Source organism: Arachis stenosperma, chromosome 6 (assembly GCF_014773155.1).
Source record: "Arachis stenosperma cultivar V10309 chromosome 6, arast.V10309.gnm1.PFL2, whole genome shotgun sequence".
Lineage (NCBI taxonomy): Eukaryota > Viridiplantae > Streptophyta > Magnoliopsida > Fabales > Fabaceae > Arachis > Arachis stenosperma.
This window is the reverse complement of record NC_080382.1, coordinates 44,810,625-44,954,803: the sequence shown is the minus strand read 5'-3', so window position 1 is coordinate 44,954,803 and position 144,179 is coordinate 44,810,625. Positions and strand designations below refer to the sequence as shown.

The 144,179-nt window shown below is 38.2% G+C and overlaps 3 protein-coding genes, 1 non-coding gene and 1 pseudogene across 4 annotated transcripts; 4 read left to right on the top strand and 1 right to left on the bottom strand.

Annotated features, from left to right (window-relative positions):
- Positions 1–73,033: 73,033 nt before the first annotated feature.
- On the top strand, positions 73,034–73,140 carry LOC130937410 (small nucleolar RNA R71). Its single transcript, XR_009068632.1, has one exon. It is a non-coding gene; the product is annotated as a small nucleolar RNA R71 (small nucleolar RNA).
- Positions 73,141–91,344: 18,204 nt separating this feature from the next.
- Positions 91,345–96,689, top strand: LOC130934266 (ABC transporter B family member 1). The gene is made up of 10 exons (XM_057863853.1): positions 91,345–92,071; positions 92,143–92,197; positions 92,260–92,435; positions 92,509–92,709; positions 92,789–93,048; positions 93,145–93,461; positions 93,538–93,761; positions 93,851–94,224; positions 94,300–95,014; positions 95,235–96,689. Exons 1-10 carry the CDS (start codon positions 91,607–91,609, stop codon positions 96,516–96,518), a joined length of 4,071 nt encoding a protein of 1,356 aa, XP_057719836.1. The 5' UTR covers positions 91,345–91,606; the 3' UTR covers positions 96,519–96,689.
- A 6,336-nt stretch (positions 96,690–103,025) lies between these two features.
- LOC130933999 (uncharacterized) lies at positions 103,026–104,309 on the top strand. The gene has a single exon (XM_057863589.1). It carries the CDS (start codon positions 103,026–103,028, stop codon positions 104,307–104,309), a length of 1,284 nt encoding a protein of 427 aa, XP_057719572.1.
- A 9,994-nt stretch (positions 104,310–114,303) lies between these two features.
- Positions 114,304–119,617, top strand: LOC130933998 (glucomannan 4-beta-mannosyltransferase 1-like; annotated as a pseudogene).
- LOC130935607 (histidine--tRNA ligase, chloroplastic/mitochondrial) lies at positions 119,523–126,101 on the bottom strand. The gene is made up of 11 exons (XM_057865425.1): positions 125,723–126,101; positions 125,495–125,590; positions 125,198–125,286; positions 124,965–125,094; positions 124,579–124,671; positions 124,282–124,356; positions 123,241–123,358; positions 122,835–122,977; positions 121,819–121,947; positions 120,076–120,239; positions 119,523–119,974 (listed from the first exon to the last, which is right to left on the bottom strand). Exons 1-11 carry the CDS (start codon positions 126,059–126,061, stop codon positions 119,836–119,838), a joined length of 1,515 nt encoding a protein of 504 aa, XP_057721408.1. The 5' UTR covers positions 126,062–126,101; the 3' UTR covers positions 119,523–119,835.
- Between the last annotated feature and the right edge of the window lie 18,078 nt (positions 126,102–144,179).

The window sequence follows — 144,179 nt, the reverse complement described above, 5'->3', positions numbered from 1 at the left end:
TCTAATCGAGCTCCCCTTTACAAAGATGGAAATGATGCCTTATATAGGCTTTACAAAATAAAATGAAATTGAAATGAAAAACAAATTAAATGAAAATCCTAGTTCTAGCTTGTTCTTGTGCCTTTGAGTCATGTTGAGTGGGCTTTTGCTTGCTTTGGTTTTGAGGGAGAATGGGTCTTGGATGGCCTTGATTCAATTTGGTGAGGAATTGAATTTATATGAAATTGAACTTTTGGCCCATGATTATTTGCTCCCAGGAGGCTGCCCTGCCCTTGTGGAGGGCAGGGCAGGATTTGGTGTGTGCGGCCTTGGTGCGGGCGTGGTGCGCTGCATGATGCTTGTGCGTGCGAGCTTGGTGTGTGAAGATGCTGCCCTGCCCTTGTGGAGGGCAGGGCAATGTTGCCTTGCATGTGTGTCTTGCGCACTCACTTCCTTGGACCGTATCATGATGCGCTCCTCACTCCCCTTAGGTGCTTAGTTCGAAACTTGGTGAAAGCACTTGAGGAGCAATTTTTTCTTGATTTTCCATGAAGAGCACGACATTGCCCTGCTCTCCAAGAGGGCAGGGCAGAAAATTGAGCGCCACTTTGTTTTGGAGTGAGGCTCCAGCTTCGAGCCTTGATGGAAGCATTTTTGTTTATTTTCGCTTGTTTTTTGCCCTTAAAGATGTCTCTCGTTTCTGCCTCAATTGTACGCCAAATATGGATTACTATATATCGTTGGAAAGCTCTGAATGTCAGCTTTCCAACGCAACTAGAAGCACATCAATCGGACGTCTGTAGCTCAAGTTATAGCCCTTTGAAGGAGGCATGGTCATGCTGTGAGCGCCCAGATTTTACCTTAGCAAAAATTTGCTTCCAACCTCACTTTGCATCACGATATTGCCCTGCTCTTGGCAAGGGCAGGGCAGTGTGCGTGCTGGTTGCTTTCTTCTTTGATTTTGTCATGGGCCACGCTTTTAAAAGCGTGGCCTAAAGCTCCAAAGTGTACCCCAACTTCAAAGTGTGTCCCAAAGCTCTTTTTTTCTCCTTTTTTTGTGCTTCTTTGCTTCTTTTTCTTCTTATTTCCTACAAGATTTATAAAATTAAAAGATCAAGGAAATCTATCATTTAAGTACAAAAGCATTCAATATTTAAGCACAAATCATCAATTTATTGTATGAAAAACATAGAAAAATAGGTATATGATGACTTGTCATCATTGAACAATTGCCCAATTCCTTGATTTAATTGCTCATGGGAAGAGATGAAGTATGGTCACTGATTATACCATATGTATTTCCAAATCAAAGTGTTGGGAGGATTACATGTCACTATATCCGCCCAGACCCCAATTTGGTCCAACATGAGAAAGCATTTCTAGCATGATCTCCTCATCCCTTTTTCAAGGCTCAAAGGAGATCCAATTATGGAGAGTTTCTTTTCCAAGACAACTAACCAATTGAATTAAGATCGAAAGCTTTCTAGTAAATCAAAATAGAAGAAATAAGAAGAGGAATAAAAACTATAATTGATCCATCAAATTACAACAGAGCTCCCTAACCCAATGAAAGGGGTTTAGTTGTATATAGTGACGTTAGGATTTTTGCTAGTAAAGAATTTTATAAAAATAGTCGCGTTGTAGATATAGTTTCTAAACCAACAAAAATCCTTTCGTGCAAACGTTTTGGTTGTCACAAGTAACAAACCCCTAAATAAATTGATAACCGAAGTATTTAAACCTCGGGTCGTCTTCTCAAGGAATTGCAGGGAGGTATGTTCTTATTATTGGCTATGAAAAAGGTAAAATTGGGGTTTTGAGAATGAGGAATAAATATGGCAAATAATTTAAATGAATATTAAAATAAATAAATACTGTAAAGCAAACCCTTTGGCAGAGTAGGAGAAATCGGAAGTCCAGACTGAGTTATTCTTATCAATAATAATGAAAGTTGAATCTTAATTCCACTTAGTCAACCTTTGCTAAAGCAAAGGAAAGTCAAGGGATTAATTAGTTGACCTTCGAATCTTATTTATTTCCTAAGAAAAGGTTGGGATTATTGAAGTTCAGTTCAATTAGCAAAGATAACAGTTATCAATTATGTTGAGCTAAAATAACTCCTAAGTTACTGATTTCTCAACCAAGACCAAAAGGAAAAGAAATTAAATCTGTTAGAATAAAAATTGTCTTCAGATTGGGAATAATCAATGGCATAAATAAAGAAAGCAATATTAAACTGAAATACCTCAAATAGCATTAAATAAGAAAATTATAACATGAATGTAGCATAAGCCAAATAGGCAACATAACTAATACAAGCAAGCATTAATGGTATCTGAAAATAAGAACATTGAACCTGGGATCGAGAGTTACTCCTAAAACTAAGAGAAGTCCTAAATCCTAAATCCTAAAGAGAGAGAGGAGAGAACCTCTCTCAAAACTAGATCTAAATCATGGAAAGTGACTAAAAAAATGCGAGCTCACTAAACGGATGCATTCCCACACCTCATAACCTCTGGTCTATGCCTTCTGGACTTGGATTTGGGCCAAAAAGGGCTTCAGAATCCGCTATGAGCGTTTTCTGCAATTTCTGGTGCGTGACCTCTGTCATGCGTCCGCGTGGGTCACGCGATTGCGTCGATTGGGATTTTCTTTGTCGCGCGGTCGCGTCAGTCATGCGGCCGCGTCATAGGTGTTCTTCTTTAGGCGCGCAATCGCGTCAGTCATGCGGCCGCGTCGCTGATTCTTCGCTCTTGGCACGCGGTCGCGTCATCCATACGGTCGCGTGGATGCCAGTTTCTCCAAAAACTCTGTTTTACGCTTTCCTTCCATTTTTGTATGTTCCCTTTTCCATCCTTTAAGTCATTCCTGCCTTAGAAGATCTGAAACTACTCAACACACTAATCATGGCATCGAATGGAAATAAAGGTAATTAAAATAATTAATTCTAAAGCATAGAAAACATGTTTTTCACATACATCACATAATAAGGAAGGGAAAGTAAAACCATGCAATTAATAGGAATAAGTGGGTGAAGGATTGAATAAATCACTCAGATTAAGCACAAAATATATCATAAAATATGGGTTTATCAACCTCCCCACACTTAAGTAATAGCATGTCCTCATGCTATGTCCAAGGTAAAAAGTAAGGTTTGAAGTGGTTGAATGCCATGCAATGCAATTCTAATCTAAATGTAATTAACTAAATGCATGATGCAATTCTAATTTTATTCACTCATATATAAAGCTCATATGTAATTAAATCAATTCACATTCTAAAGGAATCATATATATATAGCCAACCTTAGATAATGATAAAGCACTTTTACAGTTGAGATGGGAGAGAAAAACATTTTATAAACTTGCAAGACAATTAGTAATTTAAGCAGAGATATATGTTAATGAGTTAGTGAACCCTTACTGGATTTTGTGTTTACTCTCTAGTCACTCAGTGTTTATTGGGTTAATCACTCTATTCTTCTTTTTATCCTTACTTTCTATAACTTTGTTTTTCATCTAACCAATCAACAATTATAAAATATAGACATACAAAAAATCATGAGATCTTTAATTAAGGTTGTAATGAGGCCAAGGTAAAGGTAAGGGTATATGTATAAGACTAAGTGAGCTAATAAGTGAATCCTTAATTAGTCTAAGATCTCACCTAACATACATAATTTCTAAAGTAAATCTTCTTTACCTATTTTCTCACATTTTTTTCACTTTTTATGTCACATGCTCATATTTTGTTCTTATACCATGTGCATTTGCTTTAATTTGCACTTTTTTTTAATGCGCATGGTAATTAATTATTTTAATTTTACATGAGCATGCTTCCCAAAATGTCTTTATTCTTTTCAACTTTTCTACCTTTGTTTCTATCATCCATGTTCCCAAAAAGTTTCCCCACACTTAAACAATTACACTATTTCTATCTTAAGCTAACCAAGGATTCAACTTGGGATTTTTTAATTTGTTTTTCTGCTTAAGATTAGTAATGTGGTTATAAAACAAAAGGGATTAAAAGGCTCAAGGGGGTTAACAAGGGTGATGTAAAAGGTAGGCTTTATTTGGGATAAGTGAGTTAAAATCAAACAATGCCTCAATCACTCTCTTGGTATGTACCTATATTCTATAATCGGACATGTAGATTAAAACAAAGCAAAGAACACCAGAATAAAAAAGAAGGGTGGAACACACAGGAATAAGATATTATGGTTTAAATGTAACCATACAATTAAGCTCAAAACTCACAGGTTGTATGTTCTCAAACTCATAAATCATATATCACTCATGTATGTCATGGAAGTTTAGTTAAAAATTCCCATTATTCTCAATGTAAAATATATTAGATGGCTAAAGTTTTAGTGTTCTTCCTTGATGAAATGTTGTTAACTTAACTACATGATGTAATACTTTATATACAAAGTGTGTGGATTGTTTTGATCTTGTTTAAATTTCCTAGTCTACTCCTTTTATTTTGATCAAATTAAACTATTATATGCCAAAAGGGTAAACTATACTAATTAATCAACCTACTTTATAGCTAATAAGTTAGAACTGCAAACTAAACTAAATGGCTAAAATATGAACTACAGTGCAAAATGCAGAAATAGAGTAAAAATACATGAAAGTAGCAATGTATAAGTACTCAGAAAATAAAAATAAAATTGAAGAGAAAAATACAGAAAAATAGCCAAAATAAAAAAAAAAGGTTTTGTAGTGGTTCACCAAAATAGTATGCCAGAGATGGTGACCTCCCCACACTTAAAATAAAGCATCGTCCTCGATGCACAGTCAAACTGGGTGTGAAGGGGTGTCATCACTGGTAAGGTGGATAACTGGAGTTTCTATGGTGGTGGTCTGAGGATCTGTCTGCTACAGAGGAGGGGCTGACTGGATTAGGATCTCAGGATCTGCAGCCTCAATCTGATGTGGAACCTCTGCCTGGGGAGCAGCCTGCTCTGTGCCTGCCTGCGGATGGGTCTCCTCCTGGGAATGAGTCTCCCCCTTTTCTCATCTGCCTCCTCCTCTGATGGCTCTGATGGTGTATTGCTGGACTTCTCCTGGGATCTTCAGAGTCCTCTCCAGATATAGGTTCCTGGATGTTGCAAACACCGGATACTTCAGCTCACAGTACCGGTTTGCAAATTTCACTGGATCATTGGCAGGGAGCAGCTGGTCAGCTTTCTCCTGTTGGATAAAGTTCTTCTCCCTCCAAGAGGAGTCATGCATCAGATCGATGATGGACATGGAGGATTCTCCTCTTTTACGCTTGCCAGTAGTAGCCTTGCCTTTTCCTTTCCTCTGGGAGGCAGACATCCTGAAAAATGGAAATCCAGGATATATAAAAATAGGAAAGCAAATAGGCATATAGTCAAAGAAAACACAAAGTGGCAAGGGAGAAATAAAATAAGGAAAATGAGTTTATTAAATGTGCATTAAGGATTGTATAGGAGTGAAAAGTTCAAAAGGAAAAATTCACAATCCAAAATGTAATTGAATTCATGTTAAATAGAAAAATTATCATTATGCCATGGTTAGAAGGTTAAAAGAAAGTGAAAAGCTAGAGAAATGTTTCAAAAGGTTAGTTTGGTTAGTGTTGAAAAAGAGTTCAGGAAATTAGAATTAGTAAGTCAGTAGGATAAAAATTGGGTTAAGGTAAGTGACATAATGAAAATTCCAAGTAACAAGTATTCACAGCTAGGAACTATAAGTAACTCATAACCAAACGAGGAAAACAGGTTGATGCTGATTCAAGTAGATATAAAGGAATTAAAAATTGAAATAAAACATCACAGATGCAGTTTATGAACCAGGAAATCAAAAAAGGATAATGAAGCTTGCCTTGGCATTCATGAAATGGTTTGGGTAAAGCAGAGGAAAACAGAGTTCAAAATGCCAAACCAAAACATGAATGAGAACGTTTTACAAAAATTTGGGCAGCATTTTGGCTAAAATTAGATATTCCCGGAAAATAAACAACAATCAAATAGTTCATATGAATTAAAATTAAAGCTTGCAATTACATATAAGGAATATAATCATGAAAATGCAGTGTAAAGAGCAACATAAAATAAGAATTTGCAGCATATGAACTAACATCAGAGCAGCAGCAGGATTGCAAAAACATAAAGCAATAAACACAAATGGTGCAAGTAAACAGACCTAAATCCACTAACCACAGCCTAAGCTACCTAACAACCTAAAAATCCACTACAACATGCATATCTATCTATCCTAATGATGAACAGAAATAGAAAAAAAAATTTAAAATAACTGTGAAGGATAGAAAGGCGGCGTTCGTCGGAACCTGGTAGGCGTAAGAAGTAGAATGGGGCAAAAAAGCGGCTGGGTGATGGTTGCGGCGGCGTCCGGTGCGATGGAGGGGGGTGGTTCGGCGGTTCAGGCAGTGGCAGGGTAGGGGGAATAAGGGAGGAAGGGAGGTGGTGCTGGTGGGACGCGGCGAGTGGTGGCGGCGGTGGGTGGTGGTGATTGCGGAGGGGGCAGGGGCGGTGGAGGAAGAAGAAGAGGGAAGAAGAGGAAGAATGGGGGAGGGGGTGGTGCGGCGGCGGGGTCTGAGTGGTTGACGGTGACGGTGGTGGCTGGTGGTGGTGGTTGGTTGGTGGAGAGGAAGAGAGGGGGGAAAGGGTTTCGGGAGGGGGCGCGACTGATAGGGTTCGCGTGACAGGGGGTTATAATTCAAATCCACGCGATCGCGTGCAGCACGCGGTCGCGTGGCTGGGGTGAAATGGGGTTGACGCGATCGCGGGTTGACGCGATCGCTTGGATTTCGCGATCGCGTGGAACGGATAGAAGAGGGGGTGACGCGATCGCATGAGGCATGCGATCGCGTCGCTTGAAATTGTGCTAAACGCACGATTCCAGTGTCATGTCAGCGCAACTCTCTGTCTCCTTTTGGGGGTGGTGTGCAATCCGCGTGACGCAATCGCGTCGCTCACGCTGTCGCGTGGGATTAGTGTATGTGCATGTGACGCGATCGCGTCAGGAACGCGATCGCGTGGGTCTTTTGTGCGAAACGCACAATGGCCGCATGATTCCAGCCCAACTTTCTGGGCGTTGGATCTTTACGCCGATTTCCAAGTCACGCGACCGCGTGGATGACGCGGACGCTTGGAAGGTGTTCTGTCGCAACTGATGCGATCGCATGATCGATGCGGTCGCGTCGCACGCAACTTTTTTTTATGCAGAATAAGATGCAAATGCAGATGCCATGAATGTTATGCAAAATTCCAGGTTCAATCAAAACTCAAGAACAAACAAAATAGACAAAAGTGAAAACTGAAAAAGGGACGATCATACCATGATGGGTTGTCTTCCACCTAGCAATTTTAGTTAAAGTCCTTAAGTTGGACATTGGATGAGCTTCCTATTATGGTGGCTTATCTTTGAATTCGTCCAGAAATCTCCACCAGTGTTTGGAATGCCAGCATCCTCCGGGGTCCCAAACAAAGTACGTAAGGCCCTTGTGTGAGTTCAACAGGCTTGTAGGCTCTCGGAGTATTGAATGTCAGAATAGACTCCAAGATCCCAAACTTTTCTTCTACACCCGTCTTTGTCTTGATCTATATTGGTCCAGTCGGGTGATAAGTAATCCAAATTCTCACTGCAGTGACCAAACGGCTTCCGAGATCCTTTAAATTGAGCTTGACACCAATTCTTGCACTTCAAGTTGGAGTGCGAACCCTTATTGAATCTTGCATACCAGCGCTGAGTGCGAGTCATATCCCTTTTCCTCTTAAAACCGCAGAGAGCTCTAAGCTGGCCATCTGTTTCAAGTAAACCATATTCAAGTGGAAAAGTAAAGATAAAAGGAAAAGGTGTTACCCACTTGTAGTTTGTAATTGGTGGTAATGGACGTGGGATAGGTGTTTCCAATGGTTTTGTAAGTTTTACTCCCTTATAATCTTCTGTGAATTCTTCCACTTCAACCATATCTTGATCAGAGTCTTCAATTTCTCCCTCATCATCGCTCAAGTCATATATTGGAGGTTGAGAAAAATCTAACTTAGCATCATCTTCATATTCATTCGGGGAAGATTCTTCTATCTCAAAGAATTCACTTGCGGATGCAAGTTCGTCACTAAGAGAACAGGACTCGCGATCATCATCATCAAGGAAGCCTGCGTCCTGGGTTATTCCGTTCAGTTCTTCATAAGATATTTGCAATGGAGGCGGTGCAAAATCCTCCTCAGCATCAATTGTAACATCCTTGACGGAATTCTCCATAACTCTGGATTCAGGTGGCGGTTCGGCGTCTCCTAAATCTTCAACCAACTCTTCTTTTTCTGCAATGACAGCTTCCTCTACTTGTTCTAGTACGAAGTTATGCTCTATGCTGTTCACTGGAGCTTCTAGCGTCTTCTTTGTACTGCGTTCTTCATTGGATTCTCCACATAAAGCCATGGGAGTCTGTTGAGGGGCTGAACGTCTGGAAGATAATTGATTTATTGCTTGCTCCAGTTGATGAAGGGTTGCAGTAAGTTGCTTTATTGATTCTTCAAGGCGAACCTGTGATTCTGGCTTTGATGGATATGGGTATGGTGTATGGGGGAGTGGTGGTTCTTGGGAGTAATTGGATTGGTGTTGGGGTGGATAAGGATCGTATGGTGGCGAATGGTGAAAAGAAGCTTGTGAGTGTGGTGGTTCGAGGTTATGTTGAGAGGATGGTCTATAGGCACGGGGTGGGACTTGTTGGTAGTTACAAGGTTGTCCACCATATCTTTCAGCTGGGTATGCATTGTAGAATGGTCGTTGTCCATGATATCTTGGAGGGTGTTGTTGCCTAAAGGGTTGATTAGATCCTCTTGGCTCCATCCATCCTTGATTGGTCTGACCTTGATGCATATTTTTGCTGTGATTTCTATTTCCTTCAACAAAGTTAGAACCAAACTCAAAGCGAGAGGGGTGAGAATTCATAATAGTTATCAGAAATAAAGAGGAAGAAGGAGAAACAAATAAACAAGTAAAAGAAAAAAAATTTGAAAAATATTTACAATAACCAATAATAAGGCACTCGTTTGTAATTCCCCGGCAACGGTGCCATTTTGACGTTAGGATTTTTGCTAGTAAAGAATTTTATAAAAATAGTCGCGTTGTAGATATAGTTTCTAAACCAACAAAAATCCTTTCGTGCAAACGTTTTGGTTGTCACAAGTAACAAACCCTAAATAAATGGATAACCGAAGTATTTAAACCTCGGGTCGTCTTCTCAAGGAATTGCAGGGAGGTATGTTCTTATTATTGGCTATGAAAAAGGTAAAATTGGGGTTTTGAGAATGAGGAATAAATATGGCAAATAATTTAAATGACAATTAAAATAAATAAATACTGTAAAGCAAACCCTTTGGCAGAGTAGGAGAAATTGGAAGTCCAGACTGAGTTATTCTTATCAATAATAATGAAAGTTGAATCTTAATTCCACTTAGTCAACCTTTGCTAAAGCAAAGGAAAGTCAATGGATTAATTAGTTGATCTTCGAATCCTATTTATTTCCTAAGAAAAGGTTGGGATTATTGAAGTTCAGTTTAATTAGCAAAGATAACAGTTATCAATTATGTTGAGCTAAAATAACTCCTGAGTTACTGATTTCTCAACCAAGACCAAAAGAAAAAGATATTAAATCTGTTGGAATAAAAATTGTCTTCAGATTGGGAATAATCAATGGCATAAATAAAGAAAGCAATATTAAACTGAAATACCTCAAATAGCATTAAATAAGAAAATCATAACATGAATGTAGCATAAGCCAAATAGGCAACATAACTAATACAAGCAAGCATTATTGGTATCTGAAAATAAGAGATAATTATAAAGTAAAAGAACATTGAACCTGGGATCGAGAGTTACTCCTAAAACTAAGAGAAGTCTTAAATCCTAAATCCTAAAGAGAGAGAGGAGAGAACCTCTCTCAAAACTAGATCTAAATCATGGAAACGACTAAAAAAATGCGAGCTCACTGAATGGATGCATTCCTACACCTCATAACCTCTGGTCTATGTCTTCTGGACTTGGATTTAGGCCAAAAAGGGCTTCAGAATCCGCTCTGAGCATTTTCTGTAATTTCTGGTGCGTGGCCTCTGTCACGCGTCCGCGTGGGTCACGCGGTCGCGTCGATTGGAGTTTTCTTTGTCGCGCGGTCGCGTCAGTCATGCGGCCGCGTCATAGGTGTTCTTCTTTAGGCGCGCGATTGATGAGCGGATATTTTATACGCTTTTTGGGGGTAATTTCATGTAGATTTTAGTATGTTTTAATTAGTTTTTAGTAAAATATTATTAGTTTTTAGGCAAAAATCATATTTCTGGACTTTACTATGAGTTTGTGTATTTTTCTGTGATTTCAGGTATTTTCTGGCTGAAATTGAGGGAGCTGAGCAAAAATCTGAGTTAGGCTGAAAAAGGACTGCTGATGATGTTGGATCCTGAAACAGGTTACAACCTGGCGTTGAACGCCCAAAACAGCCCCAGGCACGTGAGAAGCTTAAGCCTCAGCCCCAGCACACACCAAGTGGGCCCCAGAAGTGGATTTCTGCACTATCTATCATAGTTTACTCATTTTCTGTAAACCTAGGTTACTAGTTTACTATTTAAACTACTTTTAGAGATTTACTTTGCACCTCATGACATTTTAGATCTGGAATTTGTACCTTTTGGCAGTATGAGTCTCAAAACCCCATTGTTGGGGCTGAGGAGCTCTGCAGCGTCTCGATGAATTAATACAATTACCTTTGTTTTCCATTCAAACACGCCTGTTCCTATCTAAGATGTTCATTCGCGCTTAAACATGAAGAAGGTGATGAGCCATGACACTCATCACCTTCCTCAGATCCATGAACGTGTGCCTGACAACCACCTCCGTTCTACATCAGATTGAATGAGCTTCTCTTAGATTCCTTAATCAGAATCTTCGTGGTATAAGCTAGAATTGATGGCGGCCACTCTTGAGGATCCGGAAGGTCTAAACGTTGTCTGTGGTATTCTGAGTAGGATTCAAGGATTGAATGGCTGTGACAAGCTTCAAGCTCGCGATTGCTGGGCGTGATGACAAACGCAAAAGGATCAATGGATCCTATTCCAACATGATCGAGAACCAACAGCTGATTAGCCGTGCTGTGACAGAGCATCTGGACCATTTTCACTGAGAGGATGGGAGGTAGCCACTGACAATGGTGACACCCTACATACAGCTTGCCATGGAAGGAGCCTTGCGTGTGGAAAAGGATTTCAAGGAAGAGTTGAAGTTCAGAGGACAAAGCATCTCCAAAACCCCAACATATTCTTCATTAATAAAGTAACAATTAGTTATTCCAAACACTTTTACTTCTTACAATTAAATCCAAATAACCTTATTGATATCCTGACTAAGATTAATAAAATAAACATAGATTGCTTCAAACCAATAATCTCCGTGGGATCGACCCTTACTCACGTAAGGTATTACTTGGACGACCCAGTGCACTTGCTGGTTAGTTGTACGGATTGCAAATTCGTGCACCAAGTTTTTGGCGCCGTTGCCGGGAATTATTCGAGTTTGAACAACTAAAGGTTTATTTTATTTCTTAGATTAGGAATAATTTATTTTTGTTACTACAGAGTCATTAAATTCTGATAGGATAATTTCTTTTCAAAAAATTTTTCAAAAATATTATTTTTCTTTATCAATTTTTTTATTTCTTTTCGTGAGTTTAGTGTCTTGTTCAAAGTTTGGTGTTAATTGCATATTTTATATTTTTCTTTAAATTTTTGAATTTGTGTTCTTTGTTCTTCATTGATCTTCAAGTTGTTCTTGTTTATTTTTCTTGTTTGATCCTGAGTTTTTCTTGTTTTGTGTCTTTTCTTGTTTTTCTTGTGCTTTTTCAAAACATTAACTTTCAAAAATTATACTTTTATCCATAAAAATAATACATCTTTAAAATACGTTACATTTTTAGCTCAGTTGGTTATAGCGTTGGCTTATGTTCTTGGCAATTGGGCATCTTTTTTTTAAAATCTTTTTTAAAAATAATTTTTCTTAATTTAATCTTGTGCCAAACTTTAAGTTTAGTGTTTTCTTGTTGATCTTTCTTTAATTTTTGAAAATTTATCTTGGTTTTCTAAAAATTTTAAGTTGGTGTTCTTTCTTTTGTTCTTGTGAATCTTCAAGGTGTTCTTGAGTCTTTCTTGTGTTTTGATCTTAAAATATTTAAGTTTGGTGTTCCTTGGTGTTTTCCCTCCAAAATTTTCGAAAATAAGGAGCATTAGATCTAAAAATTTTAAGTCTTATGTCTTTTGTGTGTTTTTTTCTCTTTCATCATAAAATTCAAAATTAAAAAAAAATAAATATCTTTTCTAACTAATTTTAAACTATATTTTCGAAATTTTTATATAAAAATTCAGATTTCCATTTCAAAATTTTTCAATTCTTATTTTTTTATTATATATTTTATTATCTTTTTCAAAAAATTTTATCCTAACCACTTTCTCCTTTTCCTCAAATTTTTCGAAAATCTTCAAAAAAAATATTTTCATTTTTTTATTTTATTTCGTTTTTACTTGTTCTATTTTTACTTTATTTTATAAAATAAATTTTTATAAAATAAATAATATCAACATCCATACCATCTCCTTTATTCCATCATGGAACTAAGTGGAAATGAACAGTCCAGGAGGACTCTGGGGTCATATGCTAACCCCACTACTGCTTCATATGGGAGTAGTATCTGTATACCCTCCATTGGAGTTAGTAGCTTTGAGTTGAATCCTCAGCTCATTATCATGGTGCAGCAAAGCTGCCAGTATTCCGGTCTTCCACAGGAAGAACCTACAGAGTTTCAGGCACAATTTTTGCAAATTGCTGACACAGTACATGATAAGGAAGTAGATCAGGATGTCTACAGATTATTACTGTTTCCATTTGCTGTAAAAGATCAAGCTAAGAGGTGGTTAAATAACCAACCTAAGAACAGCATAAAGACATGGAAACAACTGTCAAAAAAAATTCCTGAATCACTATTTCCCTCCAAAACGGATGACACAGCTAAGGCTAAGCATCCAAGGCTTCAAACAAGGAGATAATGAATCCCTTTATGATGCCTGGGAGAGATACAGAGAGATGCTAAGAAAATGCCCCTCTGAGATGTTTTCAGAATGGGTGCATGATGAGCGGATAATTTGTACGCTTTTTGGCATTATTTTTAGTATGTTTTTAGTATCTTTTAGTTAGTTTTTAGTATATTTTTATTAGTTTTTAATCAAAATTCACTTTTCTGGACTTTACTATGAGTTTGTGTGTTTTTCTGTGATTTCAGGTATTTTCTGACTGAAATTGAGGGTCCTGAGCAAAAATCTGATCCAGAGACTAAAAAGGACTGCAGATGCTGTTGGATTCTGACCTTCCTGCACTCGAAGTGGATTTTCTGGAGCTACAGAAGCCCAATTGGCGCGCTCTCAACGGCATTGGAAAGTAGACATCCTGGGCTTTCCAGCAATATATAATAGTCCATACTTTGCCCAAGATTTGATGGCCCAAACCGGCGCTCAAAGTCACCTACTGAAATTCCAGCGTTAAACGCCGGAACTGGCATAAAATTTGGAGTTAAACGCCCAAACTGGCATGAAAGCTGGCGTTTAACTCCAGAAAAGGTCTCTACACGAAATTCCTTCATTGCTCAGCCCAAGCACACACCAAGTGGGCCCGGAAGTGGATTTTTCTGTCATTTACTCATTTCTGTAAACCTTAGGACACTAGTTTACTACTTATAGGATCTTTTGACATTGTATCCGCACCTTATGACCTCATAGCACTTTTTACACGTTTCTTGTATACTTCCACAGCATGAGTCTCTAAACCCCATGGTTGGGGGTGAGGAGCTCTGCTGTGTCTTGATGGATTAATGCAATTACTACTGTTTCTTATTCAATCATGCTTGCTTCCATTCTAAGATAACACTTGTTCTTAATCCGGATGAATGTGATGATCTGTGACAATCATCATCATTCTCAACTATGAACGTGTGCCTGACAACCACCTCTGTTCTATCTTAGATTGAGTAGTTATCTCTTGGGTTCTTTAATCGGAATCTTCGTGGTATAAGCTAGAACTGATGGCGGCATTCAAGAGAATCCGGAAGGTCTAAACCTTGTCTGTGGTATTCTGAGTAGGATTCAATGACTGGATGACTGTGACGTGCTTCAAACTCCTGAGGGCGGGGCGTTAGTGACAGACGCAAAAGAATCACTGGATTCTATTCCGGCCTGATTGAGAACCGACAGATGATTAGCCTATGCTGTGACAGAGCATCAGGGACGTATTTTCACTGAGAGGATGGGAGGTAGCCACTGACAATGGTGAAACCCTACATACAGCTTGCCATGGAAGGAGCCTTGCGTGTTTGATGAAGAAGACAGTAGGAAAGCAGAGATTCGGAAGATGGAGCATCTCCAAGCCCCAACCTATTTTCCATTACTGCAAAACAAGTACCTTTTTCATGTTCTTTTGCTTTTTACAATCAATCCTGATAATTTCTGATATCCTGACTAAGATTTACAAGATAACCATAGCTTGCTTCAAGCCGACAATCTCCGTGGGATCGACCCTTGCTCACGCAAGGTATTACTTGGACGACCCAGTGCACTTGCTGGTTAGTTGTGCGGGATTGCAAAAGTGTTATTGCAATTTCGTGCACCAAGTTTTTGGCGCCGTTGCCGGGGATTGTTCGAGTTTGGACAACTGACGGCTTATCTTGTTGCTTAGATTAGGACTGTTTTATTTTTGTTGGTTTAGAGTCTTTTAGTTGAGTCTAGTTTCATATTCTAAGTTTGGTGTCAATTGCATGCTTTTATTTTTCTTTTAAAATTTTCGTTTTTGCATGTTCTTAGTCCCTTTTTGATTCATAAAAATTCTAAGTTTGGTGTCCTCTTTGTGTTTTTCTCTCAAAATTTTCGAAAATTTAGTGTTTGATTTTCTAAAAATTTTAAGTTTGGTGTCTTTTTGTGTTTTTCTCTTTCCTCTTTTTAAGAATCAAATCTTTTTCATAAAAATTTTTCAATCATATCTTTTTAATTGCTGTTTTCAAAATCTTTTTTTTACTAATTGATTCAGTTCTCAAATTTGCTTTGATCTCATTTTCCCTTTGATTTTCGAATTTTTTTATTTTATTTTCCTTTTGTTTTATTTTATTTTATTTTATTTTTTTCGGTTATTTCAAAAAAAAATAAAAATAAACAAAATTTATCTCTTTGCAATTATTCTCATTTCCCTTTTGTCCATTATGGACTTAAGTGGAATTAATCAGTCCAAGAGGACTCTGGGGTCTTATGCTAACCCCATTACAGCTGCATATGGGAGTAGCATCTGTATACCTCCCATCAAAGCAAGCAGCTTTGAGCTAAATCCTCAACTCATTATCATAGTGCAGCAAAATTGCCAGTATTCCGGTCTTCCACAGGAAGAACCTACTGAGTTTCTGGCACAGTTCTTACAAATTGCTGACACAGTACATGATAAAGAGGTAGATCAGGATGTCTACAGACTATTACTGTTTCCATTTGCTGTAAAAGATCAAGCTAAAAGGTGGTTAAATAACCAACCTACAGCAAGCATAAAGACATGGAAACAGTTAACAGACAAATTCCTGAATCATTTTTACCCTCCAAAGAGGATGACACAGCTAAGGCTGGACATCCAAGGCTTTAAACAAGAGGATAATGAATCCCTTTACAATGCCTGGGAGAGGTATAGAGGTATGCTAAGGAAATGTCCCTCTGAAATGTTTTCAGAGTGGGTCCAGTTAGATATTTTCTACTATGGGCTTACAGAAAAAGCTCAGATGTCTTTAGACCACTCAGCTGGTGGATCTATACACATGAGGAAGACAATTGAAGAAGCTCAAGAGCTTATAGACACTGTTGCTAGAAACCAATATTTGTACTCTAGCAATGAGTTCTCTCTAGAAGAGGAAGTCATGACAGTAGTCACTGATCCTAATCCTCAAGAACAGATGAATGAGCTTAATCAACAATTGCTCCTGATGACAGAACAGTTAGCAGAATTTAAAGAGATGCTCCATGAAACTAAAGTTGCTAATAAGAGCATAGAACTACAGTTGAATCAAGCAAAACAGCAAATATCTAAACAAATAACAGAGGAGTGTCAAGCAGTTCAATTGAGGAGTGGGAAGACCCTGAATAACACTGCTCAAAAGGGTAAAAAGCCAAACAAGGAACAAGTGACAGAGGACAACCAAACTACTGTTCAAAATCCCTCTGAGGACAGTAAGAGCCCAGAGAGGAATATTGGCGTTCAAACGCCAGAAAGGGAAGGAAAGCTGGCGTTAAACGCCCATTCCTTGCCCAGTTCTGGCGTTCAAACGCCAGAAAAGGGGAAAAAGTTGGCGTTAAACGCCCATTTTCCACCCATTCCTGGCGTCCAAACGCCAAGGGAAAATCAGACACCTGAGAGTGCTGACAGTAATCCCTCTAACAAGGCTTCTTCAACCACTTCTGTAAGGAATAAACCTGCAGCATCTAAGGTTGAAGAATATCAAGCCAAGATGCCTTATCCTCAGAAACTCCGCAAAGCGAAACAGGATAAGCAATTTGCCCGCTTTGCAGACTATTTAAGGACTCTTGAAATAAAGATCCCGTTTGCAGAGGCACTTGAGCAAATACCTTCTTATGCTAAGTTCATGAAGGAAATCTTAAGTCATAAGAAGGATTGGAGGGAAACTGAAAAAGTGTTTCTCACTGAAGAATGCAGTGCAGTCATTCTGAAAAGCTTACCAGAAAAGCTTCAAGATCCTGGAAGCTTTATGATACCATGCACATTAGAAGGTGTTTGCACCAAGACAGCTCTATGTGATCTTGGAGCAAGCATCAATCTAATACCTGCATCCACTATCAGAAAGCTTGGGTTGGCTGGAGAAGTCAAACCAACCAGGATATGCCTCCAACTTGCTGATGGCTCCATTAAACACCCATCAGGCATAATAGAGGACATGATTGTCAAGGTTGGGCCATTTGCCTTTCCAACTGACTTTGTGGTGCTGGAAATGGAGGAGCACAAAAGTGCAACTCTCATTCTAGGAAGACCTTTCCTAGCAACTGGACGAACTCTCATTGATGTACACAAAGGGGAAGTGACCCTGAGAGTCAATGAGGATGAGTTCAAGTTGAATGCTGTGAAAGCTATGCAGCATCCAGACACACCAGAGGACTGCATGGACGCTGACATTATTGACTCTCTGGTAGAAGAGATCAATACGGCTGAAAGCCTAGAATCCGAGCTTGAGGACATCTTCAAAGATGCTCAAACTGATCAGGAAGAGCCAGAGGAGGCAAAGGAATTTTCGAAAATTCCTCAGGAGGAAGATAAGCCTCCTAAGCCTGAACTCAAACCACTACCATCATCCCTGAAATATGCATTTCTGGGAGAGGGTGACACTTTTCCTGTGATTATAAGCTCAGCTTTAAATCCACAGGAAGAGGAAGCACTGATTAAAGTGCTAAGGACACACAAGACAGCTCTTGGGTGGTCCATAAGTGATCTCAAGGGTATTAGCCCAGCTAGATGCATGCACAAAATCCTGTTGGAGGATAATGCCAAACCAGTGGTTCAACCACAGAGGAGGCTAAATCCTGCCATGAAGGAGGTGGTGCAGAAAGAGGTCACTAAATTACTAGAGGCTGGGATTATTTATCCCATTTCTGATAGCCCCTGGGTGAGCCCTGTCCAAGTTGTTCCCAAAAAGGGAGGCATGACAGTGGTTCATAATGAAAAGAATGAACTGGTTCCTACAAGGATAGTCACAGGATGGCGCATGTGTATTGATTACAGAAGACTCAATACAGCCACCAGAAAGGATCATTTTCCTTTACCATTCATAGACCAAATGCTAGAAAGACTAGCTGGCCATGATTATTACTGCTTTTTGGATGGCTATTCAGGCTACAACCAAATTGCAGTAGATCCCCAGGACCAAGAAAAGACAGCATTCACTTGCCCTTCTGGCGTGTTTGCCTACAGAAGGATGCCTTTTGGTCTGTGCAATGCACCTGCAACCTTTCAAAGGTGCATGCTCTCTATCTTCTCAGATATGGTAGAGAAATTCCTAAAAGTCTTCATGGATGACTTTTCAGTATATGGAGACTCATTTAGCTCCTGTCTTAACCACCTATCACTTGTCCTGAAAAGATGCCAAGAGACTAACCTGGTTTTAAACTGGGAGAAATGTCACTTTATGGTGACTGAAGGAATTGTCCTTGGGCACAAAATTTCAAGCAGGGGAATAGAGGTGGATAAGGCAAAGGTAGAGGTAATTGAAAAATTACCACCACCTGCCAATGTTAAAGCAATCAGAAGCTTTCTGGGGCATGCAGGATTCTACAGAAGGTTTATTAAGGATTTTTCGAAAATTGCTAAACCTCTGAGTAACCTGTTAGCTGCTGACACGCCATTTGTGTTTGACACACAGTGTCTGCAGGCATTTGAGACCCTGAAAGCTAAGCTGGTCACAGCACCAGTCATCTCTGCACCAGATTGGGCATTACCATTTGAATTAATGTGTGATGCCAGTGATCATGCCATTGGTGCAGTGTTGGGACAAAGGCATAATAAACTTCTGCATGTCATTTATTATGCTAGCCGTGTTCTAAATGATGCACAGAAGAATTACACAACCACAGAAAAAGAATTACTTGCAGTGGTCTATGCCATTGACAAGTTTAGATCCTACTTAGTGGGATCAAAGGTGATTGTGTACACTGACCATGCTGCTCTTAAATACTTACTCACAAAGCAGGATTCAAAACCCAGGCTTATAAGATGGGTGTTGCTTCTGCAAGAGTTTGATATAGAAATAAGAGACAGAAAAGGGACAGAGAACCAAGTGGCTGATCATCTGTCCCGGATAGAACCAGTAGCTGGGACGTCCCTCCCTTCTACTGAGATCTCTGAGACTTTCCCAGATGAGCAACTCTTTGCCATCCAGGAAGCTCCATGGTTTGCAGATATGGCAAATTATAAAGCTGTGAGGTTCATACCCAAGGAGTACAGCAATGTGCAGAGAAAGAAACTAATTTCAGATGCCAAGTACTACCTTTGGGATGAACCATATCTCTTTAAGAGATATGCTGACGGAGTGATCCGCAGATGTGTACCCAGAGGAGAAGCACAAAGGATCCTATGGCACTGCCATGGATCACATTATGGAGGACATTTTGGAAGTGAGCGAACAGCCACTAAAGTTCTCCAGTGCGGCTTCTACTGGCCTACTCTCTATAAAGATTCCCGAGAGTTTGTGCGTAACTGTGACAGTTGCCAAAGAGCTGGTAACCTGCCTCACGGATATGCCATGCCTCAACAAGGGATATTAGAGATAGAATTGTTTGATGTATGGGGAATTGACTTCATGGGGCCATTCCCACCATCATACTCAAACACTTACATTCTGGTGGCAGTGGACTATGTATCTAAGTGGGTAGAAGCAATTGCTACACCCACTAATGATACCAAGACTGTACTGAAATTCCTCCAGAAGAACATTTTCAGCAGATTTGGTGTTCCCAGAGTACTAATCAGTGATGGGGGCTCTCATTTCTGCAACAAACAGCTATACTCTGCTATGGTTAGATATGGAATTAGCCATAAAGTGGCAACTGCATATCATCCACAGACTAATGGGCAAGCTGAAGTCTCTAACAGAGAGCTAAAAAGAATCCTGGAACGGACTGTAATGGCCCGAAGAAAGGATTGGGGAAAGAGCTTGGATGATGCTCTGTGGGCATACAGAACAGCATTCAAGACTCCTATAGGAACCTCTCCATACCAATTGGTGTATGGGAAGGCCTGTCATTTGCCTGTGGAACTGGAACATAAAGCCTACTGGGCTACCAGATTCCTAAACATGGATGCACAGTTAGCTGGTGAGAAAAGACTGCTCCAGCTAAATGAGCTAGAGGAGTTCAGACTCAATGCCTTTGAAAATGCAAAAATTTATAAGGAAAAGGCAAAGAAGTAGCATGACAAGAGATTGTCAACCAGAGTCTTTGAGCCAGGACAAAAAGTTCTGCTCTTCAACTCCAGGCTCAAATTGTTTCCAGGAAAACTCAAGTCCCGGTGGAGGGGTCCGTATGTGATTACAGGAGTGTCACCATATGGATATGTTGAGCTTCAGGATATTGATTCTGACAAGAAGTTCATTGTTAATGGACAGAGAATCAAGCACTATCTTGAAGGAAATTTGAGCAGGAATGCTCAAAACTGAGACTTGAGTGATTCTCAGTGAAAGTCCAGCTAAAGACAGTAAAGAAGCGCTTGCTGGGAGGCAACCCAGTCATTAGAAAGTTGTATGAATTGTTCTTACAGAGGCAAGTATCAAAAATGAAGGAATTCACAGAGTTACAGAAGGATTCAGCTCAAAAGCAGAGAAAATGAGCTTACTGGCGAAAAAACGCCAGTAAGGGGCATTTTGGGCGTTAAACGCCAGAATGGGCACCATTCTGGGCGTTTAACGCCAGTAATGGTACCATTTTGGGCGTTAAACGCCAGAATGGGCACCATTCTGGGCGTTTAACGCCAGGTGTGCAGCATCCTGGGCGTTTTGGAAAAACGCCCAGTGATAAAGGATTTCTGGCGTTTAACGCCAGCCAGGGCACCTGGCTGGGCGTTAAACGCCCAAAAGGGGTAGCAAATGGGCGTTAAACGCCAGAATGGGTGCCATTCTGGGCGTTTAACGCCAGAAAGGTGGGGGGACCACATTTTTGTTTTCAACTCAATTTTTTTCAAACTTTCCTCTTTTTAACCATACTCTTCTACATAAATGCACTTCAACCTTTCATCATTCACTTTCAAATCTTCACAAATCAAAACCATCCTTCAAATCTATTTCAAATTAATCCCAAATCTTCTTCAAAAACTCACCCTTTTCTCAATTTCTTTCCATATCTTTTCAAATCTCTCTCTCTTTTTTTCGAAAACTCCCCTCCCAACCTTTTAAATACACGTTTGGCTCCCTAATTCCACCACACCATTCGAATTTCCTCTTCCTCCCCCTCTCTTCTCTCTTTTATTTTGCTTGAGGACAAGCAAACCTCTAAGTTTGGTGTGCTTTTCCGTGATCACTAAGCCAAGATTCATCAATATCATGGCTCCTAAGGGAAAACAAACCAATTTAAGAGGCAAGAAAGAGAATAATCCAAAGAATCTTTGGAATGAAGAGAAGTTCTTAACCAAAGAACATGAAGACCATTATCACAAAATAATGGGTCTAAGGTCAGTGATCCCGGAAGTTAAATTTGATCTGAAAGAAGATGAATATCCGGGGATCCAAGAGCAAATTCGAAACAGAGGATGGGAAGTTCTAACCAATCCTGAGACAAAGGTTGGAAGGAACATGGTTCAGGAATTCTACTCAAATCTGTGGCTAACAGATAAGCAGAGAATGACTGGAACTGCTTACCATACCCATAGAACCATGGTCAGAGGGAAAGTTATATACTTTCATCTGGACAAAATAAGAGAAATATTCAAGTTGCCTCAACTGCAAGATGATCCTGATTCCTTTAATAGGAGGATGGTGAGAGTAGATAAGGGGTTGGATCAAGTTCTAGAGGACATATGCCTCCCTGGAACTAAGTGGATAACCAATTCTAAGGGTGTCCTAAACCAACTCAAGAGGGGAGACCTCAAACCAATTGCAAGAGGTTGGCTAGACTTTATTGGGCGTTCCATATTGCCCACTAGCAACCGTTCTGAGGTCACCATCAAGAGAGCAGTGATGATTCATTGCATTATGCTTGGAAAAGAGGTGGAGGTCCATCATGTGATTGCTTGTGAGATCTACACAATTGCAAATAAGAATTCCACTGAAGCCAAATTGGCCTATCCAAGCTTGATTTCCTTGCTCTGTAAAGAGGCTGGGGTGAAGATGGGAGTAGATGAGTTCATACCCATTGAACACCCAATCACCAAGAAGTCAATGGAAGGACAAGTGCAAGACAACTCCATTAAGAGGAGGGCGTAGGAATTCCTCCCTGAATTCCCAAGAATTGACTACTGGTCCAGCCTAGAAGCATCTATCACCAAGTTGCAAGAGACTATGGGGCAACTGAAGGAAGAACAGCAGAATCAGAACTGCATGCTCTGCAAATTGCTGAAGGAACAAGAGAAGCAGGGGCGTGAAATTCAAGAGATGAAACGCCAAAAGTTCTCCTCTCAAGCTGAGGGAGCATCCACTTCTCAAAATCAAGGTTGTTGAGTCCTAACTCTGTGAAAACCTCTATCATTAGGAGCCTATTTTTTTCGTTTTTCTTGTTTTGTTTTCTATTTTTATTTTTAGTCTCATCTTATATCTATATTTGAGTCTTGTTCTTAGTTCATAATAAAAAAAAAATTTATGCCTTAAAGCTATGAATATACTATGAATCCATCACCTCTCTTAAAAGAAAAATGCTTTAATCACAAAAGAACAAGAAGTACAGGATTTCGAAATTTATCTCTGAAACTAGTTGAATTAGCTTGATGTGGTGACAATACTTTTTGTTTTCTGAATGAATGCTTGAACAGTGCATATGTCTTTTGAATTTGTTGCTTTGAGAATGTTAAAATTGTTGGCTCTTGAAAGAATGAGGAGAAAGAGAACTGTTATTGAGGATCTGAAAAATCATCAAATTGATTCTTGAAGCAAGAAAAAGCAGTGAAAAAAAAAATTTCGAAAAAAAAGAAAAAGAAAAAAAAAGAGAAGAAAAGAAAAAGAAAAGGGATAAAGTTGTGATCCAAGGCAAAAGAGTGTGCTTAAGAACCCTGGACACCTCTAATTGGGGACTTTAGCAAAGCTGAGTCACAATCTAAAAAGGTTCACCCAATTATGTGTCTGTGGCATGTATGTATCCGGTGGTAATACTGGAAGACAGAATGCTTTGGGCCACAGCCAAGACTCATACACTGGCTATGTTCAAAAATCAATATACTTAACTAGGAGAATCAATAACACTATCTGAGTTCTGAGTTCTTATAGATGCTAATCATTCTGAACTTCAAAGGATAGAGTGAGATGCCAAAACTGTTCGGAGGCAAAAAGCTACTAGTCCCGCTCATCTAATTGGAGCTATGTTTCTTTGATATTTTGGAGTCTATAGTATATTCTCTTCTTTTTATCCTATTTTGATTTTCAGTTGCTTGGGGACAAGCAACAATTTAAGTTTGGTGTTGTGATGAGCGGATAATTTGTACGCTTTTTGGCATTATTTTTAGTATGTTTTTAGTATCTTTTAGTTAGTTTTTAGTATATTTTTATTAGTTTTTAATCAAAATTCACTTTTCTGGACTTTACTATGAGTTTGTGTGTTTTTCTGTGATTTCAGGTATTTTCTGACTGAAATTGAGGGTCCTGAGCAAAAATCTGATCCAGAGACTAAAAAGGACTGCAGATGCTGTTGGATTCTGACCTCCCTGCACTCGAAGTGGATTTTCTGGAGCTACAGAAGCCCAATTGGCGCGCTCTCAACGGCATTGGAAAGTAGACATCCTGGGCTTTCCAGCAATATAATAGTCCATACTTGCCCAAGATTTGATGGCCCAAACCGGCGCTCAAAGTCACCTACTGAAATTCCAGCGTTAACGCCGGAACTGGCATAAAATTTGGAGTTAAACGCCCAAACTGGCATGAAAGCTGGCGTTTAACTCCAGAAAAGGTCTCTACACGAAATTCCTTCATTGCTCAGCCCAAGCACACACCAAGTGGGCCCGGAAGTGGATTTTTCTGTCATTTACTCATTTCTGTAAACCTTAGGACACTAGTTTACTACTTATAGGATCTTTTGACATTGTATCCGCACCTTATGACCTCATAGCACTTTTTACACGTTTCTTGTATACTTCCACAGCATGAGTCTCTAAACCCCATGGTTGGGGGTGAGGAGCTCTGCTGTGTCTTGATGGATTAATGCAATTACTACTGTTTCTTATTCAATCATGCTTGCTTCCATTCTAAGATAACACTTGTTCTTAATCCGGATGAATGTGATGATCCGTGACAATCATCATCATTCTCAACTATGAACGTGTGCCTGACAACCACCTCTGTTCTATCTTAGATTGAGTAGTTATCTCTTGGGTTCTTTAATCGGAATCTTCGTGGTATAAGCTAGAACTGATGGCGGCATTCAAGAGAATCCGGAAGGTCTAAACCTTGTCTGTGGTATTCTGAGTAGGATTCAATGACTGGATGACTGTGACGTGCTTCAAACTCCTGAGGGCGGGGCGTTAGTGACAGACGCAAAAGAATCACTGGATTCTATTCCGGCCTGATTGAGAACCGACAGATGATTAGCCTATGCTGTGACAAAGCATCAGGGACGTATTTTCACTGAGAGGATGGGAGGTAGCCACTGACAATGGTGAAACCCTACATACAGCTTGCCATGGAAGGAGCCTTGCGTGTTTGATGAAGAAGACAGTAGGAAAGCAGAGATTCGGAAGATGGAGCATCTCCAAGCCCCAACCTATTTTCCATTACTGCAAAACAAGTACCTTTTTCATGTTCTTTTGCTTTTTACAATCAATCCTGATAATTTCTGATATCCTGACTAAGATTTACAAGATAACCATAGCTTGCTTCAAGCCGACAATCTCCGTGGGATCGACCCTTGCTCACGCAAGGTATTATTTGGACGACCCAGTGCACTTGCTGGTTAGTTGTGCGGGATTGCAAAAGTGTTATTGCAATTTCGTGCACCAGTGCAATTAGACATCTTCTACTATGGGCTTACAAAAAAAGCTCAGATTTCTCTAGATCACTCAGCTGGTGGATCTATACATATGAGAAAAACAATTGAAGAAGCCCAAGAACTCATTGATACAGTTGCCAGAAATCAGCATCTGTACCTAAGCAGTGAATCTTCCATGAAAGAAGAAGCTAAAACAGTAACTGCTAAACTCAATCATGTAGATCAGGCTAATGAATTCAATCAGTAATTAGACTTTCTAACCCAGCAGCTAGCCAAATTCAAGGAAATACTACAAGAAACAAGAATGGCTAACAGGAATATGAAAGTACAGTTAAAGCAAACAGAAAAGCAACTGTCAAAACAAATAGCAGAAGAATGCCAAGCAGTGCAATTAAGAAGTGGGAAAACATTAAATACCTCACTTCAAAGTAGCAGGAAGCCAAGAAATGAACAAATGGCTACTCAAAATCCCTCTGAGGACAATCAGAGCCCAGAGAGGAATAATGCTGGCGCTGAACGCCCAGATCATGCTCATTCCTGGCGTTCAACGCCAGAAACAAGCATGAATCCGGAGTTGAACGCCCAAAGGGAGCTCAGTTCTGGCGTTCAGACGCCAGTAACAAATAAGGAGTTGGCGTCTAACACCACTCCAGCTTCCAGCCCTGGCATTCAAATGCCAGTGGGGGATCAGTCACATACAAGTGCTGATAACAACCCTTCTAAAAAGGCTTCCCAACCCACTTCTGTAAGTAATAAATCTGCAGCAACTAAGGTTGAGGAATATAAAGCAAAAATGCCTTATCTTCAAAAACTCTGCCAAGCAGAACAGGATAAGCAATTTGCCCGCTTTGCAGACTATCTCAGGACTCTTGAAATAAAGATTCCGTTTGCAGAAGCACTTGAGCAAATACCCTCTTATGCTAAGTTCATGAAAGAGATCTTAAGTCATAAGAAGGATTGGAGAGAAACTGAAAAAGTTTACCTCACTGAAGAATGCAGTGCAGTCATTCTGAAAAGCTTACCTGAAAAACTTAAAGACCCAGGGAGCTTTATGATACCATGCACATTAGAGGGTAATTGTACCAAGCAAGCTCTATGTGATCTTGGGGCAAGTATCAACCTAATACCTGCATCTATTATCACAAAGCTTGGTTTGACTGAAGAAGTCAAACCAACCCGGATATGTCTTCAACTTGCTGATGGCTCCATTAACCATCAGGCGTGATTGAAGACATGATTGTCAAGGTTGGGCCATTTGCTTTTCCCACTGACTTTGTGGTGCTGGAAATGGAGGAGCACAAGAGTGCAACTCTCATTCTAGGAAGACCTTTCCTAGCAACTGGCCGAACCCTCATTGACGTCCAAAAAGGGGAAGTAACCCTGAGAGTCAATGAGGAGGAGTTCAAGTTGAATGTTGTCAAAGCCATGCAACATCCAGACACCCCAAATGACTGCATGAGTGTTGATATTATTGACTCTCTGGTAAGAGAGATCAATATGACTGAGAGTCTCGAATCAGAGCTAAAGGACATCTTTAAAGATGTTCAGCCTGATCTGGAGGAATCAGAGAGAATAATAGAACCTCTAAAAATCCCTCAGGAAGAGGAGAAACCTCCTAAACCCGAGCTCAAACCATTACCACCATCCTTGAAATATGCATTTCTGGGGGAAGGTGATACCTTTCCTGTAATCATAAGCTCTACCTTAGAGTCACAGGAAGAGGAAGCACTAATTCAAGTGCTAAGGACACACAAGACAGCTCTTGGGTGGTCCATCAGTGATCTTAAGGGAATTAGCCCAGCTAGATGCATGCACAAGATCCTATTGGAGTGTGACGCCAAGCCAGTGGTCCAACCACAAAGGCGGCTGAATCCAGCCATGAAGGAAGTGGTGCAGAAGGAGGTCACTAAATTACTAGAGGCTGGGATTATTTATCCTATTTCTGACAGCCCCTGGGTAAGCCCTGTCCAAGTCGTCCCTAAGAAGGGAGGCATGACAGTGGTTCATAATGAAAAAAATGAACTGGTTCCTACAAGAACAGTTACAGGATGGCGTATGTGCATTGATTATAGAAGGCTCAATACAGCCACCAGAAAAGATCATTTTCCTTTACCATTCATAGACCAGATGCTAGAAAGACTAGCAGGTCATGAATACTACTGCTTCCTGGATGGATATTCAGGTTATAATCAAATTGCAGTAGATCCCCAGGATCAGGAGAAAACAGCATTCACATGCCCATCTGGAGTATTTGCATACAGAAGGATGCCATTTGGCCTGTGCAATGCACCTGCAACCTTTCAGAGGTGCATGCTCTCAATTTTCTCTGATATGGTGGAAAAATTTCTGGAAGTCTTCATGGATAACTTTTCAGTATTTGGAGACTCATTCAGCTCCTGTCTTGACCATCTAGCACTTGTTCTAAAGAGATGCCAACAGACTAACCTGGTTTTAAATTGGGAAAAATATCACTTTATGGTGACTGAAGGAATTGTCCTTGGGCACAAAATTTTGAACAAGGGAATAGAGGTGGATCAAGCTAAGGAAGAGGTAATTGAAAAATTACCACCACCTGCCAATGTTAAGGCAATTAGAAGCTTTCTGGGGCATGCAGGATTCTATAGGAGGTTTATAAAGGATTTTTCAAAAATCGCCAAACCTCTGAGCAACCTGTTAGCTACTGACACGCCATTTGTCTTTGATAAGGAGTGTCTGCAGGCATTTGAGACTCTGAAAGCTAAATTGGTCATAGCACCAATCATCTCTGCACCAAACTGGACATTGCCATTTGAACTAATGTGTGATGCCAGTGACCATACCATTGGTGCAGTGTTGGGACAAAGGCATGACAAGCTTCTGCACATCATTTACTATGCCAGCCGTGTTCTAAATGACGCACAGAAGAACTATACAACCACAGAAAAAGAGCTACTTGCAGTGGTTTACGCCATTGACAAATTTAGATCCTATTTAGTAGGATCAAAAGTGATAGTGTACACTGATCATGCTGCTCTCAAATATCTACTCACAAAGCAGGATTCAAAACCCAGACTTATAAGATGGGTGTTGCTTCTGCAAAAGTTTGATATAGAAATAAGAGACAAAAAAGGGACAGAGAATCAGGTAGCAGATCACCTGTCCCGAATAGAACCAGTAGAAGGGGCGTCCCTCCCTCTTACTGAGATCTCTGAAACCTTTCCGGATAAGCAACTCTTTGCCATCCAGGAAGTGTCATGGTTTGCTGATATTGCAAACTACAAGGCAATGAGGTTCATACCCAAAGAGTACAGTAGGCAGCAATCAAAGAAATTGATCACAGATGCAAAGTACTATCTTTGGGATGAACCATATCTCTTCAAGAGATGTGCAGACGGAGTAATCCGTAGATGTGTACCTAAAGAAGAAGCGCAGAAGATCCTATGGCACTGCCATGGATCACAGTATGGAGGACATTTTGGAAGTGAGCGAACAGCCACAAGAGTCCTCCAATGTGGCTTCTACTGGCCTACTCTCTATAAAGATTCCCGAGTGTTTGTACTTAATTGTGACAGTTGCCAAAGATCTGGCAATCTGCCTCACAGTTATGCCATGCCTCAACAAGAAATCTTGGAGATTGAGTTGTTTGATGTATGGGGTATTGACTTCATGGGACCTTTTCCACCATCATACTCAAACACTTATATTCTAGTGGCAGTGGATTATGTATCCAAATGGGTGAAAGCTATTGCAACACCCACTAATGACACTAAAACAGTGTTAAAATTCCTCCAGAAACACATCTTCAGCAGATTTGGTACCCCTAGAGTATTAATCAGTGATGGGGGCACTCATTTCTGCAATAAACAGCTTTATTCTACTTTGGTTCGTTATGGAGTTAGCCACAGGGTGGCCACTCCATATCATCCAAAGACTAATGGGCAAGCTGAAGTCTCAAATAGAGAAATCAAAAGAATCCTGGAACGGACTGTAATTAACCGTAGAAGGGATTGGGCAAGAAGCTTGGATGATGCTCTGTGGGCATACAGAACAGCATTCAAGACCCCTATAGGGACCTCTCCATACCAGCTTGTGTATGGAAAGGCATGTCACTTGCCAGTGGAACTGGAACACAAGGCCTACTGGGCAACCAGATTCCAGAACCTTGATGCCAAGTTAGCTGGAGAAAAACGATTGCTCCAGTTGAATGAGCTTGAGGAATTTAGACTCAATGCTTTCGAGAATGCAAAAATTTACAAAGAGAAAGCAAAGAGATGGCATGATAAGAAATTTTCATCCAGAGTCTTTGAGCCGGGGCAGAAAGTTCTGCTATTTAATTCTAGGCTCAAATTATTCCCCGGAAAATTAAAATCCCGGTGGAGAGGTCCATATGTGATTACAAGTGTATCACCATATGGATACGTAGAACTTCAGGATAATGACTCTAACAAAAAGTTCATTGTTAATGGACAGAGAGTTAAACATTATCTTGAAAGCAATTATGAGCAAGAATGCTCAAAACTGAGACTTGATTAAAGCTCAGTAATAGTCCAGCTAACGACATTAAAGAAGCGCTTGCTGGGAGGCAACCCAGCCATTCACAAAATTTAATTTTATTCGTTTTGGTTAATTAATTGATTTTTACAGGTATATGTCAAAGTATCTTCAAAAGGTAAAATAGCAATTGATTGAATTCACAGAGTTACAGGGGAATTTGGAAGCTCACTGGCGTGAAAAAGCCAGTAAGAAATGTTTTGGGAGGTGAACGCCCAAAAGAAGCATCCACTGGGCGTTCAACGCCAGTAAGGATAGCCATCCCGGCGTTGAACGCCAGAAAGGAGCATCTTCTGGGCGTTGAACGCTAGAAAGAAGCTCCTTCTGGGCGTTTAACACCAGAATTACAGCATCCTGGGCGTTTGACAAAGGACTTCCTGGCGTTCAACGCCAGATAGAAGCAACAGCTGGGCGTTGAACGCCCAGGAGAAGCAGCAATTGGGCGTTAAACGCCCAAAACATGCAGCATTTGGGCGTTTAACGCCAAAATGGTGGGGAGGAGGTAAAATTCGTTTTTCTTCACAAATTTTCTAATTTTTATGTTTCAATTCATGATTTCTTGCATAAACATGTTTCAAAATATCATCCTTCAATTCCAAAAATTTTAATCCTAATTTCTAAAAACCCTAATTTCTAAAATCCCTTTTTCAAAAATATCAAATGTATCTTAATTCATAAACACAAATCTTTTTCCAATCCAAATCTTTTTCAAATCTTTTTCAACTCATCATATCTTTTGGATTTCAAAATTGCCTCTCCCTCTATTCCTCTCCTATCCTTTATTTTGCTTGAGGACAAGCAAACCTCTAAGTTTGGTGTGATTTGCCATGATCACTGAGCTAAAACTCATCAAGATCATGGCACCTAAGGGAACAGGAAGAGCAAGGGTGTAACTTAAAGGTACTGAAGCATCAGAACTTATCTCTTGAAGGACCAAGCACCCCACAGACTAGAGGAACATCCACTTCCCAAAATACAGGTTGTTAAGTTCTAATTTTAAGTTTTAACTCTGTGATAGTATTATTATAGAAATTTACCTTAGAAGTTATATAGGAGTAGTAGTAATTAGCATGTCTATTTTGGTTTTATTTCCAATTAAGTTATAATTTATTTTTCTCATCATCATCAAACATGAATAAAATAGTAAATTTTTAGAATAAAGAGGCAATTGAATTTTTTTCGAGTTCTTAATAAGGAAAATTCTAATTATTTATATGTGGTGGCAATACTTTTTGTCTTCTGAATGAATGCTTGAACAGTGCATATTTTGGATATTGAATTTTATGAATGTTAAAATTGTTGGCTCCTGAAAGAATGATGAACAAGAGAAATGTTATTGATGATCTGAAAAATCATGAAATTGATTCTTGAAGCAAGAAAAAGCAGTGAAAAAAAAACAAAAAGCAAAAAAAAAAGCCAATAGCCCTTAAAACCAAAAGGCAAAGGTAAAAAGGATCTAAGGCTTTGAGCATTAATGGATAGGAGGGCCCAAGGAAATAAAATCCAGGCCTAAGCAGCTAAATCAAGTTGTCCCTAACCATGTGCTTGTGTCATGAAGGTCCAAGTGAAAAGCTTGAGACTGAGTGGTTAAAGTCGTGATCCAAAGCAAAAAGTGTGCGCTTAAGAGCTCTGGACACCTCTAACTGGGGACTCTAGCAAAGCTGAGTCACAATCTGAAAAGGGTTCACCCAGTCATGTGTCTGTGGCATTTGTGTATCCGGTGGTAATACTGGAAAACAAAGTGCTTAGGGCCACGACCAAGACTCATAAAAGTAGTTGTGTTCAAGAATCAACATACTTAACTAGGAAAATCAATAATACTATCTGAATTCTGAGTTCCTATGGATGCCTGATGACAAGTCATCATATACCCATTTTTCAAGCTAATTTCACTTGTTTTGTTAGCATTTATGCACTTTCTTGCATCCTAAGTAAGTGATTTGGAGTGAAAATGCATAACTTCTATAAATCAAGCAACCACTATGAAATTAATGATAAATCATGAGGTTTAAGCTAATTTTAATTGCATTTTAATTGATTTATAAGCCTCTTGAATTTAGTGATACTTTGAGTGGTTGTTTTGGTTTATTTTAGGTGAAGAAAAGAAAAGAAAATGAAAAGCGTGGCCTAAGAAGCGTGGCCTAAGAAGCGTGACACAAGAAAAGGAAAGCGTGGCCAAAGAGAAGAGAAGCGTGCCGCAACTCACAGTGGAAGCAACCTTGCCCTCCACAAGGGCAGACTGCCCTCTAGGAGGGCAGCATCAAGTGACCAAACAAAGAAAAGGCAACCTTGCCCTGCCCACTCCAAGGGCAGAGCACAAAATGGTGCCTTGGAGCAAGGAGAAGCAAACTCTGCCCTGCCCTTGTGGAGAGCAGGATCGGGCTCCATGAGGAAGAAAATCAAGGAGAAAATATCAACTATGCATGCTACAAGGTTCGAACAAAGAACCATGAGGAAGCCAAGCCTTGAGACCCACTACCGTGCCAGGAAGCCAAAAAAATAAAATAGCGTGTTTGCACTCTCCCAGGATCGAACCCAAGACGTGAAGGAAGGACCCTGCCCTGCCCTTGGCGCAGGCAGGGCAGCAATTGAACTAGGCGCACCAACTTTGCTTCCTGGCGCACCAAGAACGCTTCCTGGCGCACCAAGAACGCTCCCTGGCGCACCAAAACCATTCCTGCCCTGCCCTTGGCGCGGGCAGGGCAGCGTCCCACGCACCAACGTGCATCGCGCGCATGCGCGCGTTCCTCATCTGGCAGCACCAAGCGCACGCATGCCTCACGTTCTGGCGCACCAACCTTCCCGCCCTGCCCTTGGCGCGGGCAGGGCAGCCTCTGGCGCACCAACCTCGTGCCAAACGCGCACCACGCAGCACCAAGACGCATCATGGCCGCACCAACTCCAAGCACCAAGCATCAATTTTCTGCCCTGCCCTCCACAAGGGCAGGGCAGCCTCCTGGGAGTGGATTTCATGGGCCGGAAATTCAAATTAAATTCCCATTTTAATTCATTTCTTCACCAATTCAAAAGCCCATCCAAACCCCATTATCCAAGAATAGAAAGTGTATAAATAGTAGTTAGTTTGATGTAATTAGGACCTTGATGCTCACTTTTGAATTTTTACTTTTACCTTGGCTTTTGAATTTTCACTTTCACATTCCTTTGGAGCTTTGACTCTCTTGGAATTGTTCTTGAGAGAATTGGCCGAGACTTCAGAGGATCAAGGGAGAATTGATTGATCTCCTTCCTCAATTCCCTTGGGCAATTCTACTCTTCTGTTTTCTGAGTTGTGGATGTGTGAAATTGGGGAAATTCTGTCCCAATTCCCATTCTAGCTCTGTTTAAAGTTGTTTTCTGCATAATTCACTTTGAATTCTGTTCTTCTATTGCTTCTTCTTTCATTTTCTGTCAATTGCTTAGTAACTTCAGATCTGGGAAGGAAATTGGGTTTTAGGCTCTGCTACCTAAGCCCTTGGGATCCTGAGATCACTTTTGGTTCTTCTGTGAACCTTTACTGCACTTTAATTTCCTTGCTGTTTAAATTTCTGTTTGCTTCCAATTCAATTTCTGCTACCTTCATTACTGCAATTTACTTTTTCTTCGTTTAGATCCTGCAATCCCATTCCTCAATTCCCTTTTACATTCAAGCAATTTACATTACTTGCCATTTAAGTTACTGCAATTTACCTTTCTTGCACTTTAAGTTTCAGTTATTTAGTTTCTTGTTCTTTAAGATTCTGCAATTTTTTTTCTTGCTCTCCAATTTACTGCCCATTTCCCTTTCCCCCTTTACATTTACTGTCATTTACTTTCTGTTAAACACAAATCACTCAACCAACACTTGATTTGCTTGACTAAACCACCACTAAGCTAAAATTGCTCAATCCTTCAATCCCTGTGGGATCGACCTCACTCTTGTGAGTTATTATTACTTGATGCGACCCGGTACACTTGCCGGTGAGTTTTGTGTTGGATCGTTTTCCACACATCAATGCCAATCATTCTGAATTTCAAAGGATAAAGTAAGATGCCAAAACTGTTTGGAAGCAAAAAGCTACTAGCCCCGCTCATCTAATTAGAATCTGAGCTTCACTTAAAACTCTGAGATATTATTGCTTCTTGATTTCTTTTTATTCTCTTTTATTCATCTAGTTGCTTGGGGACAAGCAACAGTTTAAGTTTGGTGTTGTGATGAGCGGATATTTTATACGCTTTTTGGGGGTAATTTCATGTAGATTTTAGTATGTTTTAATTAGTTTTTAGTAAAATATTATTAGTTTTTAGGCAAAAATCATATTTCTAGACTTTACAATGAGTTTGTGTATTTTTCTGTGATTTCAGATATTTTCTGGCTGAAATTGAGGAAGCTGAGCAAAAATCTGAGTTAGAAAGTAGACATTCAGAGCTTTCCAGCAATATATAATAGTTCATACTTTGCACGAAGATAGATGACGTAAACTGGCGTTCAACGCCAGTATCATGCTGCTGTCTGGCGTCCAGCGCCAGAAACAGGTTACAAGCTGGAGTTCAACGCCAGAAACAGGTTACAACCTGGCGTTGAACGCCAAAAACAGCCCCAGGCACGTGAGAAGCTTAAGCCTCAGCCCCAGCACACACCAAGTGGGCCCCAGAAGTGGATTTCTGCACTATCTATCATAGTTTACTCATTTTCTGTAAACCTAGGTTACTAGTTTACTATTTAAACTACTTTTAGAGATTTACTTTGCACCTCATGACATTTTAGATCTGGAATTTGTACCTTTTGGCAGTATGAGTCTCTAAACCCCATTGTTGGGGGTGAGGAGCTCTGCAGCGTCTCGATGAATTAATACAATTACCTTTGTTTTCCATTCAAACACGCCTGTTCCTATCTAAGATGTTCATTCGCGCTTAAACATGAAGAAGGTGATGAGCCATGACACTCATCACCTTCCTCAGATCCATGAACATGTGCCTGACAACCACCTCCGTTCTACATCAGATTGAATGAGCTTTTCTTAGATTCCTTAATCAGAATCTTCATGGTATAAGCTAGAATTGATGGCGGCCACTCTTGAGGATCCGGAAGGTCTAAACCTTGTCTGTGGTATTCCGAGTAGGATTCACGGATTGAATGGCTGTGACGAGCTTCAAACTCGCAATTGCTGGGCATGATGACAAACGCAAAAGGATCAATGGATCCTATTCCAACATGATCGAGAACCAACAGTTGATTAGCCGTGCTGTGACAGAGCATCTGGACCATTTTCACTGAGAGGATGGGAGGTAGCCACTGACAATGGTGATACCCTACATACAGCTTGCCATGGAAGGAGCCTTGCGTGTGGAAAAGGATTTCAATGAAGAGTTGAAGTTCAGAGGACAAAGCATCTCCAAAACCCCAACATATTCTTCATTAATAAAGTAACAATTACTTATTCCAAACACTTTTACTTCTTACAATTAAATCCAAATAACCTTATTGACATCCTGACTAAGATTAACAAAATAAACATAGATTGCTTCAAACCAATAATCTCCGTGGGATCGACCCTTACTCACGTAAGGTATTACTTGGAAGACCCAGCGCACTTGCTGGTTAGTTGTACGGATTGCAAATTCGTGCACCAGCGATCGTGTCAGTCATGCGGCCGCGTCGCTGCTTCTTCGCTCTTGGCACGCGGTCGCGTCATCCATGCGGTCGCGTGGATGCCAGTTTCTCCAAAAACTTCGTTTTACGCTTTCCTTCCATTTTTGTATGTTCCCTTTTCCATCCTTTAAGTCATTCCTACCTTAGAAGATCTAAAACTACTCAACACACTAATCATGGTATCGAATGGAAATAAAGGTAATTAAAATAATTAATTCTAAAGCATAGAAAACATGTTTTTCACATACATCACATAATAAGGAAGAGAAAGTAAAACCATGCAATTAATAGGAATAAGTGGGTGAAGGATTGAATAAATCACTCAGATTAAGCACAAAATATATCATAAAATATTTGTTTATCATAGAGCTCTAGAAATCCAAAATGGCAGAAAAGAAGAATCCATGCTAAAAGTACAGAAAAGCAAATATACAGAGAGTAGTTATCAAAAGTGCCAAGCTTCTCTATAGTTCAAAACTACTCCTATATATACTACTCCTCTTGATCTTCTAGTGAGTTCTTCAAGTCTTGGATGTGGGCTCTGGATCTTGAGTTGAAGCAGTTCTAATCTTTAGTGGGCCTAGCTTGCAGAGAAGTATGAATTAGGCATGGGCGTTAGTGAGATTAACGTTAAGTGACATTGTGGGTTCGAGAACGTTAGTGGCAATCACTTTTTCCACTAACGTCCCACCCTCAAATACCTCACGTTGACTCCAACGTTAGTGGCACTAACGTGACCACTAACGTTGCCTTCTAAATCTTTGCTAACGTTATTGGGACTCACTTTTCCCAATAACGTTGGCTTATACCCCTTTCGCAAGCGTTATTGGGACTCACCTTTCCCAATAATGTTGCTATGTGCCTTTTATCCCTACGTTAGAGTTCACGTTAGTGTAACTAACGTGGCTCTTACCGTGGATATGCTTCACCTTCGAGAGCGTTAGTGACACTTACCTTTGTCACTAACGCTCCAAATGCCTCTATTCTCCACGTTAGAGTTCACGTTAACTAAGTTAACGTGGCTCTTAACGTGGTAGTCATGCCATCTTCCAACGTTAGTGACAAAGGTGAGTGTCACTAACGTTGGCTCATCAATCCTCAACTCCACGTTAACTCTCACGTTAGTGGTCTTAACGTGACCACTAACGTGGGCAATGCTAGTTGATCCAACGTTAGTGACAAAGGTGAGTGTCACTAACGTTGGCGTTGTTCTTCTCTTCTACGTTAGAGTTCACGTTAACTTAGTTAACGTGACTCTTAACGTAGCTCATTGCCAAGTCTTGGAACGTTAGTGGTGTTCACGTTTACCACTAACGTTGGAGTAGAACGTTAGTGGTGTTCACGTTTCCCACTAACGTTGGAGTTCTCTTTTGTCTCCACGTTAACTACCACGTTAACTAAGTTAACGTGGCAATTAACGTGAGCTATTGATGGCTTCACTGGCGTTATTGGTGATCACTTTTCTCATTAATGTTGCAAGCTATTTGCCATTCCACGTTAGTGTTCACGTTAACTAGATTAACGTGAGTACTAATGTGGTTCTTCCTTGCTTCCTTTGTCCTGAAATCAAGCAAATAAAGTGCATCAAAGCTCTAGCCAAAGTCATGAGATTATGCATCATCAATTTATCATGCAATTCTAGCAAAATCCTCATGAAATCATATGAAATTCACAATAGTTGCTTGACTCAAGGCGTAAATGTATTTTCATCCAAAACTTGCCTTATTCACTAAAAAAATACATGAAACTACCCTAAAACAGTAAAGAAAGGGTCAGTGAAACTGGTCTAGATGCCCTGGCATCACAACACCAAACTTAAAGCTTGCTTGTCCCTAAGCAAGTACTGAAGCATAGGAAGAATGAAATGAAAGAACAAGAAGATAATATAGAAGTAAAATTCCTGGTTTATGGGGTTTCATGCATAGCAACTTAGGTTCTTTCCTTTTTAGGTTTCAAGCCTTTATCAATTCCTTAGTCACTTTCTTGATTGCATCCTTTGAGATCCTTTCTTGTTGATCCTTCCTTCTTTTTCAAAGTTTATTACCTTCTTCTTTTGGCTAAGTGCTCTGTAAGAGGGCGACTCTTTATGATAAGCTTTCAGCCAACACTCCCGAACCAGTTGGTTCAAGGTGTTAGGTGTTAAGACACCCCTAAAGACTTACTCCCTCAAGTCTCTTTCCCTCATACATACACACCACAGGCACATGGTTTGTTATTTTTCTTTCTTGAGACCTTGGTGTCCAGCACCTCTTTGGGTTACTAAGTGCTCTGTAGCAAAGGTTACTCTTGATATTGGACTTTCAGCTGATAATCCCGAATTAGTTAATCCAAGTTACCAACTGATAAGGCACCCCTAAAAGCTTATTCATCCAAGTATATCCCTTGCATATAAACACCACAGACACATGCCTAAATTTTGAAACCCTTGGTGCCTAGCATTGTTTCTTATTGTGTTTCTTTCTTTTTCACTTTTCTTATTGCGATCTTAGTGTTGAGTTTGTCTCATAAGATGTGTTTCAAGCATAGGACTTGGGATGGATAGTTGCTTTCTTTCCTTGTGGTGGACGAAATTGTGATCACTTGTTATTTGTTTATAAAGGATGTATACTCTTATGGCACTGTTTATTTTTTTCACAACTCCGTTCAACTAACCAGCAAGTGTACTGGGTCGTCCAAGTAATAAACCTTACGTGAGTAAGGGTCGAATCCACAGAGATTGTTGGTATGAAGCAAGCTATGGTCACCTTGCAAATCTCAGTTAGGCGGATTAAATATTGATTTATGGGTTTCGAAAATATAAAAAGAAATAAATAATAAAAAGGATAGAAATACTTATGTAGATTCATTGGTAGGAATTTCAGATAAGCGGAATGGAGATGCTGTAGAGCTCTCGGACGCCTGCTCTCCTATTCCTCCTACTCAATCCTTCTTACTCCTTTCCATGGCAAGCTTTGTATAGGGGTTCATCATCAACTGTGGCTACTTTCATCCTCACGGGAAAATATCCTATGCGGCTGTCACTCGCACAGCTAACCAGTCTGGAGGCATCACCCATGGTTGATGGCTACATCCCATCCTCGCAGTGAAAGCTAATGCTCACGCACTCTGTCACAGTACGGCCAATCACCGGTTGGTTCCCTCCCCTACTGGAATAGAATCCATTGATTCTTTTGCGTTGTCACTACGCCCAGCAGGTTACAGGTTTGAAGCACGTCACAGTCATTCATTACCGGAATCCTACTCGGACACCACAGACAAGGTTGGACTTTCCGGATCCTCATAAATGCCGCCATCTCTCTAGCTTATACCACGAAGATTCTATTGGGGAATCTAAGAGATACACATTCAAGCTTGTGTTGCATGTAGAACGGAAGTGGTTGTCAATCACGCGCGTTCATCAGTGAGAATGATGATGAGGGTTATTTACTCATCACATTCATCATGTTCTTGGGTACGAATGAATATCTTGGAATAAGAATAAAAGAGGAATTGAATGAAAGAAAGTAGAACTTCATTAATCTTTGAGGTACAGCAGAGCTCCACACCCTTAATCTATGGTGTGCAGAAACTCCACCGTTGAAAATACATAAGCAAAGGGTTCAGGCATGGCCGAATGGCCAGCCCCCTAAAACGTGATCAATGATCTCCTAAGATGAAGAATAAAACAAAACTGAGACCAAAGATGTCTAATACAATAGATAAGTGTCCTATATATACTAGACTAGCTACTAGGGTTTACATGAGTAAGTAATTGATGCATAAATCCACTTCCGGGGCCCACTTGGTGTGTGCTTGGGCTGAGCTTGATCAATCCACGAGCTAAGGCAATTCTTGGCGTTGAACTTTGAGTTATGACGTGTTTTGGGCGTTCAACTCCGGATCATGACGTTTTTCTGGCGTTTTACTCCAGACAGCAGCATGAACTTGGCGTTTAACGCCAAGTTACGTCGTCATTCTTCGAATAAAGCATGGACTATTATATAATGCTGGAAAGCCCTGGATGTCTACTTTCCAACGCCGTTGAGAGCGCGCCAATTGGAGTTCTGTAGCTCCAGAAAATCCATTTCGAGTGCAGGGAGGTCAGAATCCAACAGCATCAGCAGTCCTTTTGTCAGCCTTTTTCAGAGTTTTGCTCAAATCCCTCAATTTCAGTCAAAATTTACCTGAAATCACAGAAAAACACACAAACTCATAGTAAAGTCCAGAAATGTGAATTTAACATAAAAACTAAGGAAAACATCCCTAAAAGTAGCTTGAACTTACTAAAAACTATATAAAAACAATGCCAAAAAGCGTATAAATTATCCGCTCATCACAACACCAAACTTAAATTGTTGCTTGTCCCCAAGCAACTGAAAATCAAATAGGATAAAAAGAAGAGAATATACTATAAATTCAGAAATATCAATGAATATTAATTATAATTAAATGAGCGGGACTTGTAGCTTTTTGCTTCTGAACAGGTTTGGCATCTCACTTTTTCCTTTGAAGTTCAGAATGATTGGCTTCTCTAGGAACTTAGAATTTCGGATAGTGTTATTGACTTTCCTAGTTTAAGCATGTTGATTCTTGAACACAGCTACTTATGAGTCTTGGCTGTGGCCCTAAGCACTTTGTCTTCCAGTATTACCACCGGATACACAAATGCCACAGACACATAACTGGGTGAACCTTTTCAGATTGTGACTTAGCTTTGCTAGAGTCCCCAGTTAGTGGTGTCCAGAGCTCTTAAGCACACTCTTTAGCTTTGGATCACGACTTTAACCACTCAGTCTCAAGCTTTTTACTTGGACCTTCATGACACAAGCACATGGTTAGGGACAGCTTGATTTAGCCGCTTAGGCCTGGATTTTAATTCCTTGGGCCCTCCTATCCATTGATGCTCAAAGCCTTGGATCCTTTTTACCCTTGCCTTTTGGTTTTAAGGGCTATTGGCTTTTTCTACTGCTCCTTCTTTTTCTATATACTCTTTTTAGCTCCATTTTTTTTTCGAATGCTTCTTCTTTTTCACTGCTTTTTCTTGCTTCAAGAATCAATTTCATGATGTTTTTCAGATCATCAATAACATTTCTCTTTGTTCTTCATTCTTTCAAGAGCCAACAATTTTAACACTCATCAACAACAAGATCCAAAGACATATGCACTGTTCATTCATTCATTCAGAAAACAAAAAGCATTGTCACCACATCAATATAATTAAACTAAATTCAATAATAATTTCAAAAATTATGTACTTCTTGTTCTTTTGAATTAAAACATTTTTCTTTTAAGAGAGGTGAAGGACTAATGGATTTTATTTCATAGCTTTAAGGCATGGTTTACACACTAATGATCATGAAAGAAAGACACAAAACATAGATAAACATAATAATTAAAAACCGAAAACAGAAAGAAATAAAGAACAAGGAATGAATCCACCTTTTAGTGGCGTCTTCTTCTTGAAGGACCCATGATGTTCTTCAACTCTTCTATGTCCCTTCCTTGCCTTTGTTGCTCCTCCCTCATTGCTCTTTGATCTTCTCTTATTTCTTGGAGAATGATGGAGTGCTCATGATGTTCCACCCTTAATTGCTCCACATTATGGCTCAAATCTTCTAAGGAGGTGTTAAGTTGCTCCCAATAGTTGTTGGGAGGAAAGTGCATTCCTTTAGGCATTTGTTGATGATACACTTCCTCATGTTCTTCTTGGAGGCCGTGAGGAGCTTCCCTTGTTTGCTCCATCTTTTTCTTGGTGATGGGCTTGTCTTCTTCAATGGAGACATCTCCTTCTATGATAACTCCAGCTGAGTAACATAGATGGCATATAAGGTGAGGGAAGGCTAGCCGTGCCATGTATGAAGGCTTGTCAGCTATTTTGTAGAGTTCATTGGAAATGACTTCATGAACTTCCACCTCCTCTCCAATCATGATGCTATGAACCATGATGGCCCGATCCACAGTAACTTCAGATCGGTTGCTTGTAGGGATGATGGATCTTTGAATGAACTCCAACCATCCTCTAGCTACAGGCTTGAGGTCCAGTCTTCTTAGTTGGACTGGCTTGCCTTTGGAGTCTACTCTCCATTGGGCGCCTTCCACACATATGTCCCTAAGGACTTGGTCCAACCTTTGGTTAAAGTTGACCCTTCTTGTGTAGGGGCGTTCATCACCTTGCATCATGGGTAAGTGAAACGCCAACCTCACATTTTCCGGACTAAAATCCAAGTATTTCCCCCTAACCATTGTGAGATAATTCTTTGGGCTTGGGTTCATACTTTGGTCATGGTTCCTAGTGATCCATGCATTAGCATAGAACTCTTGAACCATCAATAATCCGACTTGTTGCATGGGGTTGGCTAGGACTTCCCAACCTCTTCTTTGGATTTCATGTCGGATTTCCGGATACTCATTCTTCTTGAGCTTGAAAGGGACCTCAGGGATCACTTTCTTCTTTGCCACAACATCATAGAAGTGGTCTTGATGGCTCTTGGAGATGAATCTCTCCTTCTCCCATGACTCGGAGGAAGAAGCTTTTGCTTTCCCTTTTCCTTTTCTTGAGGAAACTCCGGTCTTAGGTGCCATTGATGGTGAATGAAAATCAAAAAGCTTAGGCTTTTTACCACACCAAACTTAAAATTTGCTCGTCCTCGAGCAAGAAAAGAAAAGAAGAGTAGGAGAAGAAGAAGAAAATATGGTAGAGAGGGAGAAGAGAGGGTTCGGCTATGTGGGAGAATGTGGGTTTGTGTTGTGTGAAAATGTAAAAGAAAAGAAGGGTATTTATAGGGAGGGGGGAGGGTATAGGTTCGGCCAATTTGGGTGGGAATGGGTGGGAAATTAAATTTGAATTTTATGGAGGTAGGTGGGGTGTATGGGGAAGAGGAGGTTGATGTGAATGGTGAATGGGGTAATTGGGAGGAGGAATTGAGGTGATTGATGAAGAAGATGTTGGGAATTGTGACATGGGGAATCACATCACAAAAACTAGGATTGGGAAGTAAGGTGGGAATATGTTAGGTGGGGATCCTGTGGGGTCCACAGATCCTGAAGTGGGGATCCTGTGGGGTCCACAGATCCTGAGGTAAAAACAAATACCATTCCTTCACCCTATAGGCATGTAACATGCCTTCATGCATCATTCTGGCGTTCAAACGCCCATTGGTGCATGTTCTGGGCGTTAAACGCCCATGTGATGCTTGTTTCTGGCGTTGAACGCCAGTTTCAAGCTTGTTTCTGGCGTTCAGCGCCAGATTGTCCTCTGTGTGCGCATCCTGGCGTTAAACGCCAGGATGTAGCTTGTTTTGGGCGTTCAGCGCCAGAAAGATGCTCTGTTCTGGCATTGAACGCCAGCCAGATGCTCCTTCTGGGCGTTGAACGCCAGCCCGTGCGTCCTCCAGGGTGAAAAATTTTTTCTTCTTTTTGACTCTGTTTTTAATTTTTTTGATTTTTTCGTGACTCCTCATGATCATGTACCTAATTAAACACAAAAATAAACAATAAACAAAATAAAATAAAATTAGATAAATAAAATTGGGTTGCCTCCCAACAAGCGCTTCTTTAATGTCAATAGCTTGACAGTGGCTCTCATGGAGCCACATGGTGATCAGGTCAATTTAGTGTGTAGTCCCAACACCAAACTTAGAGTTTGGATATGGGGTTTGAACACCAAACTTAGAGTTTGGTTGTGGCCTCACAACACCAAACTTAGAGTTTGACTGTGTGGGCTCTTCTTGACTCTGAACTGAGAGAAGCTCTTCATGCTTACTCTCTTTTGTCACAGAGGGATGGCCATGTGCCTTAAACACAAGGTAGTCCCCATTCAATTGAAGGACTAACTCACCTCTGTTGACATCTATCACAGCTCCTGCTGTGGCTAGGAAAGGTCTTCCTAGGATGATGCATTCATCATCTTCCTTCCTAGTGTCTAGGATTATGAAATCAGTGGGGATGTAAAGGCCTTCAACCCTTACTAGCACGTCCTCCACTATTCCATAAGCTTGTCTTATGGACTTATCTGCCAATTGTAATGAGAACAAGGCAGGTTGTACCTCAATGATCCCCAGCTTCTCCATTACAGAGAGTGGCATAAGATTTATCCCTGACCCCAGATCACATAGAGCTTTTTCAAAGCTCATGGTGCCAATGGTACAAGGTATTGAGAACTTGCCAGGATCTTGTTTCTTTTGAGGTAGAGTCTTCTGAATCCAAGTATCTAGTTCACTAATGAGCAAGGGAGGTTCACTTTCCCCGGTCTCATTACCAAACAGCTTGGCATTCAGCTTCATGATAGCTCCTAAGTATTGAGCAACTTGCTCTCCAGTCACATCTTCATTCTCTTCAGAGGATGAATATTCTTCAGAGCTCATGAATGGCAGAAGGAGATTTAAAGGAATCTCTATGGTCTCTAGATGAGCCTCAGATTCCTCAGGATCCTTAATAGGAAACTCCTTCTTGCTTGAGGAACGTCCCAGGAGGTCTTCTTCCCTAGGATTTTCGTCCTCCTCCTCCCTTGTGCATTCGGCCACTTTGATTAAATCAATGACCTTGCACTCTCCTTTTGGATTTTCTTCTGTATTACTTGGGAGAGTACTGGGAGGAGTGTCAATGACTTTCTTACTCAGCTGGCCCACTTGTGCCTCCAGATTTCTAATGGAGGATCTTGTTTCATTCATGAAACTGAAAGTGGCCTTTGACAGATCAGAGACTATATTGACTAAATTAGAATTGTTTTGTTCAGAATTCTCTGTCTGTTGCTGAGAAGATGATGGATATGGCTTACTATTATTCAGCCTGTTGCGTCCACCATTGTTAAAACCTTGTTGAGGTTTTTGTTGATCCTTCCATGAGAAATTTGGGTGATTTCTCCATGATGAGTTATAGGTGTTTCCATAAGGTTCACCTAAGTAATTAACCTCTGCCATGGCAGGGTTTTCAGGATCATAAGCTTCTTCAGAAGCTGCCTCTCTAGTACTGTTGGATGCATGTTGCAATCCATTCAGATTTTGAGAGATCATGTTGACCTGTTGAGTCAACACTTTGTTCTGAGCCAATATGGCATTCAGAGCATCAATTTCAAGAACTCCTTTCTTCTGAGGTATCCCATTGTTCACGGAATTCCTCTCAGAGGTGTACATAAACTGGTTGTTTGCAACCATGTCAATGAGTTCTTGAGCCTCTTCAGGCGTTTTCTTCAGGTGAATAGATCCACCTGCAGAATGGTCCAATGACATTTTCGAAAATTCAGAGAGACCATAATAGAATATATCTAATATGGTCCATTCTGAAAACATGTCAGATGGACATCTCTTGGTCAGCTGCTTGTATCTTTCCCAAGCTTCATAGAGGGATTCACCATCTTTTTGTTTGAAGGTTTGAACATCCACTCTCAGCTTGCTCAGCTTTTGAGGAGGAAAGAACTTATCTAAGAATGCAGTGACAAGCTTATCCCATGAGTCCAGGCTATCCTTGGGTTGTGAATCCAACCATACTCTAGCTCTGTCTCTTACAGCAAAAGGGAAAAGCAAGAGTCTGTAGACTTCAGGATTAACTCCATTTGTCTTTACAGTGTCACAGATCTGCAAGAACTCAGTTAAAAACTGGTAAGGATCTTCAGATGGAAGTCCATAAAACTTGCAGTTTTGTTGCATTAAAGCAACTAGTTGAGGCTTAAGCTCAAAGTTATTGGCTCCAATGGCAGGAATGGAGATGCTTCTTCCATCAAACTTGGACGTTGGCTTTGTGAAGTCTCCAAGCATTCTTCTTGCATTATTATTATTTTCTTCTGCCATCTCTTTCTCTTGTTCGAAAATTTCTAGAAGGTCTCTTCTGGATTGTTGTAATTTAGCTTCTTTTAATTTTCTCTTCAGAGTCCTTTCAGGTTCTGGATCAATTTCAACAAGAGTGCCTTTATCCTTGTTCCTGCTCATATGAAAGAGAAGAAAACAAGAAAAGAAGAGGAATCCTCTATGTCACAGTATAGAGATTCCTTTATGTTAGTAGAAAAAGAAAGAGGTAGAAGAATGAAGAAGGAGGTTCGGTTTTTAGATGAAGAGAGGTGAAGAGAAGTGTTAGTAATTAAATAATTAAATAGAAGAAGAAAAGAGAAGAGAGAATTCGAAATTAATTTTGAAAAAGAGGTTAGTAATTTTCGAAAATTAGAAATAAAATGTAATTAAAATTAAAACATGAAACAATTAATTAATTAAAAAGAATTTTTGAAAAAGAGAGAGATATTTTCAAAAATTAGAGAGGGAAAAGTAGTTAGGTGGTTTTGAAAAAGATAAGAAACAAACAAAAAGTTAGTTAGTTGATTGAAAAAGATTTGAAGTCAATTTTTGAAAAAGATAAGAAGATAAGCAGTTAGATAAGATATTTTGAAATCAAATTTTGAAAAAGATAAAGTTTTTGAAAAAGATAAGATAAAAAAGATAAAGAGATTTTTAAGAAAAAGATATTTTGAAAAAGATTTAATTTTTAAAATTACTTAACTAACAAGAAACTACAAGATAAGATTTTAGAACTTAAAGATTGAACCTTTCTTAACAAGAAAGTAACAAACTTCAAATTTTTGAACCAATCACATTACTTGTTAGTTAATTTTCGAAAATATCAAATAAAGATAAGAAAAAGATTTTGAAAATAATTTGAAAAAGATTTTTGAAATTTTCGAAAATTATAAAGAAAATTGAAAAAGATATGATTTTTGAAAAAGATTTTGAAAAGATAAGATTTTTAAAATTGAAATTTTGACTTGACTTGTAAGAAATAACTAATTTTGAAAATTTTTGACCAAGTCAATCCCAAAATTTCGAAATTTTGGAGGGAAATAAGGAAAAGATATTTTTGATTTTTAAATTTTTAAAGAAAAACACAAAAATGACCCAAAACATGAAAATTTTGGATCAAGACACAAGATGCATGCAAGAACACTATGAATGTCAAGATGAACACCAAGAACACTTTGAAGATCATGATGAACATCAAGAACATAAATTTGAAAAATTTTTGATGCAAAGAAAATATGCAAGACACCAAACTTAGAAATTTTTAATGCATGGAAAGTATGAATGCAAAAATGCACATGAAAAACAACAAACAACACAAAACAAAAAATCATCAAGATCAAACAAGAAGACTTGTCAAGAACAACTTGAAGATCATGAAGAACACTATGAATGCATGGGATTTTCGAAAAATGCAAGAAAAATTTTTAAAAGCATGCAATTGACATCAAACTTAAAAAATTGACTCAAGACTCAAACAAGAAACACAAAATATTTTTGATTTTTATGATTTTCTAATTTTTTTGTATTTTTATTAATTATTTTCGAAAATAAAAGCTGGAAAAACGAAAAAAATAAAAGAAAAATTTTGAAAAAGATTTTTGAAAAGAAAATTACCTAATCTGAGCAACAAGATGAACCGTCAGTTGTCCATACTCGAACAATCCCCGGCAACGGCGCCAAAAACTTGGTGGACGAAATTGTGATCACTTGTTATTTGTTTATAAAGGATGTATACTCTTATGGCACTGTTTATTTTCTTCACAACTCCGTTCAACTAACCAGCAAGTGTACTGGATCGTCCAAGTAATAAACCTTACGTGAGTAAGGGTCGAATCCACAGAGATTGTTGGTATGAAGCAAGCTATGGTCACCTTGCAAATCTCAGTTAGGCGGATTAAATATTGATTTATGGGTTTCGAAAATATAAAAAGAAATAAATAATAAAAAGGATAGAAATACTTATGTAGATTCATTGGTAGGAATTTCAGATAAGCGAAATGGAGATGCTGTAGAGCTCTCGGACGCCTGCTCTCCTATTCCTCCTACTCAATCCTTCTTACTCCTTTCCATGGCAAGCTTTGTATAGGGGTTCATCATCAACTGTGGCTACTTTCATCCTCACGGGGAAATATCCTATGCGGCTGTCACTCGCACAGCTAACCAGTCTGGAGGCATCACCCATGGTTGATGGCTACATCCCATCCTCGCAGTGAAAGCTAATGCTCACGCACTCTGTCACAGTACGGCCAATCACCGGTTGGTTCCCTCCCCTACTGGAATAGAATCCATTAATTCTTTTGCGTTGTCACTACGCCCAGCAGGTTACAGGTTTGAAGCACGTCACAGTCATTCATTACCGGAATCCTACTCGGACACCACAGACAAGGTTGGACTTTCCGGATCCTCATAAATGCCGCCATCTCTCTAGCTTATACCACGAAGATTCTGTTGGGGAATCTAAGAGATACACATTCAAGCTTGTGTTGCATGTAGAACAGAAGTGGTTGTCAATCACGCGCGTTCATCAGTGAGAATGATGATGAGGGTTATTTACTCATCACATTCATCATGTTCTTGGGTACGAATGAATATCTTGGAATAAGAATAAAAGAGGAATTGAATAAAAGAAAGTAGAACTTCATTAATCTTTGAGGTACAGCAGAGCTCCACACCCTTAATCTATGGTGTGCAGAAACTCCACCGTTGAAAATACATAAGCAAAGGGTTCAGGCATGGCCGAATGGCCAGCCCCCTAAAACGTGATCAATGATCTCCTAAGATGAAGAATAAAACAAAACTGAGACCAAAGATGTCTAATACAATAGATAAGTGTCCTATATATACTAGACTAGCTACTAGGGTTTACATGAGTAAGTAATTGATGCATAAATCCACTTCCGGGGCCCACTTGGTGTGTGCTTGGGCTGAGCTTGATCAATCCACGAGCTAAGACAATTCTTGGCGTTGAACTTTGAGTTATGACGTGTTTTGGGCGTTCAACTCCGGATCATGACGTTTTTCTGGCGTTTTACTCCAGACAGCAGCATGAACTTGGCGTTTAACGCCAAGTTACGTCGTCATTCTTCGAATAAAGCATGGACTATTATATATTGCTGGAAAGCTCTGGATGTCTACTTTCCAACGCCGTTGAGAGCGCGCCAATTGGAGTTCTGTAGCTCCAGAAAATCCATTTCGAGTGCAGGGAGGTCAGAATCCAACAGCATCAGCAGTCCTTTTGTCAGCCTTTTTCAGAGTTTTGCTCAAATCCCTCAATTTCAGTCAGAATTTACCTGAAATCACAGAAAAACACACAAACTCATAGTAAAGTCCAGAAATGTGAATTTAACATAAAAACTAAGGAAAACATCCCTAAAAGTAGCTTGAACTTACTAAAAACTATATAAAAACAATGCCAAAAAGCGTATAAATTATCCGCTCATCACCTTGTTTGGTGAACTAACTTAGCTTACTAATCATCCTACCACAAACATTCAGAATTCACTTCACAAAATAACTCCACTCTTGTTCTTTTCATAACATTTTCTTTTTGATTAACTTAAAGGACAAGCATACAAGTAAGAAAGATGAAAGTGATCACCAGGGACATTAAGCTCAATAACCATTAATCTAAACAATGAAACTTAAATGCAAAATTGAAAATCCTAAGCTACCATGGAAACATGTTCTATTTCATACATGATTTTCCTTATTTAAAGCTTGAAAAGGTAGAGACAAAAAGGAACTCCACCACCTTTTACTCATGAGGTTGATCATGTCCTTTTGCTTCCTTGTCTTTCTCTTGACTACTTGACTCCCCCGCTCCTTTGCTCTTCCCAATTAATTTCTTCCAAAAGCCAGCGTCTTCCATTTTCTTTTTCAGTGTTTTCTTTTGTTGTTTCACCTTCACCTCCTCTTGCTCTGTTAAGTCCTTGCGATCTGCCTCATAATTTGGGATGGTAGGGTGCAAGTTATGCATATGCCCAGTCATATAGTTTAACTTATCCTGAGTGTTTATGCTAAATTCTTCTCGATGCAGCTGCCTTCTTTCGTTGAGCACACTGAATTCATTGAAGGCTTTCATTTGAACTTTCTGACGTTGGTTGAGTTCTTGGAGGAGTTTTTCTTGCCTTTCTTGCCTTTCAAACACTTGACTGATGGCTTGAGTGAGCTGAGAGTAATGCTCTTGTTGTTGCTCTATTAGCTATTTCTGCCATTCCCTTTGTTGATTCATCTAATTTGATAGCATTTCCTCCTGACGATCCATTCTCTGAGATTGAAAATGCAACTGTTGTTCTTGTCTTTTCATGTATATTCTTGATAAATCGTCAATGGCTCCTCGAATGTGACCCAAATTTATGTTGGTTGGATCATAGTACCCTTCTTGATGATATTCTGTTGATTGGGGTTCTTCTTGGAAAGGTTCTTCTTCCGGTTCTTCTCCTGATGTCGTCTTCCTTAGATGGGGTCTTTTATGCTGTTGAGCTGGTGTCACATGAGTTATGCGTTGAAGTGTAAGTGACCTCCCGAGACTTACCCAAATTGGATTACTGTCTCTGAAGACTACCTTGGCTTTCATGCATAATCTAAAGATGGTGCAGGGGTACCAAAGTCTAGCACCTGAATTACTCTTCTCTGCTGACTCTTGAATTCCCTCAGCTATGATTTTGTGCACATTGATGCCTCCACCCTTTATTAAGCAATGTACCATAGTAGCTCTAGCGATGTTGACCTCAGAATTATTTGCAGCTGGGAGGATAGATCGTCTCACAAGCTCAAACCATCCCTTGGCTTCCGGGATGAGGTCTCCTCTCCTGATGAATCGGGGCCTCTTATCTGAATACCTTTCCCAGTCAGATCTCACAATACATATGTCACCTACAATTTCTTCCAGTTCATCATTGTCGGGGCCATTGTTTATTCTTTCTTGATAACCGAGCTCAACAAAACGTGGTGATTTCAGTTGGAGAGCCCTTGTTATGGCATTGGGGCTGAAATTCACCTCTGTTCCTCTTACGTAGCTCTTGAAGGTAGGGGCCCTGGTCTTGTCTTCCTAACCACATTTGCATAGAATTCCTTGATGAAGGTTGCATTAATCCTTGTTTCCGGATTGGTGAGCTTTTGCCAACCCCTTTGCTCAATCTTCTCTCGAATTTGTGGACATTCATCTTCGTTGAACTGGAATGTTAACTCAGGCAGTAACTTTTTGTTCTTTATTCGTTCAAACTCGATCTCATGGAAGGCTGTTTTGAGTCTCACTCCATCGAAGGGGATGATCTCCAATGGTTCTTTCCTCTTTTGCCTCTTGGAGCTTGATGATGCCAAAAGTGAAAATTGGTTTGTGAAGGTGGTGAAGGATATGAGTTTAAAGATAGAGTTCGGTTGGTTTGAGGCAGAATGTGTCTTAAAGGAATGTATTTTGGGAGAAGGAAGAGAAGTGAGTTGGATGAATATTTGAGAAGGGCTAGAGTGGTGAGGGTTCCTTATATAGGCCGGTGGTGATAGTTGAATGGTGTAGATCAATGGCACGGCTTTGATAGTGGACGGTTGGGGTTTGGTACAAGGTGATCACAAGGATCATCATATCTATGAACTGATTGCTTCGGTTTCCAAGATGACCCTTTCTCATCCTTTCATGACAACATTTTCCAAGGGAGTCTCCTTGAAGACAAGTGTATAACCCCCTTAACTGAAGTGGCCGAACCTCCTTCCATTGGTTGTTTGACGTTAAGATTTTTGCTAGTAAAGAATTTATGAAAATATTCGCGTTGTAGATATAGCTTCTAAACTAACAGAAATCCCTTCGTACAAAAGTTTTGGTTGTCACAAGTAACAAACCCCTTTAAAATTGATAATCGAGTATTTAAACCTCGGGTCGTCTTCTCAAGGAATTGCAGGGAGGTATGTTCTTATTATTGGCTATGAAAAAGGTAAAATTGGGGTTTCTAGAATTTGGGCAATGGGCACAAGTATATTTTCAAAGCAATAAAAATAAATAAATAACTGTAAAATAAACTCTTGGCAAGGTATAAGAACTGGAAGTCCTATCCTTATCAATTGTGATGAGAATTGGATTTTAATCCCACTTAGTTAACCTTTACTAAACAAAGGAAGGTCAAGTGGACTAATTAATTTGATACCTAAATTCCTAGTCTTTCCTTTGGAAAGGCTAAAGTTATTGAAACTCAAATTAATTAGCAACTCTCAATTTCAACCACTGCTTTAATTGACAGCTCAAGCGTCACCAATTACTCAACCAAAGCCAAAAGGGTAACAGGAAAATCCAAATTATTTATATAAATAAAAGACAGCAATCATCAATCTGAAATATCTCAAATAACATTAATTAAGAAAATCAATCTAAACATGGAACATTGAAAAATAAATAAATACAATGAACCTGGGATTGAGAGTTACTCCTAAAACTAAGAGAAGTCCTGAATCCTAAATCCTAAAGAGAGAGAGAGGAGAGAACCCCTCTCAAAACTAGATCTAAATCATGGAAAGTGACAGAAAATTGCGAGACTCTCCCAATGGATGCATTCTTCCACTTCATAACCTCTGGTCTATGACTTCTGGGGTTGGATTTGGGCCAAAAAGGCTTCAGAATCCGCTATGAGCGTTTTCTGCAATTTCTGGTGCGTGGCCTCTGTCACGCGTCCGCGTGGGTCACGCGGTCGCGTCATTTGGAGTTCTCCTTGTCACGCGGTCGCGTCCGTGTCGTATGCGATTTGCTCAAGTCGCGCGGTTGCGTCAGTCATACGGCCGCGTCGTTGCCTCTTGCTTCTGGCACGCGATCGCGTCGTCCATGCAATCGCGTGGATGCCAATTCCTTCAGAAACTCCATTTTGCGCTTTTCTTCCATTTTTGCATGTTTCCTTTTCCATTCTTTAAGCCATTCCTGCCTTAGAAGATCTGAAACTACTCAACACACTAATCATGGCATCGAATGGAATTAAAGGTGATTAAAATAGTTAATTTAAAAGCATAGGAAACATGTTTTTCACATACATCACATAATAAGGAAGGAGAAGTAAAACTATACAATTAATATGAATAAGTGGGTGAAGGATTGAATAAATCACTTAGATTAAGCATAAAATATATCATAAAATATGGGTTTATCAACCTCCCCACACTTAAGTAATAGCATGTCCTCATGCTATGTCCAAGGTAAAAAGTAAGGTTTTGAAGTGGTTGAATGCCATGCAATGCAATTCTAATCTAAATGTAACTAACTAAATGCATGATGCAATTCTAATTTTATTCATCTCATATATAAAGCTTACATGTAGTTAAATCAATTCACATTCTCAAGGATTCATATATATATAGCCAACTTTAGATAGTGATAAAGCACTTTTACAATTGAGATGAAAAAAAAAATTTATAAACTCGCAAGACAATTAGTAATTTAAACAGAGATATATGTTAATGAGTTAGTGAACCCTCACTGGATTTTGTGTTTACTCTCTAATCACTCAGTGTTTATTGGGTTAATCACTCTATTCTTGTTTTTATCCTTACTTTCTATAACTTTGTTTTTCATCTAACCAATCAACAATCATAAAATATAGACATACCAAAAATCATGAGGTCTTTTATTAAGGTTGTAATGGGGCCAAGGTAAAGGTAAGGGTATATGTATAAGGCTAAGTGAGCTAATGAGTGAATCCTTAATTAGTCTAAGATCTCACCTAACATACATACTCAGTAAAACAAAACTTCTTTACCTATTTTCCCATATTTTCCCACTTGTTGTTACATGCCCATATTTTGTTCTTATACCATGTGCATTTGCTTTAATTTTGCAAAAAATTTTTTAATGCACATGGTAATTAATTATTTTAATTCCACATGAGCATGTTTCCCAAAAATTCTTAATTTCTTTTCAATTTTTCTACCCTTGTTTATGTCATCCATGTTCCCATAAAGTTTCCCCACACTTAATTAATTACACAACTTTCTATCTTAAGCTAACCAAGGATTCAACTTGGGATTTTAAATTTGTTTTTCTGCTTAAGGCTAGTAATGTGGTTATAGAACAAGAGGGGATTAAAAGGTTCAAAGGGCTAACAAGGATGGCATAAAAGGTAGGCTTTATTTGGGATAGTGAGTTAAAATCAAACAAGGCCTCAATCACTCTCTTGGTATGTATCTATATTCTATAACTTGACATATAGATTAAAACAAATCAAAGAACACCAGAATAGAAAAGAAGAGCGGAACACACAGGAATAAAATATTATGGTTTAAATGTAACCATACAATTAAGCTCAAAACTCACAGGCTGTATGTTTTCCAACTCATAAATCATATATCACTCATGTATGTCATGGAGGTTTAGTTAAAATTTCTCATTATTCTCATAAAAAAATTGTTTTAGGTGGCTTTTAAGGTTTTAGTGTTTCTCCTTGATGAAATGCTGTTAACTAACTAACATGTAATGCTATATATACAAGGTGTGGATTGTTTATAACTTTGTTAAAGTCTCTAGCTTACTTTCTTTTTATATTATTCAATTTAAACTAGGTTATCTTTATGCTAAAAAGGGTAAGCTATACTAATTTATCCACTAATAAGTCAGAATTGCAAACTAAACTAAATAACTGAAATATGAACTAAAGATGGAAAATGCAGAGATAGAGTAGAAATACATAAAAGTAGCAATGTATAAGTACTCAAAAAATAACAATAAAAAGAAAAATATAGAAAAATATCCAGGATAAAAGAAAAAGAGATGTAGTGGTTCACCAAAATAAAACGCCAGAGATAGCGACCTCCCCACACTTAAAGTGAAGCATCGTCCCTGATGCTCAGTCAAGCCAGGTGTGAAGGGGTGTCATCACTGATAGGGATGGTAGCTGGAGGCTCTGTGGTGGTGGTGGGTTGAGGGTCTGGCTGCTGTAGAGGAGGTGCGGACTAGATCGGGATCTCAAGATCTGCGGCCTCAATCTGATGTGGAACCTCTGCCTGGGGAGTAGCCTGCTCTGTGCCTGCCTGCGGATGGGTCTCCTCCTGGTGCTCATCTGCCTCCTCCTCTGATGGCTCTGATGGTGAGTCAGGCTCGGAGGGGATGTCACTGCCCTATCGGATCATCAGCTTCAAATGCTCATAGCGGCGCCGGTTACGGCGCTCCATCTGATCAAGCTGTCGAAATAAGCGGTGCACGAGGTGGTAGACGGGCTCTGAAGCAGGTGGGGGTGCAGTGGTGGCAGCAGGGGCAGCTGTGGATGAAGAGGGTCGAGCAGACGGTGGGGCTGTCTCATCAGTAGCAGTGAAAGGTGGTGGTCTGTAGCCCAAAGCCAGGAAGTTTCTACTGTGAAAAATGATCTTCCTGCAGTCCGCAGCCGGTGGTCTCTCATCGGCATCCTCCCAAGGCACGTCAGCTCGACGGCCTAGCTGTGTAACCAGATAAGGAAAGGGAAGAGTGCCTCGGACGTGGACCCTGGCCATATAATGCCGGATAAAGCGTGGCAAGTACAGGTCCTTACCCTCCATCACACACCATAGGAGGGTGATCATAGCAGCTGGAATCTCTGTCTCATGAGTACTCGGCATCACATAATTACTCAGGATCTGATGCCATAACCGAGCCTCATCATTTAGGTACGCCCTCTTGATTCCCTTGGGCAAGGTGGTGTCCTGACCCATCTCCTAAGGAACAGTCGGGTCCAGGGCTATCCTTGCCTTGACAGCATCCCAATCAAACCTCAAGAAACGCATGTCCTCCTCAGCCTCTTTGAAACCATCAGGCTGATCGGACTTAGGTGGGAGCTGTAGGATGTCCTCTATGGCCTCTTCAGTGACCAGAATCTACTTGCCCCTTAGGTGTACTGCATCTAGGGAAGTCAAGAAGTAGTTGCAGTAGAATTCTCTTACCCAAGATGCATTAACCTCAGCCAAATTTCTCTCTAGAAAGAACCAGCCTCTTTGTTTGATTTGCTCAGTGGTGTATAGCTGGAGTTCTCCTGGGATCTTCAGAGTCCTCTCCAGGTACAGGTTCCTAGAGGTTGCAAACACCGGGTACTTCAGCTCACAATACCGGTTTGCAAATTTTATTGGATCATTTGCAGGGAGCAGCTGGTCAGCTTTTTCCTGCTGTGTAAAGTTCTTCTCCCAGCATGAAGAATCATGCATTAAGTCAATGATGGACTGGGAGGAATCTCCTCTTTTGCGCTTGTCAGTAGCCTTGCCTTTTCCTTTTCTCTGTGAGGTAGACATCCTAAAAAACAGAAAACCAGGAAATATAAAAATAGGAAAACAAATTGGCAATTAAACAAAGAAAACTCAAAGCGGCAAAGGAGAGTAGAATGAGGTAAATGAGTTAGGTAAATGTGCATTAAGGATTGTATAGCAGTTTAAAAGTCTGAAAGGAATAATTTACAATCCAAAATGTATTAGAATTCAAGTTAAATAGAAAAATTGTCATTATGCCATGGTTAAAAAGTTAGAGGAAAGTGAAAAGTCAGAAAAGAGATTATAAAAAGTTAGTATGGTTAGAATTTGAAAAAGAAGTTAGGAAATTAAAATTAGTGAGTCAGTAAAATGTGGGTAAAGTGGCATAAAGAAAATATTCCATGTAACAAGGATTCACAGGTAGGAATAGAAGTAACTCAGAACCAAACAAGGAAAACAATTGGATGCTGATTCAAAGAGATATAAAGAAGAATTGGAATCAGAGCATCACGGATGCAGTTTATAAACCAGGAAATCAAAGAGGATAATAAAGCATGCCCTGGCATTCATGAAATGGTTCGGGTAAAGCAGAGTAAAACAGAGTTCAAAATGCCAAACCAAAACATGAATGAAAATATTTTATAGAAATTTGGGCAGCATTCCGGCTAAATATGGATTATCCCAGAAAATAAACAGCAATCAAAGCAGTTCATATTAATTAAAAAGTCAAGCTGCAGGTACATATATATAATATAAACATGAAAAGTCAATGTAAAGAGCAACAATATACAAGAAATACAGCATATGAACAAGATTACAGTAACAGCAGATTTGCAAATATGATCAAACAGACGCAAGAATGGTGCAAATAAACAGACCTAGATCCACTAACCACATCCTAGGCTACCTAACAACCTAAAATCCACTACAACATGCATATCTAACTAGCCTAAACATGAACATAAACGGAAAAATTAAGAAAAACTACGAATGGAGAAAAGGGTTTGCGTGTTGCGGAACCTGGTAGGCGAAGAAGGAGAGTGGGGCAGAGAGGTGGCTAGGGGTAGGTGAAGGGGTGGTGTTGCTGGTTGAAGGGCGGTTGCGGTGGGGCGATGGCGGCGGCGTGCGGTGGCGCAGAGGTGAGCAGTGGCGGAGGAGGATGGGAAAAGAAGAAAGAAGAAGAAAGAAGGGAGGAGGAGAGAGGGGGGTAGACGGCGGCGGTGTCTGGGTGGTCAGCGGCTTCTGGGTGGTGGTTAGGTGGTGTCAATGGTGGCTGGGTGGCGGTGGAGGATAGAGGAAGGAGAGAGGGGCAAGAGGGTGGAGGGGTGGGCGCGCGATTGATAGGGTTCGCGTGGCTGGGGGGTTATATTTTGAAACTCACGCGGCCGCATGGGGCACGCGGTCGGTGGTAGGGGTGAAAAATGGGAGGGCGCGATCACATGGGAGGGGTATGAGAGGGGTGGACGCGATCGCGTGGGTCGCGCGATCGCGTCGCTGGAATTTGTGCTAGACGCACGATTCCAGCGTCGTTTCAGCGCAACTCTCTGTCTCCTTCTAGGGTGTTGTGCAGTCTATACGACGCGGTCGTGTCGCTCACGCGGTCGCGTGGAGTTGGTTATGTACATGTGACGCGATCGCGTCAGGGACGCGATCGCGTGGGTCTTTTGCGCGAAAAGCACAAGGGCAGCACGATTCCAGCCCAACTTTCTGGACGTTGGGGTTATACACCGATCTCCAGGGCACGCGATCGCGTGAGTGACGCGGACGCGTGGGGGTGTTTTATCGCAATTGACGCGGTCGCATGATTGATGTGGTCGCGTCGCACGCCTTTTTTTTTCAGATATGTAATTATGCAGTATGCAGAATGCAAAATGATATGAATGTTATGAGTAATTCCAGGTTCAATGAAAAATAAAATAAAACTTGAAAACAACTAAAACTAAATAAAAAATGAAAAATGAACGATCATACCATGGTGGGTTGTCTCCCACCTAGCACTTTTGATTAAAGTCCTTATGTTGGACGTTGGTCGAGCTTCCTATTATGGCGGCTTGTGTTTAAATTCATCCAGAAATCTCCATCAATGCTTGGAATGCCAATAGCCTCCGGGGTCCCAAACTAGGCATGTGAAGCTTCTGAGCAGCTTCAAACAGATTTTCAGGCTCCCGGGGTGATGAATATCAGAATATTTTCCAGGATCCCAAACTTTGGTTCCAAATCCACTTTCGTTTTGATCTATACTTTTCCATCTGGGCGGTTTGGAAATTAGATTCTCACCACGGTGACCAAACGTTCTCCGTGATCCACTCAATTGAGCATGATACCAATCCTTGCACTTCGAGTTGAAGCGTGGAACCTTATTGAACCTTGTGCACCGGCTCTGAGTATGAGCCATTACCCTTTTACTCTTAAAGCCACAGAGAGCTCTAACCTGACCATCTGTTTCAAGCAAACCATATTCAAGTGGAATATTGAAGATAAAAGACAAGGATTTTACCCACTTGTAGTTTGTGGTGGGCGGTAACGGCCTTGGGATAGGTGTTTCCAGTGGTTCTGTAAGTTCTACTCCCTTATAATCTTCTGTGAATTCTTCCACTTCAACCATCTCTTGATCAGAATCTTCAATTTCTCCCTCATCATCGCTCAAGTCATATTTTGGAGGTTGAGAAAGATCTACCTTAGCATCATCTTCATATTCACTCGGGGAAGATTCTTCTGTCTCAAAGAAATCAGTTGTGGATGCAAGTTCACCGCTAAAAGAATAGGACTCGTGATCATCATCATCAAGGAAACCTGTGTCCTGGGTTATTCCGTTCAGTTCTTCATAAGATATTTGCAGTGGAGGTGGTGCAAAATCCTCCTCAGCATCAATTGTAACATCCTTGACGGAGTTCTCCATAACAACCGACTCTTCTTCTTTTGCAATGATAGCTTTTTCTACTTGTTCTAGTACGAAGTTATGCTCTATGCTGTTCACTGGAGCTTCCAGCGTCTCCTTTGTACTGCGTTCTTCATTGGATTCTCTACATAAAGCCATGGCGGTCTGTTGAGGGGTTGAGCATCTGGAAGATAATTGTTTCAACTTCTCCACTATTGCTTGCTCCAGTTGATGAAGGAGTGCAGTACATTGTTTCATTGATTCTTCGAGGCTAACCTGTGATTCTGACTTTGATGGATATGGGTAATATGTATGGCGGAGTGGTGGTTCTTGGGAGTAATTGGATTGGTATTGGGGCGGATAAGGATCGTATGGTGGCGAATGGCGAAAAGAAGCTTGTGAGTGTGGTGGTTCGAGGTCATGTTGAGAGGATGGTCTATAGGCACGGGGTGGGGCCTGTTGGTAGTTACAAGGTTGTCCACCATATCTTTCAGCTGGGTATGCATTGTAGAATGATCGTTGTCCATGATATCTTGGAGGGTGTTGTTGCCTAAAGGGTTGATTAGATCCTCTTGACTGCATCCATCCTTGATTGGTCTGACCTTGATGCATATTCCTGCTGTGGTTTCTATTTCCTTCAACAAAGTTAGAACTAAACTCAAAGCGAGAGGGGTGAGAATTCATAATAGCTATCAGAAATAAGGGGGAAAAAGAGAAAACAAATAAACAAGTAAAAGAAAAATATTTTTTTTTGAAAAATATTTACAATAACCAATAATAAGGCACACGTTTGCAATTCCCCGGCAACGGCACCATTTTTGACGTTAAGATTTTTGCTAGTAAAGAATTTATGAAAATATTCGCGTTGTAGACATAGCTTCTAAACTAACAGAAATCCCTTCGTACAAAAGTTTTGGTTGTCACAAGTAACAAACCCCTTTAAAATTGATAACCGAGTATTTAAACCTCGGGTCGTCTTCTCAAGGAATTGCAGGGAGGTATGTTCTTATTATTGGCTATGAAAAAGGTAAAATTGGGGTTTCTAGAATTTGGGCAATGGGCACAAGTATATTTTCAAAGCAATAAAAATAAATAAATAACTGTAAAATAAACTCTTGGCAAGGTATAAGAACTGGAAGTCCTATCCTTATCAATTGTGATGAGAATTGGATTTTAATCCCACTTAGTTAACATTTACTAAACAAAGGAAGGTCAAGTGGATTAATTAATTTGATACCTAAAGTCCTAGTCTTTCCTTTGGAAAGGCTAGAGTTATTGGAACTCAAATTAATTAGCATCTCCCAATGTCAACCACTGCTTTAATTGACAGCTCAAGCGTCACCAATTACTCAACCAAAGCCAAAAGGGTAACAAGAAAATCCAAATTATTTATATAAATAAAAGACAGCAATCATCAATCTGAAATATCTCAAATAACATTAATTAAGAAAATCAATCTAAATATGGAACATTGAAAAATAAATAAATACAAAGAACCTGGGATTGTGAGTTACTCCTAAAACTAAGAGAAATCATGAATCCTAAATCCTAAAGAGAGAGAGAGAGAGGAGAGAACCTCTCTCAAAACTAGATCTAAATCATGGAAAGTGACAGAAAATTGCGAGACTCTCCCAATGGATGCATTCCTCTACTTCATAACCTCTGTTCTATGACTTCTGGGCTTGGATTTGGGCCAAAAAGGCTTCAGAATCTGCTATGAGCATTTTCTGCAATTTCTGGTGCGTGGCCTCTGTCACGCGTCCGCGTGGTTCACGCGGTCGCGTCATTCGGAGTTCTCCTTGTCAGCGGTCGCGTCGGTCACGCGTCCGCGTCGTATGCGATTTGCTCAATTCGCGCGGTTGCGTCAGTCATGCGGCCACGTCATTGCCTCTTCGCTTCTGGCACACGATCGCGTCGTCCAAGCGATCGCGTGGATGCCAGTTCCTTCAGAAACTCCATTTTGCGCTTTCCTTCCATTTTTGCATGTTTCCTTTTCCATTCTTTAAGTCATTCCTGCCTTAGAAGATCTGAAACTACTCAACACACTAATCACGGCGTCGAATGGAATTAAAGGTGATTAAAATAATTAATTTAAAAGCATAGGAAACATGTTTTTCACATACATCACATAATAAGGAAGGAGAAGTAAAACCATACAATTAATATGAATAAGTGGGTGAAGGATTGAATAAATCACTCAGATTAAGCATAAAATATATCGTAAAATATGGGTTTATCATTGTTCCATCAATCTACTCCAATCCCCTCTTTTCATTTCCTATATAAGGCATGTTCGGTTGCTCGGATACCGGACGGTTCGGGAGGAATAGGGAACGCTTTGGTCACGATCGTGCTTGGGTCTGGTCTGCCGGGCTGCCGAGCTCTCGTTGTGGAAGGAGGGGGTGTCACCTGCAAAGAAACTCCGACGCTCTAGTCAGTTAGTGCGCAGGTGAGAAAGTGGGTAAATAGGGTATGTAAAGTACCTCCAGGGAAGGGTAAGTCCTTCCCTATTTATACCGTGTCAGAGGTGGGCCCTAAGTGGACAGGCCCATTTTCCTCGAAGCTTCCTCAACTATGTTGAGAGAATGGCGACGACGCGTGTCCAGGCACTGTGGCGAGCGCTGAGGACTCGACCGCTCGGGTCGGGTTCTCGATGGGTCGGGCCAACCCGTTCATGGTTTGGGCCGGACCGTGACAGTGCCCCCGCGCGCCGGTAATCAACCGCGCGGGCTGTTGGTGGCGAGTTGCTTCTGTCTTCGTAGTCGCTAGGTCAGTCGTCCGTGTGGGGTACGCACTACTCACATGCGTGCCCGTTCGTAATTCGGGGCATTCATTCGTCGCCTCGTTTCTCGTGCGGGGCATTGAATGCTCATAAAGAGTGGAAAAACCCATGTGTAAAGACTATTTTGCCCCCTGGCCTTTCGCGCTTCCCTACGGCAGTTTTAAATAGTTTCACATACTCTTCTTCAATTATTGTTTCTCCTACCCATTTTCGCCTCTCTTTTTCTGGCATTCCCCATCGTCCAAGGGCTCTACTCAGCATTCTCGCGTGTTTCGCTTCTTGCCAAATTTCCTCACTAATCCAGGTAATTTCCTTCTTCCTTCTGCCTTGATGGTTTTCTGCATGCTTGTTATAGGTGTCTGTTGCTTTTTTTATTTCCGTGGGTAGCAGCTTTTTGTTTTGAATATGGTATGCCAAGGGGGTTACCATACTGGACTTGGTTTTAACTAGTTTCCCTTCTAGCTATGCTTAGTTTGAGTCGTTGGACAGGTGGTATGTGGGTTTTTCCGGGCTCCCGGCCTCATGGACTAATCGAGTGGTGCCCCCACTGTAGGTATGCCTCGTGTTGTCAGCCGGGCTTTCACTTTCGCTCCGGGTTACGACCCGTATGCCTGGGTTGTTTCCGACCTCAGAGACTCCCCCAACCAGATGGGTGAGGAGGAACTCACGGAATTCCGTCAGGCGGAGTACCTATGTGGGGGTACCGACGAGGAGGCTAATTACGACGTGTATGTTCCTGCTCCTCACGAGCGGTTGTATGAGATAAACTTCAACGCCCCCCGGGTTGCCGACTGGATCTAGTTTTACAAGGCCATGTTCACCCAAGTAGGGGTCCGCATCTCTTTTTCTCCCTTCCAGATGAGCCTTCTTAAGCCGGATCTCAGTAGCGCCATCGCAATTGCATCCGAACAGTTGGGCTTCAATCCGCTGCTTCAAGATGGTGTGCGAGGACTTGGAGCTCCCGATCTCTGTCGACATCTTCCTATACTTCTTTAGTCTTACAAACCCTTCGAAGGAAGGGAAACATAAAAAGGGGTTCATGTCCTTCCGGTCTGCCCAAGGTCGGAGGATTTTTGGCTTGTTTGAGGACTTTTATCATGGGTTCAAGGACAAGTATTTCAAAGTTCGGCCGGTTAAGGGTCGTCACCCCTTTTGGTTGTCATTGGAAAGGGAGCGCCTCATCCCGACGTACTGGAGTTTCGGGGCGGGGTTCAATCCCTTCATCAAGGTTACCTACAAAGGGATGTCGGCTGTGGACCGCAAGGTAGCCGACATACTGTCGGCCATTTTTTGGGAGGAATAACGTGAATCCCCACCTTCTAATGGGTAGCCGCGAGGCCGCCTGAGATTATATCCGTGAGTTGTCTTTGTCGTGTCGTCGTTTCCGTGATTGTTTATTCTTGCCATTGTACTAATTGCTAACTTGTTTATTCCTTGTTTGTAGTGGGACTTTCTGCCGAAGTGATCGGCATGGAGAACTTGTTTCAAACTTTCCTTCAGGAGGATGACGCCGAAGAGGCCAGGGGACAATCGGCGACGGTCCTTGAAGTCGAGGCGACCCAGACGACACTCACACCTCCCGACGTTCCCGTGATCACGAGTGTTACCACTCCGACGTCCGCGCCCCCAATTCCACCGGAAGTGGTCGTTCCAGGACACTCGTCTTCTTCACGTAGGGAGGAGGAGGAGGAGCTGTCTGTTATTCCCACCCCCAAGAGACAGAGGTCGTAGTCTAGTCCCGAGGGGGCCCTTACGGTTATGGAAAGGAACTTTGATGCTGGAGCATTCATAGATGCTCAGCTGCTCCCTGGCACGGAGGAGCATTTCCATGGTACCGACCTCTCTGGGCAGGCACGATGGATGTACCGTACCTTCCTTCGCGGCGCGGCCATAGCCCGGAAGGCTGAGTTCGAGCTATCGGGTATGGCCTCGCTTCGTCGGAAGCTTGAGTCCTCGGTCGCCGCTAACAACAAGTATAAAACTCAAGTTGAAACACTCCAAGGGCAGCTAGTCGAGGCGGGGAATAAGCTGGAGGCCGCCGAGAAAAAGACTGCATCGGCCTAGGAGAAGTTGAAGGCTGCCGATGCGTCTGTGTCTCGTCTGACGGAGCAAGAGATGACCCTGAAGAGTCAGTTGAGTGCCACGCAAAGTTGGATGGCCACTTTGGAAAAAGAAAGGAACGACGCGGTTGCGGCTGCTAAGACTGCTCAGGACGAGGCCGACGTGTTCAAGAAAAGGCATAAGGAGGTCAAGGAGTAGGGCAAGAATGCGATTTTCATGACTGAGGAGGCCCTCAAAGCTCAAGTGAAGATTATTGCTCCTGATTTCGATGTGTCGGCAATTGGCGTCTTCAAAACCATCAAGGATGGGAAGGTTGTCGACATGCCGAAGAAATGATATTTGTAATTTTGAACTTTTTTGTTGAACCGTTGTTTGGATTGAAACTTTTTACGCCCGTTAGTGGGTTTGCCGATTTGTTTGCGCACATGTTTGATTTGCTTTTTATTTCGATGTGCGTTGGTTTGCTCGCGTTTGTCGTTAAGTCGGCACTTATTTGTGGTCGCGTTTTTTTTTCGTTATGGCCGTTTATTATGTCTTTGGCCTAGGGGGCTCCCGGGGTGATCAGCCCCGAGACCGTGTATCCTTGTTTGTACGGTGGTCGCTTAAGAGAAAGTAAACATGAAATAACAAAAGTATAGACAAGCATAACGAAAGTATAGACAAGCATAGCAATCAAAGCAAATCTTATCACTGTAACAAAGGTATTGAGGTGTTGTTGCAAAGTAAGTGACTTAGGAGTAAAACCTTCTTAAGTTATCTGCGTTCCATGTCCTCGGGATCTCTTTGCCATTGAGTTTTTCCAGCTTGTATGCGCCCTTGCCGATCACCTCTTTGACTCCGTAGGGTCCTTCCCAGTTTGCCGCCAGTTTGCCCTCTCCCGGAGTCGGCAGGCCGACGTCGTTGCGCCTTAGGACGAGGTCGTTTGCCTCAAACTCTCTTTTGAGTGCTTTGGCGTTGTAGCGCAGGGCCATTCTTTGCTTTAGCGCTGTTTCAGCTATGTGGGCCATCTCCCTGGCTTCATCTATCAGATCCTTCTCTACAGCTTCCTCTACTCTCTTCAGAAGTAGTCGTGGGCTCGGCTCCCCGATTTCCACGGGTATTACCGCATCTAGCCCATACGTTAGTCGAAAGGGGATTTTCTTAGTGGAAGATTGCTCGGTTGTACGGTAGGACCAGAGGACCGAGGCGAGCTCGTCGGCCCAAGCACCCTTCTTATTGTCCAGCCGCTTCTTGAGTCCCAGCAGGATGATCTTGTTTGCGGACTTGACCTGCCCGTTTGTTTGGGGATGTTCTACCGAGGAGAACCTCTGTTTTATGCCCAGGCCGGTGAGGAATTCTGCGAATTTCTTGTCGGTGAACTGTGTTCCGTTGTCCGAGATGACGGTTTCCGGGATACCGAACCTTGTTATCACCTGTCTCCACATGAATTTCCTGCAATTGGACGAGGTTATGCTGGCCAGCGGCTCGGCCTCTATCCATTTGGTGTAGTAGTCAATAGCGACTATAAGGTACTTGACTTGTCCGGGGCCAACTGGGAAGGGTCCTAAGAGGTCAACTCCCCATTGTGAGAATGGCTGGGAGGAAGTTAGCAAGCTAAGCTCGGAGGCCGGTGCTCTGTGGAAGTTGGCATTTTCTTGGCATTTGACACACTTCCTAACGAATTCTTTGGAGTCAGCCATCATTGACGGCCAATAGTATCTGGCTCGGATTAATTTTCTTGCTAGGGCTTTGCCTCCTATATGATGACCGCAGCACCCTTCATGGACTTTCCTGAGGACGTAATCCGTCTGGTCGGGGTGCAAGCATTTCAGCAGGGGGTGGTTGAATCCTTTCCTGAACAATTGTCCCTAGATGACCGCGTACCTGGATGCTTCCCTTCTCAGTTTCTTAGCATCCTTTTCGTTGTCGGAAAGTCTGCCGTTTTCTAAGAAGTCAGTGATGGGGTCCAACCACGAGGGGCTTAGCTTCAAGAGGTGCAGGGTGACTACCGGTTCTTTTATCATTCCCTAGATTAGAGATCGGTTGCCTTCTCCCGGTTTTGTGCTAGCCAATTTCGATAGAAGGTCTGCTCGTGTATTCCTTTCTCTCAGAACGTGGTGGATCGTGACTTCCTCAAACTTTCGGCTCAAAACCTTGACTTTTTCCAAGTACTTTTATAATAGCGAGTCCCTGGCTTGGTAGCTCCCGTTTATTTGGGAGGTGACAACCTGTGAATCGCTGCATATCTCCAACCTTGTTGCTCCGACCTCCGCTGCTAGGGTTAAGTCTCCTATAAGGGCTTCATATTCCGCCTGATTGTTCGAAACGGGGAATTCGAACTTGATCGACTATTCGTACACGACCCCGACCGGGCTCTCTAGGATGATCCCGGCGCCCCCGGACGTTTGGTTGGAGGCCCCGTCCACATGGAGCCTCCACCGTGTGCCCATTTCTTCGGTTAGTTCTCCCGTCACTTCTACCAGGAAATCCGCCATCGCTTGCGCCTTGATTGCTTGTCGAGGCTCGTACCGTATGTCGTATTGGGAGAGTTCGATGGACCATGTCATCATCCTTCCGGCCAAATCCGGTTTCTAGAGTACTTGCCGGATTCCTTGGTCCGTCCTTACGACAATCTGGTGACCTTGGAAGTACTGTTTTAGTCTCCTCGAGGTGGTCAAGAGTGCTAGAGCTAGCTTTTCCAGTTTGCTGTACCTTAGTTCTGCCCCTTGTAGGGCTCTGCTCACGAAATAGACTGGCTGTTGAGCCCGTCCTTCCTCTCGTACTAGAACCGCGGCCAGGGCTTCCCCTGTTATGGCGAGGTATAGGTATAGCGGCTCTCCGTCCTTTGGCTTTCCGAGCACAGGGGGTGCCGCCAGGATCTCCTTGAAGTGTCTAAAGGCTTCCTTGCATGCGGGCGTCCACTCGAACGCTATCCCTTTCTTCATGAGGTTAAAAAGGGGTAGGGCCTTTGTTGCCGATGCTTCGAGAAATCGGGATAACGAGGTCAGCCGTCCTGCCAACCTTTGGACGTCTTTGATGCAACCTGGGCTCTTCATCTGGAGTATCGCTTGGCATTTCTCCGGGTTAGCTTCTTCCCCTCTTTGGGTTATCATGAATCCTAGGAACTTTCCAGCTTCCATAGCGAAGGCACATTTGAGGGGATTGAGTCTCATGCCATATTGTCGGAGAGAGGTGAATACATTTGCCAGGTCATTCAGGAGGTCATCAGGTCGCGTTGTCATCGCGAGGATGTCGTCCACATAGACCTCTACAGTCTTGCCTATGAGGTCGTGGAATATCTTGTTCATCAGCCTCTGGTATGTTGTTCCTGCGTTTTTCAGCCCGAAGGGCATCACCTTATAACAGAAGGTTCCTTCTGGCGTTATAAACGCCGTCTTGTCCTCGTCAAGACGGTGCATCGGTATCTGGTTGTAGCCGGAGTAGGCGTCCATGAAGCTCAAATAGCGGTAGCCTGCCGCAGCGTCGACAAGTGCATCTATGTTGGGGAGGGGAAAACAATCTTTTGGGCATGCCTTGTTAAGGTCGGAGTAGTCTACGCACATTCTCCACTTGCCGCTGTGCTTTTTTACTACAACTACATTCGAAAGCCATGTCGAGTAGTCTAGTTCTCGTATGAAACCTGCTTCTTGGAGGCTGGCCGTCTGCCTGGCCACCTCCTCTGCCCTCTCCCGCGACATCTTTCGCCTCTGTTGGGCTACCGGGCGCGCATCCGACTTCACGGCCAGGTGATGCGACATAATTTCGGGGTCTATGCCCGGCATGTCGGCCGGTGTCCAGGCAAACAGATCCCCATTGACCCTGATCATTTCTACCAAGGGCTCCTTCAATTCATGTGGGAGGTTCCTGTTGACGAACGTGAACTTTTCCTCCGTGTCGCCGACCCTGAACCTTTCCAGGTCCCCTTCTGGTTCCGGTCTGGGCTTGTCGTCTACCCTGGCGTCTAGGTCAGCTAGGAACACCCCCGACGCTTCCTTAGCTTTCTTCCTTAAAGACAGGCTGGCATTGTCGCAAGCGACCGCCGCTTCCAGATCTCCCATTATGGATCCTACGGACCCATCGTCGGTAACAAACTTCATGACTAGAAGCTTTGTGTTGATTATCGCTTCAACATCATTGATCGTCTTTCTCCCTAAGATGATGTTGTAGGCTGTGAAATCTCGAAGAACCATGAATTCGGCCATTGCCGATCTCCGGCCCCGTGCCTGTCCCACAGAGATCGGCAGAGATATTACTCCGTCTGGCTTGATGAAGTGGTCACCTAACCCGATGACCCCGTGTTGTTGCGATGATAGGTCGGCGTCCCTTAATCCTAGAGCGTCGAACACATTGCGAAACATGATGTTCGAGTCTGCCCCCGTGTCAACAAGGATCCGTTTGACGAGGCCTGTTCCCACCCTGGCCGTGATGACCATAGGTGGGTTTTCGGGTGCCTCGTCAAACCATTGGTCTTCGGGGCCAAAGGAGACGCATGGGGGTCTCTTAGAACTTCGCATTGGGGCGGAGGAGACCGCCAGGATTCTGGCGTCTTTCTTGTGAGCTGACCTAGACCTCGGCGCGGAGTTTTTGGCGGTTACTACGTTTAACACCGTGAGGCCGTGGTCTTTGTCTTCTGGCTCTTGTCGCCGCTTTGCCACTCGGGTCTTGGCCTCTTCGCTGTCTTGGTCGCGTTGCCGTCTCTTCGGCTCCCGTATGAGATGGGAGAATTCAGAGAGTTTGCCATCTCTTATTGCTTGCTCTAATGCATCCCTCATGTCGAAGCAGTCTTGTATTTGGTGTCCGTAGCCCTTGTGGTAGTCGCAGTAGAGGCTCTTGTTCACCCCCCGTTCGATCCTTGAGTGGTCGGGGCTTCGACAAGATCCCTCTCTCGGCTATTTGCTGGTAAACTTCCACAATGGGAAGAGTGAGTGGAGTGTAGTTGGTGAACTTCCAGATCCGGGGAAATGATCTGTGTGCCTTGGTCGGCCCTCCCTCCTTGGCTTGTTCTTTGTGTCTCTCCCCGTTACCCTGTTGCCTAGGTTGATTGTAGCCGGAGTGCCGTTTATTGGCGGCCACGACCTGGCTGACTTCCTCGTCATTTATGTATTCCTTAGCCACCGTTTGGATCTCGTGCATCATCCAGACCGGTTTCGTGGTAAGGTGTTTTCGAAAGTCCTCGTTCAGGGGGCCGTTCGTTAGGCAAAGGCTGGCCACCGAGTCGGTTAGGCCGTCAATTTCCAAGCATTCGTCGTTAAAGCAATCTAGGTATTTTCTGGTCGGCTCCCCGGGTCTTTGGGTAATCCCCAGCAGGTTGATCGGGTGTTTCGCATTTGCTATCCGCATTGTGAACTGAGCCAAGAAGGCACGGCTGATGTCCGAAAATCCGTAGATGGACCCCTGAGGGAGGCCGTTAAACCATCGGATTGCGGGTCCGGCTAGGGTGACCGGGAAGGCCCGGCACCTCACCTCGTCCCCTACTCCCTCCAGATTCATTCTAGCCTCAAAAGCTGTGAGGTGTTCCAGAGGGTCTTGAGTTCCATCGTACCTCATGTCCGTCGGTTTGTCGAAGTGCTTTGGCAACCGGACTTCGAGGATGGATCGATGGAATGGGGTGGCGCCCATTATCACGGGTCGTCGTGTCCTCTCAGACCTCTCTTCCTTGTCTTCGCGACCTCGCCCCGTGTAGCACGTTTCCTTGCCTCGGGAGTAGATGATTGTGTCGTTTTGTCTTCTCGGGATGGGTGACTCTTCGCGAGTGCTCTCCGCTTCCGTTCGGGATGCGGAGGCGCGTCGTAGACGACTTCGGTAGGAGTCTCTCTCTTGGTTTTCATAAAATGGGGAGTAGCTTGGATCAGCGGTTCGTCGGTCGTGTTCCTGGTCGGCCAGCTGCCGTTCCAGGTTCTGGACCCTGTGGCGTAGCTCCTGCATTATTATGGCGCTGTCGCCGCCAGTTCCCCCGAAGGGTCGCGTCCTTGTGTGTGGTTCAGTGCGTTGTTGGGGGGACCTTCGCCGTCCTCTTAGCGAGGCGACGGAGGCTGCCCCTTCTGCTCTGGCTCCCCGGCCTTGGTCTCCGGGGCCAGGCACGACGTCCATTTAGGCGGTCCCCACAGACGGCGCCAATGTTCGGTTGCTCGGATACCGGACGGTTCGGGTGGAATAGGGAACGCTTTGGTCACGATCGTGCTTAGATCTGGTCTGCCGGGCTGCCGAGCTCTCGTTGTGGAAGGAGGGGGTGTCACCTGCAAAGACACTCCGACGCTCTAGTCAGTTAGTGCGCAGGTGAGAAAGTGGGTAAATAGGGTATGTAACATACCTCCAGGGAAGGGTAAGTCCTTCCCTATTTATACCGTGTCAGAGGTGGGCCCTAAGTGGACAGGCCCACTTTCCTCGAAGTTTCCTCAACTGTGTTGAGAGAATGGCGAGGACGCGTGTCCAGGCACTGTGGCGAGCGTTGAGGACTCGACCGCTCAGGTCGGGTTCTCGATGGGTCGGGCCAACCCGTTCGTGGTTTGGGCCGGACCGTGACAAGATAAAAGGAATACAAAAAGTTAATTGAAATTTTGGTGGGAAGATTTAAAATATGAACTAGCTATATATATATATATATATATATATATATATATATATATATATATATATATATTACTATCGCTATGATCTTCATGAAGACAAAACAATTGACTTCTTAATGCTCATATATGCACATTGGTGACACCAAACTTAGTTTGTAATCATGTGGTGTTTAAGGGTTTAATCAAGACTCTTAGCCCAAAATGACATAAGTTGTGTTCATGCCATCTTGATGTGCCTTGAACACCAAACTTGTTGTTCACTATATGTTGCATATAAGAGTTCTGTTAAATGTTTCTCAAAGTTGTTTTGAAATTCATGATCTTACTTTATTAACTAACACTAAAGAATTTAAAAGAGGGGATAAGAATCATGGGTTGCCTCCCATGAAGTGCTTCTTTAACGTCATTAGCTTGACGGTTGATCCTTGTCAAGGTGGCTGATAATGCTTGAAGTCTTCTCCTCTTGCAGTGAACCTATGTCCATTGGCTTTGTTGATAAGCTCCATATGCTCTAAGGATAGGATTTTGTTGATGGTGTACTGATGAGCGGATAATTTATACGCTTTTTGGCATTGTTTTTAGGTAGTTTTTAATATAATCTAGTTACTTTTAGGGATATTTTCATTAGTTTTTAAGCTAAATTCACATTTCTGGACTTTGTGTTTTTCTGTGATTTCAAGTATTTTCTGGCTGAAATTGAGGGACCTGAGCAAAACTCTGATAGGAGGCTGACAAAGGACTGCTGATGCTGTTGGAATCTCCCTGCACTCGAAATGGATTTTCTGGAGCTACAGAACTCCAAATGGCGCGCTCTCAACGGCGTTAGAAAGTAGACATCCAGAGCTTTCCAGCAATATATAATAGTTCATACTTTATTCGTAATTAGACGACGTAAACTGGCGCTCAACGCCAGTTCCATGTTACTGTCTGGAGTCAAACGCCAGAAACATGTCACGAACCGGAGTTGAACGCCCAAAACACGTTACAACTTGGCGTTCAACTCCAAGAGAAGCCTCAGCTCGTGGAAAGATCAAGCTCAGCCCAAACATACACAAAGTGGGCCCTCGAAGTGAATTTATGCATCAATTACTTACTCCTGTAAACCCTAGTAGCTAGTCTAGTATAAATAGGATAGTTTTCTATTGTATTAGACATCTGGGGACGATTAGTTCTCAGATCATGGGGGCTGGCCATTCGGCCATGCTTGGACCTTTCACTTATGTGTTTTCAATGGTGGAGTTTCTACACACCATAGATTAAGGGTGTGGAGCTCTGCTGTACCTCAAGTTTTAATGCAATTACTATTATTTTCTATCCAATTCGATTTATTCCTATTCTAAGATATTCGTTGCACTTCAACTTGATGAATGTGATGATCCATGACACTCATCATCTTTCTCACCTATGAACGCGCGTGACTGACAACCACTTTCGTTCTACCTTAGACCAGGCGCATATCTCTTGGATTCCTTAATCAGAATCTTTGTGGTATAAGCTAGAATTGATGGCGGCATTCATGGGAATCCGAAAAGTCTAACCTTATCTGTGGTATTCCGAGTAGGATTCCGGGATTGAATGACTGTGACGAGCTTCAAACTCCTAAAGGCTGGGCGTTAATGACAGACGCAAAAGAATCACTGGATTCTACTCCAACCTGATTGAGAACCGACAAATGATTAGTCGTGCTGTGACAGAGCATTTGGACCTTTTTCACTGAGAGGATGGGATGTAGCCATTGACAACGGTGATGCCCTACATACAACTTGCCATGGAAAGAAGTAAGAAGGATTGGATGAAAGCAGTAGGAAAGCAGAGATTCAACAAGAACACATCATCTCCCAACGCTTATCTGAAATTCCCACCATTGGATTACATGAGTAACTTTATCTTTATTTCCTGTCTATTTTATTTATCTTCTAAATATCTAATCCAATTACATTTGAATTCGCCTGACTGGGATTTACAAGATGACCATAGCTTGCTTCATACCAACAATCTCTGTGGGATCGACCCTTACTCACGTAAGGTATTACTTGGACGACCCAGTACACTTGCTGGTTAGTTGTGCGGAGTTGTGACAAAGTGAGATTCACATTTGAGAGCACCAAATCTTTGGAGCCATTGTTGATGATCACAATTTCGTCCACCATATACACTGGACGCAGCTGAGATGGAATAGTAGGGAGGTGAGGTGGTATAGATGGAAAGTATGTAGAGACCACTTCATCACCTGGCGAGAAATCTTCTGTAGGAATTTTCTTATTTTTCCATCCACTTGGGACTTTTTTTCTTGTGTCCGTGGATACCAGCTTGTTCTTTGTGATTTCCCTTTTGAGAAGAGTTTTGTTGTCTTTTTCATGTGATTTTTGTGGGTTTGGTTCCTTTTGGATTACACTTGGCTGTTGCTCCTTCTGATTACATTGGTTGTTGACCATAGGAGTCCTTATGTGTGGTGCTTGTGCTTCCTTGTTTGGCTCCTTCATCAGCTCATTGTCATCATGGTCTACATCTTGTGAGAGGTTGAAAACATTGAAAGTGAGCTGCTCGTCATGTATTCTCAGCACTAACTCTCCTCGCTCTACATCTATGAGTGCTATAGCTGTGGCTAGGAATAGCCTTCCCAGAATGATGGGGTAGATAGGGTTCTCATCCATTTCCAGGACAACAAAGTCTGTGGGAAAATAGTAGCTCCCAACCTTCACCAGGACATTTTCAACTACTCCTATTGCCAGTTTTTTAGTTTTGTCAGCCAATCTGATAATTACATTAGTAGGAATTAGTTCATTGATTTGGAGCTTCTTCATGAGGGAGAGGGGCATTAAGTTGATGCTTGCTCCCAAGTCACAAAGCCCTTTGTCAATCTTTGTTTTGCCTATAGCACAAGGAATGTGGAAACTTCCTGGATCCTTCTTCTTTGTGGGTGGCCCTGGTTGAATGAGAGCACTGCAATTTCTGTTCATCTTTATTGTCTGTCCACCCTTCAATGGACTTTTTCTGGCTAGTAGCTCCTTTATATACTTGATGTAGAAAGGCATTTGCTGGAGGGCCTTAATGAATGGTATATTTACATCAAGAGATGCAAACATATCGAGGAACCTTGAATACATTCTACTCCATTCATACTCCTCTCATCACTTGTGGTTATCATCTTACATTCCTCCCACCTTACTTTCTTTGTTTCTCCCCTTGGATTCTTCTCTGTGTCACTGGGAATTTGTTGAGATAGATACCCTACTTGGGACTCCAATCTCTTGATGTTTTCTCCTTGGTTTTCGATATTGGCTCGCACTTCTTCCTTAAACACCTTATTGTCTTGGACTTCTCTGCATAAGTTTTCAAGTAGAGCCTCAATCTTTGAGAGTCTATCATCTGTTAGAGATGGTGGGTTGAGATTAGGTGGTTGAGAAGGTTGGTTAGGTGGGTGTTGATAGGATCTTTGTGAGGTGTGTTGGTAAGTTGCATTATTGTTGGAGTTGAGGTTTTGGCGTCTCTGATCTTGACCTTAGTCTTGTTGATTTCCCCACCCAAAGTTGGGGTAATTTCTCCATCCAGAGTTGTAAGTTTTGGAGTATGGATCATGGATTTGTCTAGGTGAGTTTCCAACATAGTTGGCTTGCTCCCAGTCACCTTCTTCCCCTGTATTCACTCCTCCTTGAGCTGGTGATGAAGTGATGGCTGCTGCAACTTGGTTTTCCTTCACCTTCTTAGTAAGATCTGCTAGCTGCTTGGTGATCATCTTATTTTGAGCTAGCAATGCATCCATGTGGTTCAGCTCCATTACTCCTCTAGTGTTACTTCTTTCGGAGGCATAGAAGTAGTCATTTTCAGCAACTATTTCAATGACATCTATGGCTTCTTCAATGGTTTTTTTCTTGTTTAGAGAGCCTCCTGATGAATGATCTACAGCCTTCTTTGACTCATAGGAAAAACCTTCATAGAAAATGTGAAGTTGAACCCATTCATTGAACATATCTGGTGGGCATCTTCTTGTTAAGTCCTTGAACCTCTCCCATGCTTCATAGAGAGTCTCACCATCTTGTTGCCTGAAAGTCTGCACTTCAGCTCTCAGCCTATTGATTCTTTGATGAGGATAGAATCGGGCCAAAAATTTATTCACCACATCTTCCCAATTTGTTAAGCTCTCCTTTGGGAAGGATTCAAGCCATTTGGATGCCTTGTCCCTGAGTGAAAAAGGGAACAATAACAGCCTATAGACATCCAGGTGGACTCCATTAGACTTTACAGTGTCACAAATTCTCAGGAAGGTGGTTAGGTGTTGATTGAGGTCTTCTTGAGCACTTCCTCCAAATGAACAATTGTTCTGAACAAGGATAATGAGCTGGGGTTTTAGTTCAAAGTTGTTGGCATGTATGGTGGGCTTCTGAATGCTACTTCCACAGTTTCCTGGATTAGGATTAATGTAGGAGCCTAGGACTCTCCTTTCTTGTCCAGCACGGTTTGCAGGGCCTTCTCTAGCATGGTTGTGAGCTTCTTCTTCATGACTGTTTTCCAAATTCTCTTCCATGTTGGGTTCAAAGTACTCTTCTTCTTCCTCAGCACCAACAATTCCTTTCCCTCTTGCTTCCCTTCTTAGTCTCCAGAGGGTCCTTTCAGGTTCTGAATCGAAGGAAGTTGAAGCTCCCTCTCTTCTCCCTGTCATACAACTAACAAAACACATAACAAGAGATAAAATAAAGAGACTATTCTTGTTAGAGTAATTGTTAGTGTGAGTGATGCAAATTATCAAACAGTTAGTAGGTTAGTGAGAAGAATTGTAATTAACAAAAAAAAAGAAAGAAAAACAAAGAGGGTGAAGGGGATGAGGAAGAAACTAAACAAACTGAAGGAAATTGATTGAATCAAATAAACAAACAAAGAAAAAGAAAAATGCTCAATCTAGTGAACTTCCAACTTAATCATTGTTGATTCAAAATCAATCCCCGGCAACGGCGCCATAAACTTGATGCATGAAAACTTGTCTCTCAACAAATTTCCCTTTGGTAAGTATACCGAATTGTCATCAAGTAAAAACTCACAATAGAGTGAGGTCGAATCCCACAAGGATTGATTGGTCAAGCAACTTTAGTTGGAAGAGTATGCTAGTTGAGCTAAACAGAATTTAGTTTGGGAACTTGCAGAAATTTAAATGACGGGAAAGTAAATAGCAGAAATTAAAGTGCAGAATCTTAAATGGGAATTTGGGGTAATGGGCATGAAAATAAATGACAGAAAATAAAGAGAATGGGTAAGATCAGAAATGGGGAATTCATTGGGCTCAGGAGATGTTGTATTCTCCGGATCAAAGTCATTTTCATATCTTCCTCAATCAAAGCATCTATTGATCTCCTTGGCAATCTTAAGTGATTGAGTTCCAATTCCTTGGCAACCCAATCTCTCTAAGCTTGAACAATTACCCAATTTCTTGATTTAATTGCTCATGGGAAGAGATGAAGTATGGTCACTGATTATACCACATGTATTTCCAAATCAAAGTGTTGGGAGGATTACATGTCACTATATCTGCCCAAACCCCAATTTGGTCCAACATGAGAAAGTATTTCTAGCATGATCTCCTCATCCCTTTTCCAAGGCTCAGAGGAGATCCAATTATGGAGATTTTCTTTTCCAAGACAAATAACCAATTGAATTAAGATCGAAAGCTTTCTAGTAAATCAAAAGAGAAGAAAGAAGAAGAGGAATGAAAACTATAATTGATCCATCAAATTACAACAAAGCTCCCTAACCCAATGAAAGGGGTTTAGTTGTTCATAGCTCTAGAAATAAAAAATGGCAGAAAAGAAGAATCCATGCTAAAAGTACAGAAAAGCAAATATACAGAGAGTAGTTCTCAAAAGTGCCAAGCTTCTCTATAGTTCAAAACTACTCCTATATATACTACTCCTCTTGATCTTCTAGTGAGTTCTTCAGGTCTGGATGTGGGCTCTGGATCTTGAGTTGAAGCAGTTCTAATCTTTAGTGGGCCCAGCTTGCAGAGAAGTATGAATTAGGTATGGGCGTTAGTGAGATTAACGTTAAGTGACATTGTGGGTTCGAGAACGTTAGTGGCAATCACTTTTTCCACTAACGTCCCACCTTCAAATACCTTACGTTAACTCCAACGTTAGTGGCACTAACGTGACCACTAACGTTGCCTTCTAAATCTTTGCTAACGTTATTGGGACTCACTTTTTCCAATAACGTTGGCTTATACCCCTTTCGCAAGCGTTATTGGGACTCACCTTTTTCAATAATGTTGCTATGTGCCTTTTGTCCCTACGTTAGAGTTCACGTTAGTGTAACTAACGTGGCTCTTAACGTGGGTATGCTTCACCTTCGAGAGCGTAAGTGACACTTACCTTTGTCACTAACGCTCCAAGTGCCTCTATTCTCCACGTTAGAGCTCACGTTAACTAAGTTAACGTGGCTCTTAATGTAGTAGTCATGCCATCTTCCAACGTTAGTGACAAAGGTGAGTGTCACTAACGTTGGCTCATCAATCCTCAACTCCACGTTAACTCTCACGTTAGTGGTCTTAACGTGACCACTAACGTGGGCAATGCTAGTTGATCCAACGTTAGTGACAAAGGTGAGTGTCACTAACGTTGGCGTTGTTCTTCTCTTCTACGTTAGAGTTCACGTTAACTTAGTTAACGTGACTCTTAACGTAGCTCATTGCCAAGTCTTGGAACGTTAGTGGTGTTCACGTTTACCACTAACGTTGGAGTAGAACGTTAGTGGTGTTCACGTTTCCCACTAACATTGGAGTTCTCTTTTGTCTCCACGTTAACTACCACGTTAAATAAGTTAACGTGGCAATTAACGTGAGCTATTGATGGCTTCAAAGGCGTTATTGGTGATCACTTTTCTCATTAACGTTGCAAGCTATTTGCCATTCTACGTTAGTGTTCACGTTAACTAGATTAACGTGAGTACTAACGTGGTTCTTCCTTACTACCTTTGTCCTGAAATCAAGCAAATAAAGTGCATCAAAACTCTAGCCAAAGTCATGAGATTATGCATCATCAATTTATCATGCAATTCTAGCAAAATCCTCATGAAATCATATGAAATTCACAATAGTTGCTTGACTCAAGGTGTAAGTGTATTTTCATCCAAAACTTGCCTTATTCACTAAGAAAATGCATGAAACTACCTAAAACAGTAAAGAAAAGGTCAGTAAAACTGGCCTAGATGCCCTGATATCAATAACCTGGATGTAAGTCGGTTCCTGAGAGTCGATGCCGTGTTATTGTCCTTAACGCCAAGCCACAGGTTTCGAAGGTCCGAGCTCTTCGTCCAGGGATATATCATGTCGTGGAGAATGTGAATAAAGAGGGGTATACCTGCAAAAGGCACTCCAATACTTAAGTTAGTATTGTGTATTCGATGTGTCTTCCGAAGATAAAATATCACACCTTTATAGGTGAGGTAGAAGAAGTCGGTTATGCTTTCATCGGTTATCTGTATTAAAAAACAGTTATTATAGATAAGCAAGTTACAGTATCTGATCGAACGTTTTTATTCTGGGTTATAATCCGTTGAGCCGAATTATAACGCGCCGCCAAATAATGGCGCATAATGCCTAGTTATGACTTTTGATTTATAACAACCATATCAATTGCTAACAGATAAAACTTAGTCAATGTAAAACGTCTTATACTTATATTTAATATTGCACAAAATTATAATATATATATATATATTTACATTAAACAAAATTAAAAATTATACTTTATTCTCTCTTTTTTTAATAATTGGGAGGATGTATTCTCAATTAAGACTACAAATAATTGCATCTAAGCATATTATTATGCCCTTTCAAACATTATTATCTCTTAATTGGTAAGTAGTGTAGGCTTCCACACTGCTCAAGAAATGGGAAAGCTCTGTTTTAAAGTTGGCTTTCTCAACACTCCTCTTATTATTTATTAATACTATCCATCAATCTGATTAAATTATTATAATTATATTATATTTATATATATTAACCTCTACAGACATGGCTCCTACTTTTTCATAGTCCTCGGACAATATATATAAGGGATATTTGTTTTTCCTTTTAATTAGTTATTTTTATTTGGTTAAAACAAAAATAGCTAGTAGGTGGTATGGTATCCAAACACAAAGATACCAACACACTAGAATATAATTCCATGTCTAATTGTCTGTTGTATACGTTCCATATATATAAAATTCAATTTTCGGTAGTTCTGCTGTTTCAAAAACTTTCAGTAAGTATGAAGAAATTATTAAAAAAAAATTGTGGGTTTTAATATTTTTAAAAGTTATAATTTTTAAAACTAATTAAATTATTAATTATTAACTTAAGTTCTTAAAGTGTTGTGTACAACTTTTCAGTCATTGTAAGCATATTATTTCTATTAAAAAATACAGAAAATTAATTTTTAATTAATCAATATTAACTAATTTTAGACTTTAGTATTTATAATTTACGTTGTAGAACTAAAAGTTTATGATTAAAAGTCTAAAATTTAAGATAAATAAAATAATTTTAAAATGATTTATTAATATTGACTGAAAAAAATTAATTTTCTAGCATTAAAATAATTTGTTAAAATAATGTGCGAGTATTCACCACATTCACACATATTAAGAAGAGTTCTATATTTTACTCTTGGAAGTTAAACTCTGGTACAGTTTGATGAGAAATTAAATCTACAAAACTTTTTCATCTATGCCAAGTCTCAACCGCAGCGTTACTCTATTTCTATTATTTCTATTTGCTTTTGTACACTAGAGAAGGCCGAAAAAATGGCGTAATAAAATTATAAAAAAAAGGTGGGTCCAAGCACCATGCATGAGCACTACTGTGACAAATTCAGTTGTTATTAGGAAAGCAATGGAAACCAAATCAAAACCATCTTGTGGTAGAAGTTGCACTTGCATATGCAACCCATGAAATCAGCACACTACTTAATAATTAAGATCACATGGCCTCTTTTCATGTTTTTTTAATATACAAACAAAATTATGCACAGCTAACACAAGAAAGACAATGGAGTGACATAATTGTTGTTTCAAAATCATCACTTTTTGTTAGATAAGTATTTGAGTGGATACTTGAGTGTTATTTGTTGTATTTGATATTAGGGTAATTGAACTTTTTAATCTTTTAACCCAAGATCACAAACAATGGTGAGGCTATTATTATGATGCATAATTTTCCCCTCTCATCAATGAGAGACGCACTATTTGTTTTTCTCTTTTTGAACTTTTTTAACTCAATGTCTTTCTCTTGGCTTATTCTAACTTATGAATTAAAAAATAAAAAATATAATTGTCAGTTATTATATATTGTGAAACTTAATTTTTTAATTGCTCTTTCTTTATGAAAGTTTGATCACCGACCCCTTTTTCTTTACAGCCTATTTAACAAGCCAAATGAAAAGGTTGTTTGACCTTTTAACCTTTCTTTATTTGATTATTTATTTCTACTTATTTAAATGGCAGGGACGATTATATTCACCTCTAATCAACCTACTATTGGTTTGCGTGTGTATATATATATATATATATATACACACACAGTTTATTATAAATCTCAAGACAATTAAAAAATAAAAGCCTTTAGATAATTTATAAGTGTAAAATATTTTTATTTTATATGTTAATTTTTAAAATCAAATTAATCTTATTTAATTTCAATTCTAATATATTTATCAGAATATATATGATATTTAGAGTAAAATCAAATTGATAACTAAGCTTAATTAAGAACCAACTTGGGTTGGTCGAGTGGTTAGCTCACTCGTCAGTTTAAGCAAGTGTCGGGAGTTCGAACCCCGTCTTGTGCATGCAGCAACTCATTAGCCAGCAGAAAACCCTTAAATAGAGCTCAGATCCGCGACGGATTAGTCATTAATCTGTCGGATTAGAAAATACCGATTGGGTAAACAAAAAAAAAACTAAGCTTAATTAGGATCAACCAAATCAAACAAGAACTAAGGATATAATTTTCTTTTTGAATCCAAACTGTTAGGAACTTAGAATGATATATATAAAACAAGTTCTTCCAACAAATTAAATTAAATTACAAGCAAAAGAGTCATTGAGTTGCTTGAATGATATGCACGGTAAATGTATATTATATATATCTTTTTAATTAATCATTGGATGAATAGCTAGTATTAGTATTACATCTTTTCATTCAATACTTTCAGTGATCTTTTGCCAAAATTTCAACAAATATTCTCTAAAACAGTATGTATCCATGTAGCATCTCTGATGTATCTGACTCTCTCCATACATGACATAAATATAAAATATAAATGTAGGACTGGTTAATTTTCCTGAAAAGAATAAAACAAATTACCAAGTAAAATAAATAAAAAAAAAACCAAAGTATGGTATAAATATAGTCCAGAATTTGTTGTGTGTTGTGTTGTGACAGATCCATTTATATATGCATGCAGTAGTGCATGAAGTTGGCAACAACTGGTTAAATGCTCAAACAAGTGTGTGTCAGACGTTACTTTTTTCCATTTCCATTTTAAAGTTTTTCCACATTTGACTTTCATGCATTATGTACGATTTATTTCTTCCCCCGTTAATTAAGGCCAGCGGTGGTTAGCTTCCTTCACTTCACCAATCACTCCTTCCCTCTATAATAACCTAAGACGCCAATCACCAACTACCTTTTTTTAAGCTTATTAACACTTCAAATACAACTTTCATATAGCGTTAATAGAATTCAAAAACATTAATATTAGTTGTTTGAATATTTATAATAATAAATATTACTAATTTAACATGTATAATTTATAATTATTTAATTACTCTATAAATCTTAATTTAAAAAAATATATACATATGTTAATATACAAGTTCTATCATTTTATACATTCAGTTTATCTAAGGATGTATTTGGTGAACGCGTTTAAAGAGAAAAAGTGTGTTTAGACGTTTTGAAAGCTTCAATTTTTGGTTTGGTAAACTTTTTGGTTCATAAACGCAGAAGCAAAACCACGTGCGTTTTCAAGAAGCAACAATTTTAAACTTCTGCGTTTCACCAACGGGTTTTTAGCCATCAATACTCAATCTTTATTTATCTTTTACCAACTTTATCCTTTATACATGCTATTATATTATTTATATTATTTTTATTTATATGAACTATCATTTTCTATTATTTACTATTTTTTATTAATTATTTATTTAATATTATACACTTTTATAATTATAATTTTTTGTATTATTTTTATTTTTTTTATAATATAATTTATTGATCTTATTAAAAAAGTAAATTAAACAAAAAATTAATTGTAAATAATAATAATAAAAGATTATAGCATACTAAAAAAAATACTAAAAGTACTAAAAATATATTATATAAAAAAATCATAAATTTTTTTTTTGATTTATTTGAATTACTACTAAGGTAAATATTTAATTTTTTTTTATTATTCTTAGTACTCTCTAAAATTTATATTTTGTTAATTTTAATTAAAAGTATATTTTATCAATTTTTATATATTATTTTTATTTTAGTGTATAAATATTAATTTTATTATAGAATTAATTAATAAGATCTATTTAAATATCTAAATTAAAATGATAAAATAATATACAAAAATTATTTAAATTGATGTCTATTTTAGTAATTTTGTATCTAAAAGTGATTTTGAGTAGTGTAATTTAAACAATATTTATTTTACTATAATCCATTTTGATATAAATATTGCCAAATATAAATTACTTAACACAAACTTACTTTTTATCAAAATCAAGTTTGTAAAATCAATTTTATTCAAACTCCAGTTTATAAATTGTAATCTAAACACACACTAAGTAAGCTGTCAAACAGATTAATCTAACCCGTTTAGGCTTGACCCATCTAAATTTGCACATATTTCCTCATTTACAGTTTTTTTTTTTTTTGAAAAAAGATTTGGACAAAATAAAAGTCACTTTAAGTTATAAACCTTAAACGAACAAAATTTTTTTAGTTGATAAGTTTGAGTTTTTGAGTTGGATGAGAAAAAATACCGATTAAAAATACTAATATTTTTAGAAATACAAAATAAAATTAAATAAATGGCTCATTTAACTCGTTTTTTTTTATTAATCAAACTCATCCTCTTTAATTCATATGTGTCGTTTTATTATCTTAAATTTAAAAAAAAAATCATAACAGTGTATCAAAATTTTTTAGACTAAAAAATTGCGTTTAATTCTTGTTATAAAAAAACGAAGTAAAGTATTGTTTTTGTCCCTAACGTTTGGGATAAGTCTTAAAGTTGTCCTTAACGTTTCAATCGTTCTATTTAAGTCCTTAACGTTTCAAATTTGATTCAATATTGTTCTGCCGTTAGGGATCCGTTAACAGAATTGACGGCAGAATAAAATTGAGACGATTTTGAAACGTTAGGAACTTAAATAGGATGAAAACTTTGGGACAAAAACAATACATAAAAATAAATTTTAATTTAATTTTATCTTTCAATAATATCAATTTTTTACTGTACATAGTATTCAATTATTTTTTAATTACATCTAAATAAATTACACTTAATCACATTACTTTCATTCTAAATAAATTTATTTTTTTATAATTTTAAAGAATTTTGATATATTAGAGACAAAAGGTATAATTTATATTTTATTATATATATTATTTTTTTCTTTTCCACAAGTTTATATACTAGTCATTCTACAAACATTTCATTATAACTAAAAATCTTTAAGAGTAAAATTATAAAAAAAATTAATTTATTTAGAATGAAAATAATATGATTAAGTGTAATTTACCTAGATGTGATTAAAAAATAATTGAATATACATAGTAAAAATTTGATATTATTGAAGGATAAAATTAAAATTTATTTCTATGTATTGTTTTTGTCCTCAAAGTTTTTGTCCTATTTAAGTCTCCAACGTTTTAAAATCGTCTTAATTTTGTTCCGCCATCAATTCTGCTAATGGATCCCTAACGGTAGAACAACATTGAGTTAATTTTAAAACATTAGGGACTTAAATAGAATAATTGAAACGTTAGGGATCATTTTAAGACTTATCATAAATGTTGGAGACAAAAACGATACTTTACTCTAAAAACCATATAGTAAATATAGAAAGAAAAGAAGCCAGTTCACCCAACCCAAAATAAGAGTTCTTATGTGGAAAGGGGTGACTTGTTCATTCAACTTAACTACTAATCAAATTATTAAGAAGAAATAGATCAACAATAATTTTCATTACATAGCACGGCTGCACTGAATCATGCATTTAGATGATGTAGTCATAAAACATATATATATATATATATATATATATATATATATATATATATATATATATATATTGGTTAGCTTTTTGTGAGCTTATTATAAAATTTTCTGGAAGGTACACAACTACACATAAACTTACCCTGTAAGCCAATTAAGTATTTTGTCGTTCGTATAATTATAAGAGCGTGCCTTTAAATTAGTCCTCTCATCTGTGAGGAATAATTGAAATGTGTTATTAGACAAAAACTTTTTTAATTAAATAATTTAATTATAAAATTAGTCTTTAATTTTTTATTTTATGAAATATATCATTTTTACATTAAATTTTGTTAAAAAGTAAAAGAAAAATCAATTATTTTTGTTATTTAATATAAATATAATAATTTTTAATCATTTTTAAAATTTTTAGATCAATTTTTCTATATAAACAAACAATTTAATGCGGAGATTGATTTATCTAAAGAAATAAAGATTTAAAAATTAGTTTGATAATTAAAATTTATTAAGAATTAAAATATTTGATTAAAAATTTCTTAGGATTAATTTAGGATATTATTGTTATTATTATTGTCGTGGCGGCTTGTTTCGTATCACAGATGCCAGTAATATGACAATAATACCACTCTTAAAACACAAGACCATTTCGCGAAAAACATACATAAAGAGATTATCACATGGTTTGTTAGAGATGACTTAGAGTATAGTCATAGATGTCATTTTTCTTAACCCTAATATTGAGTTTTAGGTGGTATAGAAAAATTTGTTATATAAATTATAAAATGGCATACTTTCTTCAAATAGCATACTTTTTTCGTATTTATTTAGAGGTTATGAATTCGAGTCTTATTTCTAATTTTAGAAAAAAAAATATAGGTAGACAATGAAAATATTAAACAATGTGAACAATAGATATATTAAATGTTTATTTCAGTAGATGTGCAGATGATTATTCTAATATTAAAATTTAAGTGGGTAATTTAGAGATGTAATATATTTTAATTTGATTAGTGATTATTCATGTTATTCAAAAAAATTATTAATTACTTAACATAACCCCAAAAAAAATGATTAGTATTTAATGAAAATAAGTACCATTTTACTTGGTGATAACAGAATTAATAATTAATAAATAAACTGCAATTGCCGTGTTTTACGAATCAAGGTCTGTGCTTTTTTTTTTCCCAGAGGGACATGCCATTGCCAGAACATAACATTGTCTCATGCTGATGACTGTACGGCAACCGTAAAAACGGGAAAAGCAAACACATTCAACCTATACCCATATGCTTTCTTATCTTTAGATTATTTTTAAAGGAATTCATATTACTATTATATTTTAATCACCTTATATATATGATTGATATTTAGTTATTTTTATTTCATATTGGTAGATACACATTCTTTTATAATTCTGTTACTATTATTGAATGAGATTTATGGAATATATCAAATATATAGGATTTTAGACTTTCCATTAACAAAGAAAATATTATAGATGAGCTATATATCTTGTATTGATGAGTAAAATTATGATATCTGATATGTTTATATATATAAGGCAGTGACACTCTTATATAAATAAAAATGTTAGGGTGCCAATATTTTTTATTGATATTAATTAATATTTTTTATAAATATTTTATTTTTATATTATTAGAATTTAAAATTTAAGATTTAGTATAAGAGTATCTTTAGTTTTTAAGTATTAATAAAAATAATAAATTTTGTTAGTTATGTAATGTTGTGTTTTAAATATTTTTATTTTAAATATTAATTCTATGAAGAAAGTAATAAATTTTGATATAATAATAATAATAGTGCTACAATTAAAAAACAAAAAAGCACCAAAAGCTAGAAGGAATTGAAGAGTGTCAGAAGTTGACACACATTATTGTATTGTTTTGTTTTGTTTTGAAGCTAAAAAAGGTGCTGACTTTACTGTTGTTGTTTATTTAATTAAACCAACCAAGAGCGGGAAGTAAGACACTGCAGTGTTACAATGTCTGATGAAGTACACTTCAATTTAAAATGTTTCAATTTAAACCAATTATCATCATTGCTCTTAATAATATTTTATTTTGGTAATTCAAACCCTGATCCCTAATTAGAGAAGCTTGCCCCCTAAACAAGAATTTTACTTTCTGTCTTTATCACTAAAAAAAGAATCAAAATTATGAGGAATCCCCAGATTCTGACCATTTTTTTTTTATCGTACTTTGGTGTCTTCAGCTTCGGTACATGAGATTCCTAAAATGTTCTACAAGGTTTTAATGTTACTGAAACATATAGATATATGGATTCACCAAAGAAAAAAGGAAAATACTTATATATATGGGTGTTGGTCTAGCTAGCTAGGGACATAGGTAGAAATGATAATGAATAGAATAAGGTAGGGTTTAGATTCAATCCTAATTCTATTCGCAAGTTGAATTTTTTATATATATTCAATTATATTCTATCTGCAGGTTGAGAATATTCTAACTCTAACTCTACTTATTCTTAACCTGTGGATACCCGACTCGATTTACGAGTTATCCAAAATATGCAACATTATTATATAACTTGATGATAATTTAAAATAGAATTTATTTTTATGTATAAAAACATATTTAAATTATCAATTAATAATCTTCTTTTAATTGCTAAGAATCTTTTACATTTAGTGAGAAGTCTTTGGTTCAACATCCACTTGAAATTTTATATAAGTATATAACATATACATCTATAGAATACGAATTGGTTAGGTAGGATTGAAACTCAACCCGCACCCTACCTGACTCGCACGATACATTATCTGCTACGGATTGGATTAACAACTCTACCCAACCGAATTAGGTCCAATTGAGTACTCTTGAAGATAGGGTACATATTGCCACTCCTAGGCATATGCTGATTTTAATCAAATAAATTTATTAGTCTAAATTGCTTCTTAAGAACATAAGATTGAAAAAAAAGAGTAATAACTAATCACATAATTTTTTGGTGACTAATAACTAATTACATATAGTAATGTTTGTTAACTTCTTTTCGTCATATTTTACCGTTTATATACAATTAAAGCAAAATTGAGAATATGATGAAAATATTTTTTTTTGAAAAAGAAGGGTTTTTTTATAGAAAATGGCTAATTTTTTATATGAAAACATATTTTTATACAAGTATATACATATATAGGGTGTGGATTGGTCGAGTAGGGTTGAAACTCAATTCACACCCTAAGCGACCTACATGAGAATCCTACCCGCACTCTACTCTACCCATTGCGAATCGAATTGGCAATTCTATGAGTCAAATTGGATACCTGCAAATAGGATGCATGATGCCATCCTTAGATATATGCTGATTTTAATCAAATAAATTTATTAGTTCAAATTGCTTCTTAAGACCATAAAATTGAAAAAAAAAGTAATAACTAATCACATTTTTTTCGTTACTAATAACTAATCACAATACAGTAATATTTGTTAACTTTTTTTCCGTCATCTTTTACTGTTTATATAAAATTAAAGCAAAATTGATAATATAGTAAAAATATTTTTTTTGAAAAGAAAGAGGGCTCTGGTATAAAAAAGTGACTAATTTTTTTATATAAAAAAATATTAATTTTTTGTTGAAAATGAAATCATTTGGTGTAATTATAGGTAGGTGAATTTTACAGGTAGAGAATCAACACATAGGGTGCGTTTTGGACACGTGTCATCATTCTGACAATATACAAGATGTACGTTGAACACGTGCCAACATTTTAGTCAACACATAAAATGTATGTTGTACATGTTTTCTATACATCTATAATACTGTAATATACTTCAAATATCAATATTCAACCAAAACACTACTTTCATCTCCATATTAAAAATAATTCCTAATAAGTACTTTTATTTTTTTTTTTTCATTTTTTAAGAGTACTAGTATGAATAAAAGTAAGAGTACGAGTGATTCAGAAAAAGGAGATAATAAAGACAAAATCCTGGTTTGGGATTAGTACATTAAAACATCTTTTATTTTTTTCTATTTTTAAAATTTTAAGAGTAATATAATATCTTTATTGTCAGAATGTCAGGCTTCAGGTTGCGTTATTCTAATAGGGCAGATATTACGATGACTTTTATATATATATAATAATAAAATAATAATTAAATGTGTTCTTTATGTGTGATTATTTGATTGTCTATTTGATTGCTTGTGTCTGTGACTTGTTGGTTTGAATTATAGTAAAGTGTAGTGGCTTGTAATTAATTATATGTTGGGCCGGATGCCGTGATTGATTTATGTTTGAGGTTTAGTAAAGTATGAAAAATCAATCTGGTTCAGGATAGACTTAATAAACCTATGCTTGGAACATATTGATCATTCATACAATTTAAGTAACTTTTACGATTTTTTTTTATTGAAACATGAATTTGGATTTTAGATAAGTAATGGTTGATTTTTCGAAAAGGTTTATAAGACAAGCAATGATCACTGTAATTGAAAACAACCTTCTTTTATATATTCTCTTAAATTCTAAACTTTTTTTGTGAGATCGTGTAATTAGGTTCTTACTCTCTACAGACTTTTCTTTTCAAAAAATGGACGAGAAAGCTTATGACGTGATTTCTGCGCTTTATAGTTGTATTGTCATAGATGTCTTTTTCTTTGAATTGTTATTGAGATTTATATTTTTGTAAAGAGGGATAGGAGTCATGATTGTAACGATGATTAATGTTTGTAAGTTACTTATTTAAAAGATTCTTGTATGTGAGTGTGTGTGTGTGAAGTTTTGTGATTGATATTTATATATGCATACATGTAAAACAAAAGAAAAAGTATTACTGGTTTTTAAAGAAAAATAGCGATATAGTTTCGAGTTAAAAGCTTCTATTTTATTATTATATATGTATGGAAGTCATCATAATATCCACTCTATCAGAATAACGTAACCGAAAGCGTGACATTTTGATAGTAAAAATGTTATAAGTAATATTTTAAATTAGACACTTTAATTTTAACAAATTTTAATTATTAATTAGTTTTTAAATTTTAATTTCAATTAATAGATAAATTAGTCTTAACTTTTAACATCAAATAGTTCTTCTACATAGAAAACTAATATGAAAATTTTAAAATTTTATATATCTTTATTAAATACAGATAATGATTGATTTAGTTAAAATTAATATTTTTACCTATAATAACATTATAGGAATATAAATATTTTAAAATTACGTTAATTTTGTCTTAACATTGATTATGACACAAAAGATTTATAAAATCAAACAATTTTTATAAAAAGTTTGTAGGGGACAAAAGTCTACGTCGGTTAAGAAGAACAGAATTTTTGTAGATAAAAAACTCAAATAATAAAATTTTTAGTTATTATTTTTTAATGTAAAAGAGTTTAATTTTTTACTAGTAATTAATTTTAACATTCGTTATCTAAAATTTGAAAAAATTTAATATGCATACTTTTACATTTGATTAGGTGTTAAATCTGGTGACACATTTTGATTTGTCAAATTATTAATATAGAATATTTTGATTGTTAAATTTGTAATTAATAATTGATAATGATATATAAGAGAAATAGGGTGGACGAGGAAACGAGAGAGATAGAGAAAAGGAGAGGGAGGATGGGAGAATTCTTTGACTTTGTAGGAAAAGATTTGATTTCAATTGTAATGAGAGAGTGACATATGACACATTTTAGTTGTAAAATTAGTAATATATAACAGAATAATAGATTAGTCATTGACAATAATATATATGAAAGATAGAGTGAAGGAAAGAACTCTTTAATTTTGGAAGAAAAGATTTGATTTTAATTGCAATCAGAGAATGCCATTGTAGCACATTTTGGTTGTAAAATTAGTAAGTAATTAATAATTGATAATGATATATAAGAGAGATAAAGCAGGTGAAGGAAGGAGAAAAAGGAGGAGAAAACTCTTTAATTTTGGAGAAAAAGATTTGATTTTAATTGCAATGAGAGAATAACATGTGGTATATTTTAGTTGTAAAATTAGTATAAGGTATAATAAAATAATAGATTAGTCATTGATAATGATATATAAGAGAGATAGAGTGGGTGAAGGAATGAGGTGTTGAGGTAGATGCGGGGTGACTGCTGAAAAATGTATTCTGACAACCTCAGGTACATCTAGAATAAACCATGGTACCAACTCTGGTAATCGGTAGACGGGTTAAAGTCGGCGATTAGTTATAGATGCCTCTTTCACAATCGACTGTTGCGGCGGTTTTCCTATTGATGTATCCATTCGTCATGTATCCCGCTTTAGTCATGGCACTGTATCCTGAAAAATGTAGCAATGCTGATCAACTGGGATGAATTGTATAAGCATAGGGGAGACTATGTAAACCCGCACTGATGAACCACTCAGTCCGCCGAATGCCATTCGACACACTCGAATGAAAGCAATGGTCCTACCATGTCACACACATCAAGATGTACATGTAGTTCAGCAGGTATGATGATGCCGATGTACGGCCGCCAGACAAACGGTAAAATATTGCATGGGCCATTAGAATATTAATATCATAATTATTCTTATAAATTAATACTCATATTGACCTCATCCATGTTGTCTATGTCGTGTCTAATAGACGCTGCGCTCCTCGACATCCACACTCTGGTTTGTGGATGATGACTCCACCTGGAATACACAACATTATAACAAAGTTTAAATTACATATTGTTAGTTAAACATAAATAAAATACAAGTCAAGTTTCAATAAATTATGTATTGTTACATGCGTGCAACCGATATATTAGCCGGTAAGTTTCGATCTGCTCAAAATTTTAGAGTAGTGGTAGATACTTCGCATGGACAAATGTTGACGACTTATCTGCGAAGAGGGTGGTTTCCAGCAGACAGAATATGTGATACCTAATGTATCGTTGAACAAACTCCAAAGTGTCTAAAGGTTGTGTATCTCTGATATGACGAACCCATGCCAGCTTTTTGTAACTTTTAGATGAACTACTCACAACAGGTTTGCTGCTGAAAATCGCCAAACTTTGGTTGACCAAGAAGTCCTGACTGTTATCGGTCCAACCGGTCAAAACCTCTCCATCAATCATTAGGCCAAATATGTGTAACATATCCTCGAGTGTCACTATAACCTCACCGACTGATTATACAAAAGAATGAGTTTTCGACCTCCACCTTTTCATAAGAACAAATAGCAACGCGGAATGCCCTTTAATCTCTCCAACTCTCGAGTTATGGTTGAATTCCGTTGTTCGTAAGGCTTGGTCAACTGTCGAATGCCATATCTCTGGCGAATAAAGTTTACGGGATAAAAAATTCCTGTTAACCTGATATAGTTTAACCGAAATACCAAAAAGGAATAATTATATTTATTTTTATTTTATTCATTAATTTAAATAAATACCAAAAAGAATAAAGTAATAACTTGCTACAACAGAAAATAAAATAAATAATAATTACACAAAATTCAAAATTTTTATTATTCATATTTATATTATTTATTAGTTTCAGTAATTACATCATTTTAGTAATTACAAGATAAAATGAAATAAAATTAATATTAAAATACAAAATAAAACAGAAATTATATATTATTCGAAAGCAAAATATATTTTTATAATTACATTGATTATTAATTTTAATAAATACCAACCAGAATAAAATAATAGTGTTTAACAGAAAATAAAATAAATAAAAATTACATAAAATTTGAATTTTTATGTATTCATATTTAAATTATTTATCAATTTTAATAATTAAATTTAAAATAACATAATAACATTAACACAAAAATAAAATATAATATCTAAAATTATACATACTAACAAAAAAAATAGAATAATATTATTTTTAAAAAATCACAAATTTTTATTAATTATATTATTCATTCATATTAATAGAAATAATAGTACGACTAAACTAATATAAATTAAATAAATAGTAATAAATTATTAAACTAATGTTAACCAAATAAACACTAATAATTAACTGAAAATAATAAACTTACATAATTAGAAAGTTCCAAATAATTGATAATATGATCTTTTGCAGACGTATAATCAACTACCATGTTAAACGTATTAATTTCACTCTCGACTAAAACTAACTTACTCACTCTCAGCTACAACACAAAACCTACCTCGCTACACAATTATAAAACTGAATCTTGCCTCGATCCTCTTTAAAATTAAGCCGCCACATGAGTGAAATGAACTCAAACAAAGCATCAACCTCCCTTTTTATACACACCAAATGTTAATGAAGTCTTTTCCCGGAACAAGCCTTGTCTCCCTGCATGGAGACACTGAGCAAGACTGGTCAACACGCACCCTGCGTGCTGTTGGGGTGACGACACGTGTTCCCATGCCTGGGGACACTGAACAAGGCTCTTCGGGAATCTACGACGAATTTCTGCAAAAGGCAACACACCCTGCGTGTTGTCTTAGAGCTGTCACGTGGCGAATCTTTACTGGAATCTTTAGAAAAGTTACCTCGAAAATTGCACAAAATTCCTACAAAAGATACCACGCACTCTGCGTGTTTGACTAAGAGATGACATGTGACGAATCTCTGTTAAAAATTTCTTACAAAATTATTTTGAATTTCTGCATAAAATAACACGTATGGTACATGTTGTATCAAAATTTTTGAGACATCCATATTTTTGCAAAGCACCCCAAACACTAATATCAACAAAAATACCACTTTTTTTTATATATCTAAAATAATTTCTGTCAAAATATAAATAATAAAAAATATTAGAATATTAATAAAATTTATTGTTTTTGACAATCACTTTTAATCATTAATTTAAAATTTTTAGTCTAATAATTTAATAACATACTAATTAAATTAGTCTATGCTTTTAAATATTAATAGTTAATTATCCATAAAAACAATAATGATGATTAATGAAGGTGGGGTTTCTGTTTGTTTGTATTATGACTCTTGATCTTCAAGTTTCACTTTTCACACAGTGGTTTTCTTTTCTGTCAGGTTGAAAATCCAAACACACACAGTTACACACTCTCTCTCTCCATGCTTTCAAGTTTGAATCTTTGCCATTGTAAGTGTCTATGTTGAGTTGAGTGAGGACCACGGATGTGTCACTTTCGCTGTTTTATTTTACAGAATAAGCAAACCCACTTGCCACTTTTCACTCTCACCATCTTTCATTCTCAAGCCATTAAGTAAATGGCAATGGAGAGAGTCCGAGAGAGGCATACATAAAAGGAACTGTGATGGGAATTCGTGCATAAAAGAAAGAGAAAGGAGTGTGAGAATTTTAATAATTAAAGAAATGTCACAAGATTCTTGTTTGGAGGCAGCAAATACAACACTCGAGCAGTGGAAATGGACCGAAATGCAAGGCCTTGAGCTTCTTCCTGATGCTCCCATTTCCCACCATTATAATAATAAACCCAACAACACAAAACTCCTCACACACCAAATGGAAACTACTACTACTACTACTGAACCAAACAAAGATGATGATGCTCCTTCGTCTGCTACTTCTTCTTCTGGTAACGGTAGTAGTGACAGCAACAAGAACAACAAGAAGAATGAGAGTGTTCCCTCTGTTGGGTTCAGTGAGCTTTTCAGATTTGCTGATGGGTTGGATTATGTTCTAATGTCCATTGGAAGCGTTGGAGCAATCGTGCACGGTTGTTCCTTGCCACTCTTCCTTCGCTTCTTCGCTGATCTTGTCAACTCTTTTGGTTCCAATGCCAACAACTTGGACAAGATGACTCAGGAAGTCGTCAAGGTACCAACAAAGGACTTGACTTGCTTTCAAACTTCAATTCTTTCGTCTCAATGTGTGTGTGTTTTTTGCAGTATGCATTTTACTTTCTGGTAGTTGGTGCTGCTATATGGGCATCTTCATGGGCAGGTGATTTTCTTGTTTCTTCCTTTCTATGCCATTTCGGAGTTTTGATTCTTTTTGTGCTGCAGAGATATCTTGTTGGATGTGGAGTGGGGAGAGGCAATCAACAAGGATGAGGATCAAGTACCTTGAAGCTGCTCTCAGCCAAGACATTCAGTTTTTCGACACGGATGTTCGAACCTCCGATGTTGTAATTGCCATCAACACTGATGCCGTCATGGTCCAAGATGCCATCAGCGAGAAGGTCCATTCAATTTCTCTCTTTGATTGGATTAGTTTAGTGTCTAATTCTGTTTTTTTTTTTTTTTCTTGTGCAGTTGGGAAACTTCATTCATTACATGGCCACATTTGTGTCTGGTTTTGTTGTTGGTTTCACTGCAGTCTGGCAATTGGCACTTGTGACCCTTGCTGTGGTCCCTATGATCGCAGTCATTGGCGCCATTCACACCACCACATTGGCCAAGCTCTCTGGCAAAACCCAGCAAGCTCTTTCTGAAGCTGGCAACATTGTGGAACAGGTAACACTCCTTGCAATTGTTGACCAAGTTTTCTCAAGTGTGGAGTTTTTGTAGCACTCATGTTGAGCTGAACCTGCAGACAGTTGTGCAAATTCGAGTGGTACTGGCCTTCGTCGGGGAGTCTCGAGCATTGCAGGCATACTCTTCGGCATTGAAGGTTGCCCAGAAGCTTGGCTACAAAACTGGTTTTGCAAAGGGAATGGGATTGGGTGCCACTTACTTTGTTGTTTTCTGTTGTTATGCACTTCTTCTTTGGTATGGAGGCTATCTGGTTCGCCACCACGCCACCAATGGAGGGCTTGCCATTGCCACCATGTTTGCTGTTATGATTGGTGGAATGTCAGTATTTCTTTCATCCTTCTTTTTATTTTTTCAAAACAAAGCTTAGGGAGAAAACTCAAATTGTTTAACACTTCTGAATTTGATCATATACAGAGGTCTAGGCCAGTCTGCGCCGAGCATGGCTGCATTTACAAAGGCCAGAGTTGCTGCTGCAAAGATTTTTCGCATAATCGATCACAAACCGCGGATAGATAAGAACAGTGAATCTGGTTTGGAGCTTGAGACAGTAAGTGGACTTTTAGAGCTAAAGAATGTGAACTTTTCATACCCGTCAAGGCCAGATGTTCCGATCCTCAACGACTTCTCGTTGAGTGTGCCTGCTGGCAAGACAATAGCCTTGGTAGGTAGCAGTGGCTCTGGAAAGAGCACTGTGGTTTCCCTCATTGAAAGATTTTATGACCCAACTTCAGGTATGCATTAAACTTTGTTGCCTTATAAGTTTGAAAGTTGAATTTGTTGGTTATATTGTTCATCAACTATGTGCAGGACAAGTTTTTCTGGATGGCCATGACATTAAAACATTGAAGCTTAGATGGTTGAGGCAGCAGATAGGGCTAGTGAGCCAAGAGCCTGCGTTGTTCGCAACCACGATTAGAGAAAATATACTATTGGGAAGGCCTGATGCCAACCAGGTTGAGATCGAAGAAGCAGCCAGGGTAGCTAATGCTCATTCCTTCATCATCAAACTTTCTGAAGGTTACGAAACCCAGGTAATTGGGAATATCTTTGCAAGACTCTTAGAAAATTATAATTTCTTAAGCATTATTCAATAAAGTAAAAAATTCTTTTGTAATGGCAGGTTGGAGAGAGAGGGATGCAACTCTCAGGAGGACAAAAACAGAGAATAGCAATTGCAAGGGCTATGCTTAAAAACCCAGCAATTCTCCTCCTGGATGAGGCAACAAGTGCATTGGATTCTGAATCAGAGAAACTGGTGCAAGAAGCCCTGGACCGGTTCATGATTGGTAGAACAACTCTTGTAATCGCGCATCGCCTCTCGACTATACGCAAAGCCGACCTTGTAGCTGTACTTCAGCAAGGAAATGTGTCTGAAATTGGAACTCATGATGAGCTCTTTTCCAAAGGAGAAAATGGAGTCTATGCAAAGCTCATAAAGATGCAAGAAATGGCTCATGAAACTGCCATGAACAATGCCAGAAAGAGTAGTGCACGGTAACCTCATTGTTCATTAAAAAACTATTAGATACCCTAAAGATATATCATGTGATGATGAGTTTTCATTTGCAGGCCTTCAAGTGCAAGAAACTCGGTAAGCTCACCCATAATTGCTCGGAATTCTTCTTACGGCCGGTCACCATACTCTCGCAGGCTGTCTGATTTCTCCACCTCAGATTTCAGTCTGTCGCTCGATGCATCACATCCGAATTACAGGCTCGAAAAGCTTGCCTTCAAAGAGCAAGCAAGTTCCTTCTGGCGACTAGCGAAGATGAACTCTCCTGAGTGGCTATACGCTTTGATTGGCTCTATAGGCTCCATTGTTTGTGGATCACTTAGTGCTTTTTTTGCTTATGTTCTCAGTGCTGTCCTCAGTGTGTATTACCATCCGAATCACAAGCACATGATCACACAAATTGATAAGTACTGCTACTTGTTGATTGGCCTTTCATCAGCTGCACTTATCTTCAACACATTGCAACATTCCTTCTGGGATATTGTTGGTGAAAATCTAACAAAACGAGTGAGGGAGAAAATGCTGACGGCAGTGCTAAAAAATGAGATGGCTTGGTTTGATCAGGAGGAAAACGAGAGTGCACGGATCGCTGCTAGGCTTGCTCTTGATGCCAACAATGTTAGATCAGCCATTGGAGATCGAATTTCGGTGATAGTTCAGAACACTGCGCTCATGCTAGTTGCGTGTACTGCAGGGTTCGTCCTGCAGTGGCGTCTTGCCCTTGTCCTCATCGCCGTCTTTCCTCTTGTTGTTGCGGCCACTGTGTTGCAGGTTCGATCTTCTTTCGTTCCTTTACTGTATGTTTCCATAGCAGCTAATTTCAGCTAACATTATAGCAAGTTGCCAAATAAACGCAATATGAGCTTTTGTTGAGTTTAGATTTCAAATGTTTCTTGTAATTGAGGTTTGGATGTTCTTGTTGGCTCCCAAGACTTTATCAATTTTAAGTTTTCATTTGTATTAATCATTTTTATCTTTGAGTTTTGTACAGAAAATGTTCATGACTGGTTTCTCTGGTGATCTGGAAGCTTCTCATGGCAAGGCCACACAGTTAGCAGGAGAAGCTATAGCCAATGTAAGAACCGTTGCAGCCTTCAATTCAGAAACCAAAATTGTTGGGCTTTTCGCTTCGAATCTCGAAATTCCACTACAACGGTGCTTTTGGAAGGGACAAATTTCTGGAAGCGGATATGGGATAGCACAGTTTGCTCTTTATGCTTCCTATGCACTTGGTCTCTGGTATGCTTCTTGGCTTGTGAAGCACGGAATCTCTGATTTCTCCAAAACCATTCGAGTGTTCATGGTCCTCATGGTCTCTGCTAATGGAGCTGCCGAAACTTTGACATTGGCTCCTGATTTCATCAAGGGAGGCCGAGCTATGAGGTCAGTCTTTGATCTCCTTGACCGGAGAACCGAAATTGAGCCGGATGATCCAGATGCCACCCCTGTTCCTGATCGTCTTCGAGGCGAAGTTGAACTTAAGCATGTGGACTTCTCTTACCCAACGCGGCCCGATATGGCTGTTTTTCGCGACCTCAGCCTTCGTGCGAGGGCGGGTAAAACTCTGGCCCTTGTGGGACCTAGTGGCTGCGGCAAGAGCTCAGTCCTTGCACTTATACAGAGATTCTATGATCCATGTTCTGGTAGAGTCATGATTGATGGAAAGGACATAAGGAGATACAATCTCAAGTCTCTAAGAAGACACATTGCTGTGGTACCTCAGGAGCCATGCTTGTTTGCGACAAGTATTTATGAAAACATTGCCTATGGACATGACGCGGCCTCTGAAGCGGAGATAGTGGAGGCTGCGACTCTTGCCAATGCTCACAAGTTCATATCTTCTCTTCCAGATGGATACAAAACATTTGTTGGGGAGAGAGGAGTTCAACTTTCTGGGGGACAAAAGCAAAGAATAGCAGTTGCTCGGGCTTTTGTGAGGAAGGCTGAGCTTATGCTTCTTGACGAAGCAACTAGTGCGCTCGACGCTGAATCCGAGAGGTCGGTTCAGGAGGCTCTAGACCGTGCCTGCTCGGGGAAAACAACCATCGTTGTTGCACACAGGCTATCAACCATCAGAAATGCCAACCTGATTGCTGTGATTGATGATGGCAAAGTAGCTGAACAAGGCTCGCATTCGCACTTGTTGAAGAATCATCCTGATGGGGTTTATGCGCGCATGATTCAATTACAAAGATTCACACATACCCAAGTCATTGAGATGGCGTCCGGTTCAAGTTCTTCAACAAGGCCAAAAGATGTCGAAAGACAAGGTTAGACATTAACGGCTACAAACAGAGTATATGTCATCATAAACCACATTATAATTACTTCCATTTTTGTTTTGACCTTAGTGTAGTTTTGTGTATCCACGAATGTATCTTCTTGTCTTTGTGAATCTTACTACGGAAATGACAAAGACAGATTACGATTGAAATGGTTGAATTCATGGTAGCCATCTTCGCTTCTTCTTACTTTCCAACAATGTGCTTATAGTCATCATCCACGCTGAATTACTTCAAAATAAGAGTGTATTTATTGACATGATGCAAAATATAAAGAAGGTCTTATTTGTAATATATAGTTAGGTGTATTAGTATGAACTATGTTTATCAGAACATGAAGTGCAGTTAACAAAGTGAAAAAATGGTTCTTTATTAAAGTTTCTATCACTTTCCAACACTAATGGTACATTAATAGGTAACGGTGGCTGTAAATACAACACTTGGGACTCTAGCACTTTAGCTTGTTGACTATTTCAGAAACATCACAATCAGATATTCATCAAGGTATATGATACCCCTCATGGCAACTCAAAAGGCTTATATATGGTCCTAGCCCCAATGGGTTGCAGGTGCTTATGAAGGGGCATGTAGGGGACAAACAATAATGTTGCAAGTTAGAAAAGAAAAAGGTCACATGATGGGGGCACCAAAACGTGCATGACTTTGAACTAGAAAACAACTAGAAGAAATTGAAGAATGATCTAAATGTGGGAGAGTATGTACACAAAGCGTGAGGGGGGAAAAAGGGTAGGGTATATGGGTAAATGACTGAAAAGGGGTATGTGCATGATGCCTAAGTAGGTGCTATGGGTAAATGGGGACCAAGAATTGGTCATAATGTTGAAAAACAAAATAAAAATAAAGGGTATGAAACATCAACATATGCTGTTTGAATGGAAGTGGCTCCTACCTCCTAATGCTAGTCCTTGGTGGGGATAACATATATAGGTCATGGACTCTTTTATGTTATTGATGTGAATTTTGTTAGAGCACAAATTTCGGGACATCAACATTACTATATAACCCTTGATGATAATAGTTCAATGATCAAAGATATTATACGCACATTTCGTTTCAAGCCAGCAAAATAGACAACACTTGTTATGATAAAAAATGAAAACACCTGATGAGAGTGGTCATTATTGATATCTTCTTTTGTGGATTCTCAATCTGATAATATCAGATACAAACTTGAAATGCAAGCGATATTTTGTGGAGCACTCGGCCTTCGCATTATCATTGTTATCCATTAGGTGAGTTGACATGATCAGCATCTTTGTGCCTGTGTTGTGAACTTCTCATGTGTCATCATGTTTAGTAAATTATTACCTTTTTTTTTTGGTGGGGTGGGGGGAGCGGGGTTTAGGAGGGGAGGAGGGATCTTGCCATCTTGGTATAACGAGATTTTAAAATTTTGGTGTAAAAAACATGGAGGAGTAATAATTTTGAGTAAACTACTATTTTTACTCATAAAAGTTAAAAACGTTGACATATCTACGTATAAAAGACGAAAGTTATCATTTGTACTCATAAAAAATGGCTTTTGCAAGCAAAATTATCCAAATGCTAAAAAATTAAATAAAATTTTTAAATTACCCTTCTCTCCACTACTGCTACCATCGTCTCTCCCCCCCCCCCCCCTCTCTCACTCTCTCAATGTTCTCAACTATTTCAATCCCAAACTCTACCACCACTTTCCTCTCCAACTACCACCACTACTTTTCTCTCCAACTACCACCATCACTGCTGCTATTACCATCACTACCACTGCCATCACCACCCTTCCTCCTTCCTCCACCTCTTCGACTTTGATATCAACCGCAGGCTCTTCCCCCTCACCTTCCACCTCTTCCAAAACTCCAACCCCGTCTCCAGTGCAAGAAGACCCATCACCCTTCTTATCCACCTCATCACCATTCGCATTCACATTCCCATTATCACTTACTGAGTTCTGTAAGAAAATACTCAAGAAAGCCTTCAAAGAAATTTCATTGACAACCCTCTCTTCTTCTTCACATTGCAGATTTGAAATTCACCACCTTATTTTTCCTGGACAATCAAATAAACACCTTTCGTGCCCTAACAGGAAGCAATGCTCAAGATCTTTTGCAGCTTTCTGAATACCCACTTCCAGAGGGGATAGCGATTCCTTCACAACCTAAATGAAATTGAAGAAGGACTCAATTGGGTCATTCCCAAATACCATTTTTCGATCAACCCTTGAAAAAGTCATAGCCTTTGAATGTGTGTGTAGAAAAAGCCCAATCTGATTCTCTAAAACCCAATCCGAATCATCGAATGGTGGAAGCAAAGATGCGTAATGCAGAAGCCTTTTCACGTGCTTTATGGATTATGTTAGGGTGTTGAATTCCAAGACTAAACAGTTAAGCTTGACGATGATGGCAGATGACGAGGATGATGAAATTTACGGTAGTGACGGTTTACCCATCCCAACAGATCGCTCACGCTGCTCGCTAAACTTGCGTTAGATGATTATGCTGGTGATGATGGTGCTAGTGCTCTTGAGTCGCGACCAACACTAATGGGAGAGTGTGCGGCGAAGGGGTTAGGGTGACAGTTGAAGAGGAGGGTGAGACGGTGGTACTGAGCGGCGATGTGGTTGATGTTGGGATTAGTTCGTTAAGAACAAAGAGAAAGAGAAAGAGGGGGAGGAAGGAGAGGATGGTAGTAGTGGTGGAGAGAAAGGTAGTTTAGAAATTTTATTTAATTTTTTAGGGTTTGGATAATTTTATTTACAAAATTCATTTTTTATGGGTACAAATAATAATTTTCGTGTTCTATAAATAGATATCAACGTATTCAACTTTTATGGATAGAAATGATAATTTACACTTTTTATAATCAGATTTTCACTGTGTTTCATTTGTTTAATCTTGTAAAGTGTGCTCTTATGCTATACAATCTTAAGTGGAGCTAAAAAAATAAGTGAATAATATTTGTATAGTATACGATTAATTGAGATAAAAAAATATTAGTTTTCGTCATTTTTTATTTGGAAAATAATGATCTCTTTTTTGAATATTTTTTGGACGTGGATGAATTTTTGTTTCTTTGTTAAGGGAAAAAAGTGATTCCCTTTTTGCCAAGAAAAGAACGGTTCAATAGTCAAAAGCTAAAAATATGTCTAAGCCCAATGAAGTTGGGTTATGAGGCGGGAAGGGGCATGATACCAGATTTTGACGCAAGCCGAAATAAAATTAGGGTAAGGTTTTCAACTTTCAAATCCAACTGAGAATGTGAGATCGATAAAGATACTTGCAACTTTGCAAGGTTTATACTTATTCCATGTTATTGCTTCGGCTGGATAAGCCCATTTCTATTTCTAGTACTGGTACAGTAATACCAGGCTATTTCTCCATTTTTTTTAACTAGTATTATCAAGTGTAATATCTAATTATATCTTCTTTTTCTTTTTCTTCGTTATCGTCATCACCAACAACACTAACATTTTGCTAGTATCTTTATTGGTTTGCTTTATTTTAATGCCATTAAATAATTTTGGTTCATTTCTTAATTTATTTGAGGTTCATTTGGATCTAGAAATGAATTCGATGTATTTTTGTTGATGATTGAATCTTTTAGATTACTTGTTCAAATTTAAACTAATTTTGATTCATTTGTGAATTAATTGAGGTTCACTTGCTGCTGTTAGTAAGTATCGACCAAATTTTTTACTCTTTAAGTAATTTCGGTTCATTTTAGTTTAATTGTGGTTCATTTGGATTCAGAAATGAATTTGATGTGTATTTGTTGATGATTGAGTCTTTTTTACTAGTTTGTTCAAATCTAAACTAATTTTGATTTTTTTTGTGTTAATTGAGGTTCACTTGATACTGTTGATAAGTATTGACCAAATTTTTTAGCAAAGAAGAATAAAATTATTCATGATCACTTTATTCAATTGCGAGATTCTATTTCATTTCATTCAATTTGTCTTGAAAGTCATCCCAACCTTTGGGACCAATTGTTCATCGACAAGACACCTAGATTGCAAATGAACCGAAATATTATTATAACAACACCATTGTGTAATAACAAATGAACCGAAAATTGAATCTTCTATAAACTTAGAAACTCCTATAATTTCGGTGCATTTCTAAGTTAATTGTGTCGCAATCACTATATAATTTCGATGCTTGGTCTCGTTGTCCTGCATAATTCAAATCCTTTCTTTTTCCTCCTCCTCATCTTCCACTTCGTCATCTTTTTTTTTTCATTTTTTTATCTCTATCTTATCCTTATTTCATTTTCTCAAAATTCTTCTTGATGTAATCTATTGAGAAGAATAAAACCAAAAAAAAAAGAAGAAAACATCAAACAAAAAAAGAAGAATAAATTACTGCAATAACATGTAAAAGAAGAGGAGAAAAAGAAACAAAAACAAAACTTAGCAACATCACCAATAAAAGAAGAAGAAGGAGATGCACGAAGAACAAACACAAAGTGAAGTTCATTTGCGTTAGTAAAGCAAGATGTATACATGCTATGTATAATAAAAATAGTTTTTGTTGGGTTTAAACTAACTTGGTTAGACTTGATTGCAAAAAATGATTGGATGTGTAGCAACTTTTTTTTAAGGGAAGCATGAAAAAACATAGGAAAGAAGACGCGATGAGAGAGATCACATTTAAAAATATTATGAAAATCCATTCCTGCTGAAATCATCGTCCTACCTTTTTCATAATTGAAAGTCTGAAGTAATCTAAATAAGAAAGAAAGTAATCGATGGATGCTTCAACCATCTCTTTCTAAGAATTCTTATGTTTTTCTTTTCTTCGATAAGTCTTCTATTATTAGATTTTAGCTAAGATAGAAGTATATTCTTTCGGTAAGCAAATAATCTCTCTAATAAGAGATTGAATTTAAAATTTCATGCAAATCATTTGGCATTAAACGAACATGTTCTACACCAACTTTTTTACTGGTCTAGTTGGAAAAGGTGAAAACTCGCATGTAATTGTCTTTATATGAAGTTGACATTTAAAATATGATAAATGATTTAATAAATTTGATTAAATTATTATTTAACAATTTTCAACTATTAACTTCACATGAAGATAACTGCACTTAAATTTGTTTTCACTTCTGGAGAATTTTGGTTAGCATGATTTCTAATTTGGCCTTATTGACTATGTAGTGAAGAAAGACCAAATGCAACCGCTCATGGCTGAAGGATTGGCTGTGCTCGGATTGAAACCAAAAGCGGTTACTTTGCTTGCTGGTGAAACAACTATTTAACCTAAAACAAAACAAAAACAACAAACAACGAACAACTCACGTTGGGAACACAATGCTGTCAGTGTCTAAAGACGAGTAGCATTGGCCTCGGCTACCCAATATTTATAAAACAGTATACAAACAATATCTATATCTTCCATCCTAATATACAATAAAATATATAAAAACCAAACAAATACTTCAACAACTGTGACAAACAATATCTTCCTCTCCAATATACAACTATATAAACCCAATATCTATAGATAGACAAGTCCAAGGAAAGCAACACAAAGGGAAATGATATAACACAACTCCTAAAAGGGTTAGAGAAATGTGCTATTTTGTCAGCTTATCCTAAAGTAGAGAAATATGATCTGTTCCACATTCAATGCAGAGGAATCTGAAAGTCAAAGTACAACGTAAACATTGATACATGAAGAAAAAGAGAAAGGAGTAGATAAAAAAAATCAGTGAGTGCAAGTGTAAGTTGGAAAATAAGATGTAATTGATGTGCAAAGTCAGAATTTAAGAACCCTTCTACAACATAATATCACAAAAAAAAAAAAATAATTCCCTGTCTCACTCTTCGATGCAACAAGTGTAAAGACAGTAAATCTGCATTCCGAAGCTCTTCTTTTCAAAGAGCAAAGCACATGACAGCATAAGTGACTCTAATTAGACACGAAGAACATACTTCCTGACGTGTACCCGCTGCACACGGAACCAAGATCACCACAAAATCCGCCCTCAAATCCCGGAAGCACAACAACCATAACAGAAGCCGTCGAATAAGCCAGCTTGTGAGTCAGTATTATCTCCCAACCGTTAGCCACAGTAACGGAACCCATTACCCAAGCCTAATCACACCTCTACACAAGCCAAAAGTATCGGAAACAGACACATCACACGTCTATAAAACCAACCTGAACAACCCATGAAAGGACAGGTTACACAACTCACTCTAGTTTTGTTACTCTCATCTCTCATAACTTGTATACTTACTTGAGCGTCGGAGTCCCTTTTGCAGGTGCTCCCGCCGCCGTGTTTCCAAGGACCGATGCTTATTCTTGATTTAGCCCCTGGACAACGTATAGCTCCGCCTGAGTCTCGAGTGATCTCTTGGGGGCTTCACACCTCGGCCCAAGCATAACGAAACATTTGGCGCCCACCGTGGGGCCGAAAGTTACATTAACCCCACTCTTTTTTACCACATTGCACTTTGTGTTTTCTTTCTACGCAAGATATCTCAATTTCCACACATGGCCGACAATGGAGTTCATCAACCTACCCAGGCCGAACTTATGGCCCAGATGGCTGAACTGCAGGCGGAAGTGAAAAGACTTGCCGAATTATCCACTCAAAACAACGCTGGCAAGCATGAGGACAATGGATGCAAAGGAAAAGGCAGTGCAGACCTATTGAGTGTCGACCCACCGAAGGAGAAACTGACCTTAGACAACCCGTTCTCCGAGGAGATTACCAATTACCAGATGCCAAAACACTTCACACTACCTTCCTCACTCGAGCCATATAAGGGGATTGGTGACCCCCGGGCTCATATTAAAAAATTTCAATCTATGATGTTCTTTAATGGCCCTAACAATGAACCTGTTCTTTGCAGAGCTTTCCCTATTTACCTCGATGGCGCAGCTCTCCTTTGGTTTTCAAAACTACCTGAAGGATCAATCTCTTCTTTCAAGGAGTTGGCAAAATCTTTCATAGACTACTTTGCTGCAGCACGGATTTACGTACACGGATCGGATTATCTCGGCACCATCCGCCAAGGTCCCCAAGAAAGCTTAAAAGACTATTTGACCAGATTCGCAGATGCAACAATGGAGATACCCGATCTAGATCCCGCCGTCCATCTGCATGACTTAAAAGTCGGCCTCAAGCCTGAAAAATTCAGAGAAACAATTGTAGTCACAAAACCGAAGACCTTAGAAGAATTCCGAGAACGTGCGGCCAGGCAAATGCAGATTGAAGAACTCCGTGAGGCTGAAGAGGCAGAAAGAAGGCAGCCCAGAAGAGAGGAAAGCCGAGCGATGAGGTCGACCGATAGAAAACACCCTAGGAAACCGTTTAAGCTTACTCCAAAGTTCGACAATTATACCGGGTTCAACACCAAAAGAGAGAAGATAATTAAAGAAATACTCAACGCTAAAATCATAAAACCACCATTGAGGGCAGGGAACTACCAAGACCAGCGATTTGTCGACCGAAGCAAACATTGCACCTTCCACCAGAAATACGGACACACAACCGACGAGTGCGTAATAGCTAAAGATCTGCTAGAGAGATTAGCTCGGCAAGGACTCCTAGATAAATATATCGAAGGTAGAAGACATAAAGACAATAGCAGAGACCGAGATGAACGCCAACAGACCTCGGGGAACAAAGAAGAATATAAGTGGCCACACAACGCACCACCAAAGGCCATCATAAATTGCATATTCGGAGGATTCTCCGGGGGAGGGGAAACAACCTTAGCACGAAAACGAAGTTACCGAGCAATGCTGGCAAGGAACAACACCACAAAATAACAAATACAAACCTGACCTCCGAATCACCTTCAGCCAGAGTGACATCAGCTCGGCAGCACCGAACTTAGACGACCCAGTGGTAATATCTATTCAAACAAGCGAGTTATTGGTAAGAAAAGTCCTTCTAGACCCAGGTAGTAGTGCAGATGTAATTTTCTATTCTACCTTTCTGAAAATGAAATTATCCGAAAAACTTGTGCAACCCTCATTCGGAGAGCTAGTAGGGTTCTCCGGAGAAAGAGTCCCTATCAAGGGATACATATGGCTAAAGACAACTCTAGGAGAGAACTCATATTCAAAAACTATTGATATACAATACCTAATAGTTGACTGCCCTAGTCCTTACAACATTATCCTCGGAAGACCTGCCCTGAACATGTTCAGGGTAGTAGTATCCATTTACTATCTGTGTGTTAAGTTTCAGGCACAGGACGGAAATATAGTCACACTCCACTCAGACCGACAACAAGCGCGACAATGTTACAATGCAAGTCTAAAATGATCGGCCCCGGAGAAAGAACGCCAACAAGAGGTCAGAAACATTCACAACACACATGAAGTATTGTCCCTCGCAAAGCTCGATCCAAGGGAAAAAACCCAAGAGAGACCTCAGCCAGTGGATAAACTCCAGAAAGTCTCATTGACAGCAAAGCCAGGTCAGGTCACATACATCGGCCAGACACTACAAGGAGAGGAAAGATCAGAACTCATAAAAGTACTACAAGGGAATGCCGATTTATTTGCATGGACCCCAGCAGACATGCCTGGCATAAATCCCAATATCATATGTCACAAGCTCGCCACAAATAGCTCGGCCCGACCTATAGCTCAAAAGAAACGGAACCTGGGAACAGAGAAATCAAAGGCGGCCTTACAAGAAACAAAAAAACTTCTCAGTGCAAACTTCATTGATAAACTCGTAGACAATGCATCAGGTTTTAAAAGCTTGAGTTTCATGGACGCATACTCTGGTTATAACCAGATACTTATGCATCCAGAAGACCAAAGCAAAACAGCATTTATAACTGAACATAGAAATTTTTGTTATAGAGTAATGCCATTTGGTCTAGAATGCAGGAGCAACCTACCAACGACTGATGGACAAGGTTTTCCATCACCAAATAGGTCGGAACATGGAAATCTATGTCGACGATATGGTCGCCAAAACCACCCAGGGAAGGTCACACTGCGACGACCTCCAAGAGATATTTGAACAGATACGAGCATACAAGATGAGACTCAACCCAGAGAAATGTGCCTTTGGGGTACAGGGAGGCAAATTCCTCGGATTCATGCTAACTTCACGAGGAATCAAAGCGAACCCTGAAAATGCGAAGCAATACTTAACATGAAGAGCCCTTAGACAATAAAAGAGGTACAACAATTGGCAGGAAGGATAGCAGCACTATCTCGGTTCCTACCATCAGCGTCAAGCCGATCATATCACTTCTTCCAAACGATAACAAAGAATAACAAGTTTCAATGGACAGAGGAATGCGAGAAGGCATTTGCCGAGCTCAAAGCCATCTTGTCATCACCACCAGTGCTGCAAAGACCAGAAGTCGGTAAACCTTTATACTTATATTTATCTGTTTCTAACCATTCTATAAGCTCGGCTCTAGTCATCGAGACAGGGAAGACGCAGCAACCAGTATACTTCATCAGTAAAGTCATGCAGCCAATGGAACAAAGATATCCGAAGATAGAACAGCTAGCTTTAACACTTGTAACAATGGCAAGAAGGCTCAGACACTATTTCCAGAGCCATACAATCATAGTTCGTACAAACCAAACGCTGAGACAAATACTAACAACACCAGAACTAGCCAGACGACTAACCAAATGGTCCATCGAGCTCTCAGAATTCGATATCCAGTTTCAACCAAGGTCGGCACTAAAAGCACAGACTCTCGCCGACTTCATTTCAGAACTAACCTCGGACGAACACAACATATTCTGGGAACTACACGTCGACGGAGCTTTCAGCCGAAGAGGAAGCGGAGCGGGAATAATCCTGAAAAAAGGGGACAACGTCGTGGCCTAGCAATCCCTTCAGTTCTATTTCCCAGCAAGCAACAACCAGGCCGAATATGAGGCCCTTATAGCTGGACTTAAGCTCGCCTTAAACCTCCAGGTACAAAGCTTGACAACATACTGTGATTCCCTCTTGGTGGTTCAACAAATCCGAGGAGAATACCAGGTAAAAGATCCCTTGCTAGAGCGATATTGGCTCATAGCGAAGGATCTCATTTCAAAATTCAACTCATTCGTCATCTTACATGTGCATAGAGAAAAGAATATTAGAGCTGACATATTATCAAAACTTGCCGCCACTAGGGCGGACACACAAACATCGGCATTATCACAACTTACATTTAAAAAACCCAGCATAGAATTACTATCTATAACAAGCATTAACCACCTCCAGGACTGGAGAACACCTTTTCTTGAGTACATCAACACAGGTACCATTCCCAGAAACGAGCTCTACCCGCAACACTTCAGACGAAAGGCAAGCCTTTATACAAACATAGCGGGAGAACTGTACAGGCGCGGTATCTCGCAACCATTACTAAGATGTCTAAACACCGAGGAGGCAGTCGAGGTTATGGACGAAGTTCACGAGGGCGTATGTGGAAACCACATCAGAGGGCGAGCTCTCGCTGCAAAGATCGTCCGAACAGGATATTACTGGCCGACCATGAAAAGAGATTGCATAACAAAAGTCAAAACATGCGACAAATGCAAAAAGCATGCCGCCATCTCCACGAAGCCTGCCGAAGTACTACACAGCATGGAGGTAAGCTGGCCTTTCTACAGGTGGGGGCTCGATATCCTCAGCCCATTCCCAATAGCGCCAGGTCAGGTAAAGTTTCTTTTAGTATCAATAGACTATTTCTCGAAATGGATAGAAGCACAGCCATTAGCAAGAATAACAGCCAAAAAGGTACGATCTTTCATATGGAAACAAATTATATGCCGATTTGGAATTCCGAGGGAAATAATATCAGACAATGGTAGACAATTCACAGATAATAAGCTCGGCTCATTTCTAAAGAACTTTAATATTCAACATCGATTTAGCTCGGTCGAACACCCACAAACCAATGGGCAAGCCGAGGTTGCTAACCGAGTTATATTGCAGGCAATGAAGAAAAAACTCAATAATGCGAAGGGAGAATGGGCAGACCTCATCCCAGAAATATTATGGAGCTACAACACAACCATACAAACCACCACAGGTGAAACACTTTTCAAATTAGTCTATGGATCAGAAGCGCTGATTCCGGTTGAAGTCGGCATCCCAACATTAAGAACCGAGCTATATGACGAGCAACACAACCTGAAGGCAAGAAGCACCGAGCTTGATCTAACCGAAGAAGACAGAGAGATCGCCGCCATCAAACAAAAGGATAAAAAACAACTAGCCGAGAGAAATCACAACAAAGGTGTACACCCGAGAACATTCACTGAGGGCGACCTCGTACTTAGATGAACAGAAGAAGCCAGACGACCCCCAACACATGGCAAGCTCGCCGCAAATTGGGAGGGCCATTTCCAAATAACAAAAGTACTCGGAATGGGGGCTTACCAACTTCAAACATTACAGGGCAACACATTACCAAGAAACTGGAATATCTCTTCATTAAAAGTGTATAGATCATAATTTGTACATTCTAGCGAATGAAGGTACTCTTTTTTCCCCCTTAGAGCTTTTTTCCCAAAAGAAGGGTTTTGCCTAAGGAGGGTTTTAATGAGGCCGGACGCTCAAGACATTCAAACAAATGAGTATGACTCCCTTTTTCAAAACAATTCCAAATTTCAAACTAACAAAGATGAAACCAACAGAGCATACGATTACAAAGTCATTAAAATAATACTGCCGAACCTCGGCCAAAACAAAGCATCATTCAAAACATACAACAAACTGAAAATAACATAATTTCAAAAGACCAAACATCGATCTACGAAACCAAACTTAGTCAAAACAAAGTCTATCAAACATCAAATTAAACCTAAGGGGGAGGGGCATTCTCGCCATGCTCCTCTACAGTCCCATCTACAACTAGTTTGCCACCAACCACTATCTTGGTCATGTCAAGCTGATCCCTATCAAACTCCGGAGCCAGTAAAGCAATTTGGCTCACAGCACGCTCAAAGCCGTAAGAGAACATCTCCATTCCATTCTCCCCCAATTCATGGACTCGGGTTGTAAGTTCACCTTTAGCAACATCATTTTCCTTTACCTCGGCCTGCAATAGACGAATCTGATCCCTCAAGCAAACCACATCCTCCTCGGATTCCTTTGCCCTAGCAACAGCACTAATAGCAACATCATCTTTCTCTTTCAATGATTTCTCCAATTCAGCGATTCTCGTTTTATACGACTTCTCCAAATCAACAACTTTGTCCACCACCTCCTGCTGCTCGGCGCCAATGAGTTCGGTGGCACGACCAACGCACATCAGACGAGAAGCGACGATCTACAAAGATTACAAAAATCATAAGGAAGCAATGATAAATAAAGAGAAATCAGACAAGAATAAAACAAACCTGAACGAACTTCCCGAGCGCCTCCACGCCAACTCGACGAGTCATAAGCATGTCCCCAGGATACTGGGACGCCCTCTCAGAAAGTTCAGCAAAGTTGAATTGATCACTCCACATGGAATTAGAACTGGCCCCCGGAATAAAGCCATGAAGCTTTTTCTGCATATCAAAAGCGACTTTTCCACCACCAACAGCCTCTTGATCACCCTCCGATATGACTTCCAACGACTTGTCAGATTCATTCCTCTTTCTCTTAAAGGAAGAAGTCGGCAGAACGACAGATTGAGTAACTTGCTCACCATCATCTTTTCGAGTACCTGAGCCGCCAGAACCCTTATCTTGTTTCTTCTTCAAAAATGATTGAAGCTGAGAAGGATCCGGGAGAGGAACTCGCCCACCTATAAAATAAACCCAACATCAGAAGATACCAACAAAACACAAAAACAGCAGGTACAAACAAAACCAATACCTATATAAGCTTTCAAACCTTCAACATCACCAGAATCACATAAAGACAACAATTCAGAAATAGATAAACACTCCCCGGTAGCAAAACTCTCAACTCAAAAGTCTAAAAATGAGTTTTCTTCTTCACTTTGCTCAGCAGCCTCAAGAATCTGGCACGGCTCAGAACACCAGTAAAGGGAAAACCTCTCAATAAGTTCATCATCTAAATAGAAGAGATACTCAGACTCAACGGACCGCACCTTGACAAAAAGAGACTTAAAGTTTTTAAAGAAGATTTATAAAGAAGGAAGAGGGAATGACCGGGAAAACTGCTAAGGCAGACCCATAAACCCTTGCGAACACCCTTCGATTGGAACAAAGAAAAGAACACCGACAATGAACAGGAGAATGAAAGAAAATCCATCAAACATTGAAAGGCGCGAAGAAACGCCCAGGAATTAGGATGCAACTGCGAAGGTGCACAGTTAAGCTGAGTAAGAACGTCACATTCAAAAGAAGAAAATGGAAACCTCACACCAAGTTCGATCAGACAGGGGGTATACATGTAAAAATACCCCCAATCGCCTCTCCTCTCACAAACCCTATCACTACCCGAACAAGGAAGAAGTTCAACCGGACACCAAAACCACTTCGCACGAAACTCCAACCCCTCAAATCAGACAGAGAATCAACACTGATGAACGAAGAGGAACGAGTCCTCACGTCATCATGGACCCAATGATAAGGATCATCTTCTTTAACCTCAACCACTTTCAACTTCTCCTTTCCTTTCTCTCCCACCATGAGTAAATGACAAGCAACAGTGAAAGAATAAGAGGAAAAGTACTAACCTTTCGAGGACATAGTGGAAGTTAAACAGTAAGAAGGTGAAGCAACAAAATGTGAGTTTCGAAAAAAAGGATGACTATTATTGCAAGCCCACTATCTTAGTGGGAAACTTAAACTTATGACCACTAAAAAACATGGAAAACCCAAACGGAAGAGGAGCGCATTAAAAATGACACGTTCTACGAAGACACGACCAGACAATCTTCAAAAATTCTTTTCAAAATCCTTCAAAGCCCAACAAAAATACCCACGTGCAGGGAAGGTCAACTTCAATTCTCTTAAGCTCGTCCACCATAGTCAAACAACACCGGCCGAGCTTGGGGGCTATGACGTGTACCCGCTGCGCACGGAACCGAGATCACCACAAAATCCGCCCTCAAATCCTAGAAGCACAATAACCATAACAGAAGCCGTCAAATAAGCTAGCTTGTGAGTCAGCATTATCTCCCAACCGTTAGCCACAGTAACGGAACCCACTACCCAAGCCTAATCACACCTCTACACAAGCCAAAAGTATCGGAAACAGACGCATCACACGTCTATAAAACCAACCTGAACAACCCATGAAAGGACAGGTTACACAACTCACTCTAGTTTTGTTACTCTCGTCTCTCATAACTTGTATACTTACTTGAGCGTCGGAGTCCCTTTTGCAAGTGCTCACGCCGCCGTGTTTCCAAGGACCGAGGCTTATTCTTGATTCAGCCCCTGGACAACGTATAACTCCGCCCGAGTCTCGAGTTATCTCTTGGGGGCTTCACACCTCGGCCCAAGCAGAACAGAACACTTCCTATATGGCTCCAAAGTATCCATCACTTATGCTATACTTGAAAAGAAAAAAAAAAGAAAAGAGAACCCTACACATATGACCTATCTTAAAGACTAAGACACTGTAAAGCCTCAATACTCATGCAACTGTGACAAAATGTCAAGTGTGCCACTAATATTTCGACCTCAATGGCAGAAGCCAAAAGGGCAGAATCCATGGAAAGAGTGAAGTACCAACCCGGACCCTGTCCATTTTTAAGAATGACAATGCGACCCCTCAAAATAAAATCGATCCACTTCGGTCCCTGTCTCTGATTCTGTCACACAATGCGGTCCCTGTGGGTATTTTTCCGTCAACCCCGAATGAAAAATGCTGACGTGTCAGGTTCAGAAATAGACAAGGGTCTAATTGTCTCTAAATTTAAATTGGTTAGGAATTTATTTGTCCTTATCATTTTTTAAATAATATTTTTTTAGATTATTTTTTTATTTATTATATTAATATTCTTTTTCCAATAAATTATTAAATATATGGTATAATAAGTACAAACTAATTAATAAATTATTCAAATTTAAAAATATCATTTATTATGAAACTAAATAAATCATTCTCAAATATAATTTTTAAATATATAAATAATAAACATTAAAATTCAATTAATACATTAATAATAATAATAACCATATGATATACTATTAGTATTATGATCTAGATAATTTTTCACAATAAAGTGAAAACTAATGAACACATTACTTGATATATAGTAAAATATTTTTGAGTAATAAAAAATTTAATTTTTTATCTCTTTAAACTAAATTAATAATTCTATTTGATATCTTTATACTAAAATACACTATGAGAAAACTACTAATACTAAATGAAATAATTAAAATATAATTAATATATGATGGAGACCATTTATAAACTCAATAAATTTAAAGTATCAATAATATTATTAATCTATTAATAATACATATGATCATAAGGTTATAGATTGATTTATCAATATAAGAATAATATAGATTAATTAAAATTTTAAGTATATTAAAATTCAATTAAAGAGATAAAAAATAGAATTATTTCAATTAGTATTTAATTATTTCATTAAAGGTTATATAGTTTAATTATTTCATTTAGTATTAGTAGCTTGCTCATAGTATATTTTAGTACAAAGATACCAAATAGAATTATTAATTTAGTTTAAAGAGATAAAAAATTAAATTTGTTATTACTCAAAAATATTTTACTATATATCAAGTAATGTGTTCATTACTTTTCAATTTATTGTGAAAAATTATCTAGATCATAATACTAATAATATATCATAGGGTTATTATTATTAATGTATTAACTGAATTTTAATGTTTATTATTTATGTATTTAAAAATTATATTTGAGAATAATTTATTTAGTTTCATAAAAAATGATATTTTTAAATTTGAATAATTTATTAATTAATTTGTACTTATTATACCATATATTTAATAATTTATTGGAAAAAGAATATTAATATAATAAATAAAAAAATAATCTAAAAAAATATTGTTTAAAAAATTATAAGGACAAATAAACCCCTAACCAATTTAAATTTAGAGACAATTAGACCCCTGTCCATTTCTAAACCTGACACGTCAGCATTTTCCGTTTAAAGTTGACGAAAAAATACCCACAGAAACCGCGTTGTGTGACTGAATCAGGGGACAGAGATCGAAGTGGATCGATTTTATTTTGAGGGATCACATAGTCATTCTTAAAACTGGACAGGGGCCGAATTGGTACTTCACTCCCATAGAAATGTACATTCCCCCTCTCAACTTGCACGAAACAATTAATTCATTGGGAAAATGACACTAAAGCAAAGTGCACATATTGTCAAATTTGAAGACATTTATTTTGATAAATCCTAAGAACTACAACCTGTTACAGGACAAATACAGGCTATCTGAGTCCGACATTATAATATTTTATTTCTATATGTTGATTCTCCAACACTGGTCATTCATCAATATATTCTGCTTCAGGTAATTTCTAAAATACCAGAGAGCATAAACTTGCAAAAGTTTGGGATTAACATACGGCAGGTTCAACTAGAAGAAGAGAAAATCATATTGTCTTAAACAATCACCCCAGACTCTAAGGTTGAAAAACAACAACAGGATATACTTTAGGGATCTCAAGGAAAAGGGTTACATAAACTATAATTAACAATAAAAAAGCTCTGTGCTATAATCAACTGTATTTTCTTCCTACTATTAAATTCTACCTCATCAGAGATGCTAGCGTCAAGTAATTGTTGAACTTTAATGCAAACCCTCTTCTCTTTATCATATCCATCACTTTGGAACACCTGTTTCACTTTGGTGACAAGGGTTCATCTCCATGTTTCCACTACATTCCCACTTCCTATTCTTGACTCTTGATCTTGCAAAGTGATTTGTTTTAGCAAGAGAATAATAAATTATTGAAAAAGAAAAAAACCGTAAGAGAGAACATATATATAGGAGATAAAATATATATATATATATATATATATATATATATATATATATATATATCCCTTGGTGGAAAAAATGAAGATAAATAGCAGTAATGCATAAATGCATCAATATAAGGTACAACTTCAAAATCTCGGGAAATGCAGGAATCAGTTTGTAGCTTTTCAGACATTGGTACTACTTCATGAACTTGGGAAATTTCAAACTTAAGAATACTCCTATAGATTCACATTACATAGTGGAACTACGTACCAATGATCAAGCTCTACCCAATTGGTCGGGGTTGGACCAATAAAGTAAATTTGAGCAGGATCATTTAGAGCGCCAGCATATTAACGCATGGAAGTCTGTTATATTTTGCTTGTGGTTAATCTGTTTGAGACAAATCTGCAAAGAATCAAATTAACTAAGTTTTATATGACTAATTATACTCCTGATCACAAGAGGAACAGAAAACACGCATAAAAACAGAGAGGAACATGTGAGAACACTATGTTAGGCAGTACCTAAGCATTAGTATAGTCACTAAAAACGACTGGATGATTCTGTTGGCATTTATCTAATACTTGCCCACAATATAACACAGTTACGTAAAGTAAATAGAACACACACAGTTAATACTCTGATGAAGATTATGCACACTAAAAATCATCATGTCGGCAGTGAAAGACAAGTCCAGCTATCAATTAGCTATGTCACAACCTTGTTGGTTTCTTGACGAACGTGTCTCATAGCAGGAAGAGAACTCCTCTTAAGAGTTCACTCAAGATACTACATTCTTCCACTTAAACCAAATGCATGTCCTGATGTTGGCCCCCTGTATTTTCTTCCTATTTAAATGGTGTAAGCTCTAACACAAATCAAACCCACTTGATCATCTGCCTTCAACAAGTCACTTACCCATCTACAATTGCCTCAAGCCCCGAAGCATCCTTCTCTTTAGGCTCAATAATCATTTCCAACTCCCAAGTACAACCCCTAAACAATGAGAAACCTATTCTTTGACGAGCCAGATGGTGGGCTTCCAGAATATGCTCCAAGTAGTGCACTATGTGTAGCAATCAATACGAATCCCAGTGACAATTCCACTGTTGAAACTAGGAGTCATATTGTGCTCAATTATGTCAATCATGCTATTTATTGAAAGAGTAGGCATATTTTGATTGTCAAAGTGCTGAGGAAGAAAAATTACAATAAGTACAATTTGGATGCCATGAAGCATAGCCTTGAGAGAAGCAAAAGGTATCCAATTATAATGAGAAGGAGGTAACCTGCATCTTATTTAGTAAACCTTGAACAGATTCAAACTTTTCCATATGTAGCATTTAATTTTATCCACAAAAATTTAGCATCTTTTAGAAAACCTTAAACAAGGGTGCTCTTTCAAAGAGTCATTATTTTAATTCAACTTCTGTGCAACAAAATACATCATTTTCAAAATTAATGATGTGGAGATATAACCATGGCAGATATCAATAAATAATAAATCACAACTAACTGACAAAGTAAAGGATCACAGAAGTTCGATGTTTTTGCAAGAACTAGGAAGGAGTAATACTGAGATACATTACTGTTGGTAATTATTAAAAGACTAAGGTGAATTACCTGGCCAAAACAACTCACTTTCTGCTTCCAGGTATACAAGCTTTCCATTGGAGCAGTATGTGGGCTTTCATGGCCAGCTGAGAGGTTCATACTTCAAGTTCTTGATGATTCAACAAATGAAGTCTTAAGGGTGCCTAATTAATCAACTGCACATTCATTGCTGATCCCAAGTTTATGTGTTAAAGTTGACCTTAACAATATTTAGAATCATGCAGGAATCAGTTGAAATAGAATATAAAAGGGGATACAGAAAGGTAATCATGTCAAGTATGAAACAAGGAGAAATCGGAATGGCTACAAGGCAGGTGCTCTAAAAGAGGGTTTCGATACAAAACATGGTGAGAATTGTGAGTTTGTAGCAATATTTGATGCAGATTTCCAACCAGATGCAGATTTTCATTGGAATAGAATTCCTTATCTTCTTGAGAATCCAAAGTTGGGATTGGTTCAAGCCAGATGGGAATTTGGTCGGTAATTACAACATCCACATTGTTAAGCTGTCATGCCAAATCAGTAAAGCATCTGCATTCTTGGAGATTGCAGTAAATCAGAAATTCTTTAACTTTTTCTTTTTTACTATGCATGCACAGTAAACTCAGAAGAATGTATGATGACACAGCTTCAAGAGATGTCACTTGACTATACGTACTCATTCTTTGGGTTCAATGGCGAGTTAAGAAGCTCAATGGACCAAATTCAGAGAATCGCCTTAGCATATCACTTTGAGCTTCTGATTTGTTCAAACTTCCTCTGTAACAAATAGGGACAGGAGTTTGGCAGATACAAGCAATAATAGATGCCGGGGGATGGAAAGACCGAACTACAGTGGAAAAATATGGATCCAGCAGTTAGGGCAAGCCTTAAGGGCTGGGAATTCCTCTTTGTGGGTGATGTAAAAGTGAGCTATTTATTTCTAATCTGATTCATTGATAATTTAATACTATATCATGTTTTCGGCTTTTTGCTGCTTCCTAGGTAAAAAATGAACTACCAAATACATTTAATGCATACCGATATCAGCAGCACAGTGGTCATCTGGTCCAGCTTCTCTTTAAGAAAATGAGCAAGGAAATCCTTCTTTGCAAGGTACTCAAGGGTTAAATTGTTATATCAAGAGCTAGGAAGACTTCAATTTCTCATATATAAATTATAAAATCATATACTGATTGGAACAATATGTATCATTCAGAGGGTATCACTTTTGAAGAGACTTCATCTTATCTATGCTTTCTTCTTTGTGAGGAAGATCATCGCACACTGGTCACATTCTTCTTTTACTGCATAGTTATACTATCCTGTGTGTTAATTCCAGAAGTCAGTCTCAAAAAGCAGATTGACATATATATCCAAGCAACCATTACAATTCTAAATGCACTTTCCACCCCAAGCCCCAAGGTAATTGATTTCTGACAGAAGTGTAGAACTTTGTGTGCTCAGTTATCTTAATTATTCTCCATTCAAATAACTATGGGACAGATCCATACATCTGCTAGTATCCTGGATTCTCTTCGAGAATGTCATGTCACACCATCGAACTAAAGCAACAATTACAGGACTCTTAAAAGTGAACCGTGTCAATGAATGGGTTAGCTTGAAAATGCCCTGAAACAAACGAACAATACAAGACCATCAAGTGATTCACACTTTCCATTCCGAATAATAGAAAGGTACCGGCTGTCTTGCAGTTAGTTTATCACTTTATCTAAAAGCAATCTATTCAACCGGCACAACAAATAGCCATTGAGCAATCTACAATTATCCACCGGAAAATTTAATTGAAGCATGAAAAATAAACCTAAAACTTAAGGAGAAAGAGCAACAGGAACACAACCATATTCTTTTTTTTATTATTTTTCTTTTCTTGTGGTACAATTTTGTACTTAAAAGAAAATGTAATACATAACGTTAGAATGTAAAGTAAAGAATGCAGTGACAATATCTGATGATTACTCCATAGTCCATATATTACTAACTCATGAGATTCATAACGATGGCCCTTATTTTAACCAACAGGATCAACCCACTGGCGATCATAATGGGGATGTATATGCTTCACTGTGCAATCTATGACCTGCTATTTGGACATGATCATTTCTTCGTATATTTGCTGTTGCAGGCAGGGGCTTTCTTTAACAATGGGATTTGGGCAAGTGGAAAAATTTGTCCGCAACTAAAGCTAGGAATAAAGATATTAAACCACCAGAGCATCAATCAGTATTATAGTTTTTCAAACTAGTGACGTCATGTCATCCATAAGCATAGAACTTATGAGAGTAGCTGTCATTACCTACCAAGTAGAACCAATCCTCATTGTACAAGAGGCACTTTATACTTATGCATACCAACCAGAATAAAGTGCATGTAATATGCACCAGTAATATAAAGCATAAATTACTCTACTGTATGTTCAATATCATAATTTTTTTTTTTTGAAATAAAAAGCTCAACACAACAAGGTGAAGCATCAACATCTCAACAGAAAAGTATTAAACAGATAAAATAAATTAATTCTTAATTATCTTCGACAAAAGCTATCAACAACCCAAAAGATCAAATATCACTCCACTCTTTGTAACTCTTAATCGACCTGTTAAATACTCCTGCAACACTTGATTCTTGATTCCTGAAATTCTGCCATTCCTTTTCAACCAAGTGCTCCAAATGATAACAATGAAATCAAACTCACCAATATTCTATTAATTTGACTGCACGATTGACCCTGAACCATGTAAACTTACGGTCATTCAACTCTATATCCACCAGTTTGATAATGCTGTTAACACACTAGCGCCTTTTCTTTCTTCCAACTGCACAACCTCATTGAAGACACCCATGTAGCAAAGAGGAACTTGACATATTTCCGATAAAAAAATTTAACTCTTCCCACAAAGCAAGCTTCTCTTCCCTTGTATGTGCACCATACACCAAGCAAACAGCACAAATAAAAATTATTGTTTGTCAATTCTCCTTCTATACACAATCATCTCTCCCCTTTGTAACAATTACTCAACCTAAACATCATAACATTCCACATTATTAATAAACCTCCAGAAGCACCTTCCGATCCCACAAATTTCAAACTCACCGCATCATTACCCCAAAATTGCACTATATCAAACTTAGAAATCACCTCCTTTGTCTCTATCAATCCTAACATATTCGCATTATTTTTATGCTTAAATTTTTTACCATTTTTCACTTTCCAACACTCCCTAAACTCCTCATATTCCACGAACTAAAATCATTTAAAAACTTTACTATACACCTTATTTCGGTTTTTGGAGCGGCACCTTCTTGCTTTCTCTTTTTGTTTTGCTTGCCTTCTTTTTGTGCCAATACTTCATTCTGAGCTTGGAGAATAGTCATAATGTCCTCATCCTCGTCATATAAAACAGTTCCTAATTCGACAGCTAGATCCCAAGCAACCCTATTTTCAGCCATATCTTTATCCCAACTTCTTCTATGTTCATCTTGATTAGTTTTACCATCTGCATCCTGCTCTGAGTCCTCCGAATCTTCCAAGCTCCTTACATCCCCTCAACAAGTAAAGTAGCAAACACCGTCTTGTTTCCCTTCTAAACCCAGAGCTTAGGCTCATGACCATCAGGGACAGAGATAAGTGTTATCACACCAAAGCATTAAAAGAAAAGAAAATAAAAGAAACATAAATCTGAAATTTTGTCAAATTACTGGATGGTCAAGTTCTAGCACTGCATAAAAAAACATCATACCATCAACTTCTCAGAAGAGAGAACAAAGATAAACATTTCAGACAACATGGAAAAGGGGAATCAAGATAAATATGACTACAGTGGACTATTTTCAAATTTCAAAGAGTACTAATTCAAGATAAAAGAAAAATAAATAATAATGGCACTCTACTCATATCATCCACTCATTCACAGCTGCATCTCCTCAAAAAATGCAAACATATTAAGCAGAATAGCAGAAACGTAAGCAGCTTTGCTCAAACGCACATCACAACATCTTTAATTCTTTAGTACTTAGTATTTAGTTAAGATCAAAACATTTAGTACTCTGAAATAAAAAACGCATGCAGAAGAATTCACCAAAACTATCATAAAAAACTAAACCCAGCTGTATACTTTTGTCATATTTGATGGATATTGAAGATTCATTCATTCAACTGCATAAAGTTTACATATTCTTTGCCCAAGATTTTCTTCCCCACCGCAAATAAAAGATGCCTGCTATACCCCTAACCACGTCAATATCATCATAATTACATGGATCACTTTTATTGAATAAAAACGCATTCTTGAGGTAAAGGAGTATTGATTTACTAACAATGAACATCTAAGGTAAGGATAGTATGATAACTTTAAGTTGAAAGGATCTGTAAAACAAATCATCTAAATCAAGATTTCATATGAATATTCGCTTTTGATCTATTCTTGATATGGCCTTGGATACATCTGCAATATGGGTACTCTAAAAAAAAAGATAAGGAATAATCTATACTACTTTTTCAATATATAAACAAATAAAATGTGTGTATTCAAGTTTGTTTATGATTAAATGTGTGTGTCCATGTGTAGAGACAGGGAGGTCTGGTACATCCATACAGGTGAAGAACTTGATTCAATAAAATGTAAATATGAACAGAAATAAATGCTTTTGGAAATGAAGGAACAAAGGATAACAGCATCAACAGAGTCGGGCATTTATGCATATACATACATAAACAAGTACTAAAGTTAGACTAGGGTAAAAATTAAAGGTAAAAGATACTAGCACTAACGAGACCAAAATACATAACCAAAAAAATTAAAAAGAATAAAATTCTGATTTATATCAGTTCATCCAGCTTAACCTCGTACTGTTCACCAGTAGCAAGAATTTTGACACCAACCACACCCCTTTGCCACTCAGAGCTCCCCACTAATACAAGCCGCTGAGCATTATTTCGGGCAGCTCGCTTAAAAACCCTAGAATGTGAATGAGGAATTATATATCATATCAGAAGACATTATAACATGCAAGTGCACTTTAACAAGGAAAGAAGAAAAATTTAAGCACGAATTTTTACCACTTAAGAGGTTTGCTTTCCAAAACTAAGTCAACACTCTGTCCCTTTTTTCTGAGAACATGAGCAACCATAGCAGCAGCACCTTGAAGATCTTCATCCAAGGCACATACAATGTAATCCATTTGTAAGCTGAGATCCGGTAGCAGACCCTTTTCTCTAAGTAACTGTTTAAAGAGCAAGGAGGACAAGGGTATCTGTTAAAAGAAGAAGGAAAAAACAGAACTGACGCCAAAATCAACGAGACCAATTCACATCAGAGAATAGCATTAAGTAACAAAGAAAATCAGCATAGCTGAGAAAGTAAGATGTCAGTTCCCTATAATATATTGGGGAACTATAACATTGCTTGATCCATACAGAAAATCTCACCTAGAGGGATAAGGCTTATCGGTTGCTGTATTAGAGTGCCCCTATAAATTTACTGCACATGGGATGGTGTTGACTACATAAACTGAAGCATCTTAATAGATGCACACTACCTTTAACTAGGGATAAAGCCTATTACAGAATGGGAACTAAAAATGGTCGGGAAAAAGTGATGACAATATAATGTACTCTAAACAAAGTATGTTCTTTCCCTTAATTTATCTTTAATCAAAGTAAAAGAAGTAAATCTTCAACTGATGCATAGTTTATTTATTATGGGCCAATTATACAAAATTATGGATCAATAAAGAGAGATGTAACCCTCAAAGTTTAAGGGAACATTTTGCCGCAAAGCTGTAAGACTTTTAATATTGTGCAGAATTAGATGTTAGATGGTGAAAAGCCATCAAGAAAATAAACTTATTGCGGCAGAGATAAGAATGTTGTGTTGAATGAGTAAACAACTAGACAAGGATGCATTGGAGGGTAAGTTAGTAGGGTTAGCATCAACTGTAGAGATGATGGTGAAATTCCCATCTGAGATGGTTTAGTCATCTGTGGAAAACCCGTAGAAACCCAAATAAAAAGAATAGATCAAACAGAGGGTAGCTCAGTTGTTAGGGAAGAAAGACCCAAAATTCTTCAAGTGAAACCGTTGAAAAAGACAGAGTTTCATGGTTTGTTTACAGAAATGGTTTACCATAGGACATGGTGTCCCATGATCCATATAACCAACCCTACATGGTAAACCAAGACTAGGCTGTTGTTGAATATAGGAAGAGATGCAGGACAAACTTTAAAACACTTAAGAACAGCATGAATAGCGAATTGCACAAAGCTTTTCAAAAAGAACTACGGTCAGTCTAAGGAAGAGAAAGGAAATCACTCAAATTTTAAGAGAACAATTTCCAGTCAAAATAAGAAGGAAAGTAACAATATCCAGCAAAATCTGTCCGATATAAGCTGCAAAAGCATGAATTTAGTTGAAAAATTATACATGAGTAACCGTTTTTAAATACATGATCCTCTTTGCTCCTTTTTTTTTTATGTAATCCTCTTTGCTCTAAAAACCTATAGGATTTCGCAAGAATCGCCAAAGAATCTCAGTACAAACCCAGTTAACTGCAAGTTGTACAACTTGGAATCAGAAACAGAATATTATTGGAGTCAAAGCTTATAAAATCATTATATCACATCAAAAGATGTGGCTTTCTAAAGAACTATAGGTAATAAATTGCATAGTTTCTCATGATTTGCTTCATGCACCTAGTCCTAAATGTAAAATAAAGTGTCAAAGACGAAGGCAGCAAGTAATTCATAAAAATGCAAAACATCATGATTTTCCCATTTTTCCTACTACTTAAAAGTTAGACTTACTTCCACTACAACTGCATCACCAAATCCAAAACCACAGGCAGGAATGTCATCAGCACCAAAAGTTGAGAACAAATGATCATAACGACCACCACCGCAAATAGCTCGCAGCTTTCCTTCTCGATCAAAACCCTACTGAAGAAATTAATCGTTTAAACAATGGAAGATAAAACAGCCAATATGTGCCTTGGCTATAAACAAACATATTAACATAATATTTAGAACCAATACAATAATGTATCAACAAGACTATCACTTCCTATTAATGTGTAACCTTAGAAACACAACTGATATGCTATGGCACAACTGTATCATGAAACATATAACGGGGAGCCAGGGACAAATGTAACTTCATTGCAGCAATATATAGCTAGTAAACCTATGGTGTGCCTTCAAACATTAGAAACCTAACTGTTTCATTTTCCATGTTCTTTTTTCTACTTTTCAATATAAAATGAAGAAATCATCAAAAAGAAAACATAGAGGGCAACGATAGGATTCTGCGTTTGCATTTTATCTTGTTGGATATCATGATGATATCACATTATCACTAAGGATCTTACATGCTACAGTGACTTGCTCCAAGAATTTGCACATATTATGCTCTTTGCCTCCATGCCACATGAGTATAAATGAATTTAAAATTATCTCAGGAAGAACTGAAAAGAATTCTTTTAATGTCTAAGTTTAAGCCAATGAGAAAAATATTTAAACCAAGAAAATGGTTTTAATCGCATTCCAGCCATTATTTGCCAAACTGTATATAATATGCCATTATACATGAATAGTATATATTTCAAAACACAAGTCATACTTTCATCAATATCCGAATTAATCTTCAACATAGTTGTCACAGAACTAGGTCTTTATCTAAGAGAGAAAGCATTTATTTATGCAAGGGAGAAGCGATATACATACAGGAAATTAGACCAAGAAGGTCACTGAATAAAATTAACCATATGTATTGCGGACATTAAACATCTGATTAGTATTAACTATTAGCCATGAAAAATTCTAACCTCGAATACAATGCCAGTGTAGTAAGCAAGGCCTCGAACAACTGATGCATCAAATTGAATCCATTCAGAGTAACCAAATTTTTCAGCAAGTGAAAACAACTGTTTCAGGTCAGCAATTGCTTCCCCACTGCTTCCAAGCTTCTCTGAGCACAGCCAAATTTAGGTTTCATATCAGTGAACCTTTTGGATCCATAGATAGGCTTCAAGAAAAAGAAACCAATGAAATACATTCTCCAAGAACAAAAACTTTTTTGAATTAAGCATATGCCATAAGCTAGAAAATGAATCATTGTGCTTCCAAATGATATATTGAACATATAATTTCATTGACTAGAAACATATAATTTCCAGGAAATTTCACAAACTATTAAAAAGTGTTAGAACAAATTAACTGTAGAAGTTGAACCTTCTAACCCTGTCAATGACTTTACAGAAAGGACTTGCAAAAGCTTCTGGACAGCCTCTTGTGATACACCAGCAGCCATCAACTCTTTCTTTACCTCATCAACTGGAATTTTCTCGATCTATAAAAAATAAAAAGCAGTGAATTTATTTCAAATTATAAACAAGTTGGCAAGGCAAAATGCCAGAATATGAAACTTCTGTCACCCCAAAGACAGGTGAATTAGAAGTAGATAAAAGCATATGGATCAGAGAGAGATAGAAGAGCAGAGCAGAGGATGCAGACACGATCAGAAGCCTAGACACAAAATTCCCAATTGATGACACTTTAAGCATCACAATATAATAAATTCAACATTCAAGGGAATCCAAGAATGTTATTATGAATGACTTCATTCAAATCTTATTTACAACTTTGGAATGATATTGGGGGAGTGGTATATTAATTTACACCCACACATGCATATATATGCTAAGTTACATTATTTGCTTTTTTCTCTCTTTCTCTTCTCATGGTTTTATTGTCAGGATGAATATCTTTAAATTAGTCTGTTTGTGACTCTCATGATAGATGGCCTATAATAGAGTGAGCCATTGTGCTTCTTGAGACTAGGAGTTAAAAGATAAATCATGTCGCAACTCTTTGATAGAGGCAATCAGCACAGGCATAGCTTTTCTTACTTTACATTCTGAAAACATAGTTTATGCAACACAGGTTGCCGAAACAAAAAAATTGACTGGTGGGCCACCTAGAAGATAGAAGTAAATAAATGAATAAATAAATAAAAAGAAGATAAAAATAAGGCATTGCTGTAGATTTGGTAATGTTGGTGTTGACTTAAGCCATTGGAATCATCATTTGCATATTGAACTTATTCTTAGATAAGGGTGAATCATAAGCATCCCCATATCATTATTCCAACTAATATAACATTATGTTGCTTGACATTTACAAAGTATAACAAAGACAAGCCATTATATCTTCAACCACCATCAATTGAAAAAATAAAATCATGCAAAAATAGCAAAGAGTTGTACAACTCACTTTGTCAATAATGACGCAGACCTTGCCAAATAAACTTTCAGGTATGGAATAACACTTCAATACTTCCTGTAGAACCTGGAAAGCATGGAAATAAAGAACAGTGTAAGACGACCGCGAAACTGAGACAACACCTAGAATCACATGAATATGTAAGAACATAAGAACCAAAAACTTCTTATTGAAGACTGCAACTACCTACAAATCTGTAAGATATTAAAGAAGAAGTGCAGCACAAGTAGAAATACGAAAGGAAAAATAGGTAGATCATCAATATATGGGAAAAGTAAAACTTTGAACCTTTCGGCTGGAAACTTTAAACCCAACATCGGATTCTTTAATTCCTATTCGCTTGAATAAAGTGACGATAGACGATATAAGCTCTGCTTCAGCCTACAATATATATTAAAAAAAAAGCTGACAAAAAAGCATATTAAAACTATCACAATTCAATGCATTCAACAATATTGTCAGCACAGTAATTCAAAAGTATAAGGTACACAAATGAGAACCAAGCATGAACATTCACCAAGCCATGTCTAATAGACAATATAAATAACCAAGAAAACAAAAAGCTCATGACTTTATTACAAGGAACATTCAGACAGTTTCATTATATGATGAAATAGTTCCTGCTGAATCAGACTGAGTTCCATGCTCAAGTGTGTGTAACATTTAGCACATACCATAACACCAGGAACACCAATGATGTCCATATTCCACTGGTAATGCTCACGACGGCGCCCCCTTGTCATTCTCTCATACCGCCAACATTGTCCAACAGTGAACCACTTCAATGGCAGTGGTACAGACTTGCTGGGAAGAAAAAACACTAACATAAGGATGAGAATTTGACATCCACATGCAAAATCCACTATAGCTATACCGGTCAAATTAACATATCAAAATTAAAATTTACCCTTTCTGTATCACCAGCCTTGCCAAAGAAGGAGTAAGTTCTGGCCTCAGTGCAACACGACGATTACCCCGGTCTTCGAAACAATAAAGCTGCACAAACGAAAATGTATAGATTACATTTTCATATTCCTCCAAAACTCGTCGTTGCACTTTCCTTCTCTTCTATTTTAATTTGTAATTTATGATTTCCTATTTCCTAACCACACTACAAGCATGCTGCTTCAGTGCAATTTCCGTCAAAGTACAATCCAGAGCACCATACGGAGACACTGACACATACCTAAAGCAAAAGAGTTACCTGGTCCTTAATCTCCTCCCCTGCTTTCCTAGTGAACAATGCCTCATTCTCAAGCACAGGAAAATCAACCTCCTCAAATCCATATAAACGCGAAACCTAATCCATCCAAATAGATAAATTCCATAATCTGAAGCTAAACACTAGAACCAAATCGAATCATAAACAGGCATATGCATAAAGTAGTATTGAAGCTTTTCAAGTAAATTCAAGTGAAAAATCAAATAAAACCTCTTTGAAATTGTTGAAGAGCCAGTTGCGCAAGCGCATTTCCTCGGGCGGGAAATCACGCGTCCCCTTGGGAGGGTTCACGTCGATCCTCTGCACCTCTCCAGCGACTATAGGACCGGGAGATAAAGCTCCAGACCTTCCGCCACCGCCGCTCTGAGACTCGGTCTCCGCCGCCGGCGAGAGTGAAGAGTGGACTCTGGCGGCGGTGAACTTGATTCCATTGAAGGAGAGCGGTGAAGTAGAGAGCTGGTAGGTGAAGGAACGGAAGAGAGGGTTGAAGTAGGAGTTGAAGCGTGGCTGAAGGATGAGGTACGAGCACGAAAATGGAGTTGCAGGCATGGTTGCTGGCTTCTTGGCGGAAGAGACAGCACACACATACTTTCCTGGTTTCCTACATAGGCGGATAACGGTTTAGTGGGCTTCTTGGGCCCTCATGTAATTTGCGCCGAATCTTCCAAAATCAGTAAATTAGGCCCAATTTGGGCCTCAAATGGCATTGTCAGAAAGAAAAGTAGAAACCAAAATCAAAACCAAAAAAAAATCTGACCAAAAAAAGAAAGAACAAAAATTCAATACCAAAAATAGAAAGGAAAGAAATAAAAAAAAAGGAACAAACCTAGAGTATAAAAAATATTATGAGAAACCAACTTGGGTCGGTCGAGTGGTCAGCTCACTCGTCCGCTTAAGTAAGTGTTGGGAGTTCGAACCCCGCCTTGTGCATACAGCAACCTATTGGCCAGCGGCAGACCCTTAAATGGAGTTCAGATCCGCGACGGATTAGTCCTTAACCTATCGGGTTGGGGGATACCGTTTGGTAAACCAAAAAATATATATATTATGAGAAATATTAAGGGGTGAACACTTTTTATTAAGAGTTTAATTTTGATCGACTGAAAGCGGAAAATTTTTTACATCGTCATCCAATTGTATCCGTTCTTTTGAACCATCATTCATGTTATGCGGTTAATGAAAAAAGTAGCTATTTTTACGTAATCGAATGCACATGTATAATTACTTTAGACGGACAATGCATAAAAATTAAATTTTTTTATTAATATTAGACAACATTTTTAGCCAATATTATTTCAATACTATTAAGATTTATGCTTTCGAATTTAGTATTTAAAGTATAAAATGTTGGCTAGAAATAATAAAGGAAAAGTCTAGGGGGCCAGCAGTTTTATTGAATTTTGGCCAGCATGTAACCAGCAGAGGAAGATGAGCCATTGGATGAAATTTCACACCAATCACACACCATCAAATCATCATTGATGGCTAGTTGATGGCTAACAATCACAAAAATTGCTGGCCCCCTAGCATTGCTCAATAATAAATTTTGATAGACATGTAGTATTGTTTCAAAAAATAAAAAAAGATTAAAAAAATAAAAAATAAAACAAAAATACTTATTCCCTTATCATTTTCTGCATTGTTATCAATAACCAAAGAGATTAATTTCACTTTATTTCTAAACAAAACTCAATTTTATAAACCCTAAACCATAATTAGTGAAAAATAACTCTAATTACTAAAATACAAAATTTGTTTCTCATACTATTTCAATTGATCAAACTCGCATTTAGTTGAGGCAACAATATCTTTCAAACAAACAAGCAAGTTCATTTGGATAGAACATGGAAGCACATGGTAGTGCTACATCTGGTTTGGATAGGTGAATACACCATCCAAGGAAATAGGAAAAGGGTGGAGAAAAACAGTGATGACTACAACCATTTTAGAAACAGAAAAACAACCACACAGGGATTATATCTATTTCTATTAGCATCAGTTATTAGCAGTTACAATCTTGAATCTTATACAGACTTACTTCCAGCACAACATGAGCTGCATGGTGGCACAGAAACCTGCCACCTTCTGACAAGTGTCAACCAATCACAATCTGTTTTCGATTATTCAATTATTTGTCTATAAGTCTCTTTAGACAAACTGTAACTACCTCTTTTAATGAGGATTTTTTTTTTTTGGCTAAAATTCGAAATAAAAATTTTATCGAATAAAACGAAGCATGAATAGCTACTAAATATATTGGTAAATTAGTAAAAAACTATGATGCATTGATACTGACACGGACACGAAATACGACACGACACAGAATACGCCGACACGCGAATTTTAAAATTTTATATGACACAGGGACACGCATACATATAAAATATAAAGTATTTTTTAGATAAACTATAATGATATTTTAATATTTTATTGATATTAAAATATAAATTAATTTTTTAAATTATTTTTAATGTCTTATTTTAATTATATCAAGTATTTAAATTTTTTTTAATAAATAATAATATATACTATATCTAAAATTATTTCAAAAATATATATTAAGAATAAAATCGGACACACTGACACGTGATGGTATTTAGGTGTGTCCAAATGTGTCCGGAGAAAAATTTTTTATTTTTTATTGAGATACGGTTTGGACACAACAGACACGCGTATCAGAAAAGTGTCGGTGAATATTGTGTTCGAAATGTATCCGACACGCAAACACGACAATTCAACAAGGTATCCGTGTTTCATAGGTAAAAAAGAAGAATGCATTACAGGTTAACATCGGAATTTATTAGTTACTTTATCTCGGTACCAATTTTATCATTTTAATAAAATTCTCATGTGATTTTCATACCCAAATTTAACTTCATAATACTCAAAAGACACAACTATTGAAACAACTTGTATACATTCTATTACGAATTTATTTTTAATATATTGTCAATTATAAAAATAATATATATAGTTACGTAATAAAAATTATTATTATTCATATTTACATGGAGTAAACTCTTTTGTTATTAATTAAATATAAAGGACCAAAGGCAAGGCAAGGCATGCATCATGGCACACATAGGAATGGATGTGACGCATCTAGACTACAAAGACAAAGAAATTGACCCATGTTACACATTTTTTGTTGGATGCAAAAAGCATAGAATCCGATAGAAAACAGCCTTGTGTTTTCAACACGGTTTTGCTCTTAGTGTCGTTTGGTCCATTACCATTTTACAAATTACAATACAAATTTAATGCATATTCTTATTAATGTGAAACTACCCAAATCGTCCCTGAGATTCCAATTGCACCAATTACATCCCTGAGATTGAAAAAAATGCACCATAGTAGTCCCTGACCCATTTTTCATTAACGACGTGATGACATGGCATGATGACGTGGACTGTAAGTGACACGTGTCACTTCATGATTTGGCCACGTGTAATGGTAGGATGATGTGGTGACCAGTGACACGTGTCATGCTGACGTGGATAGTTGTGCCACGTGTCACAATGTTATTTGGCCACGTGTCCAGTTGTGCCACGTGTCGCAACAGTATTCGTCCACGTGTCATCCATTATGCCATCGTTGTATATGCACCAAATTAGTCCCTCACTTTGCATTAAGTGACTCATTTTAGTCCCTGAAATTGAATGTCGTGCACCAAACTAGTCCCTTCACCAATTTTTTCTCATTTTTTTAATTTAAAATTTTAATATCTTGGATACACTAATTTCAATTCTATTTTTTCATATATCGTTTAAATACAAGTGCTTCTATAAAAAAATTTAAGATTTTAATTTTAATTATATAATTTTTTTAATAATTTAATATTGGTAAATTTTGTAATATATAAGTATGTTATTATAAAAAAATAATTATATGATTGATTAGACACATTTTTTTCATAAAAAACATGTGTTTTTAACAAGAAATTAATAATTAAAATAAATATTTTTTTCTTATGAAATACACATTTTCGTTATGTATAAATGAGCTAGATTGAAAGCACTTCAACCACCCTCACTACCACTTTTGATTTCTGCAGTCTAGACGAAAGAGGTCGGAGATGATAATGAAGGAAGCTTGAAAGGCCTTCACGTCAACTCCAAGACGGCGGCTATTAGAGGTATCCGCAAGAAAAAAAAATATTTTATAAAAGTATTGAAAGAGGTTGGAGATGGTAATGAAGGTGCTTGAAAAGCCTTCACGTTAACTCCAAGTCGGCGAATAGGGTATTCGCAAGAGAAAAAATATTTTATAAAAACACTTTTATTTGAAGAACTTGTGAAAAAATAGAATTGAAATTAATGCATTCAAAAATATTGAGAATTTTGAATTTATAGAAAAAAATGAGAAAAAATTGGTGAAGGGACTAGTTTGGTGCACGACATTCAATTTCAGGGACTAAAATGAGTCACTTAATGCAAAGTGAGGGACTAATTTGGTGCATATACAACGATGGCATAATTGATGACACGTGGACGAATACTGTTGCGACACGTGGCACAATTGGACACGTGGCCAAATAACATTGTGACACGTGGCACAACTATCCACGTCAACATGCCACGTGTCACTGGTCACCACATCATCCTACCATTACACGTGGTCAAATCATGAAGTGACACGTGTCACTTACAGTCCACGTCATCATGCCATGTCATCATGTCGTTAATGGAAAATGGGTCAGGGACTACTATGGTTCATTTTTTTCAATCTCAGGGACGTAATTGGTGCAATTGAAATCTCAAGGACGATTTCAGTGCAAAACGCCAATCTCAGGGACCATTTTGGGGTTTAACTCACCCAACACTTATGCTGCTAACCCCCTGTTGGTTGTCTTTCTGGACAAATTTTACTTGTATGTCATGGTCATCCATCATCTCATGTGCGACACCACTAGTAGTCTTGTTTATTTGGTTTTGTTCCTCCCAAATGGGTCTTTCTTATGCTTTGTAGTTTTATTCTTGTAAGTTTTCAGATGCAGACAATTTTTCATCAACTTATATTATTATTATTATTATTATTATTATTATTATTATTATTACTTGAAATTATAAGGTGTTCATTAATAATTCAGATGAAGATCTTTTATTAATATGTAGGTATTGCACTTACCATATTTTTAAAAAAACAATGAAGAAAAATTGTTACACTATAAATACTTGAGAATGGATCTTTTTAATTTTTTTTTTCAATTGTTTTGTCAAATATAATTTTTTATTATTTAACATCTTCTCTCACATATTTTTTGTCCCACTTAAAGAATGTATGATAAAAAATCAAACTATAAAATAACAATTGAGAGAAAAAAATTTAAAAAGTCCATTTTCAAAACATTCTTCCTACTAATGGAATTAGTATCATGTAATAGTGGGTCAATGAAAAACAATATCTTAAGATGGGAGTTTCATAAGAGATTTTAAGTTTTTTCACAGTTAATACCAATCTATATTTTTAGGGAAAAAAATGTTTTCAACCCATAATTGGTCAACAAATAATAACAAAACAAAAAAAAATGTTAATTAATCTATTTGCATAAAAAAATTGGATTCTCATACCAATGTTTTGTGTTAATGATGTCCATAAAAAATTTAAGAGTAAATATCCTCTTAAACCATTGTAACTGTTAGATAAAAAGATGGAGATTAAAGAAGTGAAACTATACTTAATAATTTTGTGATAAAATTATAGTGTGAACAAATAAGATTGAGCGAGTCATTTTCTTGATCATCATAAATTAGATAGAAAGTGATACAGAATGTAATTGAGAGTAAAATAAAAAAAGTCAAAGAAAGGGACTCATTTATTCCAATTTAATTTCCTAATACAAAAGTTAAAAGAATTATTTTACCTCTTCTGACTTAATGCAAGTTTTTCAAAGAAACTCAGAAATTTTCATTTATCAAAATTGATTCAGAAAGAGTATCAAGAAATTTTTAAATAGGCTCCTCACAGATCAACCTAAGAATAAGTTAAATCTTTTTAGATATCTAATTTGAATTTAAATTTCTAAAGATAATTTAATTTAAATCAGATTTGATCTTTATTAGATTAGATTAGGTTTGATTTAAATTTAAACTTTTTAAAAATACTACTAAACAAATCATAACTAAATCAAATCTTCTAATAAATTCTAATAATTAAACAACTAAACATAGACTAAAAAATTCTCCTGAACACGTATTAAAAGATAAAATAATTTTTTTTCTAGGTAATTTCAATTTATCCCAAATTATAGTATATACAAATAAGGTAGAGTGATTCTTTTGTATTTAATTTTAATTTATTTTTTATTTATCTATTATTTTTTTATTATTTAGTATAAGATCTCAAGTTTTTAGATTCTGTGTTTATTTTTTTTATATCCTAACAGAAAAAAATTATTGTTACATCTTCATCATTCTTGCGCTACGTTTATTGATGAGCGGATAATTTATACGCTTTTTGGCATTGTTTTTAGGTAGTTTTTAGTAAGTTCAAGCTACTTTTAGGGATGTTTTCATTAGTTTTTATGTTAAATTAACATTTCTGGACTTTACTATGAGTTTGTGTGTTTTTCTGTGATTTCAGGTAATTTCTGGCTGAAATTGAGGGACTTGAGCAAAACTCTGATAGGAGGCTGACAAAGGACTGCTGATGCTGTTAGAATCTGACCTCCCTGCACTCGAAATGGATTTTTTGGAGCTACAGAACTCCAAATGGCGCGCTCTCAACGGCGTTGGAAAGTAGACATCCAGAGTTTTCCAGCAATATATAATAGTCCATACTTTATTTGGGAATTGATGACGTAAATTGGCGCTCAACGCCAATTACATGTTGTTGTCTGGAGTTAAACGCCAGAAACACGTCACGACCCGGAGTTGAACGCCCAAAACATGTTATAACTTGGCATTCAACTCCAAGAGAAGCCTCAACTCGTGGATAGATCAAGCTCAGCACAAACATATACCAAGTGGGCCCCGGAAGTGGATTTATGCATCAATTACTTACTCATGTAAACCCGAGTAGCTAGTCTAGTATAAATAGGATAAGTTACTATTGTATTAGACATCTTTGGTCTCAGTTTTGTTTTATTCTTCATCTTAAGAGGCTATTGATCACGTTTTAGGGGGCTGGCCATTCGGCCATGCCTGAACCTTTCAGTTATGTATTTTCAACGGTGGAGTTTCTGCACACCATAGATTAAGGGTGTGGAGCTCTGCTGTACCTCAAGTTTCAATACAATTACCATTACTTTCTATTCAATTCTCTTTTATTCTTATTCCAAGATATACGTTGCACTTCAACTTGATGAATGTGATGATCCGTGACACTCATCATCATTCTCACCTATGAACGCGCGTGACTGACAACCACTTCCATTCTACCTTAGGCCGGGCGCATATCTCTTAGATTCTCTAACAGAATCTTCGTGGTATAAGCTAGATAGATGGCAGCATTCATGGGAATCCGGAAAGTCTAACCTTGTCTGTGGTATTCCGAGTAGGATTCCGGTATTGAATGACTGTGATGAGCTTCAAACTCCTGAAGGCTGGGCGTTAGTGACAGACGCAAAAGAATCAAGGGATTCTATTCCAACCTGATTGAGAACCGACAGATGATTAGCCGTGCTGTGACAGAGCATTTGGACCATTTTCACTGAGAGGATGGGATGTAGCCATCGACAAGGGTGATGCCTCCAGACGATTAGCCATGCAGTGACAGCGCATAGGACCATTTTCCCGAGAGGATGAAAAGTAGCCATTGACGACGGTGATGCCCTACATGCAGCTTGCCATGGAAAGGAGTAAGAAGGATTGGATGAATGTAACAAGAAAGTAGAAATACAAGAGGAGCACAGCATCTCCATACGCCTATCTGAAATTCCCACTATTGATTTACCTGAGTATTTCTATCCTATTTTATTTTCTGTTTATTATTAATTTTCGAACCTATCATGAATAAATTTAATCTGCCTAACTGAGATTTACAAGGTGACCATAGCTTGCTTCATACCAACAATCTCTGTGGGATCGACCCTTACTCACGTAAGGTATTACTTGGATGACCCAGTACACTTGCTGGTTAAGTTGAACGGAGTTGTGTCCACACATAGCCAATAGCCATTAAATAAATCTCATGCAAATACAAAGAGGGTCACAATTTCGTCCACCAAGTTTTTGGCGCCGTTGCCGGGGATTGTTCGAGTATGGACAACTGACGGTTCATCTTGTTGCTCAGATTAGGTAATTTTCTTTTCAAAAAGTTTTCAAAAAAATTTTTTTTTATTTTTGTTTTTCTAAAGAATATTTTCGAAAAAAATAAAAGAAAATACAAAAAAATCATAAAATCATAAAAAACCAAAAATATTTTGTGTTCTTGTTTGAGTCTTGAGTCAATTTTTAAGTTTGGTGTCAATTGCATGTTTTAAAAATTTTACTTGCATTTTTCGAAAATTCCATGCATTCATAGTGTTCTTCATGATCTTCAAGTTGTTCTTGACAAGTCTTCTTGTTTGATCTTGATGTTTTCTTGTTTTGTGTTGTTTGTTGTTTTTCATGTGCATTTTTCGTTTGTTAGAGTCCATGCATTAAAGATTTCTAAGTTTGGTGTCTTGCATGTTTTCTTTGCATCAAAATTTTTTCAAAAATATGTTCTTGATGTTCATCATGATCTTCAAAGTGTTCTTGGTGTTCATCTTGACATTCATAGTGTTCTTGCTTGCATCATGTGTTTTGATCCAAAATTTTTATGTTTTGGGTCATGTTTGTGTTTTTCTCTCTCATAATTAAAAATTTAAAAATAAAAAAATATCTTTTCCTTATTTCCCTCCAAAATTTCGAAACTTTGGGTTGACTTAGTCAAAAATTTTTAAAATTAGTTATTTCTTACAAGTCAAGTCAAATTTTCAATTTTAAAAATCTTATATTTTCAAAATCTTTTTCAAAAATTATATCTTTTTCATTTTTTTCTATTTTTCGAAAATTTCAAAAATCTTTTTCAAAATATTTTCAAAATATTTTTCTTATCTTTATATCATATTTTCGAAAATTCACTAACAATTAATGTGATTGATTCAAAAATTTGAAGTTTGTTACTTTCTTGTTAAGAAAGGTTCAAACTTTAAGTTCTAGAATCTTATCTTGTAGTTTCTTGTTAGTGAAGTAAGTAATTTTAAATTTAAAAATTAAAATCTTTTTTATCTTTTTATCTTATCTTTTATCTTATCTTTTTATCTTATCTTTTTATCTTTTTCAAAAATTTGATTTCAAAAAGATCTTATCTATCTTCTTATCATCTTATCTTTTCAAATTTGATTTTTAATATCTTTTTCAACTAACTATTTGACTTTTTGTTTGTTTCTTATCTTTCTCAAAACCACCTAACTACTTTTCTCTCTCTAATTTTCGAAAATATCTCATCCCTTTTTCAAAAATTCTTTTTAATTGTTTTAAATTTTAATTTTAATCTTATCTTATCTCTAATTTTCGAAAATTACTAACCCCTTTTTAAAATTATTTTTGAATTTTCTATCTCTTCCCTCTTATTCTATTTAATTATTTAATTACTAACACTTCTCTTCACCTCTCTTCATCTAAAAATCCGAACCCATTCTTCTTCACTCTTCTCCCCTTTCTTCTTCTACTAACATAAAGGAATCTCTATACTGTGATATAGAGGATTCCTCTTCTTTTCTTGTTTTCTTCTCTTTCATATGAGCAGGAACAAGAAAAAAGGCACTCTTGTTGAAATTGATCCCGAACCTGAAAGGACTCTGAAGAGGAAACTAAGAGAAGCTAAATTACAACAATCTAAAGGTAACCTTTCAGAAACATTAGAACAAGAGAAGGAGATGGCAGCCGAACCCACCAACAATAATGCAAGGAGAATACTTGGTGACTTCACAAAACCAACGTCCAAATTTGATGGAAGAAGCATCTCCAGTCCTGCCATTGGAGCCAATAATTTTGAGCTTAAGCCTCAACTAGTTGCTTTAATGCAACAGAACTGCAAGTTTTATGGACTTTCATCTGAAGATCCCTACCAGTTTTTAACTGAGTTCTTGCAGATTTGTGAGACTGTAAAGACGAATGGAGTAGATCCTGAAGTCTACAGGCTCATGCTTTTCCCTTTTGCTGTAAGAGACAGAGCTAGAATATGGTTGGATTCACAACCTAAGGATGGCCTGGACTCCTGGGATAAGCTGGTCACGGCCTTCTTGGATAAATTCTTTCCTCCTCAAAAGCTAAGCAAGATGAGAGTGGATGTTCAGACCTTCAAACAAAAAGATGGTGAATCCCTCTATGAAGCTTGGGAAAGATACAAGCAGCTGACCAAAAGGTGTCCATCTGACATGTTTTCAGAATGGACCATATTAGATATATTCTATTATGGTCTATCTGAATTTTCAAAAATGTCATTGGACCATTCTGCAGGTGGATCCATTCACCTAAAGAAAACGCCTGCAGAAGCTCAAGAACTAATTGACATGGTTGCAAATAACCAATTCATGTACACTTCTGAGAGGAATTCCGTGAACAATGGGACACCTCAGAGGAAGGGAGTTCTTGAAATTGATGCTCTGAATGCCATATTGGCTCAGAACAAAGTGTTGACTCAGCAAGTCAACATGATCTCTCAAAGTCTGAATGGATGGCAAAATGCATCCAACAGTACTAAAGAGGCAGCTTCTGAAGAAGCTTATGATCCTGAGAACCCTGCAATAGCAGGGCAAATTACATGGGTGAACCTTATGGAAACACCTATAATTCATCATGGAGAAATCATCCCAATTTCTCATGGAAGGATCAACAAAAGCCTCAACAAGGCTTTAACAATGGTGGACGCAATAGGCTGAGCAATAGCAAGCCTTTTCCATCATCTTCTCAGCAACAGACAGAGAATTCTGAACAAAACACTTCTAATTTAGCCAATCTAGTTTCTGATCTGTCAAATGCCACTTTCAGTTTCATGAGTGAAATAAGATCCTCCATCAGAAATCTGGAGGCACAAGTGGGCCAGCTGAGTAAGAAAGTCATTGAAACTCCTCCCAGTATTCTCCCAAGCAATACAGAAGAGAATCCAAAAGGAGAGTGCAAGGCCATTGATGTAATCAATATGGCCGAATGCACAAGGGAGGAGGAGGACGAAAATCCTAGTGAGGAAGACCTCCTGGGACGTCTCTCAAGCAAGAAGGAGTTTCCTATTAAGGATCCAAAGGAATCTGAGGCTCATATAGAGACCATAGAGATTCCATTAAATCTCCTTCTGCCATTCATGAGCTCTGAAGACTATTCTTCCTCTGAAGAGGATGAAGATATGACTGGAGAGCAAGTTGCTCAATATTTAGGAGCTATCATGAAGCTGAATGCCAAGTTGTTTGGTAATGAGACTTGGAAAAGTGAACCTCCCTTGCTCATTAGTAACTAGATACCTGGATTCAGCAAATTTTACCTCAAAAGAGACAAGATCCTGGCAAGTTCTTAATACCCTGTACCATAGGCACCATGACCTTTGAAAAAGCTCTATGTGATCTGGGGTCAGGGATAAATTTTATGCCACTCTCTGTAATGGAGAAGTTGGGGATCATTGAGGTACAACCTGCCTTGTTCTCATTACAATTGGCAAACAAGTCATTAAGACAAGCTTATGGAGTTGTAGAGGACGTGTTAGTAAAGGTTGAAGGCCTTTACATCCCTGCTGATTTCATAATCTTAGACACTAGGAAGGAAGAGGATGAGTGTATCATCCTTGGAAGACCTTTCCTAGCCACAGCAGGAGCTGTGATAGATGTCAACAGAGGTGAATTAGTCCTTCAATTGAATGGAGACTACCTTGTGTTTAAGGCACATGGCCATCCCTTTGTGACAAAAGAGAGTGAGCACAAAGAGCTTCTCTCAGTTCAGAGTCAAGAAGAGCCCCCACAGTCAAACTCTAAGTTTGGTGTTGGGAGGCCACAACCAAACACTAAGTTTGGTGTTAAGACCCCATATCCAAACTCTAAGTTTGGTGTTGGGACTATACAACATTGACCTGATCACCTTGTGGCTCCATGAGAGCCCACCGTCAAGCTAATGACATTAAAAGAGCGCTTGTTGGGAGGCAACCCAATTTTTATTTTTCTAATTTTTATTTTATTTTATTGTTATTTTGTGTTTTATTAGGTACATGATCATGAGGAGTCACGAAAAAAAATATAAAAATTAAAAACAGAATCAAAAACAGCAGAAGAAAAATCACACCCTGGATGGAGGACAGACTGTCGTTCAACGCCAGTGAGGAGCATCTGGCTGGTGTTCAACGCCAGAACAGAGCATGAATCTGGCACTGAACGCCAGAAACAAGCAATATCCTGGCGTTTGAACGCCAGGAATGTGCCTTGAGGAAAGCTGGCGCTGAACGCCAGTAACAAGCATGAAACTGGCGTTCAACGCCAGAAACATGCTGCACATGGGCGTTGAACGCCTAGAGTGTGCATCATCTCGGCGTTTAAACGCCAGAATGGTGTGCAGAGGCATTTTACATGCCTAATTGGTGCAGGGATGTAAATCCTTGACACCTCAGGATCTGTAGACCCCACAGGATCATCTCAAGATCTGTGAACCCCACAAGATCCCCACCTACCTCACCCTCTCTCTCCATTCATGGTCATCCCTTCTGTTTTTCATTCACCACCTACATCTATCTACTCTTCCCCATACACCCCACCTACCTTTAAAATTCAAATTCTCTTTCCCACCCAATCCCACCCATATAGCCGAATACACATATCTCTCAATCTCCTCTATATCTTCTTCTTATTCTTCATCTTTTCTTTCTTCTCTTGCTCGAGGGCGAGCAATTTTCTAAGTTTGGTGTGGTAAAAGCATAGCTTTTTGTTTTTCCATAACCATTAATGGCACCTAAGGCCAGAGACATCCAAAAAAAAAAGAAGAAGAGAAAAAAGGGAAGACAAAAGCTTCCACCTCTGAGTCATGGGAGATGGAGAGATTCATCTCAAGGGTCCATAGCTTAGTAGAAGAGCATTTGACTGCACATCAAGAGAGCATGAGAAATTCCCTCTTCAAGAAATCCCTGAGATACCTTAGGGGATACATGTTCCTCCACATAATTATTGGAAGCAACTAAGGATAGGAACACCAAAATCACTAGGGATCATGCAACAGAAGCAAAGAAGAGACATAAAGGAGCTCAAAAAGCACCATTGGACCTTTAAGATGGCACCACCCTCACTTAGGTGGACTCATTCCTTGTTCTTATTTTCTCTGCTTTTTCGGTTTTTATGCTTCATGTCTATCTATGTTTTGTGTCTCTACTTCATGATCATTAGTATATAGTAACTATGTCTTAAAGCTATGACTAAATTCTATAAATCCTTCACCTTTCTTAAATGAAAAATGTTTTTAATTTAAAAGAACAAGAAGTACATGAATTTCGAATTTATCCTTGAATTTAGTTTAATTATATTGATGTGGTGACAATACTTTTTGTTTTCTGAATGAATGCTTAAACAGTGCATATTTTTTTTGATCTTGTTGTTTATGAATGTTAAAATTGTTGGCTCTTGAAAGAATGATGAACAAAGAGAAATGTTATTGATAATCTGAAAAATCATGAAATTGATTCTTGAAGCAAGAAAAAGCAGTGAAAAAGAAAGCTTGCAAAAAAAAAGAGAGAAATGGCGAAAAAAATAATAGAAAGAAAAAGAAAAAGCAAGCAGAAAAAGCCAATAGCCCTTAAAACCAAAAGACAAGGGTAAAAAGGATCCAAGGCTTTGAGCATCAATGGATAGGAGGGCCCAAGAAAATAAAATCCAGGCCTAAGCGGCTAAATCAAGCTGTCCCTAACCATGTGCTTGTGGCATGCAGGTCCAAGTGAAAAGCTTGAGACTGAGTGGTTAAAGTCGTGATCCAAAGCAAAAGAGTGTGCTTAAGAACTCTGGACACCTCTAATTGGGGACTTGAGCAAAGCTAAGTCACAATCTGAAAAGGTTCACCCAGTTATGTGTCTGTGGCATTTATGTATCCGGTGGTAATACTGGAAAACAAAGTGCTTAGGGCCACGACCAAGACTCATAAATAGCTGTGTTCAAGAATCAACATACTTAATTAGGAAAGTCAATAACACTATCCGAAATTCTAAGTTCCTAGAGAAGCCAATCATTCTAAACTTCAAAGGAAAAAGTGGGATGCCAAAACTGTTCAGAAGCAAAAAGCTACAAGTCCCGCTCATCGAATTAGAATTAATATTCATTGATATTTTGAAATTTATAGTATATTCTCTTCTTTTTATCCTACTTGATTTTCAGTTGCTTGGGGACAAGCAACAATTTAAGTTTGGTGTTGTGATGAGCGGATAATTTATACGCTTTTTGGCATTGTTTTTAGGTAGTTTTTAGTAAGTTTAAGCTACTTTTAGGGATGTTTTCATTAGTTTTTATGTTAAATTCACATTTTTAGACTTTACTATGAATTTGTATGTTTTTCTATGATTTCAGGTAATTTCTGGCTGAAATTGAGGGACTTGAGCAAAACTCTGATAGGAGGCTGACAAAGGACTGCTGATGCTGTTGGAATCTGACCTCCCTGCACTCGAAATGAATTTTCTGGAGCTACAGAACTTCAAATTGCGCGCTCTCAATGGCGTTAGAAAGTAGACATCCAGAGCTTTCCAGCAATATATAATAGTCCATACTTTATTCGGGAATTGACGACGTAAATTGGCGCTCAACGCCAATTACATGTTGCTGTCTGGAGTTAAACGCCAGAAACACGTCACGACCTGGAGTTGAACACCCAAAACACGTCATAACTTGGCGTTCAACTCCAAGAGAAGCCTCAACTCGTGGATAGATTAAGCTCAGCCCAAACATACACCAAGTGGGCCCCGGAAGTGGATTTATGCATCAATTACTTACTCATGTAAACCCGAGCAGCTAGTCTAGTATAAATAGGATAAGTTACTATTGTATTAGACATCTTTGGTCTCAGTTTTGTTTTATTCTTCATCTTAAGAGGCTATTGATCACGTTTTAGGGGGCTGGCCATTCGGCCATGTCTGAACCTTTCAGTTATGTATTTTCAACGGTGGAGTTTCTGCACACCATAGATTAAGGGTGTGGAGCTCTGCTGTACCTCAAGTTTCAATACAATTACCATTACTTTCTATTCAATTCTCTTTTATTCTTATTCCAAGATATGCGTTGCACTTCAACTTGATGAATGTGATGATCCGTGACACTCATCATCATTCTCACCTATGAACGCGCGTGATTGACAACCACTTCCGTTCTACCTTAGGCCGGGCGCATATCTCTTAGATTCCCCAACAGAATCTTTATGGTATAAGCTAGATAGATGGCGGCATTCATGGGAATCCGGAAAGTCTAACCTTGTCTGTGGTATTCCGAGTAGGATTCTGGTATTGAATGACTGTGATGAGCTTCAAACTCCTGAAGGCTGGGCGTTAGTGACAGACGCAAAAGAATCAAGGGATTCTATTCCAACCTGATTGAGAACCGACAGATAATTAGCCGTGCTGTGACAGAGCATTTGGACCATTTTCACTGAGAGGATGGGATGTAGCCATCGACAAGGGTGATGCCTCCAGACGATTAGCCATGCAGTGACAGCGCATAGGACCATTTTCCCGAGAGGATGAAAAGTAGCCATTGACGACGGTGATGCCCTACATACAGCTTGCCATGGAAAGGAGTAAGAAGGATTGGATGAATGTAATAAGAAAGTAGAAATACAAGAGGAGCACAGCATCTCCATATGCCTATCTGAAATTCCCACTATTGATTTACCTGAGTATTTCTATCCTATTTTATTTTCTATTTATTATTAATTTTCGAACCTATCATGAATAAATTTAATCTGCCTAACTGAGATTTACAAGGTGACCATAGCTTGCTTCATACCAACAATCTCTGTGGGATCGACCCTTACTCACGTAAGGTATTACTTGGATGACCCAGTACACTTGTTGGTTAAGTTGAATGGAGTTGTGTCCACACATAGCCAATAGCCATTAAATAAATCTCATGCAAATACAAAGAGGGTCACAATTTCGTCTACCATTTATATTCTTGAAAAAAAGAAGAAAAAAGGTTGTATAATCTAAAAAAAGAGAAAAAAAGAAATTATCTTTTTTTTTATTTGTATTTATCTTTTTTTTTTTATACTATCTTTTTCAACCACAAAATTTAAGAATGAATATTTTTTAAAGAAGGGAGAGTGATACATACTTTAGAGATGTTCATGATATGATAAGTGCAAGTATTATTTAATGATTATTAGTTTATATTATTAAGTATTAGAATATTTTATTTAATTTTATACATTTTGATTTTATTTAGTTAGCACAATAGACTTTTATGTTATTAGGTATAGGTTTTTTATTTTTAACCTAATATGAGGTGTATAAATACCTCTTAAAGTATTGTAGCAGTCAAACATAAATAAGAGATATGAAAATACACTTTTTGGTTTCATGTTAAAACTATAGTGTAGGCAAGTCAGGTTGAGTAAGTCTCTCTCTTATTGCATCGAGAAGGTAGAGCAATTTTTTTTGTTTAATTTTAATTTATTCCAAATTATTATGTGTACAAATTAGGTTGAGTAAATCCATTTCTTATTGTATCAAGAAATTGGATAAAGGGTAAAGTGATTTCTTTTGTATTTAATTTTAGTCTATTCTTTTAGTTTTCTATTTTCAATTTCAATCTTTGTCTTCTTGATTATCTTTCGCTTCTTTATCACATTGTGTCATTACCTTTGTTATGCTGCCTCTCTTCTTCCTCCTTCCACCCATCCTTCCAAATTTGTGTCGTTGCATCTCTTTCTTTGTCGCGCCACTTCTTCTTCTTTCTCTTTGTTGTCATTGACGTTGCCTCTTCTTCTTCCTCTCTGTCGCCATTGCTATCGTATCTTTGTCTTTATTGACGTCACCACCTCCTCCTTTTCTTTGCCTCTGTTTCTGTCTTCCTCCATTTCCATCTTTGCTTCCCTTTTACTATGCATCTCTCTTAATCATCTTTTTTGATTTTCACTTTATAAAAAAAATCTATTTTTCATTTTTATTAATCTTTATTTTTTTAAAATTGTTAAATTTGTTGTTGACTTTACGAAAATTTTCTATCGTATGAATTATTAGTTTGTAGTTATTAATTGTAAGTTGACAGTGGTAGATGAAAAATCTAATGAGATGATCGTGAGGGTAGATGATGATGGTATTATAGATATTTTAATATTTTATGTGCATTATGTATCTATCTTACTAAACATAGCAGATAACACATGTATTTTATTTATGTTTGTCTTTAATGTTTACGTCTTTATGTCTATATCTTAAAGTATATGGTAAAAGCAAAATTAAATGAAGTGTTAGGTAGTGTTTGGTATGGGATACTGGGATTGAAATTAGGAGACTGTGACTTAATATTGTGCTTAGTAGATAGAGATTGAAACTAAAATTTTAGTCTCGGGACATAAAATTTTAGTCTCTTCAGTACCTTTAAAAAGAAGGAACACATGGGACAAAAATTTTTAGGAATAGGAATTGAAACTTTAATAACATTTCATTCCTAAAATATCCTCACTATATTTTTCATTTTTTAAGTTTATCCCTCTACACAAATCACAGGACAGATTAATTTGTTCTCTGAAGATCATTCTTCTTCATCATTATCATGATAAAACAACGAAAAATTTATTTTTCATCACCACCATTATGAAAAAATAATAAAACACAATACACAGACCAATTTATTTTTTAACAGAGACATAGGAAGATACACAGAAAAAGAACCATCAGCAAAATGATGGTGAGATGCAATTGCAGTAAGGCACGGCCTTCGACATTTTTTGACGACATGATTGAAAAGAGTTGGGGACATGGTAGCGCACTTTTCTTGACAGAAACATCTTCTACGCCGACTTGGACAGTGCTGCCGGTGGAGAGTTGAACGGAAGTTAAACACACTATTTATGCGCAGTTTGAGTTGAGGGTTAAGGAGAAAGGGGTGGATAAAAATTGAAATACATATGAGACACGACACAGCAGTTTGTCGGAGAGAGAGAGAGAGAGGAAGAGAGAGAGAGAGAGAGAGGAGGGTGGCAGGTAGAAAAAAAGGAAAGGGAAAAGGTAGGGTTTTGATTTAATTAAGGGCATTTCAGTACTTTTATTTATTTAAGTCTCCACCTTTATATTAAACTAAACAAGATACTGAGACATAACTCAATTTTGTACAATTTATACTAAACACAATAAAAAAATTAATTTAGTCTTTATTTCTTAGTCTCGGTCTCCCTTTTAAATGCTACCTTAATGTCTAGTAGTATATGATAAGAAAAAATGAAGTATAAGAAACACAGCAGAAACACTAAAAAAGATAAGAAATTTCCTATTAGACCTCTAAAAAACTTGTTCCTAGCAACTTAGGTCATCGAAAAGATTTTTTTACTAGACCTTCAAAATATCTGTCCTTGACAACCTAGATCATAGGGATAAAATTGAAAGAACTAACACTAAGAATTACCTTAGATTGGATTCTTCAATTTCTTCATGTAACAAACAAAACAAATCACCCACCTCATTTGAATACACAAAGAAAAACGTGCATAAAACAACTAAAAATTTTTATTTATCAAAAATCGCATAAAATGTCTTACAG

Bases quoted from the DNA above. Each gene is read 5' to 3' on its own strand.
- LOC130934266 (XM_057863853.1), top strand. From the start codon at position 91,607: ATGTCACAAGATTCTTGTTTGGAGGCAGCAAATACAACACTCGAGCAG. The intron at 93,462-93,537 runs GTATGCATTAAA...AACTATGTGCAG, and splicing joins ATTTTATGACCCAACTTCAG to GACAAGTTTTTCTGGATGGC. The intron at 94,225-94,299 runs GTAACCTCATTG...TTTCATTTGCAG, and splicing joins GCCAGAAAGAGTAGTGCACG to GCCTTCAAGTGCAAGAAACT.
- LOC130933999 (XM_057863589.1), top strand. From the start codon at position 103,026: ATGGCCGACAATGGAGTTCATCAACCTACCCAGGCCGAACTTATGGCC.
- LOC130935607 (XM_057865425.1), bottom strand. From the start codon at position 126,061: ATGCCTGCAACTCCATTTTCGTGCTCGTACCTCATCCTTCAGCCACGC. The intron at 125,095-125,197 runs GTAAATTTTAAT...TTTTCTTCCCAG, and splicing joins AGGCTGGTGATACAGAAAGG to CAAGTCTGTACCACTGCCAT. The intron at 119,975-120,075 runs GTAAAAATTCGT...TTCACATTCTAG, and splicing joins GAAAGCAAACCTCTTAAGTG to GGTTTTTAAGCGAGCTGCCC.